The 144179-nt window shown below is 37.0% G+C and overlaps 9 protein-coding genes and 1 long non-coding RNA gene across 14 annotated transcripts; 6 read left to right on the top strand and 4 right to left on the bottom strand.

Annotated features, from left to right (window-relative positions):
* Positions 1–43384: 43384 nt before the first annotated feature.
* LOC107827725 (uncharacterized) lies at positions 43385–46388 on the top strand. The gene is made up of 5 exons (XM_016654915.2): positions 43385–43702; positions 43787–44767; positions 44867–45170; positions 45291–45514; positions 45819–46388. The coding sequence occupies exons 1-5, from the start codon at positions 43385–43387 to the stop codon at positions 46386–46388; spliced, it is 2397 nt and encodes a 798-aa protein (XP_016510401.2).
* Positions 46389–49052: 2664 nt separating this feature from the next.
* Positions 49053–51397, top strand: LOC142173274 (uncharacterized). Its single transcript, XR_012702887.1, has 2 exons — positions 49053–49480; positions 51149–51397. It is a non-coding gene; the product is annotated as an uncharacterized LOC142173274 (long non-coding RNA).
* Positions 51398–53939: 2542 nt separating this feature from the next.
* On the bottom strand, positions 53940–56380 carry LOC107827727 (uncharacterized). The gene is made up of 3 exons (XM_016654917.2): positions 56091–56380; positions 55636–55711; positions 53940–54684 (listed from the first exon to the last, which is right to left on the bottom strand). Exons 1-3 carry the CDS (start codon positions 56094–56096, stop codon positions 54149–54151), a joined length of 618 nt encoding a protein of 205 aa, XP_016510403.1. The 5' UTR covers positions 56097–56380; the 3' UTR covers positions 53940–54148.
* A 19963-nt stretch (positions 56381–76343) lies between these two features.
* Positions 76344–82328, top strand: LOC107827726 (C-terminal binding protein AN-like). The gene is made up of 7 exons (XM_016654916.2): positions 76344–77122; positions 77375–77543; positions 77643–77773; positions 79701–80483; positions 80865–80912; positions 81607–81720; positions 82011–82328. Exons 1-7 carry the CDS (start codon positions 76547–76549, stop codon positions 82080–82082), a joined length of 1893 nt encoding a protein of 630 aa, XP_016510402.1. The 5' UTR covers positions 76344–76546; the 3' UTR covers positions 82083–82328.
* A 949-nt stretch (positions 82329–83277) lies between these two features.
* LOC107827724 (protein REVEILLE 3-like) lies at positions 83278–92103 on the top strand. Its single transcript, XM_075238361.1, has 8 exons — positions 83278–83660; positions 84771–84828; positions 85912–86035; positions 86127–86291; positions 86377–86502; positions 89506–89615; positions 90842–90901; positions 91569–92103. Exons 1-8 carry the CDS (start codon positions 83290–83292, stop codon positions 91665–91667), a joined length of 1113 nt encoding a protein of 370 aa, XP_075094462.1. The 5' UTR covers positions 83278–83289; the 3' UTR covers positions 91668–92103.
* A 936-nt stretch (positions 92104–93039) lies between these two features.
* On the bottom strand, positions 93040–94225 carry LOC107773152 (uncharacterized). 2 transcript variants are annotated; one of them, XM_016592601.2, is made up of 2 exons: positions 94092–94225; positions 93040–93781 (listed from the first exon to the last, which is right to left on the bottom strand). In XM_016592601.2, exon 2 carries the CDS (start codon positions 93743–93745, stop codon positions 93266–93268), a length of 480 nt encoding a protein of 159 aa, XP_016448087.1. In that variant the 5' UTR covers positions 93746–93781; positions 94092–94225; the 3' UTR covers positions 93040–93265. The 2 variants fall into 2 exon arrangements, with proteins under 2 accessions (XP_016448087.1, XP_016448088.1); XM_016592602.2 differs by having other exon boundaries at positions 94009–94138.
* An 876-nt stretch (positions 94226–95101) lies between these two features.
* On the bottom strand, positions 95102–103959 carry LOC107773147 (uncharacterized). 4 transcript variants are annotated; one of them, XM_075238359.1, is made up of 10 exons: positions 103120–103959; positions 102887–102985; positions 102524–102735; positions 100539–100732; positions 100287–100392; positions 99860–100179; positions 98571–98966; positions 97974–98055; positions 96350–97867; positions 95102–95509 (listed from the first exon to the last, which is right to left on the bottom strand). In XM_075238359.1, exons 1-10 carry the CDS (start codon positions 103182–103184, stop codon positions 95361–95363), a joined length of 3141 nt encoding a protein of 1046 aa, XP_075094460.1. In that variant the 5' UTR covers positions 103185–103959; the 3' UTR covers positions 95102–95360. The 4 variants fall into 4 exon arrangements, with proteins under 4 accessions (XP_075094460.1, XP_075094458.1, XP_075094459.1 ...); XM_075238357.1 differs by having other exon boundaries at positions 100539–100750; positions 103120–103944; XM_075238358.1 differs by having other exon boundaries at positions 100539–100738; positions 103120–103944.
* Positions 103960–105943: 1984 nt separating this feature from the next.
* LOC107773149 (sphingoid long-chain bases kinase 2, mitochondrial-like) lies at positions 105944–111655 on the top strand. The gene is made up of 12 exons (XM_075238356.1): positions 105944–106258; positions 106438–106514; positions 107429–107482; positions 107559–107618; positions 108208–108285; positions 108439–108485; positions 108579–108619; positions 108800–108884; positions 109494–109608; positions 109767–109889; positions 109995–110095; positions 111274–111655. Exons 1-12 carry the CDS (start codon positions 106090–106092, stop codon positions 111401–111403), a joined length of 1080 nt encoding a protein of 359 aa, XP_075094457.1. The 5' UTR covers positions 105944–106089; the 3' UTR covers positions 111404–111655.
* Positions 111656–112473: 818 nt separating this feature from the next.
* On the top strand, positions 112474–115164 carry LOC107773151 (uncharacterized). Its single transcript, XM_016592600.2, has 4 exons — positions 112474–113047; positions 113993–114147; positions 114226–114292; positions 114405–115164. The coding sequence occupies exons 1-4, from the start codon at positions 112669–112671 to the stop codon at positions 114548–114550; spliced, it is 747 nt and encodes a 248-aa protein (XP_016448086.1). The 5' UTR covers positions 112474–112668; the 3' UTR covers positions 114551–115164.
* Positions 115165–115195: 31 nt separating this feature from the next.
* Positions 115196–118820, bottom strand: LOC107773150 (uncharacterized). The gene is made up of 3 exons (XM_016592599.2): positions 117843–118820; positions 115637–116173; positions 115196–115538 (listed from the first exon to the last, which is right to left on the bottom strand). Exons 1-3 carry the CDS (start codon positions 118698–118700, stop codon positions 115443–115445), a joined length of 1491 nt encoding a protein of 496 aa, XP_016448085.1. The 5' UTR covers positions 118701–118820; the 3' UTR covers positions 115196–115442.
* Between the last annotated feature and the right edge of the window lie 25359 nt (positions 118821–144179).

The raw sequence follows: 144179 nt of genomic DNA, 5'->3' as shown, positions 1-144179 counted from the left end.
ACCATGGTGCAAAACAATGACAATGTTATCCTCTGTATAAACGAGTAAGAGGAATGCATGCACTTATTAGGTCTAGAGTCAGAATGTATGGTTGATACAGCAGCATATTACTATGCCACACCGGCAAGAGATCTTTTTTGCAGATATGTAGTAGGTGATTTCGGCCTTGTGAGAATGGGTAACACAAGTTACTCAAAGATTGCGGGGATTGGTGACATTTGTATCAAGACAAATGTCGGATGCACATTGGTTCTGAAAGATTTGCGACATGTACCTGATTTGCGGATGAACTTGATCTCGGGAATTGCTTTAGACCGAGATGGATACGAGAACTATTTTGCAAATCAAAAGTGGAGACTCACCAAGGGATCATTGGTGATTGCAAAGGGAGTTGCTCATGGCACGTTGTATAGGACAAATGCAGAAATATGCCAAGGTGAATTGAGCGCGACACAAGATGAGATTTCTACAGATTTGTGGCACAAAAGAATGGGTCATATGAGCGAGAAGGGATTGCAGATTCTTGCCAAGAAATCACTCATTTCTTATGCCAAAGGTACAATGGTAAAACCGTGTGACTACTGTTTATTTGGTAAGCAGCATATAGTCTCTCCAAAGCACAAACAATCTCCCGTGGTACCTCTCAGGTACCTGAGTATCCATTTGACTGCTTCCCAATATTCCTTTCCAGGATTTTCAAGGAATCTGCTAACAATACTAACTGCATGAGCAATATCAGGTCTGGTGCATACCATTGCATACATCAAGCTTCCGACCGCTGAAGAATAAGGAATTCTAGCCATGTTCCCTTTCTCCTCCACACTTATAGGACACATCTTCTTGCTCAATTTTAGATGAATAGCAAGAGGTATGCTAGCTGACTTAGTATTCTTCATGTTGAAGTGTTCCAGTACACGTTCAATGTATTTCTCCTGAGACAGCCACAACTATCTGCTTGTTCGCTCTCGAACTATCTTTATACCCAGAATTTGTTGTGCTGGGCCCAACTCTTTCATATCAAATAACTTGGACAAATCTCCCTTCAACTTTGTGATCAGCCCCTTGTCTTTTCCTATAATTAACATGTCATCCACATACAACAACAATATAATAACGTTATTTTCAGAAAAATTTTTGAAGTATACACATGGATCAGAATATGTCTTTGTGTAAGTTTGGCTTTTCATAAATGAGTCAAACTTCTTATACCACTATCTTGGTGCCTGCTTTAACCCATAAAGACTATTATCTAGTTTGCACACCATGTGTTTCCTTTCAGCTACTTTAAATCCTTCTGGCTGCTCCATAAAGATCTCCTCTTCCAAATCTCCGTGAAGAAATGTAGTTTTCACGTCCAACTACCACACTTCAAGATCTAGGCTAGATGCTAAGCTCAATATTGTTCAAATAGAAGTCATTTTGACAATAGGTGAGAAAATTTCGTCAAAATCAATACCTTTCTTCTGCTCGAAGCCTTTTACCACCAATCGAGCTTTCTATCTGACCAGCTTGCCATTTTCATCTTTCTTGAGTTTAAAGACCCACTTATATTTGAGTGGTCTTTTACCCTTTTGGAAGTTCAACCAACGTGCCATATTTATGCACATATTCCATCTCATCTTGCATGGATTTGATCCACTGGTTATTTTCTGGATGAGACATCACCTCATTAAGACTTTCTGGCTCCCCCTCATCACTGATGATGACATACTCCATGGAAGGGTACCTGCATGACTCTACCCTTGGACTTTCTGATCTCCTCAGAGCTTGAGGTTGTTCTTCTCCCTGAGTGAGGTGATCCACTTGCTCGACATCATCATCAAGTTGCTCCCCTGCTCAATAACCTCACCAGGTTGCTCCCCCTGCTCGGCAACCTCGTCGGTCGTACTTTTTGCATTTGTGGGATTGTTAGAAGTAGAAGGAATAGTAACAAGGTTTGGAATAATACCATTCTTGGCCTTCTTTGATATATCATCAGCAGTTCTAACTTCACTTTCTCGGAAGACTACATCTCTACTTCTGATGACCTTCTTCTTTACGGGATCCCATAATTTGTATTCGAATTCTTCATCTCCATATCCGATGAATATGCAAGGAACAGATTTATCATCCACCTTTTTTCTCTGCTCCTTTAGTACATGTGCAAAAACTTTGCAGCCGAACACCTTCACATGCAAGTAGGACACCTCCTTGTTGGTCCAAACTCTCTCTGGGATGTCAAACGCCAACGAAACTGATAGACTCCTATTGATCAGGTAACATGCTGTCTGAACTGCTTCACCCCAGAATGACTTAGGCAGTTTAGCCATTCTGAGTATGCTTCTCACCTTCTCCACAATGGTGCGGTTCATCCTTTCGGCTACGCCATTGTGTTGTGGGGTTCTAGGAACTGTCTTTTCATGTCTGATCCCATGGTTTGAACAATACTCTTCAAATTTCCTTGAAATGTACTCACCTTCATTGTTACTTCGGAGATGCTTTAGCTTTTGGCCTGCCTCCCTTTCCACCATAGCATGAAACTTCTGGAAAACTTGAAACACCTGATTTTTGGTTTTCAAAATATAAACCCATAATTTTCGTAAAGCATTATCAATAAAAGTAACAAATATTTGTTACCGCCCATCTCTTGAAGGGCTATACAGATGCTGATATAACAGGTGACATTGATAACAGAAAATCCACTACTGGATATTTGTTTATATTTTCAGGGGGAGCTATATCATGGCAGTCTAAATTGCAGAAGTGTGTTGCACTTTCAACAACTGAAACAGAGTACATTGCCGCTACAGAAGCTGGCAAGGAGATGGTATGGCTCAAGCGGTTTCTTCAAGAGATGGAATTGCACTCAAAGTACAATATACTTGAGAAAGAACTCCATGTACCATGCAAGAACAAAGCATATAGATGTGAGATATCATTGGATTCGTGAGCAGGTGGAGAACGAATCTTTACAGGTCAAAAATATTCACACGAGTGAAAATCCTACTGATATGTTGACCAAGGTGTTACCAAGAGATAAGTTCGAGCTATGCAAAGAACTTGTAGGCATGCACTCAAACTAGAAGACAGTGCTACCTCCTCTAGATGAATGAGACTGGAAGGGGAGATTAATGGGTTCCCAATAGCCAAAGTAATAGGCATGTGCCTAAGGAAAATTTCTTTGGTTTGGTAGCTAACTTTGTTGAATTTCTTTGGTTTGGTAGCCAACTTTGTTGAATTGTTTTGGGTTGGTAGCCAACTTTGTTGAATTGTCAACATTAAAAAAAGAAGAAAAAGTGTGTGCAAATTGTCAAATATAGTAGGCTTTAGAGAGTGAGACTTTAGCTATAAAAGGAGAGCTTCAACTCTCATTTCCACACACCAACAAAGAGAGAAACAAAGAGTGAGGTTTCACACACAAGGTATAAGAAAATAGTCTGTGAGAAAAATAGAGAGTGAGCGATATTGTAGTGAGGTGAGAATATCAAAAGAGGGTTATTTCTTTTGAGTGTTATAGTGGTCTTTGGAGTATTTTACTCGGACTAATTCCTTGCTATAGTGATATCAGTTACTCGTCTCGGAGCCGTGGTTTTTTCGCTTATTCAAAGGGTTTTTCACGTAAAAATCTTGGTGTTGTTGTCACTCTTTTTTTTGCTAATTACCGTATATCGGTGCTATATAATTATTCCGCTTTTATTACTGTGAACATTATTTTTATAGGGGTTTATTCCCAACAGTTCTGTTGAATCTTCCTTGCTTACAGAGCCAACAAATTAATATCTATTTTCATGCATAATGTAGCATTCGTTTTTAAGAAAACAAAAAATGTAGTATTCGTCAATAATATTGATGTTTATAGAGTGTTACTTAAGGCTGTCCAACGAGACGGGACGTCCCGTCCCGTCCCGTCCCACTTAATTTTAAATGGGATGGTCCATGTTAAACGGGACACGGGATAGCCATTTCGTCCCGTTTATCCCGTCCCATTTCCTCCCGTTTTGTCCCGTCCCGTCCCGTGTCCCTTTTTTTGAATTATAGCCGTTGGGCAACGGCTATAATTGCAAAAATAGTCGTTCCCAACGGCCAAAACGGCCATATTTGCCCTCCCCCCCCCCCAAAAACACCCATCCCCCCTCCCAAACTTTTAATATAATCCCTAAGTTTATTTAATTATACTTTGGCCCTATTTTCTACTATAAATACCTCAATCCTTCTTCATTGTTTGCCACAAAAATAAATCATTCTCTCTCAAATCTCTTACATTCTATCTATATTATTCTCTCAATTTTCTCGCAATCAAGTGATAAGTTTTAAATATTTGGACAAATTTTTGGAGCAACTTTCAAGCTTCAAATTAATTCTTCAAGTATTTGGAGCAATATTTTGGGCAATTTCTTCAAGTTTTAATATTTAATCACGGTGCACACGTCCCATCTCCTAATTTTAATATATATTTTTTGCGCATTATTTTAGTGCTTAATTTTTGTGTTTACTTTACGTGTTCTATTTTCGTATTTTATTTGTGTTTTTAATTTTTGTGTTAACTTTTAAATTTAATTTCGTATTTAAATTATGGCACTTAAAAATATATTTGGCGTATTTAAAAAACCTAGTAAAAAAAGTAGTAAAGGTGAAAGTAGTAGTAATCATAATCCTAGTCCTAATCCTATCCCTTATCCTATAATTAGAAAACATATAGATGAAATGACTCATGTTGATGAAACTTCATTTTTCCAATCCCCCGCATGTTATAATATTAATTTGGGAGAACAATTAGATCATGAAACTTTACAAAGACAATTTGGCAATGATATTTTTATTGAGGACGAAGAAAATGAGGATGAAGAAAATGAGGAAGAAGAATTAGATGAAACACCCACTAGTCCCGCAAAACAAGCTCCAACTCAGAGTCAATCTCGGTCTGGAGCTTTACCCCCTTGTACCTCCTGTATGGGGTAAGCCTAAGGGTGAACGTCCCAAAAACTCACTTGTATGAAAATTTTTTAAACATGATAAAGTCAATCAACGTGCTACATATGAAATATGTAAGCAACGATTTGCGCACACCAAAAGTGGTGGGACGGGGAGTTTATCTAGGCACTTAGGTAGGGACCACAAAGCTTTATGGATACAAGCTAAAATAGAAGCCGGACAAATACCGGATCCTAGCACCGGTACTAGCACTCCTAGTGGATCTGGTGGGGGTTCTAATTTTTTACAATAACAGCTTGACCCTGCTTCTGGTACTATTTTATGCCCCTATAACAAAGATAGAGATCGTGAGAACTTAGCAAAAATGGTGGTTGTCTATGGCTAACCTTTTACTTTTTCTTCTCACCCTGCTTTTGTGCATTATATACAAGAAACTTATAATCCTGCTTTTCAAGGTTTTCCTAAGACTACAGTTAGAAATGATGTTTTTAAATTTCAATGAATATCTTCAGTATATTCGTTGTGTATTTTTTCACTTAGATTGTAAAGTGTCTATCACATCTGATATAGGTCATAGTCCTACTGGTTGTAATTATTTAACTGTTATATTTGTATGTGAGATTTGAAAGTTCTATTAATAAAATAAAAGGCTCTAAGCGTGGAATTTATTTTATGAATTATCTTACACTTTTACTTAGTTACTTAATGGATTGAAATTATATTAAATAAATTATAACTCTATTATATATTTATAATTGCTAGAATATTTCATTACAAGTCTTTTGTTTTAATATTTTATAATTCTTTACTTAGTTTCCTAATTTTCGTTTAATTTTTAAGTTTATTAAATAAGTCAAAAAACTAGAATATTGCAAACTTTAAAAACTTAGTCATTGTCAAAAGAATATCCATTGTCAAACTCAATGCTTAAATAATATTTTTTTTAAAATGACACTTAAGGCCCGCGAACACATCCCGTCCCATCCCGTCTCATCCCGTCCCATCCCGTTTGTTAGCGGGACGGGATGGGCCTACCGTCCGTCCCGTCCTGTCCCGTCCCATCCCGTTTGTTAGCGGGACGGGATGGGCCTACCGTTTCGTCCCGTCCCGCCATCGTCCCGGCTAAATATCGTCCCGTTCCGTTAATTTTGTCCCGTCCCGTCCCGTTGGACAGCCATAGTGTTACTTAGCTTAGTACTTTATATACATTCCTTTTTAAAATGTTTTAGTACGTACTTGAACTTACAAGTTACAAGTAATAGTAAAATCCACTATTATTGATAACCGAGAATCACACACCTCTGTTTTTCTCTGCCAAACTGGTGCATCAACATGCATTAAATGGAGAAATTTGCGTAAGCAAATGTAATACCCCAATATTTTAAATGAGGACATATTGAATATTTAGTAAATAATTTAAGTTCAAAGGAAAAAAAAGAGAAAAGAACTAACTAGTAAAACAAAAATAGAATAAGGAAATAAAACGATAAGGAATTGAAACAAAAGGGCCGAAGCCTATTAGAAACATATCTGCCAAAAATTGAAAAGGGTTAGGGGAAGGGGGAACGAATCAAAAGCTTCAAGAGAAACCAAAAAAAAAAAACGGGCAGAGAAAGAAAGAAGGAAAAGAGAAAAGGGGGAAGAAGTTGATGGTACGTTGGAACCTTAGCTATAACTGTTAAGGAATCTTAAGCATTAATTGAGTCTTACGGATAATACTTGTGCTTCTTCTTCTCGTAGATTTTAATTCCGTTTCCCATGATTGAAAGATTCTACGGAGTAATAGAAATAACACTAGTTCATTCACGTAATTGAGAATTTTCTTCCTAAAGAATCCATAGAACATTATAAAATTGGATTAATAAATTATATGAATAGGTTGGAGTTGATATATTAGTAATTACTCATTGTATGGGAAAATATAATTCGGTGAATTAAGAGTCAAATATGAAACCTCGAGGGTTGGGTATTCTACAGTAGCGAAGCCAGGAATTTCATTTAGGGTGTTTAAACTTGAAATAAGTAAAAAAAACTCCCCGAGAAAGGGTGTTCAATATATGTTATATACCATTAAAAATTAATATTTTACTTATATATACAGTATAATTTGTCGACGAAGGGTGGTCAGTTGACCACCCTTAGGGCTATGTACCTTCGCCCCTGGTATTCTAAATTAGCTATGAATTAGCCTAAACAAGAAAATTAATATGAGATCGATATTATGTAATTATAGATTGATTGGAGAAAATTGTACGGATCGCTCGAGGTGAAGTATTTGGTATTTCGGCATGAGTAATGTGAGTAGTAACCCTTCCGCAATTTGTGTTTTCATAACCTATATAGTTTATATATGATTTTGGAAATAAATATGTTACATATGCTTTGAAATTGCATGTGGGACAAGTCCTTTACCCGATATGATATTGAAATGGTTATTTGATATGATTATTGTTATTGTAAATACTCTCATTGTTACTAGATATTTTTACCGTTACCGAAATAAAATTATATGATTTCATAAGAAATAATATGCCCTTTATTATTTTGAAAATGCTTTCATACGCGTATTGACTGTTTACGAGAAAGAGTATTAATGGGAGGAGACTTTGAAGGATCCCGTAGCTAACGGCGGGTTCGTTAGATCTGGTGCACCTTGTATTTATAAATTACCAATTATAGTTATAGCCCTTGCTAGTGGAAAAGTAAAACTAGCATACAGTTACGGTTTTCCCTCGAGTAGGGACCTACAAGTTATATTTGACTCCTTTTACGAAGGGGTCCATACAGTGATACAAATTACCTGATCCTTTCTTGGAAACTTTCCAAATATAAAGATTTGCTATGATACAGTATCTACCGAGTTTATTACCGATTTGTTAAATTGATTTCTGTTACAAGAAGAACATGAATAGACTTAATATATTTATCGTTTTTGAGAGGGGTTTTACTTTTATGATAGTTCTGATTATTATTATTATTATACAATCATATTTTCTAACTTGTCCCCGCTAAAAATAGTTATGGTTAACTGTTATTACTCACTGAGCTAGCGACTCACTCCCCGCTAATTTTTTTACAGAGACAGCAGTTGACGCATATTGGGATTTCATTAATTAGAGCGCACAGGTTGATAGCCATTGGTGAGCCTCGCACTTGTTCGCGTGGCGGATATTTTATTTATTGTTATGGTCTTTTCTTGAAACTCTTAGAGTCGCTCCATTGTCATTCTTTTAGTGTCATGAGTATTCTTTCGTTACTATAGACTTATGATAAGTATTGCACTTTCTTATCAAATTTGGAGATAAATTAGTATTTCTGGTTGTTAGTGGGTTGATTATTAATGGTAAAGACTTATTTTGGTTAATTGATAAGTTGTTGGTTGGTTGGCTTGATATTAGAATGGTTGGTTGTTGATTTTGAGACAGGAAATTACTTTTTGGATAGTCCTAAAATAGGAAAAACTCTGTCTGATTTTCTGTAAAATACCGATGAGGCTTACTTGGGTGCACTTACTCCTGGGTGCCAGTCATGATCTAAATTGGGTCGTGACAAAAAGTATAAATCTCACAAGTTTCACCGTATAGGTAATGCCTCCAAATATTTAAAGCAAATACCACTGCAGCCATCTTCAAATCATGTGTAGGATAGTTTTGCTCGTGCCTTTTCAATTATATCAAAGCATAAGCTATAAAACTGCCATTTTGCATGAGAACACATCCTAATCCCACCCTTGATGCATCACAGAACACCGTAAATCCTCTAGAACCCGATGGTAGATCTAATATGGGTGCGGTTGTCAAACACATTTTGAGTTTTTGAAAGCTCTTCTCTTATTCTTCCGTTCACTGAAACATTGCATTTTTCTATGTTAGCTTAATCAGTGGTGTCGTTATTCTAGAGAAATCCTGCACAAAACGCCTGTAATAGCCTGCTAAGCCTAAAAAGGTGTGAATATCTATAGGAGAAGTAGCTCTGGGCTATTTCTGCACAGCTTCTGTCTTCTTCGGAACTGCCATAATTCCATCTTTGGATACAATATGCCCCAGAAATGATATTGAGTCTAGCCAATATTCACACTTTGAGAACTTAGCATAAAGCCGATGTTCTCGCAATGTCTGCAACACAATCCTTAGATGATTCTCGTATTCACCTTGGCTACGAGAATATATCAGAATATCATCAATAAATACTATTACAAATCTATCTAGAAACGGCTTGAACGCCCTATTCATTAAATCCATAAATGCCGCTGGATCATTAGTCAGTCCAAAAGGCATCACAAGAAACTCATAATGCTCATACCGAGTTCTGAAAGCATTCTTAGAAATATCTTCATCTTTGATTCTAAGCTGATGATAACCAGACCGGAGGTCAATCTTTGAAAAATGGGCAGCTCCTTGTAATTGGTCAAAGATGTCATCTATACGAGGCAAAGGATATTAATTGCGTATCGTTATCTTGTTCAACTGCCTGTAGTCAATGCACATTCTTAGAGTTTCTTCTTTCTTCTTTACGAACAATACTGGTGCACCCCATGGTGATATACTAGGTCTGATAAAACCCTTATCTAACAAATCCTGCAACTGTTGCTTTAGCTCTCTCAACTCTGCTGGTGCCATCCGATATGGGTGTATCGATATAGGTTGTGTGTCAGGTGGCAAATCAATACCAAAGTCTATTTCTCGTACTGGAGGTAATCCTGGTAAATCCTCAAGAAATACATCAGAAAATTCTCTCACTACTGGTACATTTTCTATACTAATTGTTTCCCCTTTTGTGTCATTTACAATAGCTAAGAGACCCAAGCAACCTTTCTTCAGAAGATGTTGAACCTTCATAAAAGACATAACTTTGCAAATCTATGGAACCTGACCCTTTTTAGGATAAAACTGGGTTCATTTGGTATCTCAAACTTAACTACCTTTGCGTGACAATCGACGATAGCATAGCAAGAAGATAAACAATCCATTCCCATCAGCATGTCAAAGTCAATCATATCAAGTACAATAAGGTCAGCTAAAGTATCTCTACCCTCAACCCGAATCTGACAAGCACAATATAGGTATTCAGCTAATAGAGACTCTGCGACAGGAGTAACAACTAGAAAATGATCATTCAATTTCTCAGGTTGGCTACCAAACCTCAAAGCAAAGTACGAGGACACATAGGAGTGAATATATCCCGGATCAATCAATGCAAGTGCATCAAATGTACAAACAAAAAGAATACATGTAACCACAACATTCGAGCCTGAGCATCCTGTCTAGTAAATGCAAAAACTCTCGCATGACCTCTACCAATATTCCTTTGTCCTTGATTTATAGTAGCACGGTCTCCGGCATCCCGACCTCTATTTTCTATACCTGCAACACCTAAAGTATTACGAGTTGTCTGAGTAGGTGTAGTTGACTGAATAGAAGCCTGATTGAAATTCCTCGAAGGCTGAGGGAAATCCCTCAAGTGATGTCCTAATTGTCCACAACGAAAGAACTCTCTAGTGAGAACACGACATTGGCCCAAATGTGATCTACCATAGGTCTGGAAGACTGGAGTAGTGGCATATATCTGCCCAGAATTATGATGTCCAGATAATGATAGTCCCCTAGTACCCTGTCTGTAATGTGGTCTGTATGTGGACTGTGAAGACAAGTGTGTCCCTGTCTGAGAACCCTGTTGTTGTTGTCCCTGATTTCCTGCTCTGCGATTTTCACTAAAACTGCCATTGAAAGATCCTCCTGTCTTGGCCTTCTTATGTAATTCACTGGTTGCACGCTCATCACCTCCCTTGTTTTTAATATTTCTAGCGAGATCGACTGTATCCGAGTAGTACAAAATCTTCATCTGTGGGGTTACTGCAGTGTACATAGGACCAACCAACCCATTAACAAACCTCTGAACTCGAGCTTCTTGGGTACGGACTAAGTAAGGAGCATATATAGCCAGATTAAAAAACTTGATATTATATGTTGACATATCCATATTTGGAGTTTGAACCAATCTCTCAAAGTCTCTAGAATATTTTTGCCTCAGGTTATCCGGAAGAAAATGATCCATGAACAACTTACTTAACTCGACAACTCATCCTATGTCAGTGGTGTTGCTCCTGCTGGCCTTCTTAGCAATAGAGCTTCATACCATGTGTTGGCCATATCCTCTAGTTTGTATGCTACGAGCTCCACAACCCTTTCACTAGAACATCCTAGAGCACGCAATACCTTGAGTGTACTATCCAAGAAACTTTGAGGATTTAGTGAATTATCAGAACCTGTGAATTTTGGTGATTTCAATTTCAGGAACTCTTGCAGGGATACCTCCTTAATCCTGAAAGTCTGAGTCTGTGTAGGTTCTTGTGTGTGTGAAGTGGCCTGAGGAGCTGAACTTCCACCCTAAGTAGTCACCAATGCCTCTAACACATTCAGTAACCTTGCCACTACATCTGCAGGTAAGGTATCAATAGGTAAAATAGTTGGCACTAGCGGTGGAGCGTCCTGAACTCCATATTCTTGCACATGATATGGCATAGCAGTTTGGGGTTGACCTATGTTCACAACTTCAGGTTGAGGATCGGCTTGTCTTCTAGTTTGATGAGCCCCAATTTGACCGCCACCTCGGGTAGTACCACGTCCAGGAAATGAAGGTGTGCGTGTCCTATCCATCTGCGAAAGAAATACTCCAAAGTCAATCTCAAGTTATCTCAAACGCACGATCAAAGAATGAAAGAATGGAAAGTATTCTTAGATGTTCAGTAGCCTCAGGATCATAAGAACCATAGGATTTTGAAGTACATTTTTCAGCAGAGAGATCTGAATCCTCGGCAATGCCGGTGGATGGAACTACTCAAAGACTATGACTGTTCTATTTTGTATCATCCTGAAAAAGCCAATGTGGTGGCTGATGCAATTGAGCAGAAAATCTATGGGAAGTTTGGCACATATAGCTCCTACAAAGAGAATTTTGGCCAATGATATCCAGAGACTAGAATGTACAGGTATCAAATTTAGTGTAGGAAAGTCAGATATATTATTGGATTTTGCTCGAGCCAAGTCTTTATTAGTCGAGCGCATTAAGGCCACCCAATATGAGGATGAGCGATTATGCAAATACAGAGATGATATCTTAGCTGGTAAAAGCAAGGACATGATTGTTGAAAGTGACGACGTTCTTCGAATGGGTAACAGGTTACGTGTAACAGGTGTAGATGTGTTAAGACAGGCTATTCTTGAAGAAGCCCACAACTCTAGATACACTATACATCCTAGATCCACAAAAATGTATCACGGCCTGAAATAATTTTATTGGTGGGAAGGAATGAAGAAAGATGTTTCTAACTTTATTTCTAGTTGTTTGACTTGTCAGCAGGTCAAGGCTGAGCATCAGCAGCCTGCAGGACTGCTACAACAAATTGAGATTCCAGAGTGAAAGTGAGAAAGAATTACCATGGATTTTGTGACTGGACTACCCCATACCCTTAGAGGTTATAATTCTGTGTGGGTAATTGTAGATCCATTGACAAAATCAGCACACTTTTTGCCAGTCAAGACTACGTATGGTGGAGTAAGGTATGCAAAGATATTTTTGAATAAAATTGTCCGACTTCACAGAGTTCCAGTATCCATCATATTTGATAGAGGATCACAATTTACATCACGCTTTTGAAAATCTTTTCAAGAAGCATTAGGTACGCAAGTAGATCTTAGTACTGCATTTCACTCACAGACAAACGTGCAGTCTGAACATACTACACAGATCTTGGAGGATATATTGGGAGCTTGCATTATTGAGTTTAGAGGTAATTAGGATGTTTATCTGCCTTTAGCTGAATTTGCTTACAACAATAGCTTCCAGTCCAGTATTCAAATGGCACCATACGAAACATTGTATGGTAAAAATTGTCATTCTCCTATCGGATGGTTTGAAGCTGGTGAGACTAACTTATTAGGACCCGACTTAGTACAAGAAGCTATTGACAAAGTCCAGTTGATCAGACGGAGATTAATCACAGCTCAAAGTAGATAAAAGTCTTATGCAGATAAGAGAAGAAGAGATTTAGTATTCACAATTGGGGACAAAGTATTCCTACGAGTCTCCCCTATGAAAGGTGTGATGCAGTTTGGGAAAAGAGGCAAGTTGAGTCCCAGGTTTACAGGACCGTATGAGATACTAGACCGAATGGGAGATGTGGCTTATCGTTTGGCACTTCCTCCTGAGTTGTCTTTTATTCATCTAGTGTTTCATATCTCAATGCTAAAAAAATGTATATCAGACTCGTCTCAGGTGCTTGAAGCACCGACTATACCTCTCGATAAGAAGTTATCTTACGAGGAGGAGCCGATGACTATTATTGATAGGCAAGTAAGAAAGCTACGGTCAAAAGAAATTGTGTTCGTTAAAGTCTTATGGAGCAATCATACATTTGAAGAATATACGTGGGAAGTAGAAAAATATATGCAAGCGAAGTTCCCCATTTATTTCAGTCTACAGATACGTACTTGAGTAAAATTCAGGGATCGAATTTCATAAGGTGGGGAGGATATAATACCCCACTATTTTAAATGATGATATATTGGATATTTAGTAAATAATTTAAGTCCAAAGGGGAAGAAAAAAGAACTAAGTAATAGAACAAAAAAAAAAGGAAATAAAAGAGCAAACTTCATTTATGGTCATTCGACACTAAATTAAGACAATCGCTAGCCAATTAAATTTGATTGCAAGTTATAGCCAAAAACTTATTACATTGGCTACACACAAAAAAACTGCGCTGACCCATTTGATCAACTCTTCAAGTTGCAAAGTAGAGTTTTTAATCTATTCTAATCTACTACTCTTCATTATTTCTCCACCATTAATTGTTAAATTTTTAAAGATAAATCAATTTTCTTATTTAACTCCATTTGATTTGCAAGATTTAGTAGACAACTGAAAGTTATTTCAAAGTGGATATCACTTCTTTTTTTAATAACTGAAGAAATGGAGAAATGAAATGAAAATTTCATATAACTAAAATCAAAAGCACCAACTTACGGTGAAATGACCAAGTTTTAATTTCTCTCTCTCTCTCTCTCTCTCTCTCTCTCTCTCTCTCTCTCTCTCTCTTCTTTTTTCTTCTAAAGGCTTCGTCTTTATATTCCTTTAATCTAAATAAGTGTCACATTTTACTTTCTAAGGTCAAGTTGGACCATTTTGAATTAGTCTCCTGTTTTATGGATAAAAATTAAAAGGTGTAAAATACCTTTTAAATATTCGTCAGAGAGATACCCAGTTTTTCATATTACGAATAATGAGTTCCTTAAATTTACTAACACTTATAATTAGCAGAAAGAAATTTATGCTTGTTAAAACTAATGAGTCTCATTTTGATTAGAAGAAGCTATAGAACAATGAACTAGAACCTACAGCTAGCGAGCATCAAGGTTTAGATCAGAGTCTGCATGAAGAACCAGTCAAGACTCAAGATCAAATTTCAGAAGACTCATATATAGGAATCTTGTAACTCATAGCTGATAGGTTTATCTAGTTTCTTTTTTATAATAGCAGGACCGCGGACCGAAGTCTCGACGGAACCTCACTCGACTCCTCAACTCATCATTCCACCATTCTCCTTGAACTACACGTGACCTGATTCCCCTATAACCCGGGATATGTAGGCTGTCTAAAATCAGGACTCGGTTGCACCCTATCTTTTATTTCTTTTCCTTTTGAATAACGGTTTGGTCAAAAATTAGTCACATGGCTCACCTAGTCTTTACCTGAAAACTCTTCATGTTTCCAAGAAAAGAGGGGTATGCTGTGAGCACCTAATTTTTGACAATGCTTAAATTTTTTCTCACTCATCTCACCAATATCTCACTTCCCATTCCATCTTTTACGCTCCCATCTTCTCACGCGTGTCCCCACCCCACTTTCCTTTGTCCGCTATGATTGTCCCTCCATACTTTATCCTCACTCCATTTTTCTTTGTCCCCCGCTCCTTGTCCCCCATACTTGTCCCCCCACTTACAACCCATCTTCTACTCACTCACGTTTTGACCATAGGAACCAGGCGGAAACTCCAGCTCAAAAAAGGCAACAAAACACCCCCATAAAACACCTCAAAATCCACCCCCAAAAAGAGCTTAAAAACAAAAAAAAACTAGCTTCTTCCAGCTAAAATAACTCCAAAGTATGGCTGAAAAATAGCCCTACACCCAGTAAAACTTCAGCCACTAAACAGCCCTAAAATCACTCCAAAAAATAGCCCGAAATCCAGTTGAAAAACAGCCCTCAGCTCTAGCAGAACAGAGCTTTATTTTCATTCCAAAAATAAGTTGGTAAACATCACAAATTCATCATTAAAGAAGGTCGGTCGAGGTCACCGAAAAAATTTCCATTTGTGATCAAATTTGCTCTTAGATCAAGTTCTCTCACTCAGAAGTTTTTATATGTATTTTCGTTGCCTCTAAGGTTCGTCTTGTTTCACCTACTGTTTAAATAAAATTTTAGCTTTGTTTAGCTAATGTCCTACTGTTTTTGGTCTACTTGTTTCAGCTGAATTTAGCATGCTAAGATATGAGTTAGCATTTAATAGATCTGGAGTTGCAATAGTTTGATAAATTTGATATTATGCTTTTGTTCAACTTTACTGATCTTGTAATATGCTACAAAAGTTTTGGCATAGGAGTCTTAAAATTGGAAAAGCTCATTAAAGGTCCACTATTTTGTTATTCATTGTCCCGTTCCACAATCATGTCTTTGTTAAGATTTTTGAGTTTTTTATATATTGGCTTCATTTGCTTTGCTTAAAGATTGATTCATGACAACTACTATTTCCTTGAATAATATTAGAAATTGCAGATAACGTTGATTGGTATGAGTAAATAGATTTAGAATGAGCTTTAGTCCACGTGTTTTAAAACTGAAGAAGGTAAAAGATGATTTGGTAAAATGGACCATTAAGACAAAAGGGACCACCAGTTTATTTAGATAAAACAAGTACTTGGGTCCTGGGTTGATAAGGAAGATGAATTAGATTTTTGGAACAATTAATGTGTTGTGAGGGTTCGTCTAACATTAACAACGTTATGGGATTTAAGATTTTCATGAGAGCTGACCCAAAGTTAATAAATCAAAATCAGGCTCATTTCTTCTATAATCGAGTAATTATTACACTTAGTCCAAAGGGCTAAATTACCTTATTTTCCACAAAGATATTCCCTCATAATCTATGGCCTTCACAATAATCTCAAAATTTAGGAAGAATAATGAACATTGTTAGAGTGTTTTAGGCGCACTTTTAATTAGTTTATTGCGATTATGTATACGTTCGCGTGGCATAATTATAATTTTCGAAATTAAAATCGCAGTATGTATTCGCGTAACTTTGGCCAAATAAAAATTCTATTAATTGTTAACACGTACGCGTGACATGATTTTGGCACAATAAACAAAACGGATTCACACATGCGATTCGTTTCAAAGATAATTCTATATTTTAAAAGCGGATAGATAAAACATAAATCACAATTTATCCAAAATTAATTCAAGCCAAGTTGTAGTCAATAAAGCGACCGTGCTAGAACCACGGGACTTGAAAATGCCTTACACTTTCTCCCCGGTCAATAAAATTCCTTATCCGGACTTTGTTTTCGTAGACCAATAATAGTAAAATCAAACTTTCCTTTGACTAGGGATTCAAATAAAAGGTGGCTTGGAACACCCAAAAATTCAATTCCAAGTGGCGACTCTTTAAATAAAATAATCCCTACTCAAGTTTGTCACTTTAATTAGAAAAACTCTTTAACCCACAGCAATCAATAAATACATAATACATATATTTTTTGGGTGTTGAAAAGGGGTGTGACAGCTCTGGCGATTCTTCTGAGGAATTCAAGAATTCTAGCTTGTACATTGAATTTATTTGGCTTTATTAATTTTTGTATATATTGTGATTTATTTGGGCCTAATATGCTACTTCTCCAGTTTTTACCGCTTTTATATTGTTAGATTGTATATATAAACTATCTTCTCACGCACCCCCTTCGAGTCTTCTGAATATAACCCTGGGAATCGCAGATACGCGCCCCATTCTTCTTTGAGATAAAGCCGGTGGGTCTGGGCTCCCGGTGAAGGATTATTAGTCACCCATATTTAAGAACGGGGAGGTTCCAGTAGTTAAGCCGGAGAAGTATTGCTCCCGGTACGCTACCCCTTTCCAACTCGAGTTGTCTGCTCGTTTTATGGCCAGTCTAGATACACCTCATCCCCTAGGATTTTTAAAACCTAGAAGAACAAGCCACATGCTTGGTTATTCCTAGTAGGATCCCTTTATTGCGTCATGTGCATTTGACTTAGCGAAACTCGACATAGGGGCCGGGGCCGGGTCCGTATAAAACAGGTATCCTTTTTGCGACCATCATGTTCACTTATGTGCTACTTGCTGCATTATTTGGAAGGCTTGCTTGCATTGTTGACTGGCTTTAGAAAATTAGTTGCGTGAAATTAAAAAAAAAAAAAAATTTCCCCAGTTTTGTACAAATAATCTTTTTTTACTATAAAAAAATGAAAAACAAAAAAAAGGAAAAATCAAAAATGGTCAAAATCTATTAAGTCTTGGACCAAACTATGCGGGTCTAATTCTCACCGGATGTGAGATACGTAGACAAACCTCATCGGTTCCGGCCCAATTTTCAAAAATTCAAAAATATTTTTATTTATTCCTTTCTTTAGAAGTCTTTCCTTAGAAAATCCCCAATAAATAAATTAAAAAAAAATTTAAACCAAAAATATTTTCTTTCTTTTTAGAAGTCTTTCATTCGAAAAAGAAAATCAAATCAAAATCCAAAAATATATTTTTTTTTCTTCAGAAGTCTTTCTTCGGATAAAATAAAATAAGAATCGAAATTCAAAAACAAAAATATTTTCTTTCTTCTTTAGAAGTCTTTCTTTTAAAAACAATTCTCAAAAAAAAAAAATCAAAATCCAAAAAAAATATTTTCTTTCTTTTGAAAATTACCAAAAACAACATAAAAAAAAATATATTAATAAAAATCAAAATCCAAAATTATTTTCTTTATTTTAAAGAAGTTTTCCTTTCAAAAATTTCCGAAAATAAAAATCAAAAAAAAATTCAAAATTCAAAAATAGTTTTTCCTTGATTAGAAGCTTTCGTGGTCTGTTTTTTATATGAGTAAAAACAAATTAGTTTATTTACTATTCCTGATCTTCTTCTGAACTACGTAATTATCTGATTCATGCGGTGTTATGATACGTAGGTAATACCCATCGGATTCGATCATAGACATTAAATAAATCGGAAAAAAAAAAAGAAGAAGAAAGAAAGGAGTGACAAAAATAACAAAGAAAAACAAAGAGTGAAAAACAACCAAGAAAAAAAAGAGCAAAAAAAATCCAAAATGAGGACTCGTTGTCCAATTTGAAAAAGAAAACTGCGAAAAGTTTCCGTGAATATGCTGTCAAATGGCGCGAGCAAGCCGTCAGGGTAAAGCCTCCAATGGACAAAGCATAAATGGTTACGGTCTTCCTACAGGCCCAAGAGGCGGACTATTTCCAGAACATGATATCCGTTATGGGTAATCTATTTGCCAAGGCTATCAAAATTGGGGAGATGGTCGAAAATGGTTTAAAAACGAGCCGAATCTTGAGTCATGCTGCCTTTAAGGACACATCACAGGCCGTTCGGAATGATTCGGGGGGGTTGGATGAACAGAAACGAGAGAAAAGAAAGAGCCATAATGGTTTCGAGCTTGAGGGGGCCCGCAGGTCATTCAACCAATCATATATGCCTCCTAAGGTCCCACCACACTATTATCCCCATCAAGATGTTGCTTATGTCGTGGCACCACCTCCCTATGCGGTGATGAACGCGCAACCTTACCTACAACCACAATATTATCCACAAAACCGAGCTCCACCTCCTAGAAATATCCGTCCATACCAAGATCCAACAAAATATTCCTCGCCCAAGAGTGCCTTCCAGAAGGAATCAGTTCACCCCTATTGGTGAATCATACTCGAGCTTGTTCCAAAGGCTAATCAGGCTAGGTCCGTTGCAGCCAGTGGCCCCGAACCGGCCAAACCCCGAGTCTCCCTCGCACCAAACTAATGCTAGATGTAAATAAAACTCTGGAGCAGTGGGACATGATACATACCCTCAAAAGGGCAGTTAAATAATTGATGATCCACCATTGAAAGCCACAGTAGTCATTGCCGCAATAGAAGAGAAACCTAAAAACGGGCGCCAAACCTGAAAAGTTCTCTGTCAGATGGGAGTCTCGGTAGCCGGTCTTGCTATTTTTTTTCTGCGTTCGGATTATTTCAAGGTGTAATCTGGATGTTTTACTTCACTGCTTTGCTTTCTGATGTAAACCCTTCTATCTTTAAATATTTAAAAATAAAATAAAATAAAATAAAATGAAATTAATATTTCATTGTCCAGGAATGTCTCTTTTCTTAATCTTGTCACCTTTCTTATTCTCTTTTCAGTTCTGTAAATGCAGATTTTAATGACATGGCATGCTTGCGGACTTCATGCCCAGATCCTAAAACACTGTCAGACCCCAAAATAATGAGTCAAGAAACAAAATGTTTTGAAGACAAGGCTTGTAAGAAAACATTAGAGCGAAGTTGAGACTCCCTCTCTTCAGATCATTATTGAAGCCGAGATTGAGGATAAAGATTGGGTCAAGAACTGATTGGAACAATTGATACTGATTGATGAAAAATGATTGGTCGCAGTTTTCCACGGGCAGTTATACCAACAAGGAATGGCTCGTGTCTACAACAAGAAAGTGCGACCCAAGAAATTTGAAATAGGACAACTCATTCTGAGACGTATCCTCCCACCTCATGATGAAGCTAAAGGAAAATTGGCTTCCAAATTGGAAAGGTCCATACATTGTAATGAGAGTACTACCAAAAGAGAGCGTTGTACCTGGAAAGCATCGAAGGAAATGCCCCTGAAACAACTGTCAACGCGGATGTAGTCAAAAGGTATTATGTTTGACCCTCTATGTAGCATTAATGTTCTCTGATTGGGATGACGAAGACTTTCATTCTCCCTATCCAAATACCATTAACCTTTTTGCCAACCCTTTGAGCTGGTTACCTTTCTTTGATTACCCTCTTTGGAACCTGAAGATGTTAAAAAAAAAAGAACACCAAAACAAAGAAGACAAAAAATGATAGAAGAAAATAATTAAAAAAAGACAAAAGAAAATCAAAAACAAAGTTCGCTTGAACTACGTTCGACTTGATTCTGAAAGGATACGTAGGTAGCCTCTCTCTGGGGTTCAATCACACCAAAACAAAAATCCAAATTCCCCCCAAAGTGAAACTAGGGCAGATGTTATAATGGTTCGGCGATGGTTTCGCCTGAAAGGTTCCAAAGTTGTAATTCAATCCAAATTCTTTTTACCCAAATCCTGTTCAAGTCCTTCCGATCAATCGTCAAAGAGGTTCAAAATGGGAGGATACAGTTACTTGTATCTAATGCAATCAAATGAGAGAAATAAAATGAGAGGGTCTTATTGGTGAAAACCCTCACGGGCATCGTAAGGCGATGGTAAGTAGAGAAATTAAAATTAGAGAGTCTTGTTAGTGAAAACTCGCAAAGAGCACTATAAGGAAATGGTGAGAAGAGAGAGGTCAACTGGTGAAAACCCACAAAGGGCGCCATTGATCGAAAAGAGGATCCTCACAACCATTGGCATCGACACAATCCTGGGCAAGGTTTCTCGATTTCGAGGCAAAAGTTGTAATGAATTTCTAAGAGTCGGACGGTTTACACAGATCAGGCATCCAGTCAAAAAGGAATGTCATGTTCATTGAAGTCCGCATGTACTTCAGATAAGTCTTTTCCTTTCCCAAAAAAGGATACCTCTTGTCTATATTCATTGTCCATTCCATTGTTTGTTATTCTTTGAATCCCTTTCGGTCTAACTCTGTTCCAAAAACTAAGGCAAAGAAGGGATGGCAAGACTGATTTACAAGGCTCTCATTTGATACAAGCTAATATGTAAAAAAAGGCACCCAAACTCGGCAGGGGCATCAAGTCGACCCCGACTGGCCATGGCGGCCGATGCTTAGAATTCAAAAACACTTGTAAGGAGAAAATCAAATTGAAAGTGCCTACAAGGCAAAATGAAGTTGAATAGGTTAAGTCCCAAGTGGCTAACTATTTTGGCAAAGTTTTAAAAGCTAAAGGTTCCACAATGCTCTGAAATTGAAAGTTTTGGAGGAAAGAAGTCGAAAGTAAAATACCACAAAGGCAAAAATAAAGTTGAAAAGGTTAATTCCCATGCAACCAACCGTCATGTAAAGGTTTGAAAAGTCAAAGGCTCTCTTGGGCCAGAAATGCAAGTGGTATTCACGAAACATCTAGTGGCAGGTTGAAATCATCATCAAAAGAAGATGGGCACAAAGCCAAGTTGCCAAAGACATCAAGGCCACAAACAGACCACCACTTTTAAAACTCACAATTTTTCTTTGTTTGCAATACGAACAAGGCAGTGCAGAATGGCGATTCCTAAAGAACGAATATCACCAAAGGTGAGTTTCGCAAAATCTCTATTTTCTTTTATTTTCAGCATGCATCACTATTACAAATTATTTCCGTAGCTTAACCCAGGTAGAACATTTTCGCCTATGGGGGATTCAGCTCATAGTTTCGAGTAGAAGTACTATTTGCCCAAGCTGTTTTTCGTAGCTTAACCCAAGTAGAACCTTTTCATCTAGGTGGATCCACCTCATAGTTTTCGGGTAGAAGTACTCTTCGCTCAGGATATTTTATGTAGCTTAACCCAGGTAGAACCTTTTCGCCTTGGGGGATTCAGCTCATAGTTCCGGGTAGAAGTACTCTTCGCCCAGGCTGTTTTTCGTAGCTTAACCCAGGTAGAACCTTTTCGCCTAGGGGGATCAAGCTCATAGTTCCGGGTAGAATTACTCTTCGCTCAAGTTGTTTTTCGTAGCTTAACCCAGGTAGAACCTTTTCACCTAGGGGGATCCAGCTCATAGTTCCAGGTAGAAGTACTCTTCGCTCAGGTTATTTTACGTAGCTTAACCCAGGTAGAACTTTTTCGCCTAGGGTATCCAGCTCATAGTTCCGGGTAGAAGTACTCTTCGCTTAGGTTGTTTTACGTAGCTTAACCCAGGTAGAACCTTTTCGCCTAGGGGAATCCATCTCATAGTTCCGGGTAGAAGTACTCTTCGCTCAAACTGTTTTTCGTAGCTTAACCCAGGTAGAACCTTTTCGCCTAGGGGGAGCCAGCACATAGTTTCGGGTAGAAGTACTCTTCGCTCAGGTTGTTTTATGTAGATTAACCCAGGTAGAACCTTTTCGCCTAGGGGGATCCATCTCATAGTTCCGAGTAGAAGTACTCTTCGCTCAAGCTGTTTTTCGTAGCTTAACCCAGGTAGAACCTTTTCGCCTAGGGGGATCCAGCACATAGTTCCGAGTAGAAGTACTCTTCGCTCAGGTTGTTTTATGTAGATTAACCCAGGTAGAACCTTTTTGCCTAGGGGGATCCATCTCATAGTTCCGGGTAGAAGTACTCTTCGCTCAGAATATTTTACGTAGCTTAACCCAGGTAGAACCTTTTCGCCTAGGGGGATCCAGCTCATAGTTCCGGGTAGAAGTACTCTTCGCCTAGGCTATTTTTTGTAGCTTAACCCAGGTAGAATATTTTCGCCTAGGGGCATCCAACTCATAGTTCCGGGTAGAAGTATTCTTCGCTCATGTTGTTTTTCCTAGCTTAACCCAGGTAGAACCATTTCACCTAGGGGGATCCAGCTCATAGTTCCGGGGAGAAGTACTCTTCGCTCAGATTATTTTACGTAGCTTTACCCAGGTAGAACCTTTTCGCCTAGGGGGATCCAGCTCATAGTTTCGGGTAGAAGTACTCTTCGCTCGGATTGTTTTATGTTGCTAAACCCAGGTAAAAACTTTTTACCTAGGGGGATCCAGCTCATAATCCTGGTAGAAGTACTCTTCGCCCAGGCTCGCTTTTCGCAGTTTAACCCAGTTAAAACCTTTTTGCCCAGGGGATTCATTTTTATTTCAGTAACACAGGGCACCAACCCTTGGTTACATTTCTTTTCCGTAATACAGGGTGTCATCCCCTGGATACATTTTTTTTTAGTAATACAGGATACCATCCCATGGCTACATTCTTTTCAGTAATACAGGGTACCAACCCCTGATTACATTCTTTTTTCATAATACAGGGTATCAAACCCTGGTTATATTTCCTTACCAGTATCAGGGTACACCAATCCCTAGTCGCTTTTCCAATATAGGGTCTTCACTCCCTAGTTTCTTTCATTTTAGACATAGGGTCTCCATTTTCTAGTCTCTGTTTTATTTTCGGGGTACACCATTCCCGATCTTTTATTACTTTCAATAAAGAAATAGTTTAGAATTTTGTTAAAATAATTCACGAAATTTTCCTAGTGCAAACTGGGGTAGAAAAATTTTATTCGTTTGTTTGTTTTGATGTCTGAGTAGGTTTTACCTCGAGGCACATGGTTCGAGATATCCAAAAGAAGAAGTCTCAATTCAGAATAAAAGAAAATAAAAAAAAGGTGAATCCAAAATGCAAAAGTAGTTGAAAAGATGTGGAATGCTCAAGACATGACTGAAGCCACGAGCATTGGAGTCCCGTTTTGATTAGAAGAAGCTATAGAACAATGAACTAGAACCTACAGCTAGCGAGCATCAAGGTTTAGATCAGAGTCTGCATGAAGAACCAGTCAAGACTCAAGATCAAGTTTCAGAAAACTCATAGATAGGAATCTTGTAACTCATAGCTGATAGGCTTGTTTAGTTTCTTTTTTATAATAGCAGGACCGTGGACCGGAGCCTCAACGGAACCTCACTCGACTCCTCAACTCAGCATTCCACCATTGTCCTTGAACTACACGTGACCTGATTCCCCTATAACCCGGGATATGTAGGCTGTCCAAAATCAGGACTCGGTTGCACCCTATCTTTTATTTCTTTTCCTTTTGAATAACGATTTGGTCAAAAAATAGTCACATGGCTCACCTAGTCCTTGCTTGAAAACTCTTCATGTTTTCAAGAAAAGAGGGGTATGCTATGAGCACCTAATTTTTGACCATGCTTGAATTGTTTCTCACTCATCTCAATAATACCTCACTTCCCATTCCATCTTTCCCGCTCCCATTTTTCCACGCATGTCTCCACCACACTTTCCTTTGTCCCCCATACTTGTCCCTCCATACTTTGTCCCCACTCCACTTTCCTTTGTCCCCCACTCCTTATCCCCCATGCTTGTGCCCCCACTCACAACTCATCTTCTACTCACTCACATTTTGACCATGGGAACCAGCCGGAAACTATAACTCAAAAAAGGCAACAAAACACCCCCATAAAATACCTCAAAATCCACCCACAAAAAGAGCTGAAAAACAAAAACAAACTAGCTTCTTCCAAGCTAAAATAACTCCAAAAAATGGCTGGAAAAAAAAAAAAAAAAAAAAAAGCCCTACACCCAGCAAAACTTCAACCACTAAACAGCCCCAAAATCACTCCAAAGAATAGCCCAAAATCCAGTTGAAAAACAGCCCTCAGCTCTAGCGGAACAGAGATTTATTTCCATTCCAAAAATAAGTTGGAAAATATCACAAAATCATCATCAAACAAGGTCAGTCAAGGTCGCCGAAAAAGTTCCCGTTTGTGGTCAAATTTGCTCTTAGATTAAGTTCTCTCACTCAGAAATTTTTATATGTATTTTCGTTGCCTCTAAGGTTCGTCTTGTTTCACCTACTGTTTAAATAAAATTCCAGCTTTGTTTAGCTAATGTCCTATTGTTCTTGGTCTACTTGATTCAGCTGAATTTAGCATGCTAAGATATGAGTTTGCATTTAATAGATCTTGGAGTTGCAATAGTTTGATAAATTTGATATTATGCTTTTGTTCAACTTTACTAATCTTGTAATATGCTACAGAAGTTTTGGAATAGGAGTCTTAAAATTGGAAAAGCTCATTAAAGGTCCACTGTTTTGTTATTCACTGTCCCGTTCTACAATCATGTCTTTGTTAAGATTTTTGAGTGTTTCATATATTGGCTTTATTTGCTTTGCTTAAAGATTGATTCATGATAACTACTATTTCCTTGAATAATATTAGAAATTGCAGAGAACGTTGATTGATATAAGTGAATAGATTTAGAATGAGCTTTGGTCCACGTGTTTTAAAACTGAAGAAGGTAAAAGATGAATTGGTAAAATGGACCATTAAGACAAAAGGGACCACCAGTTTGTTTAGATAAAATAAGTAATTGGGTCCTGGGTTGATAAGGAAGATGAATTAGATTTTTGGAATAATTAATGTGTTGTGAGGGTTCGGCTAACATTAACAACGTTATGGGCTTTGAGATTTGCAAGAGAGCTGGCCCAAAGTTAATAAATTAAAATCAGGCTCATTTCTTCTATAAGCGAGTAATTATTACACTTAGTCCAAAGGGCTAAATTACCTTGTTTTCCACAAAGATATTCTCTCATAATCTATGGCCTTCACAATAATTTCAAAGTTTAGGAAGAATAATGAACACCGTTAGAGTGTTTTAGGCGCACTTTTAATTAGTTTATTGCGATTATGTATACGTTCGCGTGGCATAATTATAATTTTCAAAATTAAAATTGCAGTATGTGTTCGCTCAACTTTGGCCAAATAAAAATGCTATTAATTGTGTACACATACGCATGACATGATTTTGGCACAATAAACAAAACGGATTCACACATGCGATTCGTTTCAAAGATAATTTCATATTTTAAAAGTGGATAGATAAAACATGGAAACCAATAAATCACAGTTTATCCAAAATTAATTCAAGCTAAGTTGTAGTCAATAAATCGACTGTGCTAGAACCACGGGACTCGAAAAATGCCTTACACCTTCTCCCCGGTCAACAAAATTTTTTACCCGGACTTTATTTTTGTAGACCAATAATAGTAGAGTCAAACTTTCCTTTGACTAGGGATTTAAATAAAAGGTGACTTGGAACACCCAAAAACTCAATTCCAAGTAGCGACTCTGTAAATAAAATAATCCATACTCAAGTTTGTCACTTTAATTGAAAAAACTCTTTAACCCACAGCAATCCATAAACACATAATACATATATCTTTTGGGGGTAGAAAAGGGATGTGACAAATAAAAATGTCAACAGCTTCTTAATTATAAATTTTTATACAAAATAGTCATACAACATTCTATACACGTTGGATAGATAAAAGTGCTCGGGATACAAAACAGACTGTCACTATACAAAATAGATTTGTCACTATACAAAATAGACTGCCGCTATATAAAAAATATACAATAGACTGTCACTATACAAAATATATACAATAGATTGCCACTATACAAAATATATACAAAATAGACTGTCACTATACAAAATATATATAAAATAGACTGTCGCTATACAATTTATATACAAAATAGACTGTCACTATATAATTTATATACAATAGACTGTCACTATACAAAATATATACAAAATAGACTGTCACTATATAATTTATATACAATAGAATGTCACTATATTGTGACTATGCAAAATATACTGACATTATACAAAATATATATAAAATAGACTGTCACTATACAAAAAATATACAAAATAGACATTTCGGACTATTAAATGTAATATGTTTGGGCCGAAGGGACATTTCGTGTCAATGGAAAAAATATGGGCTATTAAAATTTTGAGGGGCTATAGAGGGTCATTTTCTAGAAAAACAAACGATAAGGAATTGAAACAAAAGGGCCGAAGCCCATTAGAAACATATCTGCCAAAAATTGAAAAGGGTTAGGGGAAGGGGAACGAAGCAAAAGCTTCAGGAGAAACGAAAAAAAACAAAAACGGGCAGAGAAAGAAAGAAGGAAAAGAGAAAAGAAGGAGGAAGAAGTTGATGCACTACGTTGGTGTCACGCCCCAAACCTGGGGAGGCGTGGCTGGCACCCGGTGCCGAGCTGGCCCGAGCGAACCACTCTGTAACTCATGATCATTCGACCAAAACTAGAACATACATAGGTCGAGTTGGCTAAACTCATTCCTTTTGTAACTATCATGGGCCAACATGGACACAACTCATAATGTATAAGTGTAAGTGGGAAAACATTGTATCACTAAACCATTTTTCTTAAAACATGAATACATATGGGCTGTCAAGGCTTCTGACATACTGTATAAAATGAACCTCTGTCTACAAAGCCTCTAAGATTATTTGACATCAAATGGGATAGGATACCGGCCTACCCATAAGTCTGTGGTAAAATTTTGATACGATGACTAATAGACTCGGCTGCACTCCGAATGAGGTGGAGTCTTACCGATCCTTCGTTGAATGCCAATCTCATCTACTATGAGGGCTCGTCAAACTGATTATCTATACCTGCAGGCATGAATGCAGCGTCCCCAACAAAAGGACGTCAGTACGAATAATGTACTGAGTATGTAAGGCAGAACTGAAATATAACAGTAAGTCAACATTAATTAAAGACATATAAAAATCAACCTGAATCTCTGAAGTGCCACCGTATATGCATACTTATTATATATATATATATATATATAATGCTTCTCCTTGAGACTATTATCCATAACGTATGATGCATGACTGCCCAACTGATCAGTGGTAACTGCCCGACCGACCGTAGCTCGGTGGTAAATATGTAACTGCCCAATCAGCCGTAGCTCGGTGGTAAATATATGGTTGTCCGACCGGCCGTAGCTCGGTGGTAAATAAATGATTGCCCGACCGGCCGTTGGTGGTAAATGAATATGCATGACCACCCAACCGGTGGTAAATAATGATACATAACTGCCCAACCGGTGGTAACTGCCTGACCGGCCGTAGCACGGTGGTAAATGCATGAAGATGCATGTATCTTAATATTATAAACATTATAAACATTAACTTCTCTATCATATACCATACACAACTTCATTCATCATTTTAATCATATTTATTACATAACATTAATTCTATTACTTATTACACGTCATTATCTACTATCACAATTAATCAAAATCAATTATCTAAAACTACACCACAAAACACCTAATTTCATCAATATCATACATCCTTAACACATTATAATTATACTATATTAAACTATATACACAATCGTATATCTTTTATGTTAGTACCCCAAAAGTTGTCATGATAGTCATTGTTAACAGTGCAATTATCAGTCATGACAATATGTGGTAATTATCTTACATTAAGTTGAATGAATTTCATCATAGTATTTATACAATCATACATATCACAATGTCAAACTACCTATACAACTAAATAAAAATATATTATAAACCTTTATTATGCATAAATCATTACTTCAAAATCAATCTACAACAATCTAACGATATATTATAATCAAATTGATATTTTATAACATTTTGTGTTGTAACAATATATACTATATTATAATTCATTATGCTCTAGTTCATAATTAATTTCCAAGTGTAACTTGTCACAAACAAACGCAAACTATAATATTAATATGTTTCTACAATCAATTATTTCTCACAATATGACTACTCTGCTATTAAATATCATGTAATAACACAATAGTGTAAGTCTAATATTACAAATAATCACGTTATATTATATGCATATAATTACTGCATGTTTAGTTAAATTATAAAAACTATATTTATAAACAAATCCCAACACATATATTTGTAACACAAGTTCTCTATCGTATACCTCAATAGGGACCAGGGACATACGAAGACATGCTTGAATATCACTTTACCAGAATGAATAACATAGGCATCCTTAACTGCTAAGAGTAGAATCACTTATGGAATAGCATTACGTTTACGTATCGTTACTTGGATCATGCCAAAAGAAAGAAGGACTAACCTTAACATACTTTTGCTGACGCTAATGAGGAAGAACCCATCAGAGGTAACTGGGCTATAGAACAAATCAATCACTGGACGTGAATGACCATGGCAAACAAATGGCACTGCTACTTTCTTTTAATCCATTTTCACGAAACCCCAACCTAAAACCTTAACTATGTTTCTGGATATTAGCCTTACAAATACCACCGTTTTCAAGTTGGGCAAAGGATAGACCTAAATGTATCAATACATGCTCCTGCACATAAATAGAGAAAAATGGGGGGAGCGGGGGGCGGGGACTAAAAGGAACTCACTTTAGGGGTGACTAGTCTACAAAACTCACAAACCATGCCACCTTGAATTGTGACTTAAAGAGTCACTTATATGGCTGCCACGTTGGGGGGCTAAAATACTTATCCAAAATTTTATGATTAACTAATTAATCTTTTACAAAAAATATTAATTAATTAATTATCCATATAATTAAGAACTATCTCAAATTACTTAAAATTTTACTTATTTTTAATACACTTTATATAACTTACTATTATGGTCATGTAGCATTATATAAAATTAATACATACACTATTATTTCATTAAAACATCCATATAAAAATACATATATTTTCTCAACTTCTAATTTTCCTAATCTCATATAAAGAGTATAAATTTTCGTATGCTTAATTCTTAAAATGGTAAAAAAGATAACCTTCTTTTCATGTGAGAAAATAATTTCTACACAATAAAAAAAATCTCATAAACTTTCTCAGATTATGTGTATAATTTAAAATATATTCGAAAATAGTAATATTAATAACTATATAAAATTATATTTTTTAAACTTTTTACAAAAATGTTCCACTCAATATAAATACCATATCAAAATGTATCTAACGGTATCAAGGTTGTTAAACTTACGGGGTATTATGGTCACAAATCCTCTGTAGAAAAGTACGGGATGTAACAGTTGGAACCATAGCTATAACTGTTGTGGAACCTTAAGTACTAATTGAGTTTTATGGGTAATACTTGTGCTTCTTCTTCTTGTAGATATTAATTTTGTCTCCCATGATTGTAAGATTCTACAGAATAATAGAAATTACACTAGTTCATTCACGTAAGTGAGAATTTTCTTCCTGAAGAATCCATAGAACTTTATGAAATTGGATTAATAAATTTTATAAGGTTGGAGTTGATAGATTAGTAATTACTCATCGTGTGAGTAAATATAATTCGGCGAATTAAGAGTCAAATATGAAACCTCGAGGGTTGGGTATTCTAAATTAGCTGTGAATTAGCCTAAACAAGGAAATTAACATGAAATCGATATTATGTAATTATAGATTGATTGGAAGAAGTTGTACGAATCGCTCGAGATAAAGCATTTGGTATTTCAGTATGAGTACTGTGAGTAGTAACCCTTCCGCAAGGTGTGTTTTCATAACCCACATGGTTTATATATGATTTTGAAAATAAATATGTAACATATGCTTTGAAATTGCATGTGGGACAAGTCCTTTACTCGATATGATATCAAAATGGTTATTTGAGATTATTATTATTGTTTTAAATACTCTCGTTGTTACTAGATATTTTTACCGTTACGAAATAAAATTACCTGATTTCATAAGAAATAATATGCCCTTTATTATTTTGAAAATGCTTTCATACGAGTATTGACTGTTAACAAGAAAAAGTATTGATTGGAGGAGACTTTAAAGGATCCCGTAGCTAACGACGGGTTCGTTAAACCTGGTGCACTTTGTATTTACAGATTATCGATTACAGTTATAGCCCTTGCTAGTAGGAAGGTAGAACTAGCATACAGTTATAGTTTTCCCTCGAGTAGGGACCTACAAGTTATATTTGACTCCTTTTACGAAGGGGTCCACACAATGATACAGATTACATGATTCTTTCTTGAAAATCGCCCAAATATAAAGATTTGCTATGATACATTATTTACTGAGTTTATTACCGATTTGTTAAATTGATTTCTGTTACAGGAAGCACATGAATAGACTGATTATATTTACCGTTTTTGAGAGGGCATTTTACTTTATGATAGTTCTGATTATTATTATTATACAACCATATTTTCTGACTTGTCCCCACTAAAAACGGTTGTGGTTAAGTGTTATTACTCACTGAGCTAGCGACTCACTCCCCGCTAATTGTTTCACAGAGACAGCAACTGACTCAGACGAGGATTTCGTTAACTAGAGCGCGCAAATCGATAGTCATTGGTGAGCCTCGCACTTGTTCGCGTGGCGAAGATTTTATTTATTGTTATGGTCTTTTCTTGAAACTCTTAGAGTCGCTCCATAGTCATTCTTTTAGTGTCATGAGTATTCTTTCGTTACTATAGACTTATGATGAGTATTTCACTTTCTTATCGAATTTGGAGATAAATTAGTATTTCTGGTTATTAGTTGATCGATTATTAATGGTGGAGACTTATTTTGGTTAATTAATAAGTCGTTGGTTGGCTGGCTTGATATTATTGGATGGTTAGTTGTTGATTTTGAGACTGGAAATTATTTTTTGGATAGTCCTAAAATAAAAAAAAAATCCGATTTTCTGTAAAATACCGATGAGACTTACTTGGGGGCACTTGCTCCTGGATGCCGGTCATTATCCAAATTGGATCGTGACAAAACTGTGTTCTTTTTTCTATTATTTTACGAGAACAATCAATTAACTTGAACAAAATGTCAATCCATGAAACTCATGTTATTCTGTAGCTAGACAATAAATTTTTCCTTCACTTAGCTTTTTGTGTGATTATTATATACAACAACAATAACTACTATAACAACCCAGTATAATCTCATTAGTGGGGTCTGGGGAGGGTAGTGTGTACGCAGATCTTACCCCTACCCTGGGATAGAGAGGCTGTTTCCAAATGACCCTCGGCATCCTTCCCTCCAAGAACTCCCCACCTTTTTCTTGGGGTGACTCGAACTCACAATCTCTTGATTGGAAGTGGAGGGTGTTTACCATCAGATCAACCCATCTTGTGTGATTACTATATACCTCCGTCCAAAATGTTACGTGATTCACGCATTATTTTGTTAAAAACGGGATCACATTAATTTCTGAATAAAACCATGTTTGTCTTTTTTTGCTTCTTATTTTACATTTACTTATACTTGATCATGCATGTGATCTCCAGCTTTAAAAAAGTAAAAATTATAAAATTATCTCTAATTTACTTTTCTCACACCATTAGTAGGTAAAAGTTTAAATTCTTTCCGTGGAGGTTCAGAGTAATAAAATTAACAGCATTTATCACCTCTTTTCGGTGTAACCAACACGTACTTCCTATAAATAGTAAAATTATATGGCTATGCTTTTTTACTTTCTAGTCATTGTATCAAATCAAAACATGAAAAAAGCCAAAGCTAAGGAAGCAAAACCATGTTTAGGACGTCATTAGTATGGACCAATGAGTCAATATTTTGATATTAAAAACTTACTTTTACCCCCAAAAAGAAGTAAGTACGTAGTACATGTACGTTATTCTATTGAAGTCAAAGGCTAGGGTGGTTGTTGACTCGAATATTAGAAAGTCAGCCAAGAGTTTAACGGGACGTTGTTGTGTTGGAGTTCCAGATCTATCTCAACCCATTAGACTTAGTTTAATTATTCAATATGTCCATTCTTTTGTTGTAAATATATAAAGAAATCTATTTTTTTCCTTATACAGATTTTATCAATCACTCAATAATATCATTTTCTTTCTCCACACGCTCATCTATGTTCTCTCTAAAACCTAGGGTTTGCATCACACATTTTAATTAGCTCGAATTCTGAATGTAATCATGATATCAGAGCCTGGGATGGACTAGCTCTGACATTCCCGTTCGTCCGGTGTTACCCTTGTCGGGTGATTAAACATTTTTGTTCTATTTTTTTGGTGGCCATCTTACGGCGTTCAGGCGAGTTTTTCGGCGAGTTTTTGACTGTTCTGTTGTTGTGGTCTTCCTTTTCCGAGTTTGTTACAACCCACATTCGAGTACCTTAGATCACATCGTAAGTTAGTCGACGTAAATCGAAGAAGAGATTATCTTTGAGATGATAAGAAGTTAATCCTATTGGTCTTAAACGATACAAGGGTGTATAAGAGTGGTTAACAAGTATTTGAAGTTAAACGAATCAAGGATGTTGTAACCCGTATTTTCGGGTAACACTAGAGGTGATTAATTGTCCCAAGAGGTCATGTTTTAATGTATTTAAATCATATAATATCTGTATCATAAGTCTTGAAGTCAAGCGAGTTATGAAACAAAAGTCGATAAAAGTTGTCGCAACTTACGTTTATAATTTTACTTAAACTTTAGGTCAAATGTTACTATATTTTTCAACCAATTTACTTAGAATTATGGGGTGATATACCTATAAAATTGAAGATATATGAGTCTAGTTTCCAACACATTAAACCTTTCGTCGATACGATCTCAGAATAGAGAGATATTTGTATTTTCGCGAGAGTGCGCCAAGCAGCTCTCTTTGGGGCCCACATAGGCGGTTTAAGACATATGGATATATATAAGATCCACATAGGCGGATTAAGACATATGGATATATATATATGATACCTCAACCCCGTTTTAAGTCATTATTTTTCAGTATATTCAGACCTTAGAACCCTAAAAACAGTCTCTCAAGGTTCTCTCATGATCCAAGACCCAAACAAAGGGCAAACAACACAAATCAAATGTCGGGAATCCCGTGGCGCTAGTAAGTTTCTTGTTCTTCTTATTGTTGCTGATTTTTGTGTTATTTCAGCTCATGTGGGAGGTTGTTTTAAGTGTTTTATGTTCTGTAAATACACCTTAAAATTTTTAATATCAACCCTAGGTGATTTCAAGTCTTCTAAAGTAATTCTAATACCGAAAAACCCGAATTAATTGCTAGTTTCGCTTCCTTGTTCTTGTGGCAGAATTGGAGGGATATTTCGTGGAAAATTAAGGTCAAATTGGAGTTGTTCTTTCTGTTTAAAGGTAAGGAACCTCTTACTCTATATATATTTAAGATTATCTAAGTTGCAGCTAAGTCGTTGAAGCTAGAACTTGTGAAATATATAACGAAAGGCTTGGTAGTAATGTTGTTGGTTGGTGGACTGTTTTGGAGACTCAATATGATTATTAATGATGTTGTTTGGGTTGTTTGGTGATTGTATTGACTTGTGGGAAGTCATATAAATAGGGGAGGTACTGTCCGTTTCATCGTAAAATAGGTTGCGGTCGATACATAATAGTTACGACGCTTAAACGATAATGATAGTGTCATTTGTCTTATTGTAGACTAAGGAGTCGTGACATTTGCATAGCTTGAGGTTGGGCAGTATATACAAGGTATGTGAGGCTATCCCCTTCATTCTTTTGCACGACTCCGATTGTACATAATGTAATGAACGAGCTCCCAAAGATACTCTACTCTTAGAAGCTAGCAGTACTTACATTGCTGCCCTTCTTATGAAACGATTGATATTGATGTTACTTCTCTTATTCTTATATTATCAATTTTGTTGGTAGTTCCTAATTCTTATAAGATTCTTGATGAAGAGTTAATCCTAATAACGTGTACGAAGGATACCGACCTTACGTCACTCCGAAAGGTTCAAAATGTGATTCCAATGAGTCCAGTATGCATCATATATATATGTATCTATTTTACTCTACCAAGCCGCGCTATAGTCGGCCGGGTATGGCATCTATTATGCAACCACTGATCAGTTGGGTTTTACCGAGCTCCACGTGGCCGGATACGATTCTACCGAGCCCTATGATGGCCGGGTACATTTTACCGAGCCTATTACGGCCGGGTACGATATGATGATGATGATGCCCACAAAGGCGTATGTTTTAAAAGTTTATGTATATATATATATGTATCATGTATTTCATGTCAGTAGCCCTCAGAGGTACCCAGATGTCACAGGTTGTATATTCCCTATCACTGTTTACATTATTGTTCTTACTTATGCTTTCCTGCCTTACATACTCAGTACTTTATTCGTACTGACGTCCTTTTTATTTGTGGACGCTGCATGTCGTACTGCAGGTCCTGATAGACGGGTAGACGCAGCTCCCCCACCATAGTAGGCTGTCCAGTTCAGCGGTTATTAGCGAGATCCCTTCTCCGGACTTGCCATGGTCTTGGTATGCATTTTTGTTATAGACATTATGGGTATGTCGGGGCCCTGTTCCGGTAATGTTGTAGAGGCTCATAGATAGGTGTCGACTTATGTATGGTTTAGAATGCCTTGTCGGCTGATTTTTGTTGTATAGTCTTTCATGGCAGCATGGTAGCTCGTACCTTATATATTGTTTCTTGACAGTCTTGTCGTCCCATGTTATGCATGTTCATGACATTATCTTTCATTGATGGATGTTCATGATCCACGTCTACTATTTATATTGATCTTGTCGGCCCTTAAAGATAATAAGGAAGGTTAGATAAAATGTACGTTGGTGCTCGGCAAGTATGGCCCGGGTGCTAGTCATGACCCTCCAGTTGGGTCGTGACAAACTTGGTATCAGAGCAAGTCTGTCCTAGGGGTTGTCTATGAGCCGTGTCTAGTAGAGTTTTGATTATGGATGTGTAGCGCGCCATATTTATAATCAGGAGGCTACGTGACATCTAGGGTTGTTACCTTCTTCCTGAATCTAGATCGTGCGTAGAGTTGAGTCGTAAGTGTTCATATCTAATAATCACCTTGTTTTCTTTCAGCGATGCCTTTGACTAGGAAGCAAGCGATTAGTAAACAGCTTGATACAGCTGTGAGAGAGGGTAACATTCAGGTGCCTCCAGCCAGAGCAGGCCAAAGTGAGGCTCAGAGTGAGATGCCGTCTCATACCTCTCCGTCTCCTCCAAAGGATATTAGGAGGCACCCAGTACATCCAGTTCCTCCGTCTGGCACTACAGACCACGATATGCGTAGTGCGGTGTAATTGTTGACTAGCTTGGTAGCTGCTCAGGCTCAGAGGCAGAATACCGGTGCTGCTGATAAACCGGTTAGTGCGAGAGTTCATGATTTTATTAATCTAGACCCTCCAGTGTTTACCGGATCAGACCCCAAGGAGGACCCACAAACATTTATTGATCAGGTTCATCGTACATTGCGGGTTATGCATGCTAGTGATACGGAGGCAGTAGAGTTGGCTTCTTATCGGTTACGGGATTTAGCAATTTTCTGGTATGATAGTTGGGAGAGATCTAGGGGTCCGAACGCTCCTCCAGCCGTGTGGAAGGAATTTTCTGAGGCCTTTCTTTGTCACTACTTGCTAGTTGAGATACGACGAGCTAGAGCTGATAAGTTCTTAAACCTTCGACAGGGTAATATGAGTGTACGAGAGTATAGTATACAGTTTGATTCTTTAGCAAGGTATGCTCCCCATATGGTGTCCGAGATGAGTGATAGGGTGCATCTGTTCGTGAACGGGTTGGGACCACATCTGATAAATGAGTGCACAACAGCCTCCTTGGTAGAGGGCATGGATATTTCCCGTATTCAGGCTTATGCCCAGACCCTAGAGGATCGTAAGCGCCAGCAAAGGGCAGATAGGGAGCAGGATAGGGGCCAGCATAAGAGGGCGAGATTTGCAGGGTATTCTGATGAGTTCAGAGGCAGTATCAGGCCCCAATCTTCGAGGAGTTCGGCGCCACCTGTAGCTAGTGCTCCTCCACAGTTTCAGAGGCCTCGGTATGATCGATTTACCTATTCTGGTTCAGGTCAGAGTTCAAGGGCATCAGGCTCACAATTTCATAGAGATACTAGTCAGACGAGACCCCCAACACCTCGTTGTGATCAGTGCGGCAAGGCCCACTTTGGACTGTGCCGTCGAGGTTCTGATGCGTGCTATTCTTGCGGACAGCCTGGCCATATGATGCGGGATTGTCCTAACAGAGGAGGTAGTGGTATGGCTCAGCCGACTGGATCTGTGTCTAGTTCTTCCTCATCAGTTCGAGCTCCAGCACAAAGTTTTCAACAGTCGACAGGTCGTGGTAGAGGTAGAGGTTCAGTGCCGAGTTCGAGTGGTGCTCAAAATCGAACCTATGCTCCAGTAGGTTGACAAGATCTCGAGTCATCTCCGGATGCTGTTACAGGTATATTGTCTGTGTTTTCTTATGATGTATATGCGCTAATTGATCCAGGATCTACCTTATCATATGTTACACCCTTTGTGGCTAATAAGTTTGGCATTGAACCTGAATTGATAAGTAAACCACTTGCGGTATCCACTCCGATAGGAGATTCTGTGATTGCTAGAAGGGTATATAAAGGTTGCACTGTGATGATTTGTAGTCGTCAAACCTCGGCAAATTTATTTGAGTTAGAAATGGTTGATTTCGATGTGATAATGGGAATGGACTGGTTGGCCTCATGCTATGCAAATGTTGACTGTCGTACGAAGATGGTTAGGTTTCAGTTTCCTGGTGAACCCGCCATTGAATGGAAGGGGAACATTGCTATGCCGAAAGGTAGGTTTATTTCCTATCTTAAGGCAAGGAAGATGATCTCAAAAGGTTATATTTATCATCTTGTTCGCGTTAGAGATGCGGAGGCGAAGCCGCCTACTCTACAATTAATCCCCGTGGTCAATGAATTTCCAGATATTTTCCCAGATGAACTCCCATGCCTTCCTCCTGAAAAAGAGATTGAGTTTAGCATTGATGCATTGCCTGACACTCAACCGATCTCTATCCCTCCATACAGGATGGCCCCGACAGAGTTGCGAGAGTTGAAGGCGCAGTTGAAGGACTTGCTGGATAAGGGTTTCATTAGGCCTAGCACTTCACCTTGGGGTGCGCCAGTCTTGTTCGTGCGGAAGAAAGATGGGTCGTTAAGGATGTGTATCAATTATCGACAGTTGAATAAGTTTACAATAAAGAACAAGTATCCACTTCCAAGAATTGATGACCTGTTTGACCAACTCCAGGGTGCCAAGTATTTCTCCAAGATTGACTTGCGTTCAGGGTATCATCAGGTGAGGGTTAAGGAGAAGGATATTCCAAATACGGCCTTCCGGACAAGATATGGGCATTTTGAGTACTTGGTGATGTCGTTCGGGCTAACAAATGCCCCAGCAGCTTTTATGGATCTCATGAATAGTGTATTCAGGCCCTATCTTGATGTGTTCGTGATCGTATTCATTGATGACATTCTGGTGTATTCTCGTTCGGAGGCGGAACATGCGGGCCACTTGCGGATAGTACAAACCCTTCAGGATCATAAGTTATATGCTAAGCTCTCTAAATGTGAATTCTGGCTGAACTCAGTAGCATTCCTTGGCCATGTGATATCTGATGAGGGTATTAGTATCGACACTCAGAAGATCGATGCAGTGAAGAATTGGCCGAGACCTACAACACCGTCAGAAGTCCGCAAGAATCAGGAACTACCAACAAAATTGATAATATAAGAATAAGAGAAGTAACATCAATATCAATCGTTTCATAAGAAGGGCAGCAATGTAAGTACTGCTAGCTTCTAAGAGTAGAGTATCTTTGGGAGCTCGTTCATTACATTATGTACAATCGGAGTCGTGCAAAAGAATGAAGGGGATAGCCTCACATACCTTGTATATACTGCCCAACCTCAAGCTATGCAAATGTCATGACTCCTTAGTCTACAATAAGACAAATGACACTATCATTATCGTTTAAGCATCGTAACTATTATGTATCGACCGCAACCTATTTTACGATGAAACGGACAGCACCTCCCCTATTTATATGACTTCCCACAAGTCAATACAATCACCAAACAGCCCAAACAACATCATTAATAATCATATTGAGCCTCCAAAACAGTCCACCAACCAACAACATTACTACCAAGCCTTTCAATATATATTTCACAAGTTCTAGCTTCAACGACTTAGCCGCAACTTAGATAATCTTAAATATATATAGAGTAAGAGGTTCCTTACCTTTAAACATAAAGAACAACTCCAATTTGACCTTAATTTTCCACGAAATATCCCTTCAATTCTGCCACAAGAACAAGGAAGCGAAACTAGCAATTAATTCGGATTTTTCGGCACTAGAATTACTTTAGAAGACTTGAAATCACCTAGGGTTGATATTAAAAACTTTAAGGTGTATTTACAGAACATAAAACACTTAAAACAACCTCCCACACGAGCTGGAATAACACAAAAATCAGCAACAATAAGAAGAACAAGAAACTTACTAGCGCCATGGGATTCCCGACATTTGATTTGTGTTGTTTGCCCTTTGTTTGGGTCTTGGATCATGAGAGAACCTTGAGAGACTGTTTTTAGGGTTCTAAGGTTTGAATATACTGAAAAATAATGACTTAAAATGGGGTTGAGGTATCATATATATATATATATATATATATATATATATATATATATATATATATATATATATATATATATATATATATATATATATATATATATATATGTCTTAAACCACCTATGTGGGCCCCATAGAGAGCTGTTTGGCGCACTCTCGCGAAAATGTGAATATCTCTCTATTCCGAGATCGTATTGACGAACGGTTTAATGTGTTGGAAACTAGACTCATAGATCTTCAATTTGATAGGTATATCACCCCATAATTCCAAGTACATTGGGAGAAAAATATAGTAACATTTGACCCAAAGTTTAAGTAAAATTATAAACGTAAGTTGCGACAACTTTTATCGACTTTTGTTTCATAACTCGCTTGACTTCAAGACTAATGATACGGATATTATATGATTCAAATACATTAAAACAAGACCTCTTGGGACAATTAATCACCTCTAGTGTTACCCGAAAATACGGGTTACAACATCTTTGATTCGTTTAACTTCAAATACTTGTTAACCACTCTTATACACCCTTGTATCGTTTAAGACCAATAGGATTAACTTCTTATCATCTCAAAGATAATCTCTTCTTCGATTTACGTCGACTAACTTATGACGTGATCTAAGGTACGCGAATGTGGGTTGTAACACCCTCTCCCCCTTAGGAACATTCGTCCTCGAATGTAAGGGTTTATGGGTGTCTAATTCATCGTGGATTCCGACGGAGATTTCCGGCTGAGTTTCCCCTATAAAATGGACACTAGCCAAACTTGCAAGTAGTTAAACCCAACCTATGGCCTTACAAGACTATACAAAGCATTATGGATATGTACATTATCTGCATATCACCATTTTGTATTAAAAAAAAAGTATTCACAAGCTATTGCTTACCTCATAGAGCCGTTTCACCTTATAATGCGTCCTTCTTTCCCCCGGTATCCTCGTTATTTTCACTCTGGAATAGGTAAGGGTATTTAGACTTCATCTCCTCTTCTGCTTCCCATGTCATTTCTTCTATATTCTTGTTCCTCCATAATACTTTGACGGAAGCTACATCCTTTGTTCTCAGCTTGCGGACTTGTCGATCTAATATAGCCACTGGCACTTCATCATATGATAGATCCTTTGTAACTTGTACATCTTTGATAGGGACGACCCGAGAAGGGTCTCCAATACATTTCCTCAACATAGATACATGGAATACCGGGTGGACAAATTCCAATTCAGATGGCAATTCTAACTCGTAAGCAACCTGTCCAATTCGTCGAAGAATTTTGTACGGCCCAATATACCGCAGACTCAACTTACCCTTCTTCCCAAAACGCATAACACCCTTCATCGGCGAGATCTTTAGGAAAACCCAATCATCAACCTCAAATTCCAGATCACGACGCCGGACATCGAAATAAGACTTTTGCCTGCTTTGTGCCGTCCTCAGTCGCTCTTGTATCACTTTCACCTTCTCAATGGCTTGGTGAATCAAATCTGGCCCATATAATTCTGTCTCACCGACTTCGAACCATCCAACTGGTGATCTACATCTCCTCCCGTACAGTGCCTCATACGGGGCCATTTTAATACTGGAATGGTAGCTATTATTGTAGGCAAATTCTATAAGTGCAAGATGGTCATCCCAATTCCCCTTGAAATCTAGAACACATGCTCGTAGCATATCTTCAAGCGTCTGAATGGTACGTTCAGATTGTCCGTCAGTCTGCGGATGGAATACAGTGCTGAGATTTACTTGTGTGCCTAAACCCTTCTGAAAAGACCTCCAAAAGTTAGCCGTAAATTGAGCTCCTCGGTCTGATATAATAGATACCGGCACACCATGAAGCCTAACAATCTCCTTGATGTACAACTTCGCATAATCTTCAGCCATGTAAGTTGTCTTAACTGGCAGAAAATGGGCAGATTTTGTAAGTCGATCAACTATCACCCAGATGGAGTCAAACTTATGATAAGAGCGAGGTAATCCAATAATGAAGTCCATATTAATCGCCTCCCATTTCCAGGTCGGAATCTCTATATTCTGAATCAATCCACTAGGTTTCTGATGCTCGATCTTTACTTATTGACAATTAGGACACTGGGCTACAAATTCTGCAGTAGACTTCTTCATGTTATCCCACCAATACTGCTCCTTAACGTCATGATACATCTTTGTCGAGCCAGGATGGATAGAATATCGGGACTGATGAATCTCAATCATAATCTTCTCTCGCAACCCTGCCACACTAGGCACACATAATCGGCCCTGGTATCTCAGTGTCCCATCTCCTCCGATCTTGAAAGCTATAATCTTACACTGCTGAATTCCCTCTCTCAATATTACTAAGGTAGGATCTTCATATTGCCGTGCTTTTACCTCGGCTACCAAAGATGATTCTGCTGTATTCTGTACAGTAACACCTCCGTCATCAGAGTCCAACAATCTGATTCTCATATTGGCCAACTGGTGAAGCTCTTTGGTCAACCCTTGTCTAACTGCCTCAATATGTATTAAGCTTCCCATTGACTTACGGCTGAGAGCGTCTGCCACAACATTGGCTTTACCGGGATGGTACAATATCTCGACATCGTAGTCTTTAAGTAATTCAAGCCACCTACGCTGCCTCAAATTCAACTCCTTCTGCTTGAAGATGTATTGTAAACTCTTGTGATCTGTGTAGATGTCAACATGGATGCCGTATAAGTAGTGCCGCCATATCTTCAAAGCATATATTACTGCAGCCAATTCTAAATCATGAGTCGGGTAATTCTTTTCATGCTTCTTCAATTGTCTTGATGCATAAGCAATCACCTTCCCACGTTGCATTAATACGCACCCCAAACCTATACCTGAGGCATCACAATATACCACATAACCTTCTATTCCTTTTGGGAGAGTGAGCACTGGCGCGAATGTCAATCGATTCTTTAGCTCCTAAAAACTATGTTCACAAGCATCAGACTTCTGGAACTTGGTAGCTTTCTGTGTTAACTTAGTCAATGGTGCTGATATAGAGGAAAACCCTTCTACAAACCGCCTATAATATCCTGCTAGCCCGAGTTAATCCTAATAACATGTACGAAGGATACCGACCTTACGTCACTCCGAAAGGTTCAAAATGTGATTCCAATGAGTCCAGCATGCATCATATATATATGTATCTATTTTACTCTACCGAGCCGCGCTATAGTCGGCCAGGTATGGCACCTATTGTGCAACCACTAATCAGTTGGGTTTTACCGAGCTCCACGTGGCCGGGTACGATTCTACCGAGCCCTATGATGGCCGGGTACGTTTTACCGAGCCTATTACGGCCGGGTACGATATGATGATGATGATGCCCATAAAGGCGTATGTTTTAAAAGTTTATGTATATATATATATGTATGTATCATGTATTTCATGTCAGTAGCCCTCAGAGGTTCATGTCAGTAGCCCTCAGAGGTACTCAGATGTCACAGGTTGTATATTCCCTATCACTGTTTACATTATTGTTCTTACTTATGCTTTCCTGCCTTATATACTCAGTACTTTATTCGTACTGACGTCCTTTTTATTTGTGGACGCTGCATGTCGTACTGCAGGTACTGATAGATGGGTAGACGCAGCTCCCCCACCACAGTAGGCTGTCCAGTTCAGCGGTTATTTGCGAGATCCCTTCTCCGGACTTGCCGTGGTCTTGGTATGCATTTTTGTTATAGACATTATGGGTATGTCGGGGCCCTGTTCCGGCAATGTTGTAGCACTTATGTTCCTTTAGAGGTTCATAGACAGGTGTCGACTTATGTATGGTTTAGAATGCCTTGTCGGCTAATTTTTGTTGTATAGTCTTTCATGGCAGCATGGTAGCTCGTACCTTATATATAGTTTCTTGACAGTCTTGTCGTCCCATGTTATGTATGTTCATGACATTATCTTTCATTGTTGGATGTTCATGATCCACGTCTACTATTTATATTGATCTTGTCGGCCCTTAAAGATAATAAGGAAGGTTAGATAAAATGTACGTTGGTGCTCGGCAAGTATGGCCCGGGTGCTAGTCATGACCCTCCAGTTGGGTCGTGACAGAGTTATTATCAAAGTTTGGTAATTTCTCTTCATTCTCATCTTTCGCTACTGCTTCCGTGCACTTGTGTGGGTTTTCGTCGAAATTTCACTAATTTTTGCTCGATTGTATTTAGTGTGGGTGATTTTGTCTCGGTGAAATTATTGTCTGATTGTTTGTGTGATAATCATAATCCGAATTTGCTTTAGTATAGTTGAAATATGGGATCTGTTAGGGATTCTACTAATTTCAACTCTTTCGGCACCTCTTCTACTGTCGAACCGTCTCATCCCTTATATATGTACCCTTCTGACTCCTCTGGCAAAATATTGGTGACTGAATCCTTTAATGGCATGGGTTATGGAGGTTGGAGGAGGAGTATATTATTAGGTTTATCCTGCAAAAATAAATTAGGAATTATTAATGGGACGGTCGTTAAACCAAATGAAAACTCTCCTCTGTTTGAACCATGGTGTCAATGTAATGATATGGTGACTGCTTGGATATTAAACAGTTTAGAGACGGAAATTAGGGAAAGTGTTATGTACACCGAGTCTGCCCAAAAACTTTGGAAGTAAATTGAGCAACGTTATAGAAAACTGAATGGTACTAAACTCTTTCAGATCAGAAAAGACCTTGCTTCTATCTCCCAAGGTTCTTCAAGCATTACTTATTATTTTAATCGCATTAAGAAGCTTTGGGATGAGCTAGCATATTCCATCTCATACCCAGAATGCACATGTGGATGTAAGGAGGCATTTCAGAAGTTGGAGGATGAACAAAAGGTGCATCAATTTCTTATGGGTTTGAATGAGGCTTATTCTGGTGTTCGGAGGAATATCTTAATCATGAAGCCGATGCCTGACATTGATAGTGTCTATGCTATGTTAATTGAGGATGAGAGTCAGGTAGAGGTTCAGCCTGCTACTCCAAGTTTCAGTTCTGACTCATCCTCCTTCTCCACCGGGGTTCAAAAACCCTATACTTCCCGGGTGAATTTTGATGCTTCTAATAAGGTGAATTTTGATGCTTCCGGAAAAGGGAATTCTAATATGGTGTGCAGCTATTGTAAGAAGCTCGTGCATTTGATTGATAAATATTACAAATTACATGGATATCCCCCTAGTTCTAGCTCTAAATTCAAAAGAACAACAGCTTATGCTCATGTCTCAGATCCATCTCGAGCAAATGCGCCTGACAATCATGTTACTGAAGGATCTAAGGTTGTTCCACTCGATATTGGGGGAAATATTTTGTCAAAAGAGCAATATGAACAAATGGTTTCTTTGCTTCAACTAACCAAGCAATCTTCCACTCTTCAGGACCTTAGTGCCGCCTCTGTCAATTTTGCAGGTTTGATAAGTAGTGTTGATTTTAGTAATTATATATCTCATGCTTGCAATTTCTCTAAAGTATATGATAGTTTGTGGATCATTGACTCTGGTGCTACTAATCATAAGATACCTCATAAATCTTTACTTACTAATATCACACCTCTACCTTTGCCTTACCTTGTAACTCTCCCAAATGGGTATAAGGTTAAGGTTACCTGTACTAGATCACTTTCTCTTTCTGTCACTATTTCTCTTCCTCATGTGTTACCGGTCCCTTCCTTTCACCATAATCTGATATTTTTGCATCAATTACTTCTTCATCTCAAGTGTAATGCTTTCTTTACTCCTACTCTTTGTGCTTTGTTGCAGGGCCCTTTTATGAAGAAGACTCTGGTTCTTGGTAAACTTCAGAAGGGGCTATACATTCTTCAATTTAATGCTTTCTGTGATTCTGGTTCTTCTACTCTTTTCTCTGTAAATACTATAACTGCCAGTGTAAATAATTTGAATAAGAGCAGTTTTACTTCTTGTTCTTCTGTGTCTGCTCCTTCTGATATTGTTTTACCTGGTTTTGATGTTTCTGTTGTTTCTACATTGTCTGTTGACCATATGTGGCACTTGAGATTAGGCCATGTTCCTTTCACTAAAATGAAACATATTCCCTGTCTTTCTAGTAAATTGCCTCAAAAGCAAACTTTTCTTTGCCCTATTTGTCTTATGGCTAGGCAGTAAAGACTTCCTTTTCCTGAAAGTTCCATTCATTCTACTTGTCTTTTTCAATTAATACATGCAGATTTATGGGGTCCCTATCATACTCAAACATACAATGGCTTTAGATATCTTCTGACTATTGTGGATGACGTTACCAGGGCTACATGGTCTCACCTTTTGTCTTCTAAGGCTAATGCCTTCACTATTTTGAAATCTTTCATTCATATAGTTCATACTAAGTTTGGTTCCCCTGTTAAAACTGTAAGATCAGATAATGCATTTGAGTTGGGTAGTAGTTCTGAAGCTGTTTCTTTTTTTTTCTGCTCAAGGCATTATCCATCAAACTTCTTGTCCACACACACCTCAACAGAATGATGTAGTAGAAAGGAAGCACAAATATCTTCTTGAGACTGCTAGGACACTCCCTTTTCAATCCAAATTGCCTGTTAAGTATTGGGGTAAGTGTATTTTAACAGCAACATATCTCATCAATAGGTTCCCCGCTTCTTTACTTTAACATAAATCACCTTTTGAACTTCTGCATGGACATTCTCCTTCCTTCACACATTTAAATACTTTTGGTTGTTTATGTTTTGATATTGTGCCTAAGCCCTATAGGGACAAGTTCAAGTCTAGGACAGTTCCAGTTGTTTTTATTGGTTATAGTACTAGCAAGAAAGCTTATAAATTTCTGAACTTGTCCACTTCTGCTATTTTTCATTTAAGGGATGTAGTGTTTTATGAACATATTTTTCCTTACTCTAACTCCTCTGCTACTCAATTGTTCCCTCCTTCAGCTCCCTCCTCCCCTACTACTTCTCCTTTTTCTGTCTCTTCTTCTTCATCTTCTCCTCCTTCTTCAGCTCCCATTAGTTATGTTCCATCTTTTATTCCTCCTAGCAGCCCTACTACTTCTGCTCCGCCTATCAGAAGATCTGGTAGACCAACTCAAACTCCGGCTTATCTAAGTAATTATGTATGCACCAATGTTTCTGATTCTAAGGCTATTCCTTATTCTTCCTCTGAGAGTTGCCGGCTTGAGCCTCAATTCTATCATCAGGCTGCTTCAAATCCTGCTTGGCAGGAGGCTATGATGAAGGAATTTCAAGCTTTAGAGGCAAATAATACTTGGTCTATTGTGCCTCTTCCTTCAGGAAAAAAAGCTATTCCTTGTAAATAGGTGTATAAGATTAAAAAAAAAGGCAGATAGTTCTATTGAAAGATACAAAGGTAGACTAGACATTAGGGGTGATAATTAATAAGAGGGGGTGAATTTCACTGAGACTTTTTCTCCTATGGTCAAGTTGACTACAATTAGATGTTTGTTGACTGTGGTTATTAAAAGAAATTAGGTTATTTTTCAATTAGTTGTAAATAATGCTTTTTTGCATGGTGATTTGGACGAAGAGGTGTACATGAAGATACCCCCTGGTTTGTCTGTCCAGTCCACTGATAATTTTACTCTTGCTTTTAAACTTCATAAGTCTCTTAATGGCCTTAGACAAGTTTCTAGGCAATGGTATGCTAAGTTATCCGCTGCTCTTCAATCTAAGGGGTTCCAGCCTAGTTTAAATGATTACTCTTTGTTTACTAAGCTTTATGATGGTTATTTGACTGTGGTGATTGTTTATGTTGATGATATGCTTGTGTCTGAGGACAATCTCTCTAAGATATATTCTCTCAAAAGATTTTTGGATGCCCAATTCAAGATCAAAGATCTTGGTGAGATACATTATTTTCTTGGGCTTGAGGTTGTCAAGCAGTCCTCTGGTTTCTTGATCAACCAACACAAGTTTCTCTAAGACCTTCTATTAGAGTTCCATTGTTCAGATGTTACCCCCGTGGTGTCTCCCCTTGATCCTCATATTAAGTTGTCCTCTGAGGTTGGGGACTTTTTATCTGATCCTTCATTGTATAGACGGCTTGTGGGCAAACTGAATTTCCTATAACACACTAGGCCAGACATTTCTTTTACGGTTCAACACCTAAGTCAGTTCATGTCAGCCCTTAAATTGCCCCATTTGGCTGCTGCATACCATGTTCTCAGGTTCTTGGCTGGCACTCCAACTTTGGGTATTTCTTTCTCTAATTCTTCTGATTTTGATCTCAAAGGTTATTGTGACTTTGACTGGGCCGGTTGTGCTGATTTCAGATGGTCAGTCAGTGGTCTTATTTTGTTTCTTAGTGGTTGTCCCATTTCATGAAAATCTAAAAAGCAACCAACTATTGCTCTCTCTTCTGCTGAAGCAGAATATAGAGCCTTTAGGTTGCTGGTTGCCGGGCTTGTTTGGGTTGTTCGACTGTTGAGTGAGTTTGGTCTTGCAATTTGGTTCTTGTTGAGGTTTATTGTGATAGTCAGTCAGCTATCCACATTGCCAAGAATCCTATCTTCCATGAACGAACTAAACACATAGAGGTCGATTACCATTTTGTTAGGGATGCTTTAAAGTCTCAGCTTATCAGTTTACATTCTACTTCAACTTCTTCTCAGATTGCTGATGTTTTTACCAAGTCTTTGCTAGGTGTTCAACAACAGAGCTTCATTTCCAAGCTTGGAATGGGCTCCCCTTCCAGTTTGAGGGGGCTGTTGGAGTTCCAGATTTGTCTCAGCCCACTACAGAGTTCAACAGACCCAATAAGGGTGACCAGGCCCAATTGAAGCCCCTTCGACCCATTAGACTTAGTTTAATTATTCAATATGTCCATTCTTTTATTGTAAAAATATAAAGAGATCTATTTTTTTACCTTGTACAGATCTTATCAATCACTCAATAATATCATTTTATTTCTCCACACACTCATCTATGTTCTCTCTAAAACCTAGTGTTTGCATCACACATTTCATCAAATCTAGCTCGAATTCGGAATGTTATTATGTTGTCAGGTTGTCTTCCAATAAATCCAACTCTTTTTGTCTAAATTTTGTACTTTTCTTTGCCCAAGTTATACTTTGAAGCAAAGAATATAGACAAGCATGCATTTACATGTCCGAGGACTAAATTTTTCCTAATAATTTGATTCCAATAAAATTACTTACAGTTAATCTTGTTCTGGAAACATTCCCTCATTAAAGATTGAAACGGCCAAGGCTGTTTTCGAATACGAAAAAAGTCAATATTATTTCTCTAAACCTATCTTACTTGTTAAATCTGATTTTAATTTTTCTGCTATCCGAAGATAATTTTTGTGGCAACGATAAAGATTTTTTGATTGATTTTAAAATAGTGAGTAGTGACAACTGAATGCATACATTATACATTTGAATAATATTTTCTTAATATTTCATTCTAACAAAATCACCGATTCGTTTTTTTTTTTGGTTTTCTCGAAGCCAATATTATAGTTTCTGGAAAAGAAATAATCCAGACAATTTGAAGATATTTTCATATAGCACGAACGTCCAAATTTGTTTTCCCTAAATTATATTAAATCTTTTAAATGCTTTCTTAAATTCTAAGGCATCAGAATATTTTGAAATTTTACTATCCTTGCCCCATACTTTAGACCAATAAAATAAAGACGCGCATGCATTATATATGTGACAAATAGAGTTCCCTAACAATATATTTCTCATAAGATTACGGAATTTTCTTTTCGTGTCAATGTCGTAAATTCCTCATCTTAATCTAAAACAGTCAAGACCTTTCTTTCGGGTAATGGAGTTAGTAGTCATGGAAGATCGAGTTTAAATATTTGAGTGTATCGTGATATTGACTGCACATTGTAATTACACTCTATCATGCCTTGTGGTCCGTTAATATCCCTATCGTTATTTTTATTGTTAAAGTCTCACCTTTATTTAACGGCAGAATCTTTGGCCCAACTTTAAATGTGTTAGCAGGTTTTATTGGGCCACGTGGCTAACCCACCTAGCTCAGCTGAACCGCCCCATTTATCTTATAAGAAAATGGGGTTTTGCATGGTCCAGATGGAAGGATGCTCTCTAGCAAGCTGAGAAGAGTTTTCTTCATGTATCCATAATTCATTATATTTCTATACAGGGCGGAACTAATTTTTATTTTATACATATATTAGGCGTTCTTTCGCGTGTTTATCTGTTTTATTTTTTGAATATTTTTAGTAAAACTCCTGCTTCCGTCACTGCCTCTATATAAAACTGCTTTTTGGGGATCTTGGTTCTTGAATTGGTATGCAAGATGAGTACACGGACACAAGGATTGAGAATAAGTTGGATTTATGGATCAATCACTAATCAAAGAGCGATGTTTGATGAGTCTATCGGTCTGTTCTTAATAAGGGTAACTCAGTACGGTAAGTTTCTTTCAAAGAGTGACGACTTTCTGTCTTACCATTTTGCTTTGGTGCTTAAATAGTGATATCAACAATATAATGTTAATCTGGTGCATATTCATTAGGGAAGCCGTTAATATTGTTAAAACTTAAAAGAGTTGTATCACTTATCATATCAGCAGAGTGGAGACCTAATTTTATGTGTTTGTTTGGTTTGAACCTGTTACTACTTAATAAGATAAATTTTAAACTTTTAAAATTAAGTCATGTAGCAGTGATGATGCAACTACCCTTCTTGTCACATCAATTGTGTAATGTAGAAAATTATTTATTCATTAAACATGAGGAATAATATTAACTTAATAACTGTCAAGTTTTTAGGTTTGCATATCCATCAAGTGACTCATTAAGCTGCCATTCCATGTCATGAAGAGCCCCTTTTTCTCCTCTTGTTATGACGTTTTGGTTAGACACTATATTTGTTTTTTTTTGTTTTTTGTTTTTGTAATCAGTAATAATTTTTTAAAAGTGCATAATCTTTAAAGAGAGATAAATCTTCAAAATGGTGCGTAATTCAACGACAAAGTTATCGAACATATACTGTCAAGTTTCATAAACAAATTAAAGATGAAGGTTTCAAATGGGACGATTTTAAAAGCATTCACTATAACTATAACGAATATATGTTCTTAATTGAGACTAATTATTAGACGTAAAAATTACTAAATTACGAGAAAAATGTATAATTCTAAAACTTTCTACAATATGAAATATAAGAAAAGGGTTGGAATTAATAACATAGGGTTCAAAATCATATAAGCTAATTAATTCTCAATTGGTGCATTGATTTCGCTTTTAATTCTTTCAGTGTCTACTGTAAATATTTTGTTCCCCTTAAAAAATGTAAGGAAATGTTTCTTTTAGTATATATGTAGGACTCTAGCAAAGGTTGTGATTCAAAAAATTTCTTTCATTCCCTTATTTAAGATTTTTTTTTATATTTTCAAAAGACAAAAACTAGCTTGATAATCGATAAGTTTAACTAATATCAATTCCACAAAAGAGTGAAAATCATGACGCTAGATTGTCTTGATTATTGACAAAAAAGAAAGGAAAAACATGATGCAAGAGTTGTGGATGATGCGCAGCTGTTTTCTTTAATAAAAATACAAAAAACTTTTGAGGTGTTAGTTGAGTCCCTTCCGAATACAATGCATCGACATAGGACAACATAGTACGTAATCTTTTAGAATACTATTTATTTCGTCATTTATCCAAAGAAAAGAAAGATGGCCTGTTTATTGCGGTGTCATAGACTCATAGTGGAATAGACATCCACGTAATTTAGAATTTAGAGTTAGTATTTTCATAATGAATGTAATCTATTCATTGTACATATTTGGAATTTTTACTTTTGTATATGCATATATATTCAAGCCAAAAATAATGAGCTCAAACAAATCTAAAAAAACTAGCCTTAGGTCCACCTCTGATTATAAAAGAAGAAAAGGTATAATTGAGTGTGTGTATATATAGAGAGAGAGTGGTAGTCTGATGCCAACACGTACTTAGCTTAGCGTCCCAAATTCATGTGGCAATTTAGCAATCGAACTATATATCTCTTTGGAGTATTTTGATGAATTGGCTAAGTTGGCAATGACCTGACAAAATTGCTTTTTTTAATCAAAGGAAATAACAAGGACAAAAGAAAGAAGCATGTCCATGTACTTTTGCAGATGGACCAGCCTAGATAGGCAAGTGAAATTGAGATATGCCACAAATTCACTTCATATGTAATTTGATTGGAGAATCCACAATATAAAGAAGCTAAGGATTGCATATTTTTTCCCTAAAGTTTGAAAATCATATGTGCAACTTAGCAAAATTTCAAATAATTGTATTTCGAATTTATTATTTGGTCCGACCAATTTATTCCTTTGCATGTTGCCGTACCACTGCTTCTGCCTTTAACAACATTGATTCACTTCAAAGGTTTTGTTTATTTTTCCTTCTTTTATGCATTTGCTAAAATCTTCTGTTTTCATTTGGGTGGTCGAAAAACAAAATCCTCTTTATTATGTAAATGTATTATTGTAGGAATCGAGAATTCATGTTAAGATAATTGAGTTTGAGTATAGTAAATGTTAGTATATAAATTTTCTATTTATCTTTAATTATCTCTCTATATCCAAAATTGTGTATAATGTAACTGCAGCTATTTCACATGATTTTTTCAGAAAAATAAAACAAATCTTACACACTCTTGTAGTCCATTAAACATGCTATTATATGACCCTTTCACAGGAGTACAATAAAAAATTGCACATGAGATCTTTATAAAATTAATTCTTTATATTTAAATTGTAAGTGGGCATAGTAGATTATTTTATATGTACGCGTACCCGAGTCCGTATAACATATATAGATATCCACTCGTTTTTTCCGAGGAAATAAATCGTCTGCACGGTGTATTATTTGATACCATAGGCCATATGCATACGACGTACTATACAAGGATAGATCATATGTGATATTAGAAATTTCGTAGTCTTTACATCCTTCAATAATCAAAACAAACACATTTCTCTGAGTCCCATTTGGCTTTGTCCAGAAATGCCGCCCAAAACATTCTGCTGACACACAATTACAGCAATCATTGATCATTCTAACACATGGGCAGCCAGAGCAAAGAAGTAAAGACTAGAATGACTATTAGTACGTACTTTTGTGCTCGCAATATAGTTTACTTTAATATCTTATTTATTCCCATAATTTTGTGGATATACTATAGAAGTAAAAGTAAGGGTGTTCAAGTAGATTGAGGTGTCGACTTGATTAATTCTAATTCCCGCTTAATAGGACTAACAAAGGATAAAGGGTTTCTTATTAAGAGGTTTGAATTCTGAGTATATAGGATCTCAATAGTTTCAACCAATTGTCAGCATGTTGACTATTGTTCAGTTATCTCAAAGAATTTCAATAAATTCGAAACTTCCAACACCCAGGACTACAAAATGAGGCGAAATAAATAAATAGATAAATAAATAGCTATACAAGTGAAAGAATCAATTATTAAAAGCTTAGAAAAGTTAAAAAGCCGATCAATGCATTTACGTGACCACTTCAAAAGATAAAAAAGTAAGTAGTACAAACATTGTACAAGACTGACTTTAACAAAGTAGAGTAAATTGTATAATGGTTAGCATATCATAATATCATATCCTTTAATTTATTTTATTAAATGTTAGTTATTTTTTGAAAAATGTGAAGAGTATCTTCACGCAACAATAATTAATTCAATGTGACCAGCTTTTGCAAAAAGGCTTTGCGGATAAGATCAGACTCAGAGAAATAGTCTACTTCAAGGCTGCAGGGAGGACTACGCTCTGCAGTAGGCATCACTATTTATCATGTCAAGACGTTATTCCGGTTTGTTTTTGAATGTGATCAAAAAGATTCGACGAAAATCGGGTATACATTCGGAGAGAAGGATTAGTTCGTGTCTGGTTTAATGGCATAGTGCGATAAGTAAAATAGTAAATCATACATCCAGGTAGCGATCTTGTTGCACCATATACTTCAGCTAGGGAAATCCATAATCTGCACCTAAAAAGGAAAGATTTTTAGAAAATAGTGTTTGCGGCTAGGATTAAATTAGGATGTGGAACACTAAAAGTGTCAAGTTACAATGTTACATCACACAAACAATCAGTAATCCTTCTCGCATCTTTCGTCTCAATGGCTAACTCTTTGTTCTAAAGTCATATCCTAATGGTGGGGGACCTGCTTAAAGTAAGATTGGAAAATCCAGAATAATGAAAAGTAAGTATACACTTTGAATCTGGACCTCTATTTATTTATGGTTCAAACTTTTAGATGGCTAATTTAGTACTCCACTTTCATAGAAGCCTGCGGTCAAAGATTTTTCTATAGTTCACAGTCTTCAACAAAATTAAATTACACTATAAAAGTTTGGTACTATTTCATCTTAAACAAAACTGCTAATAAGAAAAAAGAGAATCCCCATCATTGACTAATTGACAAAAGTATGGCACAAAGTACACCATAATGAAGTATATTCTTTTTGTAAATCACATGTTTGTAGAATAAAAATCTAAGAAAACAAATCAATGGCTTAGTTTTCATGTGGAATGAACTATGAAGCATGGTTAGCACCAATTTTTGTTTCTCTGAAAAAAGTGAAGAAATGCCAGAGCATGCTCCTTTGAAATTTGGCTCACCATCTTGTACTTTAACAATAATATTAAGTAGGAACATGGGATAAGGGAGATGGAAAATAACATGCATATATAAAGCAAATAGCCAGCAAATTATTCAACCTTTTAGCTACTTCCCTACCCCAAAGTATAAGATCTTTGTACTAATCTATTAGTTTCCTAGTTAGTCCAAGAACATAGGGAACACAATGAGCACATGAGATCAAGCTGAATTTCTCTGTAAGAATAAGCAAAAAGGGGTAGCAAAACTCTTATTCAATTCTCTATACACAATTCTTGAACCTGAAAAGACAAATATGGCATCATTGTGTATTCACAATAGATTTCCTCTTCTCTCAGAATATTAGTCTCGGTTTCATGCTAATAGAATAACCCAAGACTAACTAAAAACAAGAAGAACGGCGAGCTATGTGTATATATATAATATATGATTCCATTCTCTGTAACCAATTTAACAGATAACACATGCATTAGGATTCTCTTCCATGCTGTGGTGAACCTGGTAATATGTTTGCGCGGGAGGAGGATAATATGGCCTGTAGGGCATGGCCTGCATATGAGGAGGAGGATAATATGGTCGATAAGGCGGTACCATTCCAACCACAGCTGGATGATATTGTTGTTGTGGGAATGGAATTGGCATTGGCATTGGCTGTGGTTGTGCTTCTGCCTTCTTCTCTTCTTCCTTTTTGGGCTCGTCTTTCTTATTTTCGTCCTTCTTACCTTCTTCTTCCTTTTTAGGCTCCTCTTTCTTTCCTTCCTCCGTTGGAGCGCCTTCTTTCTTGCCCTCGCCCTCCTTCTTAGCCTCTTCTTTCTTCCCTTCTTCTTTCTTTGGTTCCTCTTTCTTCTCTGGCTCTTTTGCTGGTCCTACTGAGATTATGTGTGCTGGCCAAAACTTCCTCAATTTGCTTACTACACTCACTGGATCAACTGTCCCAATAATGGTTAATTTCTTACCTTTCATATCTATTGAGATCTCATCAATTCCTGCAATATCTCATCATAACATCCACTGGTTAATTTCATTTTGCAGTTTTTACATGTCACACAAAATAGCTCAATCAAACTCCACTGCCCTTCACTAAGGTGCAGTTTGAAAAAGAGAAAAGAAGGGCTTTAGGGACTTTTAACTAATTGAATTTTGTCTATATTGAAAACAAACTTTTGTAACAATTTTGTCACCAGATTTCAACTGTTATTGCACAACCATCATTTTTTCTTCATGTTTTGGTTACTTCTATAGCAAATTATTTTCTCCAAAGAGCATTAGGCCATTATACCAAATTAAAAATTGACTACTACTGAAAACAGTGCAGCAATGAAGTTGATAGAACAACTAAAGGCAAAATCTCTTAGGACGATATTAGGTAATGCTTTCGTAATCATCACTAAACTACATATATTTCTTTCTCTTTTTAAGTCCCATCACTGAAATCAACAATGTGGGCACTAGAATCCCAACCTACAATAAGCACTCGTTCATCACATATTCCCAAAGAAAGAAAATGGAGGCTGAAATGGAAAACAGCTTACAAACATGGTGGACCCACTTGACGTGGCGCCGCATCAGAATCGTCCTATTAAAAAATTGACTTCTCTTTTATTTATTTTATAACTTTTTCAAATTAGTAGAAAGTAGAATCCATTGTGAATGGCCTAGTACCTAATCCAAGTTGCAGAAACTAGCATGTTCAATATTGGATCCTCCTAATTCTTCAATAGTGAGACACCACCAACTCAAATGGTTTCCAAAAACTAAATTCTTTCCTTATTGCTAAAGACACACATGCTTTGATGCTCGTATCAAAAGCATTACTTGGAGTCGTTCAACTTGGTCTATTATGCATATACATATTGGTGAAAATTGGAAGATCAATAGTTTTTCTACTCCATTTATTGGTGAAAAATGTAAAAAATTTACTCCTAATATATCAATACCTGGAAGAGCAGAGACCGTCTTCAAGGCCTTGCGTTTGTCTCTGACATCGTGCACCTCCAAATTCAAGATAAATTTCTGCATAAAAAAATAAAAATAAAAAATAAAATCTTTGCAAAATAAAAGGTGAAAAACAGAACCAACAACCATAGAATAAGGGGGAAAAGAGGGAAGCAAAACTGAGAAATTATGGATCCAAGTAAAGATTAGCAGTGTTAGACTCAACAAAACAGAGTAAACAAATCACTACACAAAAGGATCCACCACCGACAAAAATTAATGAAGAAAAAGAATATTCAGGAATCAAGGAAAACTAAAAACTCCAACATCCAAAAGCAAGTATAGCATTTTTTTGTGAAATATTCCAAAAGTGGAATAGCAAAAAGGCAAAGTCTTGAGAAAAAGAAAGAAGAGAATCAAAAGGGGAATAAATAAAGAAATAAATGATCAAAGATACCTTCATCTTGCAGGCAGGATCAGAACTCAAATCGGAAGAAAAAACTCTAGAAATAGAAGGATAGAAATGGTGAAAGAGTAGTGCTTAGAAAGAGACAGAAACTGAGTATATGCTATAGCTCAAAAGAAATGGTGAGAGAGGATTTGACGGTAGAAACAAACCCATAAAAAGGAAAAGATTTCCGAATCAGAACAAAAAATGCAGAATAAGAGAGAGAAAGTAAAAGGGAGTTATGGGCAATGGTGGTATTATATTTGGAGCTACAGAGAGTAAAAAGAAAAGGTGATACTATAACAGTAGCATAAATTTGTTAAATTTATTCTGAAATGTTTGGATCCAAGTGGACTCTCTGCATGCTTGCTGATATTGCCTCGTGCCTCTTGGCTATGCAATTAGGTTCAGCAGTTCAATTAGAGTACTTAGTATTTTAAGATCCATCGTTTTTCGGTTTTTGGTACAACCAAAATTTGATTTTTAAATATTTGTTAAAGAATATCAAAACATCAATTTCGATGTTTGGTTAATGAGTCAAAATAAATGTTAACTTTGTCAAAAAATTGATAATAATGTTGAGAAATGAAATAATGTTTTGCTATTTTTGAGTATTAAAACTGATTATAAAGTCTAAGTGGTAAAACCGTAAAAGTATATTCATGAAGTAGTTATTATACAAATAGATATTGAAATAGTATTACTTATATGATCCTGATGTTTGCTTGAAGTTAATATTTGTTCCATAATCCAAATATGCATTTTCCCCAGGTAGAATGTGTACCAAAGTCAAAACATCTATGTTAAATTAGATTTTGGTATTAAACATTCTTAGTTTATTTTAGCTAAAATTACATATGGTAAAAAAACTGCATAAAGATACTATGGGTTTGAACTTAAAGGATTAATTTGTTTATTAGCTAAAAATATATACATTGAATAAACCTGCATCAAAGATAATGCGCCAAATATTTTGACGGTTAAAATATATTTAAATATTTTTTTAAAAATCCAAGCAAAAGTAAATTAAATATTTTTTTAAGCTATAACGATATTATTATTTTTTGTGGTCTATTATAGCAGTCTTATTTGAGTGGTCTCTAGATCAAAGTCCAAAACACAACCTCATATCAAAAACAACAGTTTTTTTTTTTTTTTGAAGTTGTAGCTGCAACAAAGATAATGTTAGTAAAAAAGAACGTCACTGCACCACCAACTGTTGTTGTCGTTCACCCTCTTCGTGTTCACTTGCATACATTTGCATTTCTCTAGCCGAATGCTATCTGATCTTATTCATATATTACCTTTTATTATTTACAAAAAAAATAGGAGCGAATTTACCTTAAGCCAAACGATATCACGCTGCAACGCTTCGTGGGAAAATTTCATTAAATACACATATAAATAATATGCAAAAAAAATACAAATTTCTCTATAAATAATATAGAATGACATTGCTCGGTAAATCTAGATTGCTTAGTCCACTTGGTAAGGCGCTGCATTTCTTGAATTTGCATCAGGGTTCGAGCCCAAACTAACATTTTTTTGTTCTTTTAAGTTTTAGAGTCTCTTGGTATCTTTAAAAATGATTGATATGATCCAAAATATTTATTTTTAATGCAATGTTTTTTAAAATTTATATATTTAATTTTTAAATGTGACACCTCTGATAAAAAGCCTGCATACGCCACCGTTTGCACCAAGGTTTGGGGTTGCTTAAAAAAGAAAAAAAAAAAGAAAAATAAGTTGGCTTTAGATTTGTTTTGAGTTGGTGAGGTGGTCTCACATCCCACTGGCTAGTAGATCGAAAATTTGTGTTACGTAGAGAGTAAGCGAAAAATACATAATTCACCCTGATACTAATCTAATTTTGCTGTATCCATTGACAGTGTCATCTGCTATATGGTTAATTTTTTAAATCAGTTGGAAGTGGCGGAGCCACATTGAACCAAGGGATGTTACACTATATTGAATCAACCGACATTGCCGGAAAATTACACTATATTATTCGATAATTTTTTTTATTTTATATTTATTTACTATATGTTGATTCTCTTTGACTTTTCGATATATCTAATTATTTATATTTTGACATCCCTTGATGAAAATTCTGACTCCGCCACTGTCGGTTGGGAGGGGAAAAAATATGTCAAGGGAAAAATGCAGTGGTTTCCAACAATATTAATCCAAGATAAGGTGGTATGCAATAACTACGGCTGTAAAAATAAAGAGACAAAGGGGATCGATCTTTCTCATCCTTAGCTGCTAAATTCCTACTTGTCATTCTGGTCATAAAAGACAAGCGCCTGAACTATAAAGTCTTAACCACAGCTCTTAAGTTGAATTGGAAGAAGAAGAAAAAAAAAGTAAATAAAAGTTGAATTGTATTTGACATGAATATTAGCATTAACAAGAAGTTAAAAATTTGTGAATTAAAAAGTTATTTCACTTGAAAACTTCTGAAAAAGTTTTTTAATATTCTATCACTATTTCATAAATTGAAGTTTAGTAGGGAATTTACCACCTGGTATTCAATTTGATCTCGGACCCGTACAAGTACACCTAACGTTCATGTCTTAAATTTGCGACTATTTAGCGAAGCATTTTCCCAAATACAAAATTCCGAACCAGAAAAATGACAAACATTTGTTTATTTTAAACTATATGGTACAAATAAAACTTGAATCGGTATAAGCAAAGTGTACTCTGCTTACAGCATCCAATTAAAGAATAGAATTTCAGCCTCACCAATGTTACTCCTTCCTTCACTTTACTGTTTTCACTTTTCAACATTTTTTCCGATAAAATAAAAAACATTGAGCATGATATTAAAAAAACAGCTGAATAACCAATGAGGAGTGATAAATATGATAAAAACCAATCCCATCTGTCATATCTTTCATTCACATAAGATTTTCATGTTCATATATGATTAGAGTTTTGAAGTTAGGGTTTTATTTCCTTATAGGACTTGGGACAGAACCTATAACCGGCCTATATATTCATATATGGGGGCACATATGCTCTACTTGCTATTAGCTTTAAAGTTGAATTGTATGGTAGGAAATGGATGTTGGTCCATGTGTCATGAGAATAAAGAATCAACATCACTTGGTTAATATTACAATCTCCTAATTAATGATGTATTATTCCATCTCACCGATTTACCTGTCACCTCTTTTTATACATCTCCAAATTTTTGCATTACTTTTTATATAATATTTATTTCATTTCGTAAACATTATGCAGTTACTCTTTGAAAAGTCAGAAAATTTTGTTATTACGACTTTTTCCAAATATTAAATTTTTTTATCCAAAATAACTAATATAACCTTTTTTTAATGTATGTTTTAATATGAATTTTTTTATTTAAAATTTTTTAAGAAAATTGATCTCCTGATTACAAGAAAATTAAATGTTTATTATCTCCTCTTTGAATTCTGCAATTCTTAATTTTTCAGTCTGGAGTCAGTTTATTTTATATAACTTTCACGTCGAGAATTTAAATTCATTTAACTATTTAAAATTTAAACTTTTGATGACATTTTGTTTTATAAAACTAACAATTTAAAAAATAATTTAATATATTATTATCGTAAATATTGATTAATAAGTTGAATTAATGTTTAAAATCTGTATCCGGTCAAAAAGATGGAAAAAGGAATACATGCAAACTACTAGCCTGTTTGGCCAAGCTTCTCAAGAGGCCAAAATTATTATTATTATTTTTTCTCAAAAGCACTTTTTTTTCCTAACTTGAGGTTTTTGGGGGAAAAAATTGTTTTTGGTAAGAAGCAAAAACAGTTTCTGAGAAGCAAAAATAAGTAGCTTCTTCCCAAAAACAGAAGCAGAAGCAGTTTTGACTTTTCTTATTACCAAAAATACCCTTAACAAAATATAGTATATACCAAAATAATTGTTAAACCTAATACTTAGGATATTAGTGTATAAATATCTTTTATTATTTTTAGGATAGCTTTCTAATATATAGTGACTTTAGGGGTGAATGCTTTTATATTTGTTGAATGATTTTTAATATATTTAACTTATATTAAACGAATTAAGTATTTTTAAATTTTATTTTCATATTTTACTTAAATAAAATAAAAAGATTTAATTATTGCTTATAATAACAAATTTTTAAGATTATTTATTTACTTATAATATTAACTATTAAGCAAATCTATTCATGTCCTTATTCGTAATTAGATACTTAAAAGCACTTTCTGAAAAGTTTGGCCAAACATAAATTATTGTTCAAAGGTATTTTTCAGAATGATTAGTCAAACACAAACTGCTTCTCTACAAAATTACTTTTTTCAAAAGCATTTCTTAAAATAATTTGATTTCTCTAGCTTGGCCAAACAGGTTATACGATCTAATGACCTTGAATTGCCAATGTTAGGACTTTTGTCTATTATGTTGAATGAGAGAAGCAAACAAATCCAATATGTCTTCTCCTTTCTGTTTTTGGAATGTTTCCCTTTTCCTTCAATGGGTTTTCTTCCTTTACACCAGCCATTTATTTCTTTTCATTATTTCTGCTTTCTTACTTTGAGTGATGGAGATTAGAAATTTGTGGTTGCCATAAAAGTACAACTACTAAAGCACGACTTAAAAGAAACTCTTGTTGGTATATATAATAGAAGTAGTATTATTTTGGAACCATGATCCCTAATTGTGTTTGCTTTACACTTGTGTGATCAAATTGGGATGCATGGAGTATTATTTGGGCTTTTAACAAATTTGGCCAGTTGGCTGAAAATAATTGCAACTCCTAGTCTAATACATAAAATATATATACGTATTTTGTATATATATATATAAAAAATATACATTTACCAACTATTATTTTGGAGGGCGGGTATACAATATATATTTGCCATATTATTTAGCAATTCAATTTCATATGTGCTTTCTGATTCAAAATGACTATTTTCTAGAGACTTTTTCATATATATATATATATATACGAGATTTTAAACTTATTTATCGGTTTCTCTAAGTTTTCCTATTTACAGAACGTAACTAAAGTTTTTTACAAAATATATAAAAATCTAATCAAAATATACAACTTATCAATAGCTTAAATAAATTTTTTGTACATATTTCAATCAAAAACTACAATTTGTATACAATCATGTTAGTTGTATATATTCTGTATGCTATTTCTACACCCGACATACAAAATATATACAATTTGTTTATATCTTCTTATTCGAGTTTCAATATGAAATTTCAACCAAAACCACCTTGAATCTTCGCCAAATTCTCTCAAAATTGTGATATAAACTCCAAATGATATTCCCAATCATTTGTGATAACACCTAATCCAAACAAGTAACAATTTCACAAAATTCGATTTTCAAATTCAACGTGTCTAAGCGTTTTAATAGTTGTCAATAAGTTTAAGCTCATGTATACATGATTTAATTCGATTTAAATTTAATTATACCATCAATTAGTTTCAGTTTAGTTCCAAGCGCTACTCTTGTAGACACATAACAAAAAGCTTTTGATAACCCATTTTGGTGCTTCACGTACACATTCTATGGCTTTGAACCAGTTGAATAATTTTTCTTCACCATTCTTCAAAGCTCTGAGCATGTTCATCTGCAAAAGCCGAATCGAAGAGGAACTGAGAGAAAAATATCTATTTGGCAAACATCACAAGCAGATACATGGTCTATCACTATCTGTTTCATACCAGACCAATAGAACAATTGCGAAAGCCTTTTGAGAGTGACAAGTTGGCCTCAATGCCCTCTAATTGGTGAGTCATGAAAGGTTGCCAATAGTTGTTGCATGAGTGAACCATGATCCCCTATGTAAATTTTGCCCTTATTTCTCAAAACTCCAGCTATGTAATGATATATATGAGGCCCTTGAGTAGTCATTGTTACCTTAGGGATTAAGGCAGTTGCATGTGTATCCCCTTCATAGCTATTACTGTCTTCTTGCATCCAAGTAGGAATTGTTACACTAATGGCCATGAACTCAGCTACATTAGGCAAGGTTTCACCTTCTTGACCTTCAAACTGCCTTGAGAGTGCATCAGCAACTCTGTTCTCTGCCTCTTTTTTATACTGAACTTCATAATCAAGCCTCTATGGTATAGTTAACCCCTTATGTTGAATGGCAGTGGTTACTCTTTGTTCTAAAAGGAATTTAAGGTGTGATGATCAGTTCTTACTATAAAATATTTATAATACAAGTAGTGCCTCAATTTCTCTACTGCATTTAAAAGAGCCATGTATTCTTTCTCATAAATAGATATCCCTCTGTGTCTAGGAGCAAGTACCTTACTCGGGTAAGTAATGGGTTTCTCTTTCTGTAAAACACAATGCCTATGCCATTATTGCTAGCATCAGTCTCAACTATAAAATCTTGAGAATAATCAGGTAAAGCCAAGACTAGTGTGTTAGTCATGGCTTGTTTCAGAGCTTCAAAGGCAGTTGTAGCTTCCTCATTCCACCTGAAGGCTTCCTTCTAAAGTAAATCAGTCAATGGTTTAGCAATGACTACATAATTGAGCACATATTTTCTGTAATAGCCTGTTAACCTCAAAAATCCTCTCAACCCTCTCAAGGTAGTAGGGGTAGGCCAGTCTAACATAGCTTTGACCTTCTCAGGATCAGTAGAAACTGCCTCATTTGAAGTCACATGCCCCAAGTATTCCATCTTTGATTGCCCAAAGGAACACTTAGACTTATTTGCATACAAGGTCTGAGCTCTCAGGATTTGGAGCAGTGTTTCTAAATATGTTAGGTGTTCAGGTCGGTATTTACTATATATGAGGATGTCATCAAATAATACCAACACAAATTTTCTGAGTATAGGCTGAAAAACTTTGTTCATCAGTGCTTGAAATGTAGCTTGAGCATTGGTTAGCCCAAATGACATAACCTTGAATTCATAATGTTCTAAGTGAGTTCTAAATGCAGTTTTGTAAATGTATTCACTCCTCATTCTAATTTGGTGATAACCAGTCCTTAGGTAAATTTTAGAGAAAATTACTTACCCATACAACTCATCTAGCAAGTCATTAATTATTGAAATTGGGTACTTATCTTTGATGGTTATCTCATTAAGCCCTTTGTAATCCATACAAAATCTCCAAGTCACATCTTTCTTCTTTACTAGTAAAGCTGGTGAAGAAAAATGTGACTGACTATCTCTAATGATCCCATTAAGCATCATTTCCCTCACTTGTTTCTCTAGCTCTTATTTTAAAAAAAAATTATACCAGTAGGGCCTCAAGCCGACAGGTGCAGATCCTGGCTTGAGTGGAATTCTATGATCTATGGCCCTGGTAGGAGGTAGGGATTTAGGCTCAGCAAAAACATCTTGATAGGTGATCAACACCGACTCAATTGAGGAATCAATAGACTCTTCCTCTTTTGTTGCTGCTGCTCATACCAAGAACAAGTGTGCCATGAGAGTTTGCCCTTTATTTATCAATTTTTCCATAGTACTTTCACTAGTTAATCCTTATTGCCCTTGCTGGTTGATGCCTTGTAACATCACCTTATTGATCTTTTTTCCCAATGGTAGCACATTTCTTTTCATGATCAAACTTAGTTTGATTGAACTTCTTCATCCAATCATTGGCAAGGACTATGTCACAACCTCCTAACTATAATATCCTCAAGTTTTCTTCAAAGAATTTTCCACCCAGCTTCCAACTAAACTTAGGACAAACAAAGTTGGTATACATATAATTACCATCAACCACTATTACTCTTAGTGTATTAGCAAACACTGGTGTGTAGCCAGTCTCCTTGACAATAATCTCGTTAATGAAGCTATGTGTACTCCCCGAATCCACCAATATAGTTAGCTCATTTTTTTAACCACTCCTCTCACTAGTATAGTATTGACTCCCATATTAGTACTAGACAAAGCATTAAAGCAAACAGCCTCCAGTATTTCCAGTCTTATGTCTAGTTCAATCTTTACCTCACGTAGTGGTTCTTCCTGTATAGTAGTCACTCCATCCACTTCTCCAGTCAAGAATTGCAGTTGTTTGAATTGACACCTGTGACCAGGACCAAACTTTTCCCCACATCTGAAGCATAGTTAATTGGCCATTCTATACTCACACACCTCTAGAATCAGTCTTAAGGGACTATGTTTGGATAAAGTAGTGATCTTGCCCAAGTCACACCTCAAACTGGGGTTGTAAAGCGGTCGATTACAATAATAATACCTAACTAGGAGTCGGGATCGAATCCACATGGAGCGTAGATGGGATTAGTGGTATGTAATTGGTCTAAGCACGTAAATTGTCTAAGTTGCACTTCCACAAACTTTATTTTGATTTTACTTCTAAAATTATACTAAGGATTGCAATTGAAAAATATGAACTAGAGAAGAATGTTTTTGTTGTTGTTTTTCAAATATGTAAACGATCTAGGGCTGTGACTTTCACCTACGTGTTTGCCTAATGGGTTATGCGCTTTAGAGTGAGTTTTGTTGGTCGGGGTGTATTATAGCAATCAACACTCAAATACCCACTCAATACCTCTCGGTAAGAGAGTGGTTTTGCCTTATTTGGCTTTCTCAAGTCCAAATGGGTATTGAAATAAAAGTTGACAAATTGCTCAAGTCGGGTTTTAATATCTCTAGGTTCAACCCTTTAATTGGGACTATCAATCTCTTGATTTCATCCCAAACTCTTGTTAGCCAAGTTTTTCTAGACTAAGTCTTTCTTTCTCATGTAGAGACTAAGTCAAATATGCTTGAATTAATGTTTGCAAACATTAATTCTACAATTATAGCAAGAACGAGGCTAAATAATACACACCCAACCATAAACAAGCCCTAAATCAAACACCCATTAGGTTCCCATACTAGGGTTGGGTCACAACCCCAACTAGAAATTTAGCTACTCATAGTGGGTAATGAAGAAAATAAAGAAGAAAAGATGATAAAACTCATATTGAATGATTAATACATGAAAATCCAATGTAAAATCAACAATATAAGCTAAATTTTCCTAAAAGAGTAAAGAAAAATGGCTATAGACTTTCTGGTATTCAAAAATTAACCTAATTTATACACAACTAAAATTTTCGGACAAAATTGCCCTTTCGGAGGTTCTGCGGCCGCACAATTCTATATGCGATCCGCACTTTGCTTCAGCTCTTGACAGGAGTTGGATCTGCGGCTGCACAGTTCTGCACTGTAGCCGCGTCTCTTGAGTTATGCGGACCACAGAATTCTGGGTGCGGCCGCACATTGCTGAGTGACCCACACTAGGGTTAGGTCACTCAGCAATTCTTGCTGGGCTTGGAGTTGGAACTCTCTGAACCATGACTTCTGCGGCCGCACAATTATTGTGCGGTCCGCACCTTATATTGCAGCTTTGTTAATTCTTCTTCATGTTCTGCGGCTGCACACAGAATTCTGCGGTCCGCACTTTAGCTTTTTGTGCTTGATTTTTATCCTTGTTCAAAAGCACTCCTCTTGAATTTGATTTCATCGTAATGACTCATTTTCCAATACTCCTGCAATTAAGCATATATCATCAGTTTTCAGGAATACCTTTAAATATTTTTGAACTAAAACAAAAGTCAAAAGGTATAAATAAGTAGTCCAAATCTCCACTTATCAACTCCCCCAAACTTAAGCTTTTGCTTGTCCTCAAGCAAATAAGGTAATCCCCAACTCCACAAGAAAAGATCTATTCCAGCTAATCTAAGGTGAAGCAAACACACATCAATTGTGACCAACAATTACCCATAACACTTGTGAATTATCAACAAGGCAATGATTTGAAGTTTTAAGCACTAATAGTTCTAATGTGCCACTTGAGTATCAAGAGTTGACTTACTCATCAGGGAAGTTCGCTCTTTCATGTAGGTCACCGTGGATCCCAAACTCTTCCTCCTTTACTCTTCGTTAGCTTATCTCACTTAAGAATGAAGCACTCAATTCAAGGATTTATGAAAAGTTAGCTCATCTCTCTCAAAATAATGTCACTAGTACGGCTCTAAGTACCATATGCTTGCCCCTCATGTAAATCACCACTAATGTAACCTCACTCGATTTGAAATCACGTAGGGCTTTTTCGGGATGTAATGAAGTATTTTGGACTAAGGTAGGAAATGTTAGAGTAGAACGGGTGCATCTTTCCTTAAGCACTCTATTTTCTCTTTTTGGCTCATGCTTTGCCGACTCTTTGAGTCATTTTCTTTTTCCTTAGGGAAACTAGAGAGACTTGACATCACTCTTTTTTAGTCATGATATTCATTTTTTCCTTCTTTATTTCCTCCATGCTTTGCACTTTTGCTTTTCTTTGAATCCTTTCAACTCTTCAACTTATTCACCTTCTTTTTGCATATTTCTTTCTTTTTCTTTGCCTTTCCTTTTCTTCATTTCTTTTCTCTTTTGCTACCTTGATAGCACTTTCAAATTTCTCGTCTCTCCCCCAAACTTATGTTTTAGCCAATTGTTTCTCAATAGTGTTAAGGAAAGCTCTGGTGCCAAGAGAGGATCACTACAAAACGGATAAAGGCTTGTAACATAGTTATCAAATAAGAAAGGTTTTAGGCTCAAAAGGGTTGACTAGGGATAACAACATTGGTGGGTCATGGAAAATTTCAAAACAAGTCAAGGAGAGTCTACAATCACTTCTCAAGCCAAGCATAACTTAGAATTTCGCCTAGAAATACATTCGGGGCAAGTTCTAAACCATTTACACGGGTACTTGGACTTGCAACAAAACATATCACCTCTTACACAGCTGGATTGTTCTAGAGGATAGAGTCGAGGGCCCACAACAACTATATTCGAGATTGAAAATCACTAATGGTTCAACTAAACCACTCGATGATTGCTTAAGTCAACACAAGAGTCAAAAGGTCACTAACTGACAACCACCGATATGTTGGCCGACATGATGGCACCCACATTAATTGGGTACCCGGCCATGATAAACGCAACTAAGACTGCCCGGGGGATTAGAAGATTGTTCTCATTTTGACTCGGATATATGCGGTTGCACATAAATGTTTGACACTCGTTTGCCTCAAAGTTGAGGGTGGCCCTCTGAATGGGCACCCCTGCTGTGATCCATGATGGTGGTGGTCTTGGAGCTGCCAAGATCCCTGCTAACCAAGGGCGAGCCGCATCACCCATTGCAAATTTTCCAAGTATTGAACCGGCTCTACCTCCTCGAACCCCAAATAAGTGTTCAGGGTATTCTGATCAAATCGGACCTTCAGGTTCCTCACCTTGGTCACCTTAGTCCCCTTTTTTATGTGGGCCGCATTGGCATAAAACTCCCGGACTAAATGCTCCTTGGCATCCATCACACTCTGAGTGAACCATGTCCACCATTTTCTCTCCCTAAATTGCTTAGCCACATTCGGATTGAATCTATCCAAATCCTTCAACAGGAACTGACGCTCAAGTGTGAATGATCTCTGGAGCCACCACTCTCGGAACCTGGTAAAGGCTGTCAGGCTCACAAATCTATCTTCCCAGGTCTCCTTCTTTTTCGACCTCTCTATGCCAATAACTCTAGTATTACACTCTCGACCGTCATCTGGAATATCATCGTGATCTTCAACTGTGACTGGTGCGGCGGGGGTGTGAGTATAAGAGGGTTCTGAGCCCTGGCTGCCATCTTCCGAACTCTCAGAAGAGCTTGCTGAGGTAGAAGGCTCATTGCGGAGCTGGTATCTCCCAGGGAATTGTTGTGGCTGAAATTGGGCCTCCGATTGTGCCTCCACCGAGTGGCCCTCAGAAGCTTCCCTATACGGGATATAAGAACTTGATTTAGAGGGCTCTGTGGCCCTACCTCTCCTTGTGGTTGGCTTCTTTGCTATCCCTTTTTAGACTGAGAGTGGTTGGGTACCCCTATCTCGGCCTCGGGAGGGTTCACCCCTCTCTTTGGAAGTATCACCACGTCCTCTTAATCTAATCATTTTCTATAATACATAGCAGCATGAGTCAGTTAAAGTTCAAACACAAACTATAAAACAGTTGCAGACAAAATAGTGAGCAAGAGGGGGAAGTGCGGTCCGCATAATTCTGAGGGCGGCTGCAGAATGGCTTGTGCGGACCCCATAATTTTGGAAGCGTGGCCGCACAATTGAAGTGCAGTCCGCACAATTCTGAGTGCAGCAGCATAATTCAAGGCCCAGAAATACCAGTTCTCTGAAGTTTTGATCTGCGGCCGCACACATTTTTCTGCAGCCGTAGTTCAGTTTCTGCGGACCGCACAATCAATGCACAGACTTTGCCCTCGCCTAAGGATCTGCGAATCGCACAATTTCTTGTGCGACCACACAATTCAAAATTAGATGGCACTGAACTTAGTTTTTTTTCAATTTTTGCATAATTTAGACATGGTATTGGAAAATTAAACATGATGCACAGTTTACCCATCCCCCAATTAACAAGTATGAAGTTATCCACACTATTTTAAGCACACATGATGATTAATTTTGACATTTAGGACTAAAAATAACTAAACTAATGAAGAACAAAAATTAAGAAATTTGAAAGAATCTAAACATAAATTGAACATACCAGTAATGAATGATGCAAGGAAGAATCTAGGGTGATGAAGTGAATGCGAGATGATTGAATCAATTTGAGTGCACTATGCTTGCTTTGTTGTCAACTAGTCAGAGTGTGTAAAGTTTTGAACAGTGGTAGAGGGTCACTATTTATAGTTGGTCGATTTTAGGGCAAGGATTAGCAGTTGAGTGTGGCCGCACAATTTTGTGTGTGGTCCGCACTCTATACCTGTCACTTGCTTCCCTCTTTGTCGATCTGCGGTCCGCACAATTCTGAGTATGGCCGCAGATTTTTGTGCGGACCGCATAATTCCTTGTGCGGCCACACTTTGGCCATTTCTCTGACATGCAAACTTCACAGAGTTTGCAATTTCTGATCTCCAATTGTGCGGCTGCACAAAGAATTGTGCGGCCGTAGAATCATTTTTTCTGTGGCCTTCAAAATTGTGCGGTCCGCACAATAAACGTGTGGTCCGCATATTTTTTTCACACTTAGCCATTTTTACTGAGCACAGTTCCTGCAAAGCACACTCATTCCTGCAACACACTTCAAAACCAGTTAGCACAAAATAAGACCTATCTAAAAAAGAAGAAAAATAAAAATAAAAAGAAACATGGGTTGCCTCCCAAGAAGCACCTGATTTAACGTCGCGGCACGACGCAGATTACCATCAATCACTTAAAATGAATCAATGCCACGATGTGGCCATCATCAACCTTTCCCAAATAATGTTTCACCCGGTGACCATTGACTCTAAACACTTCATCATTTTTATTCTTCAAGTCTAATGCACCAAAGGGTGTTACACTCACAACCTCAAACGGGCCACTCCATTTAAACTTTAACTTTCCCGGAAACATCCGTAACCGAGAATTGAACAATAACACAAGATCACCTTCTTTGAACTCCTTGTTCTGAATGTACTTGTCATGGAGGTACTTTATCTTCTCCTTGTATAAGGAAGAACTTGCATATGCATGGTACCGGAATTCATCAAGCTCATTCAATTGTTCCACCCTTAAGTTGACGGCGACATCCCACTCAAGATTTAACTTATTTAATGCCCACATAGCCTTGTGCTCAAGTTCCACCGGAAGGTGACAAGCTTTCCCAAATACCAACCGGTATGGAGACATCTCCATCGGTGTTTTGTAAGCTGTCCTATAGGCCCATAGAGCATCATCAAGTTTCTTTGACCAATCCGTCCGGTTGGCATTCACTGTCTTTGACAAAATACTCTTGATATCCCCGTTGGAGAATTCCACTTGTCCGCTTGCTTGAGGGTGATAGGGGGTCGTGACTTTGTGAGTGACACCATATTTAGTGAGTAAGGTATAAAAAGCTTTATTGCAAAAGTGCGATTCCCCATAACTTATAATGGCCCTTGGAGTACCAAATCTTGTAAAGATGTTCTTTTTCAAAAATGCCACCACATTTCGAGCTTCGTTGTTGGGTAGAGCAACGACCTCAACCCACTTTGACACATAGTCCACAGCTACCAAAATGTAGGTGTTCCCACAAGAGCTTACGAACGGTCCCATAAAATCAATGCCCCACACATAAAAAATGTCAACTTCCAAGATGGTGGTGAGGGGCATCTCATTTTTCTTTGAAATCCCACCGGCCCCTTGACATTCATCACAAAGCTTGACTAGATCATTTGCATCCTTGTAGAGAATAGGCCAATAGAATCCACAACTCAACACTTGGCCGTCGTTCTTGCTCCCCCATAGTGACCGTCGTAGGGTGAAGAATGACAAGCCCCAAGAATTTTAACTTGTTCCTCCTCCGGCATACATCTTCTAATCATGCCATCGGTACAAATCCGGAAGAGGCACGGTTCATCCCAATAATAGTCTAGGCAATCCCGTTTGAGCTTCTTCCTTTGGTTTGAAGAAAACTCATCCGTTACAATACCACTCACAAGATAATTTGATAAATCAACGAACCATGACATCTCGGTCATTGAAATGGCTAGAAGTTGCTCGTCAGGGAAGGAGTCATTGATTTCAAGGCCGTCATGTGGCCTCCCCTCCTCTTCCAAGAGAGACAAATGGTCCGCCACTTGGTTTTCACTGCCTTTGCGGTCTTGGATATCTAGATCGAACTCTTACAATAAAAGCACCCATCTCACTAACCGAGCCTTTGAATCTTTTTTGCTCATAAGGTACCGAAGTGCTGCATGATCCGTGTGGACAATCACTTTTGTACCCATCAAGTACGAGCGAAACTTCTCCATAGCAAAAACAATAGCAATGAGCCCTTTTTCGGTCACAGTGTAATTGACTTGGGCATCATTCATGGTCTTACTAGCATAGTAGATCGGATGGAAGATTTTGTTGATATGTTGCCCCAAAACTGCTCTGACCGCCACATCACTTGCATAACACATGAGCTCAAAAGGCAAGTTCCAATCTGGTGCGGTGATAATAGAAGTAGTTATCAATTTGGACTTGAGCAATTCAAATACCTTCATGCAATCCTCGTTGAAATGGATTTTGGCATCTTTCTCCAATAGCTTACACAAAGGGTTCACCACTTTGAAAAAATCCTTGATGAAACGGCGGTAGAACCCCGCATGACCCAAGAAACTCCTCACTCCCTTCACGGATGTTGGGGTGAAAGTTTAGAAATCACCTCTATTTTGGCCTTCTCGACCTCAATACCATTCTTTGAAATTTTGTAGCCAAGGACAATGCCTTCCTCGACCATGAAGTGATATTTCTCCCAATTAAGTACCAAGTTCGTCTCTTCACATCTTCACAAGACCTTATCCAAATCTTTCAAGCAATCATCAAAAGAATTCCCGACCACTGAAAAGTCATCCATGAAGACCTCAAGAAAATCCTCCACCATGTCCGTGCCGATAGCCATCATACACCGTTGAAAAGTTGCATGTGCATTGCATAAACCAAATGGCATCCACGAGAATGCGAAAGTATCATATGGACATGTGAAAGTAGTCTTCTATTGATCCTCCGGAGCAATAAAAATTTGAATGTAGCCGGAATACCCATCAAGGAAACAATAGAAAGCACGACCGGCCAACCTATTAAGCATTTGATCAAGGAAGGGAAGTGAGAAATGATCCTTCCTTGTGACTTTGTTGATCTTGCGATAGTCCATACACACTCTCCACCCGATCAACGTTCTTGTAGGAATCAACTTGTTCTTGTCATTGGTGACTACCATCATGCCCCCTTTCTTTGGGACACATTGCACAAGAGAGGTCCACGAACTATCGGAAATGGGGTAAACAACCTCGGCATCCAACCACTTTATAATCTCCTTTTTAACCACCTCTTGCATTGCTTCATTTAGTCTTCTTTGATGTTCAACGGAAGGTTTGGCATCCTTCTCCAAAATAATCTTATGCATGCAAAAGGTGGGGCTTATACCCCAAATATCCGCCAATGTCCATCCAATAGCTTTCTTACTCTTTTGTAGCACCGCCAATGTAGAGTCTACCTGCACGTTAGTCAAACAAGAGGAAAGAATAACCGGTAAAGTAGAACAAGGGCCAAGGAATTCATACCTGAGATGTGGAGGCAATGGCTTTAACTCCAAAGTGGAAGTCTCCAACCGAGGAGCTAAAAACGGATTTAGCTATATATTAGGTTTTGTGTGTGACTTGTCTTCTTTTCCTTCCGTGTTACTAATCTTTTTGTGAAACAATTATAGGTGCAACAATGGCTCTCAATAATAATGATCCACTCGGAAACATGCCATTGGTGGATGACGTGGAGGATGACCAAGTTGAAGAGGTTCCTCTTGAACCTCAAGCAAATAGACAAGGTCGCCTGCCTCAAGACAACGTTCCCGTTCCCCCCCCCCATCTCCATCAAGAGCGGCTCCACACCGGGTGTTGCCAAATGAGAGTTGTTGCCAAAAATTGATCTCGCCCAAGTCACACCTCAAATTGGGGTTGTGAAGCGATCGATTACAATAATAATACCCAACTAGGAGTTGAGATCAAATCCACAGGGAGCGTAGATGGGATTAGTGGTATGTATTTGGTCTAAGCACGTGAATTGTCTAAGTTGCACTTCCACAAACTTTATTTTGATTTTACTTCTAAAATTATACTAAAGATTGCAATTGAAAAATATGAACTAGAGAAGAATGTTTTTCTTGTTGTTTTTCAAATATGTAAAAGGTCTAGGGCTGTGACTTTTACCTAGGTGTTTGCCTAACAGGTTGTGGGCTTTAGAGCGAGTTTCGTTGGTCGGGGTATATTATAGAAATCAACACTCAAATACCCACTCAATACCTCTTGGTAAGAGAGTGGTTTTGCCCAATTTAGCTTTCTCAAGTTCAAATGGGTATTGAACTAAACAGTTGACAAATTGCTCAAGTCGGGTTTTACTATCTCTAGGATCAACCCTTTAATTGAGACTATCAATATCTTGATTTCATCCCAAACTCTTGTTAGCCAAATTTTCCTAGACTAAGTCTTTCTTTCTCAAGCAGAGACCAAGTCAAATAGGCTTGAACAAATATTTGGAACCATTAATTCTATAATTATAGCAAGAACTAGGCTAAATAATACACACCCAATCATAAACAAGCCCTAAATCAAACACCCATTAGGTTCCCACACTAGGGTTGAGTCACAACCCTAGCTAGAAATTTAGCTACTCATAGTGGGTAATGAAGAAAATAAAGAAGAAAATATGATAAAACTTATACTGAATGATTAATAAATGAAAATCCAATGTAAAATCAACAATATAAATTAAAGTTGCCTAAAAGAGTAAAGAAAAACGGCTACAGACTTTCTCGTATTCAAAACTTATCCTAATTTCGTCAAAAAAGTCTATTTATACACAGCTGAAATTTTCAAACAAAACTTCCCTTTCGGAGGTTCTGCGGCCGTACAATTTTGTGTGCGGTCCGCAGTTTGCTTCAGCTCTTGACATGAGTTGGATCTACGGCCGCATAATTCTGTACTGCGATCGCGTCTTTTAAGTTCTGCGGACTGTACAATTCTGGGTGTGGCCACACAATTATAGTGCGGTCCGGAGTTCTTGCTGGGCTTGGAGTTGGAACTCTTTGAACCATGACTTCTGCGGCCGCACAATTATTGTGCGGTCCGCACCTTACATTGCAGCTCTGTTAATTCTTCTTCATGTTCTGCGGCCGCACACAGAATTCTGCGGTCGCACTTTAACTTTTTGTGCTTGATTTTAGTCCTTGTTCAAAAGCACTCCTCTTGAGTTTGATTTCATCGTAATGACTCATTTTTTAATACTCCTGCAAGTAATCATATTTCATCAGTTTTCAGGAATACTTTTAAATATTTTTGAACTAAAATAAAAGTCAAAAGGAGCAAATAAGTAGTCAAAATCCCCACTTATCAAGTAGCTGCAGTTGGCCTTTGCACCACTACTAGAACCGAAGCCTTAGCAGCAGTGGTCACCCTTTGCTACTAGCTGGTTCTTCTTTAAGGCAGATTCAATTGCCTCCTCCTGCATTCTTGACAGCTCAAAGTTTTAGGTTTAAACAGCTTCACTGAATATTTGATTTCATCTTTCAAGCCCCCTACAAAACTAGAAAGAAAATATGCCTCATTTAGTGCATGGTTCCTACTACCATCTGAGCCTTAAGGTCATCAAACTTCACTACATAATCTTCGACGCTGCTTGTTTGTTGCAGTCGGTTAAATTCCTCCACTACATCTTCCATTAACATTTCCCCAAACCTATTGCATACCTCTTCCTTTGAGCTCTTCCCAGGTAATCACTCCTCTGCTTAGTATTAGAGAATTGTACCATAACTCAGCATTGCCATTCATATATAAAGTAGCCCCTTCTACTTTAAGATCCTCAACTACCTTATATAAATTGAAGAATCTATCATTTTTTCTAATCCATACCTTAGTGTTAGTACCATCGAAACTTGTTAATTCCCATTTTGGATTAGGAACATGTCCTTGTTGTGGCCTAACTGCTCTATCTTCAGCAGGTAATGGTAGTAATCCAATTTCAACTCCGGGAATTTGCTCGGGTGGCCTACGATCCATGTTATTCAATCTCTCTAATAACTATTCTAAGGTACCTCGAATACCAGCTTGTTGCCCATCCTTCAGCTTAGCCAACATCTCGTTATGGATTGGTGGGTTAATTTCTCATCCATCACTTTCATGCGAGTTCCTTCAACCATTAATACCTCTATTTTGGTGTGAAATCGACAAGGCTCTGATACCAATTGTCAAGATCTGAGCTCAATTCAAGCTCAAATCCATAATTACAGCTAATTAAGACAACACGTAATTTTTGGGACAATTTTCGATTTTATTGACTGAATGAAAATATTACAAACTAAAATGAGAAAATGAAATAAGAAGCAACAGTTAAATGATAATCGCCATTGTTGACAGCTCGATTCTGCAAACAGAAGAGAAGAAATAGATTTAGATGAGAGAAGAACTTGGATTGGAGGGAGAAGAATTAGATGAGAGAGGAGAAATCTAATACCACAAGTTCGCTGGATTCTCTCGTGTGTGTGTGTGTGTGTGTGTGTGTGTGTGTGTGTGTGTGTGTGTGTGTGTGTGTGTCGTTATTTGATACTGCTGAAGATAATTTGGGCCGTTGATCTACACCGGCTAATCTAATCTCGACCCTTCAACTTTTTCGTGTTTTGCCACGAGGCCCTTCCGCCTTTTTATAATTTAACTCTGCCAAAATCTAAACGAACGACTCCCAAAGACCATGACAAAACGCTAGCTTAATTACTTTGGAATGAAGTAATGTATCTTTTTTAGAAACAAATATCTACTCCTACTCGATTAAATTACTTATATCAAGTCAAACTCCTCAATATGCTCAACTTTTAAAGTTTTTAAAGGAATTTTAGGTATATATAGAAGTAGCATTAGTACCGAGTACTTCAAGTGAGTCTACAAAAAGTTGCAAGAATTTGAATTTGTGATAAATAAAATGGATGCATATCTAGAACTATTTACACATTTTATATTTGTACCAATGAACAAAAACTTCTCTCCGCATCTCCATCTAGTAACCAATTTTTTTTCGTCATCAAAGAGTAATTAATTATTTATTGCATTTATTACTTAGTAAATAAATATATGGGTTTTTGTAAAGAGTAATTAGCTTCCATCACAAACTATTGGAAATTTTGAATTTACAATAGGAATAACTAAAATTAAGGATTTGTAAACTATTTTCTATTAAGATACATTTGAAAAAATTAAAAAATATAACAATAGCATATCCAATATATTCCAACATGGTAGAAAATAGAAAATACTTTTTAAAAGCTATTGTACTAAATCTCATGGTGAGATGCATAAAAAATAAATTAGGAGTGAAACAACTTGTGAACTTGAAATGAACATAGGCATTGATGACAGAATTAAAACGATAGAACTTGCAATTAACACTCATAATTATAGACGAAGAGCAGATTTTTACTTTTAAAAAAACAATATGTAAACACAACAACAAAAAAAAATAATATTCAGAACACATTTTGTTTATCAGATAAAATTTTCCATTTTTTAAAACCGTTTCCAAAAATCTGTACAAACGGCAATATTTTCAAATTTCAACTAAACAAAAAAAGAGAAAGGAAACAAATGAAAAACAAAAAGGATATCCAAAATAAAATCCAGGCAATGATTCCATCACGTTGCCCAAGTATACTCCTGCAGATAAGGGACTTGATTGGGAAATAAGGTAATTAATAAAGGCCTTTTTGAAACAAAAGAGAAAGTCACGGGGCCAGTGTGACACAAAAAAAGTGACAGAGAAGACTAGGGTCTCTCACAACTCTTTAGGCACAAACTGACACCTCATTGCTTTCTAAATTCGCCGGAGAAAAAGACGGAAATGTTCACCGCCGTTCTCCGGCGTTCCTAATAGTTTCCGACAACAACGTCATCATCCAGATCTCCTCTCATCCGGACAGCAACAATGGCGCACCACAACAAAACGACGTCGTCGTCGGTTACTCAACAAGTTCCTCTAGTCATTACTCTCAATTGCATCGAAGACACAGCGTTAGAACAAGAATGCCTCTCCGGCATCGCAGTCATCGAGCACGTGCCTCTCAGCCGCTTAGCGGAAGCGCGGATCGAGTCAGCTACAGCCGTACTTCTTCACTCACTCGCGTTCCTCCCACGCGCGGCGCAACGTCGGCTCCGTTCGTGGCAGCTCATTCTCTGCCTCGGATCCTCCGACCGAGCCGTCGATTCCGCGTTGGCTTCCGACCTCGGACTCTCTCGACTTGTTCATGTCGACGTTAGCCGCGCTGAAGAGGTGGCGGATACTGTTATGGCGCTTATCCTCGGTTTGCTCCGCCGTACTCATCTCCTCTCTCGCCACACCTTATCGGCTTCCGGCTGGCTTGGCTCCGTTCAGCCGCTGTGTCGTGGAATGCGCCGGTGTCGTGGCCTTGTACTGGGAATTATTGGTAGATCTGCTTCGGCAAGGTCTTTGGCTACTCGGAGTTTAGCATTCAACATGAGCGTGCTCTATTTTGATGTCGAGGTAGCGAAATTGAGAGTATTTCCGTTAAAATTCCAACTTTACTGGCTAAATTTTCGTAGCTTAAGTGAAATATAATTAATTAATCAACATGATCCTGCTCTATTTTGATGAGGTAGGAAAGTTGATTGATTTCGGTTTAATTGAGTAGATTTTTCATGGCTTATCACAGTAGTGTGAAGGATTGTTGAGATAAGTATTAGTGTTTAATATCTATGCATGCTAACAAAGGTTTCATTTCTTAAATGATTACAGGGAAATGGAAAAGTGAGCAGACACTCCATTAGATTTCCATCTGCTGCCAGGAGAATGGATACCCTTCATGACTTACTTGCTGCAAGCGACCTTATATCGTTACACTGTGCTCTAACAAATGAAACAGTTCAAATTATCAATGCAGATTGCTTGCAGCATTTAAAGCCTGGTAATTTTTGCTCTGGATATGTATCTGAAGTAGTTCCCTGTTGCCCCAATCACCCATTTCCACTATCCATGGGGATGACTTGTTGAGCATTTCATGCAGGGGCATTTCTTGTTAATACCGGTAGCAGCCAACTGTTAGATGATTGTGCTGTCAAACAACTTCTAATTGAGGGAGGCCTTGCCGGCTGTGCTTTGGATGGTGCTGAAGGGCCACAATGGATGGAAGCATGGGTATGATGAATAGTCTTAGGGTATGATTGAATGATAGGATTATATTTGGATAAGCAGTTTTTTATTTGTTGAATTTCTCTCATGTGCTTGCTAGTAAATGATGGTGGGACTGAGTTTTCCATCTTTGGAGTTTGAACGATGCTGTTTCGTCAAAATGTCGTTTCTTTTGTGCAAGAAAGAGTGAGAGGCCAGGTAATAATTGGTGTTGTTGTGAGATTCATACACCTATAGGAATGGGTACTCATTTAGGAAATTATGAAGAAGGTGGGTAATTGCTTCACCGTGAAATCTTGCTTGTTTGATAGATATTGCTCTGCAATTGTGAGAGTGAAATTGGGTTGCATATATAAAATGAATTAATTTTGAAGCTCCGAGGATGAGTTCTAATCTAAGTGTTATAGCCATAAGTCCAATAAATTTAATTAATTTTGAAGCACCGAGGATGAGTTCTAATGTAAGTGTTATAGCCCTGAGTCCAATACTCCAATGCTTGCTGGTGAATAGTGATTCTCATTCGTAGCTAGTAGACCGGACCCCACCTAGTGTATATACAATGAGGCAACCAGAACATGTCTGGTGTGGTCTAGCAGTCATCCTTACCTTGTCAAGGAAGTTGCCTTCCAGAACACTTGTTTTGGTGAGAGATTAATGGTGAGGCCTGAGGGGAAGGGATTCTGGACGCTTTTGAGTTGGTTAGTTGTTCTGAAGTTTCCCTCAACTCCTTTCTCTTGTTATGCTCCATATGTTGGAGTTGGGTGAGAGAGCTGACATTTCATCTTCTCTTCAGGATGACAAGGTTATGACCCAAGTCAGCAACCTGAATGTTGTTGCCTTTTATCTTCTTTTCTTCTTTTGTTATTTCTTTTTCCTTGTAATATTTTCTATTATTGCATTTGAAAGGCCTTTAAAGTAGTTAGGGTTGGGCCTTACTTGTGACTTTTTGGCAATGTTCTACTTTCTAGAGATATACTTGTTTAAGAGTAAATAGCTTTTTGACTATTATTCACTATCAAATTTGGGGGTCCTTCCTAAACATTGATTTTGATAATTCACTAGACTCTTGTGAAAATCTATTTTATTTTCTATAACGTTTTGCCTTTTACTAATTTAAGCTACTAGAAGAAAGGGGAACGAAAAACTCTGGAAAATTCATGATTGTAATATGTGTAAGCTACCTAACATTTGATAGGGCTACGTTGATAGTATTAGATCTTTTCCCAAGTATTACTAGCCAAAAGTAGCTTCTTCAAAATTTAGAATTTTCACGTTATATTTACTATATGGTATTAAGTGAAGTTGTTTGTAAGAAGCTTTATCGACTATGTGACACCAGGGGCGGATTTAGGGGGACGGAAGGGGGTTCGCCCGAACCCCCTTCGCCGAAAAATTACACTGTATATATAAGGAAAAATCTGTTTTTTACCTCTATATATTAAGTTTTGAACCCCCTTGACACAGCCCAACAGTGTAGCTTAGTGGTCAAGGGGGTTCAAAATCTTTGAAAGGTCATAGGTTCAATTCCCACTAGCTACGATTTTTTTTTTCTTGAACCCCCTTCATGGAGATCCTGCCTCCGCCACTGTGTGACGCTATGAGCTCATTTAACTAAGACTTTGTAGTTTTCTGATATTTGTGTGTACCTGGTTTGGCGTCTGTGGAGCTCTTGGTAGATTTACTTTGTTGAATTCAAGTTTTGGTTACCCTTGGACTTCAAGAAGTGTTCAGTCCTTTTTTCTTTTTTCACCACTTTGTTTTCAGTAGAGGCAGGATTGATGATTATTAGCAGGAGATTTAAAATGTTGGTGGTATCTATTTGTCACATTGGATTCTTGGATTTATATTAATTTGATATCAGGAATATGCGATGTGAAATTTAGTCTTTATTAGATTTTTTTAATTGACGGAAGTCGATGTATCTTTGGATTAGGTAAGGGAGATGCCCAATGTTCTGATACTGCCACGCAGCGCAGATTATAGTGAAGAAGTGTGGATGGAAATAAGGGAGAAAGCTATTTCTATGCTGCAATCATTCTTCTTGGATGGTGTTGCTCCAAAGGATTCTGTATCTGACGATGAAGAAGAAAGCGAGATAGGGTATGAAAACGAACGACACCAAATACAAGATGTTGAAAGCACGTTGCAGGTTTCTGTTAGTCATCAACCCATTGAAGATGTTGCAGAGAACTCTCAGAAAAGATTAGTGAATGACTCGAGGGAATCACCTAGTCAGCTTCAAGGCTCCATAGTATCTCAAAATAGTTCTGGTAGATCTGAAGTAAAGCGAAGCCGATCAGGTAAAAAGGCTAAAAAGCGGCATGGGCGCCATAAATCACAGCACAAAGTAGATGATTCTTTGGCATTTGAAAAGGAGAGTACGTCACACCATGAAGATGGTGCTACGATGAGCGGAACAGATCAAGGTGTGAGTTCCAGTTCACGATTTGCTTCTCCAGAAGATTTAAGAGGTAGGAAGATTGAATCAATACAGGATTCATCAGGGGTGCAGCTCCCGAAAAAAGGCATGGATCTCAGCAGAAAATCTGCGGAACTGCTGAAGGATGGTTATATTATAGCTTTACATGCAAGACATCACCCTGCTTTGCATGTCTCCAGACAAAGAGTTAAAGGGGGTGGTTGGTTCCTCGACACAATGTCAGATGTTACAAAAAGAGACCCAGCAGCACAGTTCCTTGTGGTTTTTAGAAGCAAGGTATGCTGATAAGAAATGTGGTTTTCCATTTACGGCAGCGCTGCCCTCTACTTTCAGATAGTGCCAAACTATCTGCATAGTGCTTTGGGTGCCATTTGGACGACTTCTGGAAAATGTTTTGAAAAAAAAAAAGATATTATGTTTGGATGGTTATAGTTTATTTCTTTAAATGTGAGTGTTCGTGAGTAGAAGAACTTTTCTTTGACAGCACCATTAAGCCATTTTTACCGAAAAAACAATAGTTAAAAGCAAAACTATTTGCAGAAACTTCTTGAAAAAATTTAAACACGTTTTGTTGGAAAGATTTTGTGCGAGATTTCAAAAATATTTCCTTAAATGAATGCCTTGCAAACACATTTAATAACTGAGGCTCTATTTCAGGATACAATTGGGTTGAGATCATTTACTGCTGGTGGGAAGTTATTACAGGTATGTTTATCACTGTACTTGTCATAAAACATCCTTGAGCTATGCTACCTCTGGGTGCAGTATTTTGGGTTTCTATTGTGCTTAACCATTAAGAAACTGCAAAAGCTTATAACGTTAAGTTGTTGCTCTTGCTTCTACACATGCTAGAAACTGGAAGTTTGAGATCATTTACGTGTTATTTCACTTGGATAAATAATTGAGTATAAAAGTGTGGATGAGTAATTCTTTTTCTTAATGATCTGTGTCCGGGCCAAGTGTGGATTAGTAATTGTTATATTTATTTCATCAAAATAATTCCTATTTTTATATGTAGAAATGTGTTTTTTTACCCCTCACCGCAAAGATGCCGTAGCTTTCAAAGTGCTCTTGTTCTATGTCCTTAATTTTGGTAGTATGTTGAATACTTTCTCCATGTTGAAGTTAGATCAATAGTTGGGTATGATAGAATCATAGAAATTCATTTCCTATGGCAAGTTGCCAACACTTGCGGCTAAGAATTTATTCTTTCCAAAAGTTGTGGGAAGTTTTATGCTGGAAAAGTTCTAAATTTGTCAATGTTAGAGGTCGACGTATTCAGGTATTCAATTGGAATTAGATGCACATTTGTTGCTCCGTTCTTTTGTGGATTACCACCTTGCTTGATTTTATTGTATCACATAAAAGCTGTGGTGTCACCCTGACCCTGATATTGCAGATAAATAGGAGGATGGAATTTGTATTTGCGAGTCACAGTTTTGATGTTTGGGAAAGCTGGACATTTGAAGGTACTATGGAAGAATGTCGACTAGTGAACTGTAGGAATCCTCTGGTAAGTTCTTGTTCTGCTTCAGACATTCAGAACTAGGTTCCTGCCCCATCATATGGTAGTCACATATTGTAACTATTTTGGTAATAACAATGTCCCAGAACATCGCTTTTTCATTTTTCTAAAACTCTCTCCAAAACATCTCTACCTGACCCCTTTCCTTTTTGAACTTCGGTTCTAATCAAGTGAAATACTACTTCTGTTGTAAGAATCAGTTATTTAATAAGGCTTATTCTCTATCGTCCACTATAGAAATACCTATATTTTGATGTTGTCATCGCTGCAACCTGCAGGCCGTTTTGGATGTACGCGTTGAAGTACTAGCAGCGGTTGGAGAAGATGGTATCACTAGATGGCTTGACTAGGCAGTGTCTTTGAGCCATTGCGCATGATTTTTAAAATATGCTATGCTGATATTTTTGGAATATTTACCACAAGTAGTTTTGTAAGGCATTGAGTCAAGAGTTGAAGCAAGAGTTGTATGTTTTTAATGTAGCTTTCATTATTGCCTCCTATCAGGGATCTTTTCCCCCCCATGAAAATGGCTGATTTATCTTGTTTTTTGTTTAGACTGTTGCGTTCTAATGAAATTTGCATGCTTTGTGAGTAAAGAGTGATGAATATAGTGATACTTTATAACTGCTTATTTAAAATCTTGAATCCCTTTAGCACCAAAAGCTTTGACCAAAGGTCAATGAAACGGAATGAATACTATGTGAGACTAAGGTTTACGTCCTAGCATAAGCAAAAACATATTGCTAGGTGATTTCTTTTCATCTCCTTAAACCTTAAGGAGCAGAGTTATCAGAAGTTGTACTGTTGCGTCCAGGTCCGCCCAGACATTTTGAATCCGCTTTTATCTGACAACATCTACACATATTAGATGGTTTGTTTTTGACAGTGAAACGGGGGATGCTAGAAAATTCAGCAAAGATGTTTTCCGATGGGTTCGTTCTAAATTATCCTTGTTTTGCCTCCTAATAGGGTGGCAATCCTATCCTAAACCAGGTGGAACTTTAACTGATCCAAAAACGTGGAGACAATATACACGTGAGTTCTTAATATAGTATGGGATTGGACACTTGAGCGCCCAACTTTTCTAAACTGATTACCAGAAACAGCAATAGCTGTACTGTTTATAAGCTGAAGTCCTGAGGAGCCAATGGGCGGGGAAAAAGAAAAAGTAAAACAATGGCGTCTTCTTAGAGTTAACAAAAGATGAATTAGCAAACTCTAGGTCTCAGTTCTTGATTTTTTGAAATAAAAAGTATTTAAGATTAAAATAATTCCTTTATTATTATGTTCAACCCAAATTCGGATTGATATGGTTTACTATTTGAATTTGAATAATAGATGATTAAATCGAGAAAAAAAAAGAAACTAGTAAATGAAAGTTGGAAAATGAAATCTTTTTAACGACCTAGGACAATTCTAGAACCTGCCATTTGTCAAGAGATGCGAAACCCATCTCCACCTTCCAGTTTACTACACGTGAACGTCCTCGATCACAAATTTCCCTCCATTACAATAATGTCGGTTACGTCATTTCTTTATCAGACACTCCATATATAAATGACCTTTCTCTCTCATGTTTCTATTTCACGACCAGAAATAAATCAGAAACACACACAAACCTCTAAAGTTGCTGTAGCGTTTCAGAAATTTTGGTTGATAGAGCTACATACACATATGGTGTCTGTATATCCAACACCACCAGCGGGTCAAGATTTCTACTACATGGGGGATCCGATGAAAATGGGTCTTCCGGGTTTGCATTCGATACAATCTGGTTCTAATGGAGCGAGTAGTCATGGGAATTCGAATTCGGGTTTGGTGGTACCCGATGACCATAACAAGAAGACCCGAAAGCCCTATACAATTACCAAGTCTAGAGAGAGCTGGACTGAGCAGGAACATGACAAGTTTCTTGAAGCTCTTCAGCTGTGAGTCTCTCTCTCTCTCTCTCTCTCTCTCTCTTTTGCTAGCAATACTTGTTTGTGTTTGCTGATGTTTCTTCCTTATCGGTTTGTTTTGCGTGTGTGTGTTTAAATATTACTTGATGTTCTTGGGAAAGTTGAGCAGGAATGAGGTAAAAATGGAAGCTTTGCACTTTTTGGGTTATACTATGTTGATGAAATGCGTAATTATTATAACATTGGTTCTAGTGGTGTAGTTTCTTTTTTGTCTTTTCAAATGGAGAAAATGAGTTTCTTCAAAGAGAAGTAAAATTAATAGAATGGAGACAGGCAGGTGAGTTAAATTAGAGCAGAACAATGGAACCGCAGTTGCATATCACATATGGATGACTTAGGACTCCTAACATTTGCAAATGGAATTAAGTGACCTATTAAAAATTAGGTAGTCTTAATGATATACCAGATGGGCGCCATCTCCTGACCAGCTTCAGTGGATGGAAAGTGGGAATCAGGAAGAAGAACTCATTATCCCATTTTGAATATAGCTCACTGTCCCCAATTGTCATTGACGGTACATGCTTATTATAATGAAAGCTAGATACCAGAGGTAAGGAGCAATATTGCAACTATGATGGTCATAAATTTAGAATTAGGGGGATACGACTCTAACATATGCAACATCATAAATCCAAAGTCTGTCTTGGTGGCACTGATTTTAAGTAGGCTGTCAAAGCTACCTACTATTAAAAAGCAAAAAAATTAGTCTACTGTGGATAGGAACGATCTATTGGTCAAGCTTTAACGGAGGGAGAAGTGGGAGCCGAGAAGAAAAGCTCATCATTCCATATGTGATGTTATGCACTTACTAAAACCAAACCTTAATGTCATATTGTCATAAGCAAGAAGTCTTTCAAGTGATTATTCTGTCGTAGATTATATTAAAATTTGCAGATCTTCCTGTGCTAGGCTATGTTTTAACACTCACAACCTCTAGTTGAACAAGATTAATGAGAAAACAAGGCTGGGATAGTTTTCAAGGTCTAGCTTAGGATCATAGGGTAGTTTCTATTCTGAAATCTCAATTTAAGAGTTGCAGTGAATGCATATCCTAATAGTTTGTGCCTATTGTTCTGTCAGCTTCGATCGTGATTGGAAAAAGATTGAAGCATTTGTTGGGTCGAAGACTGTTATCCAGGTAATTTGTTAAGCAGATGGTTTTTATTTGTTTATTTATTCTTTGTTTTTGTGGATTGAAAGAATATCTGACATCTGATGTTTCTGTAGAGAAGAAAGAACCGTATCTAATTATCTGGCTAAAATTTACCTTCAGATTGAGAGAATATTTTGATTCCTAAGAGAAGTTAGATCCTAGTTGTGCAATTTTTGCTTTTATAAAATCGTAAAAGGGCCAAAAATGCCCCTAATGTATTGAAAATGCCTCAAAAATACCCTCCATTAACCTTTTGGGCTACAAATGCCCCTAATGTTTTCTTTGGGCTCAAACTTACCCCTATCTTCCTGCTGCCATTTGGTGGACAGGTGGTTAGAAAGGAACTTTAGAATTTTTAAGGCAAAAAGGAAAATGTACTTAGCCTTAAACATCGGTCTATTATTCTTCTATCCTTTTGGTGCAACCAGGCTTTTGTAAATGATGTAAATTTTCTGTTAGACATGCTTTGCACTACTTTTAGACTTCTATTGCACTTCCTTAGTGCTTTTTGTTTATCAATAATATCTTACCTTTATCAAAAGAGAAAGTTATTGCGAACATGCAATAACTTTCTTATATATATATATAAGAAAGTAATTGTTCGATAAAAGATATTCTCAATATTGTTATTTCTTTCTTGCCCATCTGCATTTCACATGATACTTGTGTTCGAGTCCGTTCTAGTTAAGAGAATCATCGGAGTCTTTGTTCCTTATTTTTTGTTTATCTTATGCTGGCCCAGGGCAATCTGCTTAAACAGTGTGCTTAGTTAAAAGCTTGCCATTACAATAACTTCTCACACGTTTACAAGAGCCCTTAATAGTATACACATCATTGTAGTTGATGAGGAGCAATCTTCACATAGTTTCCCGAATGTGTTGTCTTTTAGCTAGAGTCTACAAGAATTATTGGAAGAGAAACAGCTGTTGTATGTCAGGACAAGCTAGCATCGGCTTAATGTCTGGGGGCAAACATTGTGCCAGTTGCTTCACATATTTGGGCACACTTCACGAAATATGCTTTACATTTTGATATATGTCAATATATGCTAAAAAGCAAGCTATGCAGATCCGTAGCCATGCACAGAAATACTTTCTGAAGGTCCAGAAGAGTGGGACAAGTGAACATGTACCTCCCCCACGCCCAAAGAGAAAAGCAGCTCATCCTTATCCACAAAAAGCTCCAAAAAAGGGTAGGGACAATATCCGTCATCTGTTTTGTTTGTTACAAGATACTGGGCTGAAACTAATTTTTGCTTGCATTGTTGTATCTGCCTGCAACAGTTGTGTCCCAAGTTGGCAGCATCCAATTTCAACCTCCAGGAGCTTTGCCTGAACCAGGATTTGGTATCGGGCCTGATTCTCTAGCAGTGCCTGGAAATACAATTAATTTCTCTCCCTGGACTTACGACAATGTGCCTGCTATCAGCACAACACACATGAGAAAAGGTATTTGACTGCTGATTAAGGAGATCTATGTAATTTGAACAGACTTGTTCAAGAAAAACTACAGGTTGAATTTTGTTATTCTCAGATGACGCACAATTATCCAGTGGAGGAGTCGTGCAAAATTGCAGCAGCAGCAGTAACGAGAGCATGCCTAGGATTTGTACGACTAAAGAGAGCAATGCCCAAAAGGAGAGCAAGAAGCAAATGAAAGGTGTGTATTCTCTTTGGGTTAAAAGGTGTAATTTTATGAAAGATTCCCCATTCTCAGGATGTGCCGGTGATCTGGCCCAGTGTAAGCTGATGAATTATTCATTTTAAAATAACGTACTACTTAGGTCAGATCTTTTTCCATCATGCTTTTGGTTATAATAATTGGAACAAGTTTCATATATCTCTAAGGAACATGCATAGGCTTGTTAAAGAAAGTGTCAGTTCATGTTAGCGCCCACTAACCCGATGTGATACACTCATAAGAACTGTATGATATACCAAAAGCAATCTCTTCTGCCCTGTTGGGCTTGATAATGACTTCCCCCCCTCTAACCTAAGTAGTATGCGACAGTTAGACCTAAACTGAGTGTTAACCATTGGTGGGCTTTGGATGGATTGTGGAATGCTTGTAGAAATTTCGCAGTCGAAGTAGTTGTCTTTTGGAGTTTGATGCGTGTTTCAGTCATTATTTAGAGCTATATACTGGTGGAAAAAGACTTATCTTTGGGTGGAAGTCAGGCGCTGCATTGGAGAAAAAAACTGTTATTTGGGAAACAGTACAACAACAACAACAAATCCAGTATAATCGCACAAGTGTGGTTTGGGGAGGGTAGTGTGTACGGAGACCTTACCCCTACTTTGTGAAGGTAGAGAGGTTATTCCGAGAGAACCTCGACTCAAAAATAGCATAGTAACAATATAAATGAAAAGAAATACATCAATGGAGAAGCCATCTAAAAAAGAAGCAGTCACAATAACATGATAATAAGACAACCAAACCAAAAAGACAACCGGTAGTAATAGAGATCTACGTATAAGAATCTACGAGAGTAATGATGATACTAAAGGTATGAAAAGAGAATTTGCTTAATGTCCTGCTAACCTTCTACACTAATTTTCAACCTCCACACCCTCCTATCAAGGGCGTCTTCGGTAAGCTGCAGATGTGCCATGTCCTGTCTAATCACCTCTCCCCAGTACTTCTTTGGCTTGCCTCTACCTCTCATTAGGCCCCCATGGACAACCTCTCACACCTCCTCACCGGGGCATCTGGGCACATCCTCTTCGCGTGTCCGAACCATCTCAGCCTCGCTTTCCGCATCTTGTCCAATACGGAGGCCACTCCCACTTTTTCCCAAATATTTTCATTCCTAATCTTATCTCTTCTAGTATGCCCACACATCCATCTCAGCATCCTCATCTTCGCTACTTTCAACTTCTGGACATGGAGGGAACTGAAAATGCAACCTGAAATAATGAGTTAAACAAAAAATAATACTCCAATTTGTGATACCATTGGAACGTTAGTGCAGTCAGTAGTTATTGAAGCAAATATACTGTGTTGGAAATGTCACACGGGGATTGATTATTGTATTCTAAATGTCTCTTAGAAGTTGTCCAAAGATTGATCCTTGAATGTCAAACACAGTCGACTATTCTCCACACATCCATCTCAGCATCCTCATCTTCGCTACTTTCAACTTCTGGACATGGAGGGAACTGAAAATGCAACCTGAAATAATGAGTTAAACAAAAAATAATACTCCAATTTGTGATAACATTGGAACGTTAGTGCAGTCAGTAGTTATTGAAGCAAATATGCTGTGTTGGAAATGTCACACGAGGATTGATTATTGTATTCTAAATGTCGCTTAGAAGTTGTCCAAAGATTGATCCTTGAATGTCAAACACACAGTCGACTATTCTGCTTGACAAATGCAATTGACAAAAAAAAGATACCAAGACAAGCAAGCTGATGATTTGCTGTTTGTACCAAAAAATTCAAGATATCATCAGTGTGTAAGCTATGCGTTTTGTCATCTGTTAAGCACAGATATTGATCTCCATTTTTTCTGTATTAGCTTCTATATGGGGTCTGTTTCATTATATGCAGTACCAGAGGTATCATAATCATGGTATCTTAATATCTTTCTAGTTCCTTTTCTTTTCTTTCCCTACTCTTTCAAATGCAAGATACCAGCTTTTCATAGTTAACAGAGAGACAAAGGTGACTTCTATATGGAGTCTGTTTAATTATATGCTGTATTAAAGGTATCATAATTGTGCTATCTTTTTATGTTACTTTTCTCATCTCTCCCTGTGTTCAAATTTGAAATGCCACCTTTTCATTGTTAAAAGAAACAAAAAGTTGCTATGCCTCTCTCTTCCTCAACTCAGGGCTCCCCCTACTTGGGAAGTTTTTCATGTCCTACCTCTCTCATGCTCTGCCTTGTGGATAACTCTAGGACTCCACTTGATTTAGTTCTTATGATCTTAGCTTGAATCTACTTGATCACATAGCAAAATTAAAGCTGGTGACATCATGAAACCCTTTGGTCGCAATCCGTACTGATTTTAGTGGTTGTTTAGAGACAGCCCAATGAGAATCTTCAGTGAACTTATTGGAGTAATCAGACATATTATGTTGTATCAACATCCAACAAGAATCTTTTGTAGTGTTGTCATTAACCTTTCTTTTACGTAACGTGGTATTTATGCTAAGGTTCATGGGTTAAAAATCAGGCACAAGCAGGAAAAGAGAGAAGAAAGTGAAAAGTACTGGGAATTCTTGGGGGATCCAGGGAGATACTCCTGGGAAAAGAGGGTTGTTAGGATGAGATTGAGAAAATGTTTGTCTCATATCATGTGGATCTTACCACACATGATCAATGTGCTTGTTTACAGCTGTAGGTACATTTACAAACTCTAAGAGTAGTTGGGCCCATTCAGTCCGTTAGAGCAAAGGGGAGCAAATTTGAGAGTATTTGATGCTTTTCTTTTCCCTGTATGACTTGTAATCAGATGGGGGAAAAGGCTACTTCTGTCTCCCTATAACCTTTATTTTATCTTCATTTAGTTCGTGCCAATAAAAGGATATGTTGCAGTACCAAGACAGAGATTACAGAGATTACTGCTACTTCTTTCTTTGCAGTTATTTTTTTGTGCAGAATACTTTATCAATTCAATATATTTGATTTGTTCTCCTTTCCTTTTTCAATTGCAGTTATGCCAAACTTTGCACAAGTTTACAGGTTCATTGGCAGTGTCTTTGATCCAAGTACGAGGGACCACATACAGAGGCTAAAAAAGATGGACCCCATAGATGTTCAGACGGTATGTGGGAATTAAATTAGCAGACACACGTATAATGTTAGATAGCTTCAGTTTGCATCTCACATATGTAAAGTTGTGAACAATGAGAGGGAGCAGAGACATTTATGGTGCATACTGTAACTCTGTACACAAGGTGTATATCCTAGCTTGGATTGAGGTGTAGTTGTTTTTGTTGTGGATGATGCGTAAATCCAATTTGCAGACAGGGGTCTTAGATAATGCTCTTCTGATCCCAAATGGAATGACTTACTTTGTCTACCATGGTGGAAGAACTTGAATGGTTAATTTTATAGGTCACAGTTGAAATGTCTGTCGTTGGGCAAAGCAAAGATGAAATACTTTTCAAAGTTTTGAAGATGGAGAATTTTTTTTATACCAGGAAATGACTGAGTTAGATGTGTGCATTAGATATTACAATTGGCCAACAATGAATCTCTATTATTTCCAATTAGTATTAGATCATCAGCCCCTATACACTCCATATTAGTGGGAGCCTCTGAAACCTATCAATATTCTTTTGTTCAATATTGCACAAAACTGAAGGGAAAAAGGAACTTTCCTGATCTATTGTACACTTTGAAATGCATGTCGTAGAACAATAAAAAGTCAAATTTTTGAAAGGCAACAATACATGCTTTTTAGGATACTGAAATTCAGTGTTTTGTGCTTGTGTATACAACTTAGCACACTCCCTTTCTTGAGTACCTGACCGCCTCTCTTAGTAGAGGTGGGGCTAGTATCAGAGGTGTCAGAATCATCCCCTTTACAGCATCGTTAGGTACATTTGACATTTAGACAGTTACACTGCGATCGACAGACATGATCATCACAAAATTCTTTTTTCCTATCTATTTGTCTTTTTAAGATAGCAGAGTCTTATCCTGTTTTATCCTTTCTCTCTCTCTCTCTCTCTCTCTCTCTCTCTCTCTCTCTCTCTCTCTCTCTCTCTCTCTCTCTCTCTCTCTCTCTCTCTCACACACACACACACACACACACACACACACACACACACACACACACACACACACACACACACACACACACACACACACACACAAAGTAAGGTCTTGGTTCCTGGAGTGTTAGATTCTTCAGATTATGGTGGACGTTAACTTCTTTTTTATCAGACCTCAGATGCACTACTGCATGCTGCCATGTTGACATGTTAGTCTATGAATTGCTTCATCTGTCACTTGACTGAAACGTACTGTTTTGTTGGTTTACAGGCACTGATGTTGATGAAGAATCTGTCCTTCAATTTATTAAGCCCTGAATTTGAGGATCATGTAAGTTTCAATCAATCAGTTACATCTTTCTTAATCAATAAAGTCTTACGTGATCTAATAAGAAATCTCAAAATGGTGATAGAGCTGGAGGAATTGCACTTTGGTCCTTTTAAGGGAGGGATTATTCTTCTGTTTTATTATGGTTTCTGATAGTACTGGTTAAGTCTTATTTTCTTAGTAGTATCTTCTTGTACCTGTGGTTGCAATACTTTTTAGTATTGAGACACCAAGTCCAACTCTACAAAATAAAAGCCAAGCTGAGCTGAGCGGGCGTTGTTTTTTGAGGTTCTATTAATGGAGGTTTGAGTTTGACATGGCTCGGGCTCAGCGCATATGCAATCTTTTTTTATTTCTCTTTTCGTGAAGAAAGTAACAAGAACAAATGGATATTGAGAGAGAGAATTCAAAACGAACTAAGAAATGGAGTTTCGCTGCTGTGCTGAATTTTAACGACCTTCGTCCATTGGTCTATTTTTGAGGAGCTAGCTTTCCAGTACTTGAGATGAAGCAACAATGAGATCTGTTTGGTCCCTAGTTCATCCGTTGGCCCAGCTATATCACCATACTGTAATTTTAACTAGGATAAAATGTTGCATAGCATGAAAGCTAGGTGAGTTATTCAATTATCCATTGTTTATCTTAATTCGCTTTCTTATGCTTTGTGCAGAGGAGGTTTCTCTCATCGTATGGCTTGGGCGCTGAAAAAGATAAAATGGACCATCCTATAAAAACTGATTTTAGAGAGAATGCAATCCGAGCTGTCTAGGAATCTGGAGGAAGTTTTAGAAGATGCGTGGTCATTGCATATCTGGTGGAGACAGCGTTAGGAAGAGAGGGCAGCGTGATGCAAACACATGCGGCTTGTGTATCTAGTCTGTTTATATGCTTCAAACTTGCAAGTTGCTCCCAATGTTTCCAGCTCCATTCTGTATATACTTTTAGGGAAGACAATGCGTGAGTAGAGGTACGCTTTGAGGGCTTGGATATGTACTTGTGGAGAGTAGTATATGTTTGTGCTGTATTATAGGTAGATGGCGTAGGGCTTGTGTTGTATATTGTTGAGGGGTGTGACCTCATGGGTTTTGTCCTAAAAATGTGTAATAGGTTAGACACGTATGTAGCAGTGTGTTTGGCATGTTGAGAAGAACGGAAATCGAAACTTTGTGGTTTTGAGTAATGGATCAGTGACCTTATCACCTAAATGATAAAAACTGTGTAAGGTGGAAAGAAAGCAAGGAGCATAAATAGTGTTAAAGGCGGAGAATGCTTCAGTTACAGAGAAAAACAAACTCCAGTGAGTATTGTAAGATATCAATGCATTTTAGTTTTACGACTATTTATTCCCTTTAGCTTGTAAGAATGAGAATATCATATTGTCATAATTGGGAATAAGTAATTTTTTAAGCAGTAAACTTGATAAATCATTGTATTTTAACGAGGAATGGCATGAGCTAGAAGGATTGATCTGAGAGTATCTACTACTATGATGTAGTGTTTATTATAGAACATACTCGTATGTAACGTAATGTTACTGCTTGACGAATGTCAGTCAATAGGCAGATAAAAGGTTGGAGTCTTGTATCTTCAAAGAAAACTGTCTTCAGACGTCAATAAAACAGCTTAAGCCGATACATTAATACGAAAAACATTGAGTAAAAGAAAAAAGAAGAAGAGGGTTAATGTTTGTCAGCTTAAAGATTGAGATCTCGTTATACGCGGACTTGCCAATCCGGTAGTCTATCTGAGGCACGAAAAAGGAAAACAATCAGTTTAGGTCATTTGTTTGAAGCTAATGTGACCAAGTGGATGCCTCTACACATAAATCTGGGTCCAAAACTTAAAGTTCAGCCAAAAAATGAAGGAACTAACCAGTATATTTTTTAACAATATATCGGATAAAACTGGAGAATCAGCCGACGAATTTCGTGTTGAAAACATTTCGCTGAATAGTGTTAAAGATCGCATTTTCGTAAGAGGATACATCGAAAACATTTGATCGCTTCACGATTCACCTGAATGCATTAGATCGACTTTTCCTTTATCACTTTCCTCTGTTTCTTTTGTTTTCCTTTTGCATCAGTACACCAGCAATAACAGTAAGAAGTCTAATACTAAGCACAAACCAAATGATACCACAATGACTCAGGAACTTTACTTTGTAATTGCATCTTTCACTATTAAGAACATGTATTAATAGGGGAACTAATCAAAATCTACCTTGACCCCTTTAAAGAGAAAAATTAAAATCAAATCCTAGCTTGCATGCAAATCACATCTATATAATACTGAAGCTAAAGAATCCACTAACTAATGTCTCTAAATTCTTGATCTGTATAGAGCTACGTACGTATATTCAGTTCAACGTTAAACCTGTATATATGGCAATCCAAGATCCTCCTCCTTTGAGCTTGAAATTATCCCATTTATTCTATCAACAACCTTCTTCTTCATCTCCACCATTGCAACCTCAAACTCCTCCAATTCCTCCATACCCATATCTCCAACTGGCAACTCAAACGACGTCGTCTCTTCATCTTCCTGATCCACATTATTCTCAATCACTACATCTTTATCCTTCTTTTCAGTCTCTTTATGAACCGGAATTTCATCGCCTTCAGGAGCTGACGTGGCGACAATATAACGGTTTACGATGTCGTCAACAGAAGGATGGCCGAAGGCAAAGACGTTGCCGGCCAAAGAAAACGTGATAACAGCGGCTTGAGCGTCGCATCTTTTGACCAACTCCTTGGCTTTCTTAAAAAGACCTTGTCGACGTTTCGTGAAAGTGGTATGCCTTTTAGCTTTATCCTCTATTCTCTTTATCTCTACTTTTGTACGCACCATGTTTGCTTGGTAATCGTACTAGTAGTACAACTTAACCTGCAATTTCGAAAGGGGTTTAAATCTAGGGTTTTTCCTGACTTCTTTAACGATGTAAGATACAAGAAATTCAAACCCTAGTTTTTCTGAATGTAGTACTGCGCTAAGTCAATAGGTAGTTCGAATTCAAACATGATTCTGCTTTATTCTTTTTGAAAATACAGATTAGTAGTTAATGAAAACTAGTACTACAAGCCAACGGATACACAAATTAATGAGTAACTTACCATGTGAGATGATCAGTAATTAAATTATTTTCTTGACGAAAGGAGGATTGGGAAGTAAAATCGAGAGAGAGAGAGGGGATTACCAATGAGAGAGAATGTCCCTTTCTCTTCAATACTGAGTACTGCGCTTTGCCGCCAAAGTAACAGACAGACGCGCCCTTTTTGTTGATGCGACAGATGGGAATGGGAGACGTAATTCACGAGGCCACAAGACCGGGCTACTGTGTGTATAACTGTATATAGGTTTAAATTTTGATATTCGCAAAAGTAAAAGATTTAAATATAGAAACTATCCAAAAAAATAAATTGCAATTTTTTTGTATTTAAATAATGTTTGAAAAAGTCACAATTAAAAAAAAAAAACTAACTCCTCAAATAGTAACATTGTAATTTCCATTTAGGCAAGGAAGTATATTTATATTAAATTCACATTCAAGTATTACTAGAAGAAAAGCAATAATAATGGTAATTTCCACCTTTGATGAAAGCAAAATGTTATTATGGAGTAACAAATCTTGGTGGGAGCGCTTTATATCGAAAACGGCCATATTACTGAATATTAATTCACCTCGTTGAATTGTGATTATTCATTATTGCACTAGATATTAGACTCTTGGATAATTAATTGCCTTTGGGGAAACCTTACAGTTATTCGTTAAAGAAAATAATTTAATGAAGAAATATCTTACTAAAGAAGAGGGGTAACCGGGTAAGGACGTAGAGAATGTGGCAATCTGCCAAATTTTTCTTTCTTACTTGATAATACTATGTTTTAACTAATAAAACTTAAAACGGGGACGTTCGTTGATCAATCATAGGGGAGATAATTCGTCAATTATTCAGTTGAAATAAATATTTTACTTATTCTTAACTAGAACATTTTTTTACTTCAATAGCATTGTTTAGAAATCAAATCAAACTATTAGTAGTACTTTTAAGATGTATTGGGAAAACAAAATGTACAAGAATTGAAATCGTAAACGACTCTTCGATAGAATGAAATTCTTCAAGAACGAAGTCCAACTACTTTGAAACTGGTTAAGCCAATAAAAAAGAAGTCCAAGAAAAGGGAAGAGAGCAGGCAACAACCAAATTAGGAACACAGGGAAGATCAATATGAACTGACAATTTGCACAACCATGTTTGCACAATATAGTAAGAGTTGTCGATACAGAGGCCCTTTCCAGCCACTCCTCAATGGCGTATGTAGATGACACTAACCCCCCCTCCCAAAGTACCCAGAAAGTAGAATCTAACACTTATGTCATTTCCCCTGATATGTTTACCAAATACTTGCACATAGGTGATGGTAAATGAGTACCACATGAAAAATGTTAACCTTACATGGCCAACTATCTATATCGCAATCCCATGTCAAGCTCGTGGCCGTACATCCCCTGTCCACGCCCAGCAGGAAAAGTGTGATTCTGCTTTGAAGCCTTAAGCTCCATCTCAATAATCCTTTGCAGGGCCTCAGGATGATTGTTTCTGCTGTTGATATCTGGCCCCGAGAACGAAAAGAATATGATGTAAACTCAAAAACAGAGTGGAACATCGATAGAGTATTCATCCTCAATCAGAAAAGTAGCACGAATTAAAGGACTAAGTGCAAACCCTCTTTAAGAATGCATGATATGTGCACAATATATTCTAATATGTTCTAGATTTTTAGCGTCCATTGATATTCAGCAGGGTATAAATCATGAGACATAGCATCCAGAAAAGAAGTGGCCATGGGGATAGCATTTTACTTGTTCAAGCCTCAAAAGCAAACAGAGTAATTTGTAGCAATAGGGGAAAAAAAAGGCATAGTAGTAACACCAGTATACCACGAAAACTACTCTGCAGAAAGGAAAGGAAAAAGAATAAGCAGATACCTACTTCCTTTGAGGAGAAATGATTTACTAACCTACAGGTTTTCCAAGGAAAGCTAAGGCTACTGATAGAAAGCATTAATCATAATTTCGACTTGATAACAACTCAAAGCCTAACAGGAAAGAGAGCCTCTGAAAAATGAGTAAGTTGTGGAAATACATTTAACAGTTAGGTGTATGGAGGCAGTAACTAACGGAGTAACTCCTAACAAGCTGCAATTCAGGCTTATGTCTTTGTCAGTAAACCATGTTAGTGCGATGGTGCAGACAGAGGATAGCAGGAAAGAAAGCAATATCAACATTGCGATAATAGAACTAAGAAATAAGCAGAAGCTGTTGCAAAGATCAAGAAACTCTTTGCTTTAACTTGAGCAAGATTAGAGAAGAGCAACATAATATTGAGGTGTAAGCCAAAGAAGAACAAGACACACACATGGAGCAGTAGAGACGGCACATCAAGGCTTTACCTGGAACTTGCATCCCAAGTCCATTAATGTTGACTTGGTGAGACGTAAAAGGGAACCCTTGCATCGGGTTAGCTTCATGCACAAAGCCAGCAGCCTGATTACTGGAATGTGAAGGAACTGGACCACTGTTTAGACGGTCATGTAGCAGATGAGGGGGGTGAGTTCCAGACATTTGCATCTGCTGCAACATAGGATGATGAGCAGGAAGATCAAATCCTGTCACCCTAGCATTCGGATGGTGAAATGGAGGTCTCATCATACTTCCGGCAAACTGATGACCGGGAAGAGCATCGTGCTGAATCATGCCCTCTGGACCAGAGAAAATCTGAGAGTTCAAATGTGCAGGACGAGAATCCAATTGATGAAGTAATGGTTTCCCTTGACTCATTTGCAAAGGATGAAACTGAGAAGATGATGGTTGAGCACGAAGATGGTGAAAAAGCATCTGAGACTCAATCTGGTCATGAGAAACTCTTGGAAAGGGTAGTGCCCCTGGACCCACCAAAGACCTTTGATCACTGCCAACTGAATTAACAGTCACCAGGTCACCTTTACTCATATTTCCTGCTGGCATTGGGACCTGGGATACCAAAGGATCACCAACACTAAATAAGCTCTCTCCTTCAGGTAGACGAAATTCACCAGCCCGATAATCACCATTTCTGGACACCGCTTCAGTTTGGCGCTTTAAGGAGTTGACTTCAAACGAAGAATCATTGAATCCCAACCAGTTTTCTGCCTTATCCAGCTTTGAGTGATCTCTGCACTTTGAAGGTAAGACATTATTCTCCTTCGTTGCTCCTCTCAGTCCAATATCATCAATTATCGAAGAAGAAAGGGTATCGTCAGAACTAGGCAATGACGACTTTTGAGATTCCTGAGAATCATTTAGCCCAGAACCAACTGAAATCCTCTGAACTGAAACTGGAGCTTGTGCAGATTGTAATTCCGTCATAAAAGCAGTTCCAAAAAGTGATTCAAGAGTAAGTGTATTCCCTGAAGCATGACTATTGTTATCTTCCTTCTTAGATCTGTCTTGCACGGTAGTCTCACCATGTGCCTCCAATGATTCAATGCCAGCATTGGACCTCTGTGTCACATTTCCAAGATTTGGCCCCTTCTGTAATAATGAAAGGAGGTGCTGAGATGCCTGGCTATCCACATTTACAGGTTTTTCAGTCTTTGTGCGATTAGTACTCCAGCCTTGTGGCTGTGAACTAGACTTTTTTTCGCTGAACTCTGACAACATTGTATGCTCAAGGTCTTCACAAGTAAGGATCATCGGTGCTGCCTCCCTTTTACTGGACTTATACACAAGCTCAGGCCCGGCAAGCAGTGAAGAAGGTAAATTCGAGACAAACTTACTTGTAGGCTCAAGACTTTGATAGGAGAATTCTGATGGTAATTGTTCCGAAGTATTACCCTCAAAGGGTTGCTTTCTGTTTTTATCACCACCAACAATTAATGCAAGCAAATCACTAGGCCTACTTGATGAAGAATCATCTTCCAGCTTCCTTTCTGTAACGACATAAATGAGATGAGACCATCTACATAAGATTTCAAGAGATTTTGATAGGAATCAGTAGGAAAACCAGGGGGAAAAACAAAAAAGAAATGGATATACCTTCTTCGAAAAACCAATGAGCAAATTTTGATGACTGAACAGCTTTGGGGTCTAATTTGTCATTAGGCTTACTATCTTCATTCTGGACAACATGGTCGAGCCAAAAAATAACTAGTTAGAACGGATGCCAGAAAGTGAGAAGTTTTGACGTCTAAATAAGTCCGAATAAAAGAGGAAAACAAATAGACAAGCTGATCTCTAGCATTTCTGCAGATCACATTAAAAATAAAAGAAAACATCCATCCTATTGATTGTATATGTTCCTGCACCAATCCAGTCATAATAGGGCGTCTTTAAAATTGTTTTCCTATGTTAAGGATACTGTCATAATCTTTGGTGTGGATGAAATGACATGTTACCACCCAGGATTCATGAAAACAATTGCAAGTCCAGTAATGAATTACTCATGAATCTATGTACAACATTACGATCATCCCAAATAATAACCCATTTCAACCTACGTGGTTTGGAAAACATGAAGAAATTTGAGGTGAACTGCAAAAGGACGAGGGTCATGGGGCTTCACAGGATTGCATTAGGAATAACAAACCGAGATTCAAATAGCACACCGAGTCATAAAGCATGAACAAAATTTACCATAACTGGAGCATCAGAGTCGGTGAGATTTGCAATGGCACTTCCAAAAATCTTATCCAGGATAGATGTTGAATGGTTGATATTGGACTCCGCAACAAATTTGCCCCCTGAATTCTGGGCACTGAGTTCCAAAATTGCAGGCTCGTTTAAATCTAGACTTGAAGTCCGGCGTGAATGATCTTCCATGCTATATTTCCTGTCAGAATCATCTGAGTTCACTGATAAGTTCACAATTTGGTCATTCTTCTTCAGAATTGAAGCATGCAAACTCTTGCGTTCAAGTTGATCACTCGAACTAATTTCTCGGGAACTTTGTCTTTCTAAGCTCTGATAGATACCATTTTGGGCGTCGGACTTGGCTTCCAATAGAATTTCTTCAGTTTCATGCTTTCCTATCTGTTGAAGTGATATGAAGAGCAGGCAGTTAAAGAAAATATCATTTAGATTCATGAAGATCTAATTGACACACACACACATAATATATATATATATATATATATATATATATATATATATATATATATATATATATATATATATATATATATATATATATGTATGTGTGTGTGTGTGTGTGTGTGTAGAGAGAGAGAGAGAGAGAGAGAGAGAGAGAGAGAGAGAGAGAGAGAGAGAGAGAGAGAGAGATGGGACTAAACTAAGCTATTAAACATTATTAAGGATTAGGATGCCTAACAGCAGTCTATCACCTACTGCTGAAGACAGGCCCAAAAGGTAGAAGAAAATTGCAACTCACAGAGATCTGTATATATTTCACAGTCTCTAGTTCGTCTTGAAAAGATGAACAATGAACGAAAAAGTACATTAAACCTATCTCTCCCTGAATAGAGGAAGACAAGAGAAGCATAGACAATATCACTTACTTTGAGGGCTCCAGAATCTAGAGCTAGTTTAGATGGACGGCCCCTTAGTGCCATTCAAACAAAATTCAAGGGATTTCTTCATTATAAAAAAAGGGCTTTGGGGATGGGGTCTTATATAATGTAAATTAAATAAGAAAATAGCAAAGATGGAAAAAGAATCATCAATTCCCAGTTTCCCACAGCTGCCCCCTTGGATCCTTTTCCTAAAGCCCATCATTAGGATAGGGAGGGAGGAAAATATCACTAAAAGTCAGGCCAATAAAATGCACAATGCTGAGTGGATTCACCAGGCTAATTAATGCACAATGCAGAGTGGATTACTCCCTCTCCAATAATGATGCACCTGAGTTGAGGCTCATGCGCAACTATATTCTACAGAAGACAAACTATGGAAGTACAAGTAAATACCTCTGTCAAACATGAATGGTTCAAAGTTGCTGAGCCAGAATTCTTATCTGAAACAGTGGTTTTGAAGCCTGGGGGCACAAGTGGTCTAGATGGGAGATTCTGTGAAGAGGAAGATGATTTTCCAGATTCATTGTTTGCAAAAGGCTGGCTGGTCGTTATATCAACTTCAGCATTCTTGTCCAGAAGCCTCCTATCCTTTTTATTATCTTCCAGCAGTACTGAAATGTCCGAGTCATACTCAGCTGTATGCTTCTCTGCATTTGATTTCTGCTTCTCTTGAAGAGTCTTCTGCTGTTCCTTCCTCATCAACTCAAAAGAAGCTGAGAGAAAGTCAATCAAAACTCAATCGTCCACAAACTCATCAAAGTTGCATACATATATATAGCACCGTAAGAGCCATGCATGATATTACTGAAAGAGGTAATACCTCTTCTCCTCCTTTCCTCTTCCACTCTGTCCTCACTTGCACTCTCAATTGAACCAAAGGTCTCATCATTGCATGCATCAGTGTTTCTACGAGAATGAGGCATTGCCTGAAGGTATTGCAAAAATAAAATTGATATAAGTTAAATTCCTTTCAAAGATCTTTAAACCATAATCTGAAATGATGGGACAAATCATGCAGCAGATCAAGCAAGTGCGCATCATGTTGGACAGCAATGATAAAGTGAAAATTCACCTTATAAGGGCGAGGAGGATGGTATGGCTCATTGCTCCTATTAAGCTGATAGTTATCACTTGCTCGGACCTTAGCTGCAGATATTCCAGATGCATACGCAGATGGCTTGGGAAATGAACCACTTCCAAGAAGCCCATCATGCTCAGAACTCTGCCAAGTGCGGCGTGCTTGATTCCCATAGCGTCTACCAGGATCTGTCGCTAAATAAATTTCTTAAGGGAAAATTACCATTTAGTACCCACATGCACATGCGCATAAAATGAACAAATTGCCCAAGACCATACTGTATAAGGAGACAATAGTTCATTCCTTCAACTACTGTGGACCATTCTAACACTACATGCGCAATGCTGGACATTTGGAGCGTGGATAGGGGCCCTACATTGGGTAAACTAAGCAAAAGGATAGGTTTGGCTCTGATTCCAAGTTAAGAAAATGGACATTTGACCTAACTCAACGCAAAAAACCTAGCTCATGAGGTGAGAATTGCCAAATAAAATATAAGGAGACAACAGTTCATTCCTCAACCAATATGGGACATTCCAGCACTTGTTAACCTTAGCATTTGTCTTGGAAAAGTCGATTCCAGCATTATTTTTCATGATATTACTCTTAAGTCTTACACGGTCTCATTTCCCTTTCTACTTTGCATACACCAGTTTAATTGTTCATAACGGTCAATAGATCTTGATCTTCACAACTAAATCTGTTTCTCAAATAACAAATATAAAAGAAAAATCTTGATAGTATATATAACATAATCCTCTTTTGTTTTAAAAGAAATCGTACATATAATATAATCCTCATATGATCAGCACTTTTTCTGCGTTGTACTACTTGTGCGGTTAGTATGCTTGCATTATGTTTAGATCGCATCAATACTCCTGGATTGTTACCCGAGCGATAACTCATTTGACGGTGGTACCCTGAATCACCAAGCTTGGCAGATGAGACACCTACAACATGATGTTCCTAACAAAATGACCTCTCTAGTTATTCAGACTCACACTTTAGTCCTAAATCACAATTTTCCTATAGCAAATCCATGTAACATGAGCATGTGATATTTGCTATTTAGTAAAGAAAACCTCTAGGAAAACCTTAGATTATTAAATACCCCTTAACATTCCATATGATTCTTAGCCCGAGCTTTCTACATTAGTTGGTTGCGAAGATTAATCCCAGTTATTCACATTAATGGCCTTTGTTATTTCAATATTACTCAGGGACAGCCACTTACATCAGCTTCACATTATGAGATCACAAATAGGAAGGACCCATCAATCGGGGGCAAAGGCCTCATTAGTAGTTACAGCAACTCCACCTCGAATTTTTCAAATCAAAAGGCCTGAACTTTTGGTCATCTTCTTCCAACTAAACACAAAATTTGACCTTTTCCAAATGTTTGGCTCCAATTAACCAATTAGTATATCTTCCAGCCATTGAATACCTATTTTATAGCCAAAGGTGTTGAATACATGTCCTCCTCAACACTTCTGGCTAATCGATTCTGCAGTTCGATCTTTGTTCGTGCAGGTAATGAAAGCATATATGATTTGTTAAATTTCAACTTGCTTCAGGATACACCAAAGAAGAGACGGAGTAGTCTTCTGGAAGCAGCAGTTTTTTCTCAAGGTATTCTCCAACATAATTGTATCTCATGAATAAGCTACATTTTATGTTATGGTTAGGCACAAAGCGTACTTGACCCCAGGTAAGTGTTATGCTGGCCGGCCTAGGATCAAGCAAAGGACCAATTCTGCACTGGAAAAATCAACTCTACTACAAAGTAGACAAGGGATATGTGAATCCCTAGTCTGTGGTCTCAGGGCGGTAAATTTTAAAATCATGGATTGAAATGCTATACAACCACCACAGTAATCTTACAACCCATTAATAACCATAGAATGCAAATATGTATTCGGAATCGAAACAATCAAGTATAACATAGAGAACAGCTATATATGAAAGAATATCAGTTGTACCTGAATCTTTATCTGATTGTGAATCACTATCTCGATCACTACGCCCAGAGGAACGGCTTTCCCATCTTCCATAAATGCCTCTTGAATTGCCATCAGAATCCCCACGAGTAGGTGGAGATGAACTATAATCATTACGTCTGAAACCTTGAGAGGGCAAGCTTCCAGGTATTCTTTGGCGGTCTTGTATGCCACGTGAGGTGTCCTCAAGCTCACTATTTAAATTGTAAAATGCACATTACTAATCCTTTCCATGCCAACCAAAACAAAACTACCTAATAGAGCAATACCAATAAAATATGGGAGAGTAAAACAATAATTGCTCCTAGATTTCAAGCAAATGGCATGTTATGCAAACACTCTTACCTCAGGATCGACTGATCAAATCCAGTTGGTATCTTCTTGCAAATCTCCAGTTGACTGAGTGACAAAAGAAACTCTCTTGTATATGATACTTTCGAATGCCTGAGTCATTGCAAAGAACATTCACATTTCAAAAAGTTAATAAACAAAAATGATAACAGACCAACGCCTCCAAGAAAATAGAATAAGCTGCAACTGGCCCTGTTATTAATTGAACAAGAATGTTATATCATTACTTCCGGACTTCACCAATTTCAGAAACGTGATTGGTGGCGCTTCGATCCTCATTCTCCAAGCTCATTCTGCAATACAACGTAAAACAACTTGTGCACCAGCTATGCTTCACCCACAAAAAAAACTTGATACAAGAAATCAATCAACAATAATAACCGAGATTCAAGTCCATCTTCTACAAAACTTCTTTCAAATCAACCCCCAGAAGAAAAGCGATTCCAATAATCCAAAATTGCAATAAAGGACCAGTATTTATAACATGATCAAACCAACACCAAAATCGTAAAACATCAACCCAATGTCAGCACCTATCAAAATTCCAGAAACTTTCATTCAAATTAAGCCGGAAACGAATTATTCACAGCTACCCAACAGTAATTCAAGCTTCGATCCAGTAAAATATGCGACAAAATCAGCTCAGCTATTTTCAATTCAACTTCCACCTCCTGATATAAACAATGCAAAAACCTAATATTGCCTACAACCTCTCTCTTTTCCTTTCTCCCAGGATTATATACAAGCAGGTAATGCTCAATACGATTCGCACAATCTAGGGTTTTCCTTCGTAAACTGATGTTAAAATTGATCTTTTTTTTTTGCAAAGCTAGGGTTGATAATTCTACCTGGATCAAGAGAGAGGGGTTTGGGGTGCAAATTCAAAATCGTTCAATTGATTGCGATAGATACATAAATCTATACGTATATGTTTGCATAGGTAGACATGTGTATATATATGTGTGTATATAGTCGTATATATGGAGAAGAGGAGGAGGAGATGAGAGAGACAAGGCTGGGGGTTCTCTGTTCTTCTAGCAAAAACGTGACCAAGGAGATGACTTTGCCTACTTAAATTTATTTTTTAAAATAAATTTATTTGCTCTACCGTAACAAATGTTATCTAGAAAATTTATTTTAAAATTTTGATAGTTTTAAAAAATACGCTTGTGATAACTATACAAGAGTAAGTTAATATTACTAGTTACTAGTAGAAAATAAAAGAAACGAAACTTTCAAGAAAGACAATTTTATCATTAGGCAGAAATTATTTTCAACAAATTAGAAAAATATTTTTTAAGGTACATTTTTAACTATAGCAACATTAATTTGGAAAGCTTAATACACAAGTTGACATTTTAACTTGAACAAGTTTATAAAACTAGCTCTCTTACTTAGACTTGTGCCAACTAAACACATTTTTTTCGTATTTAAAAATAAAAATACCGTGATAAACATATTTCACAGTTGATTGTACATATTGATTATTGACTTATTTAATCACAGTTTGTGCAAATGAAGAGCACAAACATGGTAAAAAAAGGTTCATTTTCATTTTTTTTTTGTTCTCATATTTATTCGTATTTCCTAGTAAATAATAAAAATACTGTGATAAATTCGCATGAAAAAGCACTTGAATAGAAGCCACTGTTCCAAGATGTATACCTCTAATTCTAGCAAAACAGAACAATTTATAAGTTTTGGCGAATTTAAAGTGCCTCTGAAGAGATACACGGTAATAATTAATACGATAAATTAATTATTTAGTAATTAATAATGTGTATGTTACAATCCCTAGATTGCTAATCCTGCATAAGGCACTTGGTTTAATGACAAGAAATCCAAAAGAGATCCCATCTAATAACCTTTTAATCATTAATTCTACGGCAAAGGGCCAAATACACCTCTCTTCTTTCGAAAATGGTTTTAAAATACCCCTCGTTATACTATTGGGTTATCTATACCCCTGCAGTCATACTTTGAGTTCAAATATACTCCCTTATTTAAACGGAGGGACACGTGTCATCGTCCTGTTGGTCAATTCTAAACATCTCCTAATTAATTAAAAAGACTCATTACCCATACCCGAAAAATAATATTTTTTTTTGTAAAAACTAGAAAAAACAAAAAGAAATTTTACTAAAAACTGAAAAAAACGAAAATATTTTTTTCCCCAGTATTTACAAAAAAAATGCTTTAAAAAAACTGAAAAGTATTTTCTAAAATAATTTTTTTATAAAAACTGGAAAAAAAACTGAAAATTAATTTTCTAAAGCAATTTTATTTGTAAAAACTGCAAAAAACTGATTTTTTTTTTACTAAAAACTGGAAAAAAATACTTTTTTTTTCTAGTTTTTACAAAAAAACTGCTTTAAAAAAAAAAGCTGAAAAATATTTTCTAAAATAATATTTTTGTAAAAGCTAAAAAAAAAAACTAAAAAGTAATTTTCTAAAGCAATGTTTTTGTAAAAACTGAAAAAACAAATATTTTTTTTTTCCAGTTTTTACTTAAAAATATTTCAGATTTTTTCAGTTTTTAATTGCTTTAGAAAATTAATTTTAAGTATCTTTTTTTCAGTTTTTTTAAAGCAGTTTTTTTTATAAAAAAAACTGAAAAAAAAATATTTTCGTTTTTTCAGTTTTTAGTAATTTTTTTAAAAAATTCGGGTATGGGTAATGAGTCATTTTAATTAATTAGAAGATATTTAGAATTTGCCAATACGACGATGACATGTGTCCCTCCGTTTAAATGAGATTTATATTCGAATCCAAAGTATGAGCTTAGAGGTAATAGATAATCGAATAGTATAACGAGAGTTATTTTAGACCATTTTCGAAACTATAGCCACTATATTTGGCCTTTTGCCATTAATTCTAACATTTTGGCGTTAAGTGACTTTTCGTTGTATGAAAGGGAAAACAAAAGAGACGAGCAAACGGATTTAAACAACAAAAGGACACAACAAAGGATTGGAATTCAAAAACAGAAGCCTATTAGTCCAAAAATTACTCAGTAATTACACAACTAAGCAAACCCCATTTCATTTTTTCAACTCTCAACACTCCCATTGATCATCATTTGAAAAGCTTTTAATCACTCTCTGTATCCTCATCAAAAACCTCCCAACCCCACATAGAAAGGTGTGCCCTTTTACCATAATTATTAGAGTATATATAAAAATTTATTGCTACAAAGAATGATTATATATCAAGGTATAGTAGCAGTTGCAATGGCGAGAAATCCTTCTTTAATCAGAGCAGAACAGCCTATGGCTTCAGATCTCTCTTCAACCGACTGCACGGCTCTCCGCGGCGGCGCTTCCCTTCGCCGCCGCCGTGACCTCGTCTTCGTCGTTAATCCCCGAGGTTTTGTTTCTTTCATAAATTTTGTCTTTGTTGTTTTTTCGAATTAAGGTGTTGAATAACGTGTTTTTTTATTTTTATATTGGAATGCAATGAACTGAATTAATATAAAGGAATTAAATAGCAGCATTTGGGGATTGAGGTTTATATGATTGATTACTGTTTTGATTTTATTGGAGCAGGAGCTAATGGAACAACGGTTCAGCAATGGAAGAAGCTACTTCCTTTCCTTAGGTCTCGCTTTGGTGATGACTGTAATGTGAGTTTTTCCAACTTATGTTTTTTCCTTGCTTTTTTTTTTTTTCCGATGTTTAAGTTTCTAACTTTGGTAGAAAGTAGAACGTGTAATGTTTATTTTCTTGTTTTTATGAAAGTATTGTGTTTTCATATGAATTTGATGTTTTGTTTCAATATGTTAAGGCAATTTCTTTCAGAAGGTACAACTTTGTAATTGCTCACAAAAGCATATCTTTTCTTTATTTTCTACCCCTTTTTGAAAGTGATCCCCCCCCCCCTCCCAACACACACACACACACACACACACCAGTTTCCTGCAATCTATGGCTGTTTTTGGCGGATACCATTGTTATGACACTGAAAGATGCCTTCCGTTAGTAGACTTGTGAGAATGTTCATATAAAGTCAAGAACTATAACATACGGTAGTGGTCAATGCTCAGAACCACTTTCAAAATTCTCAAATACCAGGGTTGTTAGACTTCTCATGAACTAGATTGTATATGTTGAGTTAAATTTTGATTCCAGTACTTCTGGAAATTCAGGGTTTTGGTCAATGTAAGTTTTTACAACACGTCAAGGCTTTAAAAATGAATGAGGTGATGAAGCACATATTGGTAACATCTCTCTTTTTCATGCACGAGTATCCAAGAGATCCTCACAATCTCATTTTATGTTCTCCCAGTAAATACTAGAGAACCTAACATTTTTAAGCCTGCTCTTATTCTCAATTCTAAATTAAATATGGTGGGAGTATCATATAAGTTGATTTTCATAAGAATTTTCAACTGGTAGGATATACCCGTCCTACATGTAACTGATCGACGTGCTGTAACTTAAATGGAAATAAATGTCAAATGCAATGGCGCTGCTCCGATAGACTATAGTTCTTTATTAATGATTGTTTAGGTGAAAAAGTTCTCTCTATTTTGACCAGATATGCGAATCTTTAACTTCAGGTCCTTCTCATGCCATTGATATAACAAGAGAGGTAAACACCTAAACATCTGTGCTTTAAGCTAGTATCAGGTAGAATGCAGAAACTTTCATCTCAATTGTGCTGTCAGGCTATCCGTGAAGGAGCTGATGCTGTAATTGCAGTGGGCGGTGATGGGACTCTTCATGAGGTGCATCCTGCTTCTTTCTTGAAATCTAAAATCTCCTCTTTCTGCTTTCACACATCTGCTCACGTACATGTAGTTAGCACAAAAGAAGGAAACTGAAAGGAGTGGTGTGGCTTGTGTTTGGCTATCACTTAAATTCTATATTTGTTTTTCCGCATTTGCCTCTGAACCTCTCTTGGGTTAAGATTTTCAGTTGTCTTTTCTTCTAAGGTTCATCCAACCTTAAGACACTTAGATAGTATTCTGGCACAGATAAGAAGAAAATTAATAACTCCCATTGCTTCTAGTAGCCCAGAACTGCTATCCAGTTAAAAACTGTCAAGTAACAAATAAACAGCAGGTGGAATAGTGTTCATGTAAGTTTCTCTCACCTGCCATTATGGGTAGCTGGTGGTAGTATATCATCATTTTGGCTTAGTCATAAAATTCCCTTATCACTTTTTCCTTGAAATTGTCTTATTGCTCGCTTTTCTTTGCTGCAACTTCTATGACAGCCAGCAGATATTATAGCTCAAACAGGGTTTCATGTTTTTTTTTCCTGTTGGCACATGATGTCTGTGCTCATTATTAACTTTTTGCTCAATTGTTTCAGGTTGTTAATGGCTTCTTCTGCAGTGGAAAACCTGTTTGTAATCATGATATGAACTCCAGCCATTCAACTGCTCTTGGCGTAAGTCACCATTGGCTGATTGGCGTTGTTTACATCAAATTGAAAAGCTTGTCTTGAGATTTTGTGAAGTTCATTTTGTGTGTTAGTTGCATCATAAACTGCTTGGTATCAATTATCATGTGAAGATACCTAAATGGTCTCCTTTCTTAACAGATAATCCCTTTAGGTACTGGATCTGACTTTGCCAGGACGCTTGGCTGGTAACTGGAACTTCTGCTGTTTTTGTAGCTTAATTTTTTGTCATTTCCTTGCATAGCGTATTGGTATTTATAGATGGTCTTGCTTCTCATCAGGAAAAATGATCCTCATGACGCCATAGAACGCATTGCTAAAGGTACTTGGCAGAAAGACTCCATCTCTTGCTGTAGAAACTTCTGATCTGAAATATTATTTTGTCTTCTAATAAAAAGGAGAGAAAAAGAGATGTCCTACTCTATAGTAACAGCTTCAGTATTTCTATCCTTCGCCTTCTCCTTCCTTTTGCTGAAGAAAGTCTGATTTAGGTCTTTTGTAGGGCTGAAATCCAAAATTGATGTTGGATGCATAACTGGAGAAATTGGAGAATCCCATTACTTCATCAATGTTGCCGATATTCATCTGTAAGGACAGTTTCTAAAGATTCCTAAGTCTAAGGTTATGTTTGACACTTGGTGAGGGGAGGGGAGGGGAATCTGCAATCCTGGATCCATTCCCACTCTGCTATTAATTGGATTGGTAATTCCTGTATTACTGCTGATTTCATTGCTCCGGAACCCCCGTAAAATTGTGATTCTTGTTAAGGTGTGAGTGAGGTTAATTCTTAGGAAGATTAGACAGGCTAGCCGTGTCCTTACATTCACCATAATCTACTCTATTCTATTTCCCTTTTATTTACCCCTTCAAGGCATTGAGTCTTCACCAAAATTTGGCATTGAATAAAACGATTAGACAGGCTAGGCGTGTCCTCTACATTCTCTGGATTTACTCCATTCTGTTCTCCTTGTATTTGCCCCTTCAAGGAATTGAGTCTTCACCAAAGTTAGGCATTGCATGGAAAAGGGGATCTGATTCTAGCATATAGCAAATTGTGGGAAAGGAACTAAAATTCCTGGCTTTGTCGCCTTCATTCCATTCTTAGTGAGTAGTCGTATTCTTGTGTGCCAATGCAGTTCTAGCATCTGATCAGCAAATACATCTGATTGAACCTTGTAACTTCTAATGTTTTGCAGAAGTGCAAAAGCAGGTTATTATGCCTCAAGGTACAAGAAATTTGGAAACTTATGTTATGTTATTGGTGCTTTGCAAGCTTTCTTTCGGCACCACAACCAAGATTTAAGGATCAAGGTCAGTTTGGTTTACCTGCTGGAGTTGGGTATTTCTTAATTATTTGTAGCGAGGGTGGTGGTTCATTTTGCAATGCTCTGCATAGTCAATATATATTAGTCAGTCTTTCTGCTTTGCTTGTCCTTACTTATCAGTAGAAAAACAACATGATGATCTAGGTTGATGAGGGGGACTGGGAAGTATGTTCCCAAGTAACTGCTCTTTGTATTGGGAATGCAAAATATTTTGGTGGCGGAATGAAGATTACACCAAATGCCAACCCCTCAAGCGGGGATTATGAGGTGGAATGATTTCTCTTTGCCTGTCCTTGGTCATTATTTTCAACATCTCTGTTTTCCAAGAACTGTTTAGATGTGACTTACTGTGACTAATTACTTAATGTGCAGGTGGTCATCCTGCAGGACTTCAAGTGGTATGATTTCATTTTCAAAATGCATAAGCTGTACAATGGGACACACTTATCAGTGAAAAATGTATCTTCAAGAAGGTGTAGCGCCACTGCTTCAGAAAGAAAAAAGCATTTCTCATCTCTTCTTCAAATTTTATTGTGAATTCCAGATTGCCCATTGTTTACAGTAGTGCAACAGTGCATGTTGCATCACTACAGAGTTTATACATACAGGGGCGTATCTAGGGGGTTCCATGGGGCACGTGAACCCATGCTCCCCGCCCTAAATCATGTATAGTAATGTTATATTTTTTCAAAAAATATTTAAATGTATGTGTGTGCACTCATGCTCAAAGTATTATATGATGTTATGGTTATTGAGTGTACCTCTCTAGGTGAGGTTGTGAGTTCAAATCTTATGTCAATCTTGTTGTTTTTTCCTTTTTTTTTCTATAAGTAGACGCCCATGGGAGATGGGCGTGTCTGGTATTTTTTTTGGGTATTAATTAAGTACTTTTTCTTTTTATTTCTTTTTTTGTTTGGTTAATTCTTTCAAAATTTACACATTGAAATTCTTATTCTTCTTTTGTCGCTGTAAAATTTTATATGATTAAACAAAATGTGCATATTAAAACTAGTAGCAGTGTATGATGTAGCATATAGTCAATAGGTTCAAATGATCTCAATATTTTCAACATGGAAAATAGATATAGATGTAAGAAAATTACTATTTAAAAAAACAAAAATTTGAACTTATAATTCCAAAAGTGCAATGGGTACTAAGAACTAAATGTTGAACCCGTAAAATTTATATTCTGGATCCACCTCTTCTTAATAGTGCACCCATCCTGCCGAAATCCTGGATCCGCCTCTGTATACATAGCTACTGGTTTTTGTTTCAGCTTTTGAGAAAGTATGTCTTTATGATTCTGTGTTTTAACACCTAGTCTTGGGGGTTTCCCAGGTCATATACTACAATATCCATAAGAACCTCCAATAGTCACTTTAAGGGGTCTTTGTGTATTCATATTTGAATCACGACTCTCATCTGTGACTGGGATGCTTTTCCTTCTCTTCGTCTGCGTTTCCTTATTAAGCACTTTAATGCAAAAGGTTCTTTGTCAAAGTATGAAAGTCGAGGAGTAAAATTTCTCCAGCAATTTTTTATTTGTGCATGATTCATTTAACATACGAGACACTAGAAATGAACTGTTTATAATCTACTTAGCTTGGTTTTTGTTTATGAGATTCTTCAACAGTTTTATTTGTCTTTGCAGGGCACGTTCAATTGAAGTCGAAGAGATTGGAAGCAATGGCTCGATATATGTTCAGTCTGATGGAGAATTCTTAGGATTCCTTCCTAGGAAGTTTTCTATACTACCTGGTGTTATTGAACTAATTTGCTAATCTTAGTATTACTCTTTTTAGATAAAAGCTTAATGAAAGGACATGATTTTGGAAATAATTTATTAAGCAGTTTCTGTACTCCAATTTGGAGGCAAGGTGGTAGATTTCATGTGTCTAAGCCCATAGTTGCAGAAGATTGAACCCACTGTAAATGCTAGATATTTGAACTGGTCATGTTAACATTTCATTGTCTGCATTTCACAGGTTCACAGTTAATTGCTGCAGTAATTTGTTGAAGTTCAAATTAGTTTATCTTTTTGAAATGTCTTAAACAATTTTGGGCATAAAATTGTGCGTCGACAACATGAAGCAACATCCTGTGGACTCTTCTAACATGCACCTAGGGGTGGTTTGGTTACCTGAATTGTCACAAATTGTTTTGATATTAAATTTCGCACCAGTGGTGATGTATTTGGCTGGCTATGGGTTTTCGTATTACTAATATCCAAATTTGTCACACGAATTTCTGTACTATTTTATTAAAGGAGCATGTACATGATAAAAATGTCATTTATATTATCACTTTTTTAGTTAGATATTTTCTCTCGTATATTTCAAGAAAAGTTTGTGGTGTTGATTTAGAAGTTACTATAAAGTGTTTGAAATAAAATTATCATATTTAGTGCAATATTTCTTTATTTATCTCATACTTAAGCATGTCTCATTTTAAATTGCTTAAAATAGTTTTTTGTATGAGATAACTGAAAATTGATATTATATAGTAGTATTTATTTTGATTATTAATTGTAGTATGCTACTCATTTCAATAACAGAAGAAAACAAAAATAATATTTAAATTGGTAAGTTAATGAAAGTAGCTAAGTTTATCATTGGAACAAATACTCATCTAACTTAATACTTAAACACATGATTTAGATGCTAATACGATTGAACTAATATGTGATAACAAATGAGAATATTATAATGACTAATTACCATTTATCGAATTACGATTCATGTATAATTTGAGTAAGAATCTAATGCTCGGTGAGTGCCTTAATCAGTACATTTGTATCTTCAAACAGAGAATTTGAAATGTTAGTCTTGCAATATAGCCAAGTTTATATTTGTTCTGAGTATTACTAATTCTTTTTGGAATAAGATTGCATTGTAAAAATAACAAATGGAGTATTCCATTAATGGAAAAAGAGAAAAACAAAATTTCCGTGGTCAGTATTTAGTGAGGACAGATATTTTATAAGGCAAACCACGGGTCAAATAGTTCAATTTCAGCTTCCAACTGCCTAGCTTCTTTGTGTCTTGCTATGGCAACTTTTACTTCTTTTGCTTCTATTAGAATTCCAAATCTTCAGTCCAGCGACCGACGTTCTATTTTCAAGCCAAATGGTAGTCAGAAAATACATAAGCTGTTGCGATGCAATGCTGAAAACTCAACAAGTAACTCATCCGACAGTACTAGCACTAGTAGCCAAGCTTCTGAGTCCGACAATTTGCTGCTAAAGATGGCTTGGTATGGTTCTGAGTTTCTTGGCATTGCTGCATCTTTTTTCCGTTCTCCGACGGATGCTGAAGCTGATTCTGAGGGGAATTTGGAACTTGAAATTGATGAGTCTGGACTTGTTGATCGTGCCCTTGTGGCTGATACTATTAAAGATGACTTCCAACGATCCTACTTCGTTACAGGTATTTTTGTTGAAGACAATTAACTAACATTTTCAATCAATCGATAAGTCAGAATTAATTCGAAATTAGTTGGGATTGGCTATATTAATCTTTTTTATATATATCTACAAAATTCTCATTTCTTGTTGTGTCATACTATTTGGATCAAGTTGGTTTGTTGAGTATTACTAAGGAATAATAGCTTTTTGGAGATTTCGGCAAGAAAATCTTGAAATAAGTTCCGCACTCTATCCTCTGATAAGAATAAATTAGTTGTATAATTTATTAAGTTAATGATAGGATCGGGAACCCGGGTAGTGCGGAATATAGCCAAACAACGATATAATGGCAATAACAAAGACAATAGAAGTTGATAACAACGACAATTAAAGTAGATAAAGAAGATACAAATTTAACGTGGTTCGGTCAAAGTGACCTACGTCCACAAGCGGAGAGGAGCAATTTACTATAACAATAAGAGTACAAAAGAGAGTACAAAATTAGAGTAAACACTCTAATTAATCCCAAATACCCTAAGAGAATAACCTCACAAGATCACTCCAAAGAAAGGGTTCACACAAGTGCTTCCCAACACTAACTCTTATACAAAACACTCTTAATAAAGGAAGAAAGGAAGAAACAAGAAATGAAGACTCAAGTCTTATTGGTGTGTTTCCAAATGAGTAGAGAGTCCTCGTTATATAGGAAAAGAAGAAAGAAATGCTTGGCCTAACAATTGGCCACATCCTCTCAAAATACAAGGCCATTTATTTGGCCAACAAGGCCTTAAATAAAAGGCTCCAAATGTGCCAACAAGGCTAACAAATAAAAAGCCTAAAAATAAGGCCACCTTTTACGGTTACAATAATTAAGTTGTATCAGAACTTGACAATTTGCTGTTTATGAGATCAACGATTAAGTATTGACACTTGCAAATCCAATTAGCTTAAAAGTCTTTTGCTTCAGGAAACCTGACCCTTAATGCATATGAAGAGAATTGTGAATTTGCGGATCCAGCAGGTTCCTTCAAAGGGCTTACTCGGTTTAAAAGGAATTGCACTAATTTTGGTTACCTTGTTGAGAGATCAAATATGAAACTCGTGAAGTGGGAGGACTTTGAGGTAAGATCACAATTGATTGTGTAGCAATTTTTCTTGCTTAGTTTTGATGTTTACCAAATGCGCTGTCTGTAAATACAGGAGAAGGCGATTGGTCACTGGCGTTTCAGTTGCATACTGTCATTTCCATGGAAGCCCATTCTTTCAGGTTTGTGAAATCACTGCTTTTACATATAGAAAGCGTTTCTTATTTTTATGGGACATTCTACTGACTCTGATGCTTGTCGTTGCCCTTAACTCAACGTTACATTCTATTGCAGCAACTGGTTATACAGAATACTATTTCAATGAGAAATCTGGAAAGGTATGCAGGCATATAGAGCATTGGAATGTCCCAAAGATGGCTCTTCTGAAGCAAATCATAAGGCCTAGTAAGGGAATATGGCAGAAAAAAGCCAGTGGTTGAAGTAGTAATAGCTAATGATCCCTGTGAATTACAAGCCTCAAACTGGCTCAAAAACACCACATGAACAAGAATATAAACAGCATCAATACACCAGATCGATACTTTTAAGAGGAGGAAGGGCTGTTATGTGAATGGCGTCGAAAAAGAATGAAGGATGAGAAGAAAAAACACCTGAACATGGGCTCTAGCGCATTAAGCTCAACACAAGTGTTGCAGAAGTAGGGGATAAATTTTTCTTGCAGCATTTCACGACCAATTTAAGCTTTGGCCTTTACATGAGAAGTCTCCCTTTGAGTGTTAAGTCTTGCAGTTGGTCATATATGTCATCACATATGTTGAATGAACTAGGCTTTAGGTAAATAAATATTAAATACAGAGTGTGTGCAAGTATCTGAAACAAATTTGTAGAGTTTTTTATCAAGTGTATTTATATTGTTGTTTAGGCCGGTTCAACAGATTCACACATAGAATTATGCTGCTTTCATGAGCAAAATACAGAGAATTTGACGCATTCTTCCTTATATTCTAGATGTTGTTATTCTTCTTAGAATAGAAGAGTTACTACTATTATATTGTTCAAGTGATAGTACATTGATATTCTTCATTTCACAAAATTTCCTCACTATAAGTTTATACTATGAAATATAAGATTTTGAATTCTTTCTTGTATATTCCTCTTTCAAAGTATATGAAGATTAGGAGCTCACAGCCTCACATGAAGCAGTGTCTTAGCTTTTCCTATACATGGCAATATATGTAATCTGGAGCTCCTTTCGATTTCAGACCTAAAACAGAAAAAGGAAAAGAAAAGAAAAACTCAAGTGGGGTGGGGGGTACTACAAATAATGACATGAATAGTACTACAAATCCTCTTTAGTTTCTATCACTACAATTAGATGGTTTCACCTTCTCTGCATTCACCCACATCTACTAAAAGAGTGTCATTCTTGCTTGTTGGCAACACTCTGCAACAATTTCTTCTAGGAGACTGCTTGAAAACATTAAAAAAAAAAAAACATATTCATCAGCACATACCATAGTGACAAATACCTATTCAACAAAGATCACAAAACTAAAATTAATTACCTTATCCCATAAATTTGGATCAGGCTTCTTGTACACTTCCACGTGGCGTATGTCGGATGGATCAGCGCTAAGCCACTTGCACTTCTGTCCACGGACCCCATCATACACATATACGCTTGTTGTGTGATTGGTTGTCACGTATGCATTAGACAACAAATAGAAAACTGGTCTTTGGCAAGCATTTTTATGATATGTTCTTGTGTTGAATGTGAAGGAATTCTCATCACCAGTTGCATACCAATCATTAAATGTTGTAATGGGCTTTTCCATTTCACGGGCCGATGAGATGCCCCTATTTATCTGGACCGAATAGCCCCACGAGACAGAAATGGTCCATCCCCTGGGCCTATCATAACAAATGGACTGTTGCATGAGCCCAGCTGAGTCTAGTTTTATGGGCTTGTTGAGCCGTCTCAGGGCCTCAACTCGGCTTAATTTGGGGAACATGGGCTGGATTTTATCAAGATGATGAAGAGAAACTAGTGGTGCAATTGGATGGGCTGAGAGGAGGCCCATCGCACTGCCATGTAGATCAAACTGTTCCAGGTAAATATTGTCTTATTGTTAAATCATCAAATAATAAACATATACAGTATGCGTTAAAAACCGATATCGGTGCAAAACAATCGGAATTGTTACTCCACATATAAATATAGTTTAAAATTCTAAAAAACATATAATTATACTAAACTTGCTACAATTATAATTAGTTTTACAAATAAATAGAGCATAAATAACACATTAATTTCTAAGCAAAGATAATTATAAACCAAATATATCTTGATACCTAGATGACTAGATTTTAAAAAACAAATATAAGATTTGAAAATTTATTTCCCCAAGGTGTGTGGATCGGTTTAACTATATACACATGTCATATTGCTATTAATTAGTATTGTGATGCTTACCTTTTTGGTCCTATTGGTTTTATTTTTCTTGAGTGACTAATACCTTTGTTTTTCTATTTGTTATTGTTGATCTTATATTGGCTTAGTTCTACTTAAGTATTTTGATTTATATAAGTAGGTTGATGAGAAAGCTATATTGATATGATTTTAATATACTCAGATGGAAAATTGTTTAGTTGAACTACCATTTTCCTAATATAGTACTGGTACTAGTATTTGTGTTGCTATTATTGAAACCGCTGAAATAATTTCAGAAATAGGAAGGGAAAGTAGATAATTGTAGGCAACCAACCCACTTTATCTGGGAAAGTAGTTTAGTATTTGAGGATTGGATGCAACCCAGAACCTACCAATTCTAATTCACTATAACAACACATATTTTGCCCGGAAATATTGCAATTTGAATAATATTGGGCGCAAAAATAAAATAAAAAATTTAAAATCAAATTAATTTCAAACATACATCCATTCTTTCGGATTAGATTAGAAGGTAAAGAGTGCTACAGAGAAGTAGTATATGATTAAATTTCTCTGCCACCCCCCACAACCATTTTTTTTTCTTTCTAAGTACAATTCTCTTGGTGGAAGTTGCAGGTAATTTAAGAACTAATAGTAAGCCAATATATAAATGCTAAAGTTAATTATCCTCTCTGTGGAAGTACGGGTAATTTAAGACCATGATCCCATATATGGTTCTAGTCGATAAGACTTTATGCCACTTCTTTAGTAAACATCAAACCTATCTTACCCAAACCATACCACTAAATAGACTATGATTAAATTTTTACTTCCTCGTTCCTACCTGCATAAAAACAAAGGATATCTGATATACTATATCTGCTAGAACTAGCCAATGGGTGCAATTAAGATGTTGGGCTCACTTTTTTTCCTTAAATAAAATTACTATAACAATATTCGAGACTAATAATTAAAACCACATATTTGGTGATTTATATATGTCTTCTTAAACAATTTTGGTGCTACATGAACTCAAAAGTGGGTCAATTAATTTCGGAGAAAGAAGTTGGAAAATCGCCTTGCAATAAACTACAAAATCTCTCCTACTTTCCTTATCCGATCCCCTTCTTTAATTATTTGTTATTTTAGGGAATAAATATATTGTCCTTTAATTACGGACCTCGTAGTTGGTATGATTCCATTGACTCAATTAAACGAAAGGTCATGGTATTAACTACTAAGTTACCTAAGAAGAAGGACCGTAAATTGAATTCATGAGTTTAACTATCACGTAGAATACTAATAACAACCCGTCTCAATTCCAAACAAGAAGAACAAACCTGGTGAAATCCAACTTCTTTGGTGAGAGGAACTCCAAGTTCAGCCAAACAAGCTTGAATCCTATCATCTGATCCATACAAATGAGGATACTTCCCAATGCACTTATCTTGTATTTTCTCAAGAGCCTTAGCCAATGGATAACTTAAAGCAAAACCTCCACCTCCATATGCCATATTATATGAAAACTCATGATTCTGCCAATGTGTTTCCGATACACTCCCTATGTAATAATACTGATTATGATCATATTTCCTCAATACCCTAACCAAATTTTCAGGCACAAAAAATGTATCATCATCTCCCATCACAAACCATCTCACGTTTTTCAAATCCATCCTTACTGTTTCTGATATGATTCGCGATATACGAATTCCTGATCGATCGCCCTTTTTGTTAGTGTACTTAAATCTTGATGTGTCACTTGAAATCTTGATTTCTGGAAGAGAAGTAACGTTAGAATTACTCGAGCTGCTTTGATTCTTCGACATAGGTTTGTCTAACCATACAAATCCACGCATTTTATTTGGCTTCCACCATAATTTTACGTACTCTTTTCTATAATTCCATGTAGTACGTGACGATCCAATGCCAAAAACAATATGGTGAAGCTGAGTTTTTTCTGGGGTTTGGATAGTGTTTGCCTGGTTTTCTTCGTTAAATCTAATAAAAATACCTAAAGGTTTTTGGGTGGACTTGAATGAAGGGTTTAAGAAAATTAAAGAGTAAAAAACGCATAAAAGACAAAAGAAGAAGATGAAGGTGATCATGATTCTGGGAAGTACTCTTCTAAAAGTGTTTAGCACATTATTTGTTTCAGCAATAATAAAGGAGACCACATCTTGTGGTCTGTTTTTCATTGTTTGGCCTTTCTGGGATGTCAGAAAATCAAATTAACCAAAAAAAAAAAAAAAATGTTCCTAGGAAAGAACAAAGTGACACTTCCTCTGCAAAACCTGAAATTTTCCCCAAATAATAAGGAAGGAGATGGAAGGGGAGAGGTTTAATTTGATGGAAATTGGGGATAATAAGGCTAGCTATTTGAAGTTTCAGTTTGATACAGACTCTAAAGTCTTAACACCTTTTTGAACACTTATAGGAGTAGAAGCTTGATACAAGTAAACAACCTTTCTTTTCTGGTTTAATTAATGATTGATTCGAGCATTCATTAAAAATAAAGTTTTTATTTTAAAGATAATTCTCTTGCAAAATAAGGTAAACTAATTGTGGTAGATATCCGTGTTTATTTGATTGGAAGTTCGAAAACAAACTATATATGCTAACTAATACTATATCATTGTATATTTGATATAATGCTACAAAGCAGCTGGCTTTTATAGTTCATGGACGGTTTACCATAAAAACAAGATTAGTTGATATAGAAGGAAAAAGAATATACTGGTATTATTAAACCTTATCCCTAAAAAGACTTGTTTAATATAAAAAATATCAACAAATTAATTAACATTAGTAAGTAGTAGCAAAGAGGATTTACCTGTTAATTTATTGGAGTTACTTCTTTGGGTAGTGAATTTGGTTTGTTAATTTGGAAATTCTTTCAAGTTTATTGTATAATAATATTTTTTTCCCCCGTGAATGGTAAGTGCGAGCTTAAGACGTTAAAATGAGTGATTAATGGAATCTTGAAAGCATTTTCGGAATAAAATATACACTTGCCCAAAAACATCATAGCTCGTTACTTAATTGGTCAAAAGATGGAATCTTGCTGTAAAATAAAGTAATTTCAACTACGTATTAGCTTTCTGGAATCTTCTTTTTACAAATATTTTGCTCATTGAATTATCTACCAAATGACTAAAACTCTAATAATTGTTTATCTAGTTGAGCCGAGGGTCTTTCGGAAACAGCCTCTCTACTTCTTCGGGGTAGGGGTAAGATCTGCGTACACACTACCCTTCCCAGACCCCATTAGTAAGATTTTACTGGATCGTTGTTGTTATTGTTGTTGTAGCTAAATAGTAATCATAAATGGAAAGTCATACTTTGGGCTTTTAGTTACGTGTTAGTGAAATTTTCTGTGCTAATCCTTTTTTGTATTAATGGCCCTCTTTATTGATATTTCAGATCACACTCTAAATTTTTATTTTTTTTTAGCAAACTCAATATCTTATGATAAAACATTAAACTAATCTAATATTATTACAAATATTGGACCACAATCTAATGTTTTGTAAGTAATTATTAGATCCAAGTCTAATATTATCTAAAAATGTAATATTCAAAGATTACATTTACACAACTTTTTAAAATAAGGACAAAATCTAAATAGTAATCTAAAAAAGGCACATTTACATAAATCTACCTCTATGCTATTAGTTAGTCAATTGGCTCTGGGTCATTGAGCCCAATAGGTGAACAGAAGCATAGAGTTTCTCAAATTTCAAAGGGCTTTTGCATCTATACCCGGTTTTGGTGTCACAATTGAATCTATATCCACTTTGCAAATTTTTTTGCAAGTCTACCCACTTTACGATCAATTTCAGACTTATGGGTCTAAAGTTTAAAAAAAATTAGTCCGAAGTAAAAAGAATTGCACTTCAGATGCACTTAAGGCCAAATAGGTCTGAAGTGCAACCAATGGTTACATGCACTTAAGGCCAATAAGGCTGAAGTGAAAAATTACACTTCAGATACACTTAAGGCCGAAAGGTCTGAAGTGTAACAAACGTTTTCCTACACTTAAGGCCAATAAGTTTGAAGTGAAAAATTACACTTCAGATGCACTTAAGGCCAAATAGGTCTGAAATGCAACCAATGGTTAAGGCCAATAAGTCTGAAATGAAAAATTACACTTTAGATGCACTTAAGGCCAAAAGGTCTGAAGTGCAACAAACGTTTTCCTACAACTTAAGGCCAACAAGTCTGAAATAAAAAATTGCACTTTAACTTAAGGCCAAAAGGTCTGAAGTGTAACCAAAGTTTTCGTGTACTTAGGGGTCGCTTGGTTTGCGGACAAAATTATCCTGGGATTATAATCCGAGGATTAATAATCATGGGATTATTTAGTACTATATGGTTCGTTTGGTACATTGGATTAAAAGTGGGATATGCAATGTATAGTACAAAATATGTGTTTTGTTTAAAGTTGGTTTAATTTTTATTTTCAATTTTAACCTTTGATGTTCAACTGGCTTAGAAAAACTGCCATAGCAACAAGAAAATATTGTTAGTAATTTCACCATTCCGTTCTCAGCATTATCGGCAGAGCCGACATAATCAATATTGTTCATCTGCTTTTATGCTACTCTATTAGTTGGTAAATGAGACAATTAGCATGCATCTATGCTAATTTACAGAGAGTATCATAAAGGAGATTTTTCACTAGATTCTTTGAAAATAAAGAACATTGTCCTAATTAAGGAGGCAAAGCTCCAACCTTAAACTAAAAATAATATGTACAAGAAATTTACAGAAGCAACAATATCTGCGAAATCCAAGTAAGGAACGTAATAGCCAACAAAATAGCAGTTGCCATTAGAATCCCAACCGATGGTGTGTTGAACGTTTTGATCTTTTTCGCGAAAAAGCTAATTAGGCAAAAATCGTAATTCAGCCATGCCAAAAATTTGAAAAGTTGCGCTACTCAACTGAGCTTCAAATAGTCCAAATGACGGATAAAACAACACCAATTTGGTCATTTCATAATTTTTTCCCATTATAAGTTATCATGGTATAAGTTATTCCACCTAAGAGATGGGATAATTTAATCCCAAATTGTGGTAATATATTATACTGGATTTAATTAATACCTCAAATCAAACATGGGATAAATTTTATCCCAAATTCTATACCACCTTATCCCATGAACCAAACGACCCCTTAAGGCCAAATAGGCCTGAAGTGCAAATTGCTCAGAAATATAAATTTGTTCTTCGAATTTTAACAATCCAATATATGATTTAATATCTAAATCTACTCCAAATGAGCTCAAATTTGAAACATAACATCCAAATATGTCCAAGAACAAACTTCAATCATCAATTTGTCAAAACAACAATAAATCTAGCAAACCCATTTTGCAATTAAAGAAAAAAAAAATCCTAAGAAATAGTAAAAAATAAAGCGCCACAACAGCTCACCATTGTAAAATATCATAAACTACCTTAAAATATGTTTACAAATACCATATAAAATCACTGTTACCCGAAGAAGAAGAAGAAGGAAGAGGAGGAGGAGGAGAAGAAGAAGAAGGAGAAAAAGGCGTGAAGTTGTTTAAACAATGGGTACAAGTTAAAAAAATTAAAAAGTGAGTACATGTTAAATGGGGGCGACCAAATAGGGCGCCACGTGTAATTTTTACAATTTCAAAAAAAAAAAACTACCTAATTATTATGTTCGAGTAATAGAAGGTAACCTTTCTCTTATACTAGTTTTAGTATACGTGTGTTGCACGTATGTATAGTGTCTATCAATTAAAAATATATACATTGGCGTTAAAATAAAATACAATATTTAGTTAAATGATAAAAATAATTTTTCTCATAGTAATTGTATTAAATATCTTCTGAATATGCATAGATGATGAATTTGTTAAATTAATTGTATATTATTTTGTAATTATACATATCTTATAATATGATTAACAAATATGTTAAATTGTATCTCACCTAACATATCATTATGAGTACATTTTGACTTCTACTATTTCATCCTTATTTCTTTAAGTTGGCATTGAACCAATTTAATTCTTAATACGATAATTAAATTCTATTTTATATTCTTATTTCTTTTATCGCCGATAGTCTTTTTCTAAAAAATATTTTATGTACTTTAAGATTTGTGTAAACTTAAAAAATAATTTTACCTATATGATGAATTTGGAAAGGAATAAAATTAGATTATTTTTCTAGTTAGTTAATTCAAATTCGGGGAAAAGAGGTTAATTCAAATACTTAATTAATTTTTTTAATCACTAATAGAATTAATTTATGTTTCGAGAATTTAAATTATTAATATTAGCTCATTGCATAAAATAAATATTTAATTATAACTATATGTTTATCCACAATTTTGTTTTTGTCAAATGATAAATAATCGAACTTTTGCGCTTTATGTTTCTCGTGGCGTTAGTGTCACACCTCATTTTTCTCGAGGGGATAGGGGATAGGGAGTTTTTTCAATTTAAGTGACATTATTCAAAATGGGATTATTTATTTATTCAGAGTCGCCACTTGGAATAATTTATGGTGTCCCAAGTCACCGATTTATTTTAGAATCCCAAATCGAGGAAATTTGACTCTTATTTTTGGTTCGCGAACACAGAAGACCGGGTAAAAAATTCTGTTAACCTGGAAGAAGGTGTGAGGCACTCCCGAGTTCCGTGATTTTAGCACGGTCGCTTAACAATTAATACTTGGCGTAATTATCTGATTTATTACATGTTTTAAACCCATTGTGCATTTTTGTCTTTTACCGCTTTTTAATATTTATGGAATTTATTTGAACAATTCGTGATGTCACACACTTGTCGTTTTGGTACACATTGCGAACCGCGCCACGTGAAATGCACCCGCAATTTACAACATGTTTATTTTTATTATTATTTGAAGTTATGGTCAAGTTGCGTGAAACACGCACTTGAATTGGGGTTTACGTATCATGACTATGCCACAAGAACCGTACCCATAGTCACGATGATTTATTATTAATCGCGCCTAAATCAAGCTACGGTATTCGAATATTATTCAATTACTAATTTTGACATTATTGTAAGGTCATGAGGTATGTATATTGTTATGAAGGAAATGAAGTAAATTAATTATGGATAAAGTTGGCTAGCTTGTGAATGTTTATTTGTTTTTGGTCATGTGCAACAATTAACCCATAAATACGTTAGGGAAATCCAATTAAACTCTTACACCAATCATGGCCCAACCTAATCTCTTATAATTTTACTGCTAACCAATATTTGAAACTAGACTAAATTTATGGCAGGAATAGATAGATACAGGCAGGACCAATTTAGTCACTAAGATAGGAGATCAAAATGAAACTAAAGCATGCTAAAATGGAAAGACATCACTTCATTGAATAAACAAGAAAAGTAACAAATTAATACATATTCATCAAAAAAAAAATAACCATATGAACTACTAAAAAGGACAATAAATTAATCTTAACAAATACTCAACATGAGAACAAATTAATCTTAGCACACTCAGATGCGAGCTCGATCTTATCATACTCAAAGTTAAATTAAAACAGAGTGACCCAAAACATTAATGAGAAAAACAAACAAAATAGAAAGAGAAGTGAACCTTTGTATTGATGATTGTGGATTTAAATTACAGCCACTCAATGATCGGATAGCTCTCAACTGGACCCTTCGGACCACAGAAAACTCGAGCGGTAAATCTCAACTTGCAACCTCAATCGACCTTGCAAAACTGACGATTTAGTGGCTATTTTTGGAGCTTTTTTTGGGGGGGAGGGGGGTTAATGGGGGATTAATGATGGCTCAAAAGTGGTCAAGAGCTAGTAGTTTTGGGATGGTGAAGCTGCTGGATTTTTCGAAAGAAAACCGAAGAAAGAATGACACGAGTAGAAATTTCCTTATCCCAGAAGAAGAAAATAATTTTTTCTCAATTCCTTCCTCCCTTTTTTTTTGCTTTCTCTCCTCTTTTTTCATCACATTTCTCTTCTATTTATAGAAAAAAAAATCGAAATTTTCAGATTTTTTTATTTTTTATTTTTATTTTTAATTAAAAAATATTCCACTTCCCATTTTTCTTTTTTTTAAAAAACATAATTCCCCACTTTCCTTTACTTTTATTTTTTAATTTCTCACTTTATTTACTTTTAATATATTTAAAATCCCACTTTTTTACTTTTCTTTTTTTATTTCCCAATTATTTTACTTTTCTTTTTTTATTTTTCACTTACTTTTACTTTTTTTTTAAAACAAAAATTCAGATACCCTTACTTTTATTTTTTAATTCCAAATTTATTTTACTTTTTATTTTTTAAATTTTCACATTCTTTTACTTTTATTTTTATAATTTTTCACTTTCTTTTACTTTTTTTATTAAATAATTTCTACCTACTTTTACTTTTACTTTTACTTTTTACTTTTATATTTCTACTTTCCTATTTTTTAATTCCCATCCGAAATTTGTTTTAAAAAAAATAATAATAATTAAGTTTTATTTATTTTTGGTTTTTAATTTATTTTATTTAAAAATAAAGATAAAAATAATACTAATAGTAATAATTGACCTTTTAAATTATTAATAATTTCTCTCTCTCTCTCTCTCTCTCTCTCTATATATATATATATATATATATATATATAAGTGTAACAAAGCTAAAAAATATATATTAAATTCTGAAAATATTTACATAGTAGAAGGTGATAAAAATTCAAATATAGTCAAAAATTAGGTGCTCACAGCTGCCCCTCTTTGCTTGGAAACATGAAGAGTTTTCAGGCAAAGACTAGGTGAGCCACATGACTATTTTTTTACCAAACCAGTATTCAAAAGGAAAAGAAATAAAAGATAGGGTGCAACCGAGTCCTGGTTTTGGACAGCCTACATATCCCGAGTTATAGGAGAATCAGGTCGCGTGTAGTTCAAGGAGAATAGTGGAATGATGAGTTGAGGAGTCGAGTGAGGTTCCGTCGAGGCTCCGGTCCGCGGTCCTGCTATTATATCAAAATAAAAAAGAAACTAAACAAGCCTATCAATTATGAGTTACAAGATTCCTATCTATGAGTCTTCAGAAACTTGATCTTGAGACTTGACTGGTTCTTCATGCAGACTCTGATCTAAACCTTGATGCTCGCTAGCTGTAGGTTCTAGTTCATTGTTCTATAGCTTCTTCTAATCAAAACGGGACTCCAATGCTCGTGGCTTCAGTCATGTCTTAGCATTCCATATCTTTTCAATTGCTTTTGCATTTTGGATTCACTTATTTTTTTTTCTTTTATTCTGAATTGAGACTTCTTCTTTTGGTCATCTCGAACCCTGTGCCTCGAGGTAAAACCTACTCAGACACCAAAACAAACAATCGAACGAAATTTTTCTGCCCCAGTTTGCACTAGGAAAATTTTGTGAGTTATTGTAACAAAATTCTAAACTACTTCTTTATTGAAAGCAATAAAAGGTCGGGAGTGGTTTACCCTGAAAATGTCATATTTTTTTATTTTTTATTTTTGGATTGTATTCTTTTATTGTCAAAAGGATGTCTCAACTAAGGATTAGTGTACCTTATGTCGGGAAAATGTGGCCAGGGAATGGGATACCCTATATTGGCAAAGATATCGGGGAATGGTGTACCCTGCATTTAAGATCAAATCAACTAGGGAGTGGAGACCCTATGTTGGAAAAGCGACTAGGTAGTGGAAACTCTATGTCAAAAATAAAATTAACTAGGGAGTGGAGACCCTATGTTGGAAAAGATGACTAGGGAGTGGGGACTTTATGTATACAATAACATCAACTAGGGAGTGGAAACCCTATGTTGCAAAAGCGACTAGGGAGTGGAGACCCTATGTCTAAAAATATCAACTAGGGAGTGGAGACCCTATGTTGAAAAAGAAACTAGGGAGTGGAGACCCTATGTCTAAAAATTATCAACTAGGGAGTGGGGACCCTATGTTGGAAAATCATCAACTAGGGAGTGGAGACCCTATGTTTGAAAAGAGACTAGGGAGTGGAGACCCTATGTCTAAAATATCATCAACTAGGGAGTGGGTACCCTATGTTGGAAAATCATCAACTAGGGAGTGGAGATCCTATGTCTAAAAACATCAACTAGGGAGTGGAGACCCTATGTTGGAAAAGAGACTAGGGAGTGGAGACCCTATGTATAAAATATCAATCAACTAGGGAGTGGATACCATATGTTGGAAAAGCGACTAGGGAGTGGAGACCTTATGTCTAAAATAAAATCAACTAGGGAGTAGAGATCCTATGTTGGAAAAGGCGACTAGGGAGTGGAGACCTTATGTCTAAAAATAAAATCAACTAGGGAGTGGAGACCCTATGTTGGAAAAGAGACTAGGGAGTGGAGACCCTATGTCTAAAAATCATCAACTAGGGAGTGGAGACCCTATGTTGGAAAAACATCAACTAGGGAGTGGAGACCCTATATTGGAAAAAAGACTAGGGAGTGGAGACCCTATGTCTAAAATATCAATCAACAAGGGAGTGGATACCCTATGCTGGAAAAGCGACTAGAGAGTGGAGACCTTATGTCTGAAATAAAATCAACTAGGGAGTGGAGACCCTATGTTGGAAAAGGCAACTAGGGAGTGGAGACCCTATGTCTAAAAATAAAATCAACTATGGAGTAGGGACCCTATGTTGGAAAAGCGACTAGAGAGTGGAGACCCTATGTCTAAAAATCATCAACTAGGGAGTGGATACCCTATATTGGAAAAGCGACTAAGGAGTGGAGACCCTATGTCCAAAATAACTTCAACTAGGGAGTTGAGACCCTATGTTGGAAAAGCGACTAGGGAATGGAGACCCTATGTCTAAAAATATCAACTAGGGAGTGGAGACCCTATGTTGGAAAAGAGACTAGGGAGTGGAGACCCTAAGTCTAAAAATTATCAACTAGGGAGTGGAGACCCTATGTAGGAAAAGAGACTAGGGAGTGGAGACCCTAAGATGTTGGCATCAACTAGGGAGTGGAGACCCTATGTTGAAAAATCATCAACTAGGGAGTGGAGACCCTATGTTGGAAAAGAGACTAGGGATTTAAGACCCTATATCTAAAATCATAAACTAGGGAGTGGAGACCCTATGTTGGAAAATCATCAACTAGGGAGTGGAGACCCTATGTTGGAAAAAAGACTAGGGAGTGGAGACCCTATGTCTAAAATAAAATCAACTAGGGAGTGGAGACCCTATGTTGGAAAACGACTAGGGAGTGGAGACCATATGTCTAAAATAAAATCAACTAGGGAGTGGAGACCCTATGTTGAAAAAGCGACTAGGGAGTGGAGACCCTATGTCTAAAAATCATCAACTAGGGAGTGGAGACCCTATGTTGGAAAACAAAGCTAGGGATTGGAGACCCTATACTACCATGATTTTTTTTCTTTTTAATTTCATATAATTTTTTAAGATAATGAGTAAAATGCGGGAAAGAGTTTGGAGAACACTTCCCTTTTGTAGTAGTTGCTGCAAAACTGTTTCTAGCCTTTGCGTAATTTTGTTTTGGTTGCACCTGCTTCTTGCAAGGTTGCTTTTGGATTGCACCTGTTTCCCTTTTTTTTTTCAAACAAAGAAATAATTTGTCAGTTTGAAATGGTGGTTGGTTTTGTGGCCTTGATTATTTCAGTCACTTGGTCTCGGTCCTTTCAGTTGCAACTGGTTTTTTCCTAAATATCGATTGCATTTCTAACCTCGGAGAACCTCTGGCTTTTCTGGACTTTGCCATGATGGTTAGTCACGTGGGACTTAACCTTTTCAACTTTTATTTTGCTATTGTAGGCATTTGACTTTGAATTTCCTCTTTCAACAGTTTTTGATTTCGAAACATCGGCCAACATGGCCAGTTGGAGTCAACTTGATGCCCTTGCCGAGATTGGGTGCCTTTTCTTTTGCATATTGGCTTGTATCAAGTGAGAACCCTGTAAATCAGTCCTGCCTTCCCTTCTTTGTCTTAGTTTCAAAATAGAGTTAAATCGAAAAGGATTTAAAGAAAAGCAAACAATAGAATGGACAAATGAATTTAGACAAGAGGTATCCCTTTCGGGGAAAAGAAAGAAGGACTTATCTGGAGTGTATACAGACTTCAATGAACATGACATGCCTCTTGGACTAGATGTCTGATCTGTGTAAACCGTCCAACTCTCAGAAATTCATCACAACTCTTGCTTTGAGACTGAGAAACTTTGCCCAGGACTGTGTCGATGCCAGTGACTGTGAGGATCCTCTTTTCGATCAGTGACACCCTTTGTAGGTTTTCACCAGCTGGCCTCTCTCATTTCTCTTCTCACCATCGCCTTATAGTGCTCTTTGTGAGTTTTCACTAACAAGACTCTCTCATTTTCGAATTTCTCTACTTACCATCGCCTTATGGTGCCCGTGAGGTTTTGACCAATAAGACTCTTTCATTTTATTTCTCTTATTTTGTTGTATCAGATCCAAGTAAATGTATACTCCCATTTTGAATTTCTTTGCCAATTGATCGGAAGGACTTGAAAAGGATTTAGGTAAAAAGGATTTGGATTGAATTACAACTTTGGAACCTTTCAGACAAAACCATCGCCAAACTATTATAACATCTGCCCCAGTTTCACTTTTGAGTGAATTTGGGTATTTGTTTTGGTGTGACTGAACCCCAGAGAGAGGCTGCCTACGTATCCTTTCGGAATCAAGTCAAACGTAGTTCAAGGAACTTTTTTTTTATCTTTTTCTTTTTTTCTCCTTTTTTTCGTAGTAACTTCCAGGTTCCAAAGAGGGTGATCAAAGAAACAAAAAAGGGTCAAACATAATACCTCTTGACCGCATCTGTATTGACAGTTGTTTCGGGGTCATTTCCTTCAATGTCTCCCAAGTACAACGCTCCTTTCGGCAATAGTTTTCTTATAATGTACGGACTTTTCCAATTTGGAGCAAATTTTCCTTTTGCTTTCTCATGATGCGGGAGAATACGTCTCAGAACGAGTTGCCCCACTTCGAATTTCCTAGGTCACACTTTTTTGTTGTAGGCACGGGCCATTCTCTGTTGGTACAACTGCCCGTGGCAAACTGCGGCCATTCGTTTTTCATCAATCATAGTTAATTTTTCCAATCGGCCCTTTATCCATTCATCATCCTCAATCTCGGCTTCAACAATGATTCGAAGAGAGGGAATTTCAACTTCTGCAGGTATTACGGCTTCAATGCCATAAACCAATAAGTAAAGCGTAGCCCCAACTGATGTGCGCACGGTTGTGCGATATCCCAATAATGCGAAAGGCAGCTTTTCATGCCACTGTCTAGAACTTTGAATCATTTTCTTGAGGATCTTCTTGATATTCTTGTTTGCAGCTTCAACAATGCCATTAGCTTTGGGCCGATAAGGGGTAGAATTACAATGCGTAATCTTAAATTGTTCGCATACCTCCCTCATCAAGTGGTTGTTCAAATTTGCAGCATTGTCTGTAATGATAGTTTTAGGAATACCAAAATGACAAATAATGTTGGAATGCATGAAGTCCACCACCGCTTTCTTGGTGACGGCTTTGAAAGTGACTGCTTCAACCCACTTTGCGAAATAATCAATGGCAACCAAGATGAATCTGTGCCCATTTGAAGCTTTCAGCTCGATTGGCCCAATGACATCCATGCCCCAAGCAATGAATGGCCAAGGTGCTGACATAGGATGTAACTCTGAAGGCGGTGCATGAATTCGGTCACCGTGTATCTGACACTGATGACACTTCCGGACAAAACTGAAGCAATTCTTTTCCATGGTCATCCAGTAATAACCTACCCGAAGGATTTTCTTTGCAAGGACATATCCGTTCATGTGAGGTCCACATACTCCCGAATGCACTTTGTTCATGATCTTTTCAGAGATTCAGATCTGGAGTTCTTTTGTACAAGATTTCTCCGCTCAAGAAGAAACCGCTGGCAAGCCTTCTAATGGTTCTCTTTTGGTCTCCACTAGCCTGTTCGGGATATTTCTTTATTTTCATAAACCTTTTGATATCATGATACTATGGATTAACATCTGGTTTTATTTCAATTGTATTACAATAACCATGCCTCTCTCGAATTTGGATTTCCAGCGGGTCAATATGGACATTGCCCGGATACGGCAGCATTGAGGCCAAAGTAGCTAATGCATCAGCTAACTCGTTGTGGAATCGAGGAATATACCTGAACTCGACGGACTTGAATCGTTTGCTAAGATCTTCAACATGTTGCCTATATGGGATAAGCTTGATATCTCGAGTTTCCCATTCACCTTGGGCTTGCCGAATGATCAAATCTGAATCTCCCACGATTAACAATTCTTCCACATCCAGATCAATTGCCATATTCATGCCCATAATGCAGGCTTCATACTCAGCGGTGTTGTTGGTATAGAAGAACTGAAGTCGGGCTGTGGCCGGGTAGTGCTGACCAGTGGGTGAAACCAAAATTGCCCCAATCCCGACATCTTTTGCATTTACAGCTCCATCAAAGAACATTTTCCAAGCATTGGTGTCTTCTGGAATTACTTCAACTGAATTTACTTCCTCGTCTGGAAAGTAAGTACTTAGGGGTTGGTATCCATCATCAACCGGGTTCTCAGCTAGATGATCCACCAAGGCTTGAGCTTTCATCGTTGTACGGGTGACATAGACAATGTCGAACTCAGTGAGCAGGATTTGCCATTTTGCCAACCTTCCCGTGGGCATTGGTTTCTGGAATATGTACTTTAGAGGATCCATTCTAGTTATGAGATATGTGGTGTAGGCCAAAAGATAATGTCTAAGCTTCTGGGCGACCCAAGTTAGGGCGCAACAAGTTCTTTCCAACAAAGTATACTTGGCTTCATAAATGGTAAACTTCTTGCTCAAGTAGTATATGGCCTTCTCTCTCTTCCTGGTCATATCATGTTGCCCCAGGACATAGCCAAAGGAATTTTCCAAGACTGTCAGATACAAGAACAAAGGTCTTCCTGGCTCGGGTGGAACCAACACTGGCGGATTTGACAAATATTCTTTGATCTTATCAAAAACCTCTTGACATTCATCTGTCCATTTGATCACTGCATCTTTCTTCAACAACTTAAATATGGGCTCACACGTGGTAGTAAGCTGAGCAATGAACCTGCTGATGTAATTCAATCTCCCTAGCAGACTCATGACCTCTTTCTTGGTTCTCGGAGGCGGAAAATCCCGAATAGACATTATCTTTATCGGATCTAACTCAATACCCCTCCGGCTGACTATAAACCCCAGAAGTTTCCCAGATGGAACTCCGAATGCACATTTGGCTGGATTCAATTTCAAATCATACCTGCGCAGACGCTCAAAGAACTTTCTCAGATCTTGCACATGGCCTTCTTGTGTTCTGGATTTAATGATCACATCATCCACATACACCTCAATTTCCCGGTGCATCATGTCATGGAAGATGGCAGTCATGGCTCTCATGTAAGTTGCCCCGGCATTTTTCAAACCGAATGGCATGACTCTGTAACAATAAGTGCCCCACGGCGTGGTGAAAGTCATCTTTTCTATGTCGTCCTCATCCATCAGAACCTGGTGATACCCAGCATAACAATCCACGAAAGACTGTATCTCATGTTTGGCACAGTTGTCAACAAGAATATGAATGTTTGGCAGTGGAAAGTTGTCCTTGGGACTTGCTTTGTTCAAATCCCGATAATCAATACACACTCGGGTTTTCCCATCTTTCTTCGGCACTGGGACCATATTAGCCAACCACGTGGTGTATCAGACCACCCGAATCACACCAGCTTTTAATGGTTTGGTGACTTCTTCTTTGATCTTATCACTGATTTCCGTTTTAAAATTTCTTTGCTTTTGTTGTACGGGTGGGTAACCGGGATAAGTTGGCAATTTATGTACTACCAAATCAACGCTCAAACCTGGCATATCATCATAGGACCATGCAAACACATCCTTGAATTCAAACAAAAGTTGGATCAATGCATCCCTAGTTCTTTCATCGGCGTGAATGCTTATCATGGTTTCTCGGACCTCTTCTGGACTGCCCAAATTAACTGGCTCGGTTTCATTTAAGTTTGGCTTAGGCTTATTCTCAAATTGTTCCAATTCTCAATTTATTTCCCTAAAAGCCTCATCTTCATCATATTCTGGATCTTGATTCATTATTTCACAGTTAGACAGTGTTTTAAGATCTGGGCATGAAGTCCGCAAGCATGTCATGTTATTTAAGTCCGCATTATTAGAACTGAAAAGGAAAAGATAAGAAAAGTAGCAAAATTAGAATTAAAAAAAAAAAGGAAACATCCATTGATGATGAAATATTGATTACATTTCATTGAATTGAAGATAAGAGGGTTTACATCGAAATCAAAAGACAATAAAATAAAAACATTCGAGTTACACCCTGAAATAACTCGTAATGTAGAAAAGATGGCAAGACTGGACTACCGGGATTCCCGCCTGACAGGGAATGGGGTAGCTTTCCAATTCTGAAGCTTGGCATTTGGCCCCATGTATAACACCTCAGCAGTGCTCGTTCCTTCCCCCGGCTGGACCATGTGGGACTCATACAGCATTCGTTTCATGGCTTCACAAATATCCTCAATCTCTTCAACCGTGAAGGCCTCTTCTTCTTCTTATTCTACATATTTGGGATCAATAAATGACTTGGTGAGATACGAAACGGGCTGATCCAGGACCCACCCATTTTTCTTGCGCTCATCAGCCCATTTTCTATCGGCCTCTGTAGCTCAGAAACCTATGCCAAAGAACTTCTCATTGGCGGTTGACGTAACAGGCTCTATGATGCCTTGTAGATATACCCCGAGCCCCTTTCCGGGCTTGTACCCATGTTTAATCATTTCAGTGGCGACCTTGACTATGGCATTAGATAAGCAAGGTTGAGGGAATGGGGCCCCTTCTTCGCATTGATCAGCGATCATAATTTCGAAGGCTTGGTAGACAATGTGCTCACTTCCTTCTCTAGCTTCGAGACATGGGACTGAAGGGTCCCTGTAAATGGACTGTTCATCCTCCCCGTGGACAACAATTTCTTGGTTTTCATATTCAAATTTAACCATTTGATGAAGAGTGGAGGGCACAGCTCCTGCAGTGTGAATCCGTGGTCTTCCTAGGAGAAAATTATATGAAGTATCCATGTCCAGAACCTGGAAAGTTACTTCAAAATCCACATGGCCAATGGTCAAAATCAAATCAATTTCCCCTATTGTGTCTCGTTTGACACCATCAAAAGCACGCACACATACATTGTTTGATCGGATTCTTTTTGTTCCAATTTTCATCCTCTGGAGCGTTGAGAGAGGGCAAATGTCGATCCTAGACCCACCATCTAGCATGACTCTCTTCATATAATAACCTTTGCATTTGACAGTCAAGTGAAGGGCTTTGTTGTGGGTGGCTCCCTCTTGGGGCAAATCATCACGGCTGAAGGAAATCCTATTAACTTCAAAGAATTGTTCAGCCATTCTTTTCAGTTGTTCAACTGAAGTTTCAACCGGGACATCTGCCTCGTTCAATATTTTCAGGAGTACCTTCTGATGTTCATTTGAGCTAATAAAAAGAGATAAAAATGAAACCTGGGAAGGAGTCTTCCTGAGCTAGTCAATTATTGCATATTCCGAAGTTTTCATTTTTCGGAAAAACTCTTTTGCTTCCTCAGAACTTACAGGCTTCTTAGGCGAAAACCGTTTATCCTTGCTCAGTTTTAACATCTTTTGCTCTTCTGGGTTGTGGTACTTCCTAGGTTGGTTCATTTCGTTCACCTCTCCCATAATTTCTTTCCCCTTGTAAGTAACCACTGTTTTGCTATAATTCCAGGGGACTGCAGTGGGGTCTCTCATAGCGCTCTGTGGTGCGCGGCTAATAACCACGGGCTCATTCAGCCTTGGTGAAATTACCGGTCCCTGCACCACATAAGTTCCTTTTGGCACATACAACTTTGGCATATTTAGCGTGACTTTCCTCTGCTCAAATCTTTTGGGGGTTTTCAACATGAGTTGTTCTTTCCTTGGGGCCCTAGGAACATAGAGAATTGCGTCCTTAGCAGGTGCTGCCCCAATATTTGTTTCTGCAATTTGAGGAGTTAGAGTGATTTTCTTCTCATTTCTGGCTTGTTTCACCGCCGCTTTAGGTCTTGCCTCTGAATCGACAATGGCGATGATAGCTTTCAAAGCTGGATAAAACTCTTTATCATCACAAATCATTCCAATGACCGTCCCGTTGTTGTGAGTCGGTAATGGATTGTTAGTCACATTAGGGACTTCCTCGTCCCTCAGCACCACTCGTTTTTGTTCTATCAAATTCTCAACGGTTCTCTTGAGAGTCCAATAATCCTCCGTATCATGACCCTTTGCCCCTGAATGATAGGCACACCTAGTACCGGGACGGTATGATGGAGATTCCAGATTTTGCCGATTTGGAGGCACAAGTTGCAATAGACCCATCTTGACTAATTTTGGAAACAAGCTAGAGTAGGACTCACCAATATGGGTGAAGTAGTTTCTCCTAGGATGCTCACGAGGGCGTGTATTATGTTGGTAATTATTTTGTGGGGGACGGGGGTTATATGGAGCTTGGTAAGGATGGTTATTTCTGGGAGGTGGAGCTCAGTTTTCGTTGTAGTGTTGTTGTGGCCGTGTATAAGGTTGGGCATTCATCACCGCATAGGGAGGCGGTTCCATGGCATATGCTGCATCTTGATGGGGGTATTAGTGTTGTGGGGTTCTGGAAGGCATGTAAGAATGATCGCGGGATCGATGGGGGCCTCTCAAACCTGAAGTCATCATAGCTCCTTCTTCCCTCTTCTTTCGATTTGCTAAACCTCTCGAGCCGTTATGGATGGCTTGGGAGGTGGCTCTCAAAGCAGATTGACTTATGATTTGGCCAGTATTCAAGCCATTTTCTACTATTTCTCCAATTTTTATGGCCTCTGCAAAAGGTTTGCCCATTGCAGACATCATGTTCTGAAAGTAATCGGCCTCTTGGGCCTGCAAGAAAACATTGACCATTTCTGCCTCATCCATAGGCGGTTTCACTCTGGATGCTTGCTCACGCCACTTGATAGCATATTCACGGAAGCTTTCTGCGGTTTTCTTCTTGAAATTGGTCAGAGGATTCCTATCTGGAGCTATATCAATATTGTATTGAAATTGCCTGACGAAATCTCGGGCCAAGTGATCCCATATATGCCAATGGGAGATGTCCTGATCTATGTACCATTCTGACGCAATTCCCGTCAAGCTCTCCCCGAAATAGGCCATCAAAAGTTCTTCTTTTCCGCCTGCCCCTCTCAGCTGATTGCAATATCTTTTCAAATGAGCGATCGGGTCTCCGTGCCCGTCGTACTTTTCGAATTTTGGCATTTTAAAACCAACGGGCAAATGAACATGAGGAAACATACACAGATCGGAGTAGGAGACACTCTTTTGGCCACTCAGGCCTTGCATGTTCTTCCGACCTTTTTCGAGGCTTTTCATTTTTCGAACCATCTCTTCTTGCTCGGGTTTTCTCATAGCTCTTTCCTGTTCCATAGGAGACTCAAACTGTGGGTGCTGAGGGTAAGAGTTTGGGGGTAACATGAGCGTTGTCTAGCTGAAATTGCGGGACTTGAAAAGTGAAAGCTGAAGGCTCGAAGCATGGCCTGGGAACTGTTGGTTGTGCCGTAGTAGAGACTGGTGGTGCGGTGAATAATGTAGAAGGTACCCCTGAAAACGGTGCCTGGGGGCGAACCTCAGAAGGCATACCGGTGAAATTGGGCGATATAGTAGGGTACCCAAACGGGATGAATGGGTTTGTTACTGGGATGGGAACATTAGAGATTCCACTAGTCCTGGGAAGCAGTTCAGGAAATCCGGGGATTACACTGGGCGGTTCTTTGCCATTAGACCAAGCGTCCCGCATTTCTAACATGCGGATGCGTAACCTCCTATTTTCCTCAGTGGCTGCAGACTCTGACTGTGGAATAGCTAATACAGGACTATCCTCAGGCTCAATAATTGGTAGATGACTTTCAGAGGCCATAGGAACACTGCCTTTAGATCTCGTGAAGTAAGGATGGGAAGCCAGATTACCACAAAACCAACCACCTAAACAGGACCTTTGATATTTGCACACATAACAATCTGGTTAGTTTGAGATATTTAAGAGATAAGGAATCGCATATTGGGGATGCAATGCACTTAAACAATTAAATGTTTCTAAATGTCTTTGCAACGGCTGTATGTTTTATCCTGACTTTACTATCTCTTTTCTCAAATTTCGAATCCTTATTTCTTTTTCCTTTCCTTATTGCTGTTTTTGCACTTTTATTTTTCACTCTTTTTTCTTTCTTGTTCACTCAATTTTCCTTCTTTTTCTCTCTTTTTCTTTATTTTTCACTCATATTGTCTATAGCTACGATTGAATCCGATGGGGATTGCCTACGTATCATGACGCCGCATGAATCAGATCATTACGTAGTTCAGGAAATAAATACAGAATTAAAGAAAAGAAAATTTTGGTTTTGGTTTTTTTTAATATTTCATTAAATAAAATCTTTTTGGGTTTTTCTATTACAAAGATTTTGGAAATACTGATGATTAAACATACGTACTCAAAACAAAAAAACAGACTCGAAAAGGTAAAATACAGACTCAAAGCCAAAAATAATAAATTAAAAAAATCAGGAATACATAAGAGCCTCTAATACTACTCCGGGGCCCCGTGGTACATCAGTTGGTCTCGACGTGGGCCTGCGTGCAATCTCTTCTTGAAGGTACTCTAAATCATCCATCACATGACGGACAAAAGTCATCATAGAAGTAAAGAACATGGACCTGGTCATATCTTCGCATTCATGGCATTTCATTGCAACGTAATCAGCAATTTCTTTAATCCTCATTCTAATGACGCCCTTTTTTTGGAGCAAGCATCCAATTTGCTGAGACCGTGCCTCCAACACTTGTGTGGCCATATGGTTTTGGTCTTGAAATTGTTGTATAACTTCTTCCAATCGGGAAATCAATGTATAGCAATGCTCTCTTTCAGCTTTGAAATCCTTTGTCTGTTGGATCATTTCATTTTCGAGATTAGTCAGCTTTTCCCTTAAGATCGTGACCCCTCTATCATACTTTTGCTTTAAATGCTGAACACACCTTGCCCGTTCTTCTGTATTATTCGCCAATTTTGCCCGAGCTTTTGCCAATTCATCCTCGACCTTTGTCAAATCAAACCCATAATCATGAACTTTCCGCCTCAGATTTCTTATGAGTCTTTCATTTTTTCGCTTTTTACCGGGTTTTCAGCAACTATTTTCATTTTCTGAATCTGAGCTCGGAGGGCTTCATTTTCTCGGGCCAACCTTTTCTTTTCTCCTTCATCCTCGGCAGCCTGCAAACTACTGTTAAATTTGAGGTTTTTGATTTGATCCTCTAGCTTGCTTATGATGGTCCAGTATTCCTTTTCTTTAGCTAACCAAACCCACTATTCTCGCGCTCCATCGGTGAATTGTTGGACATGGGGTCTTTTAGCGGGCTGTTCTGTCTCTTGATTGACTCGAACTCTCTTACCATACCAGGTTATGTAGTTAGATTCTACTTCATCCGAGGAACAATCCCGTACTTGAGTCTGTGGCTCCACAAACCTATATTAGTGCCAAATCTGGCGAACCTTTTCTTCTGGGAATGCGGCTTTTGGGCATAGTTCAATAACCTGTGGACTCAAATCTTCATCATAAGGTACTGTTTGGTATCTTCCCAATTGGCGTAGGACTCGATGCGGAGCATATGGCTGAATACTCCGAAGTCCCATCAATAAAAGAAAGCACACTCCAGCAGACATGTAAATAACCTCGTTGACCGTGAGCCAACTGAAAGTCCACTCAATTCGGTTTGCGGTCAAAAAACCCAAATACGCGAACCAAGCCTCAGTACCCTCCGGTAACTCATGACCGTTTATCTGGTTTCCGTATTCTTCAATGCAATCGAGTCTGGTCAGACCGTAGTTCATGTACCTCGGGCGATGGCAAAGATGTTCCACCATCCACATTTGCAAAAGCAAGTTGTAACCCTCAAAGAACTTTGTCCCAGCTCTACAGGCAGTTAGAGCGCGATAGATTTCTGCAAGAATCATCGGTATAAGAGTGTCGTTGGCCTTTTTGACCATAAAGTCGGCCATTCTTGCAAGTCCTAGCTCTATATGTCTGTCACTCCTTGGGCATATCAGAGTGCCTAAAAAGGCAACTACGAAGGCTAAACATCTGTGTGCTTCCCATTTATTTTTATTTCCCTGATGACTCAAACCATTGTCCGGAGCCTCAAATCCTCGGGGATCCCCATACCGGTTGTATAAGAAGTGGAATGTGCAAAATCCTTTGGCCAAATTTCCATCTTTAACCTGCCGGCTAATGCTCAGAAGGTCCAAAAACTTACTCAGAAGGTCCAAAAACTTATAAGGAGTTACAGGTCTTGGTGCTACTGGATATTGGTGCCTGAGATTCCCGTCAAGACCAACATAACCTGCCATCTCTTCTAACAAATGGGTCAACTCAAAATCAGAGAAGTGGAAAACATTGTGCGTCGGGTCCCAAAACGGTATCAAAGCTTCAATTATATCTACCCTTGGTTTAATTTTCAGAAGCCCGGTGAGCCTACCTAAAGCCTTTGTCACATAAAGCTTGCTGACCTCCCCCAAGTCATTCCACCACATGTGGAGTCCCAGTGGAATCTCATCTACGACCCGAAAAAGTACATTCTCAACGGTGCTCATTCTGCACACAAATTGAGGACAAAAATCAAAACTAACACATTTTTCAAAAACACAAAGTGGTTAATTTTAAAAATCCAAATCAGTAAATTTCGTAACATTTTTTTTTGTTGCAAATACGGCCCTTTCAGCACTTGAGGAAAGTTTTTAGGGTTGTTTCTGCCAACTGAGGTTGGTTATAGGAGAAAAGACTGACTTGGGTTTACATTGTGGCTATTCTTGTGAAAATAACTTTTCGGCGCTCCAGGAGAATGTTTTAAGGCTATTTTGACAAGAACGACCCTGGGTGATGATCATGTTTCAAAAGGTTCTTATTTTGGTTAGTTTTGAAAAAATGTGGTCGGACCTGATAGGGGTTGCCTACGTATCTCACATCCGGTGAGAATCAGACCCGCGTAGTTCGGTAGGTTTTGGAGCAATAGGAAAACATGACTTATTTTGAAAATGACTTTTTTTTTCAGAGTTTCAGTATTTTTCAAATACCTGGATTTTCAAAACCGGGTATTTTTTTTTTACCTCACTCTTTGTTTTTTCTTGGTTCCCTTTCCCTATTCTAGAAGCCGGTCAACATGCAAGCCGAAACAAACATATGCACAAATAGCACGTAAAATGCATCAAGATGGTCCAATATATTGGGTACACCTGTCCTAGACGGACCCAACCCCTATGTTGAGTCCCCAAAGTCAAATGCACGTGATGCAAATAAACGTTCCTACTAGGGATCCGACATAAGGCTATGTTATTCTAGGTTTAGATCATAGGTGTGTTGTTCTAGACCTGGCTTACCCGAGCAGACAACTCGAGCCGGGGGGAGGGGGGCAGCGTACCGGAAATACAGAAGCTTCACCGGCTTTGCAACTTGTCCGAACCTCGTTCTAAAATTAGGGTATGACTCTAACAGAAAAGAAGTCACGCGAAGCGCACGCTTCCCAAAAGATTTAGAAGACTCAGACAGAAGAGGGTTTCGTAACAGTTTATATACAGTTCAAGCAATATCAAAGCGGTAAAAAGCGACATTTAGCACATTAGGCTCAAACACATAAAAATCAGATAATAAATAAAATCCAAGTATAACAGCTATTCTAAGCTCGAATTATGAACCCTGAACCAGAGATTCTTGGTTCTTATTCCCCAGCAGAGTCGCCAGAGCTGTCACACCTCCTTTTTCCCGAGGGGATAAGGGATAGGGAGTTTTTCCAATTTAAGTGACATTATTCGAAATGGAATTATTTATTTATTCAGAGTCGCCACTTGGAATAATTTATGGTGTCCTAAGTCACCGATTTATTTTAGAATCCCAAATCGAGGAAATTTGACTCTTATTTTTGGTCCGCAAACACAGAAGACCGGGTAAGGAATTCTGTTAACCTGGGAGAAGGTGTGAGGCACTCCCGAGTTCCGTGATTTTTTTAGCACGGTCGCTTAACAATTAATACTTGACGTAATTATCTGATTTATTACATGTTTTAAACCCATTGTGCATTTTTGTCTTTTACAGCTTTTTAATATTTATGGAATTTATTTGAACAATTCGTGATGTCGCACACTTGTCGTTTTGGTACACATTACGAACCGCGCCACGTGAAACGCACCCGCGATTTACAACATGTTTATTTTTATTATTATTTGAAGTTATGGTCAAGTTGCGTGAAACGTGCACTTGAATTGGGGTTTACGTATCATGACTATGCCACACACCCATAGTCACGATGATTTATTATTAATCGCGCCTAAATCAAGCTACGGTGTTCGAATATTATTCAATTACTAATTTTGACATTATTATAAAGTCATGAGGTATGTATATTGTTATGAAGGAAATGAAGTAAATTAATTATGGAAAAAGTTGGCTAGCTTGTGAATGTTTATCTGTTTTTGGTCATGTGCAACAATTAGCCCATAAATACGCTAGGGAAGTCCAATTAAAGTCTTACACCAATCATGGCCCAACCTAATCTCTTATAATTTTACTGTTAACCAATATTTAAAACTAGACTAAATTTATGGCAGGAATAGATAGATACAGGCAGGACCAATTTAGTCACTAAGATAGGAGATCAAAATGAAACTAAAGCATGCTAAAATGGAAAGCCATCACTTCATTGAATAAACAAGAAAAGTAACGAATTAATACATATTCATCAAAAATATTAACCATATGAACTACTAAAAAGGACAATAAATTAATCTTAACAAATACTCAACATGAGAACAAATTAATCTTAGCACACTCAAATGCGAACTCGATCTTATCATACTCAAAGTTAAATTAAAACAGAGTGACCCAAAACATTAATGAGAAGAACGAACAAAATAGAAAGAGAAGTGAACCTTTGTATTGATGATTGTGGATTTAAATTACAGCCACTTAATGATCGGATAGCTCTCAACTGGACCCTTCGGACCACAGAAAACTCGAGCGGTAAATCTCAACTTGCAACCTCAATCGACCTTGCAAAACTGACGATTTAGTGACTATTTTTGGAGCTTTTTTTTGGGGGGGGGGGGGATTAATGATGGCTCAAAAGTGGTCAAGGGCTAGTAGTTTTAGGATGGTGAAGCTGCTGGATTTTTCGAAAGAAAGCCGAAGAAAGAATGACACAAGTAGAAATTTCCTTATCCCAGAAGAAGAAAATAATTTTTTCTCAATTCCTTCCTCCCTCTTTTTTCCTTTCTCTCCTCTTTTTTTAATCACATTTCTCTTCTATTTATAGGGGAAAAAAATCGGAATTTTCAGATTTTTATTTTTTATTTTTAATTAAAAAAAATTTCCGCTTCCCATTTTTCTTATTTTAAAAAAAAAAATAATTCCCCACTTTACTTTACTTTTATTTTTTAATTTCTCACTTTTTTTACTTTTAATATATTTAAAATTTCACTTTTTTACTTTTCTTTTTTTATTTCTCACTTATTTTACTTTTTTTTTATTTTCCACTTACTTTTACTTTTTTTAAAAACAAAAATTCAGATACCCTTACTTTTATTTTTTAATTCCAAATTTATTTTACTTTTGTTTTTTTAAATTTCCACATTATTTTACTTTTATTTTTTTAATTTTTCACTTTCTTTTACTTTTTTTATTAAATATTTTCTACCTACTTTTACTTTTACTTTTTAATTTTATATTTCTACTTTCCTATTTTTGAATTCCCATACGAAATTTGTTTTAAAAAAATAATAATTAATTTTTATTTATTTTTGATTTTTAATTCATTTTATTTAAAAATAAAGATAAAAATAATACTAATAGTAATAATTGACCTTTTAAATTATTAATAATTTTTCTCTCTCTCTCTCTCTCTCTCTCTCTCTCTCTATATATATATATATATATATATATATATAAGTGTAACAAAGCTAAAAAATATATATTAAATTCTGAAAATATTTACATAGTAGAAGGTGATAAAAATTCAAATATAGTCAAAAATTAGGTGCTCACAGCTGCCCCTCTTTGCTTGGAAACATGAAGAGTTTTCAGGCAAAGACTAGGTGAGCCACATGACTATTTTTTTACCAAACCAGTATTCAAAAGGAAAAGAAATAAAAGATAGGGTGCAACCGAGTCCTGGTTTTGGACAGCCTACATATCCCGAGTTATAGGAGAATCAGGTCGCGTGTAGTTCAAGGAGAATAGTGGAATGATGAGTTGAGGAGTCGAGTGAGGTTCCGTCGAGGCTCCGGTCCGCGGTCCTGCTATTATATCAAAATAAAAAAGAAACTAAACAAGCCTATCAATTATGAGTTACAAGATTCCTATCTATGAGTCTTCAGAAACTTGATCTTGAGTCTTGACTGGTTCTTCATGCAGACTCTGATCTAAACCTTGATGCTCGCTAGCTGTAGGTTCTAGTTCATTGTTCTATAGCTTCTTCTAATCAAAACGGGACTCCAATGCTCGTGGCTTCAGTCATGTCTTAGCATTCCATATCTTTTCAATTGCTTTTGCATTTTGGATTCACTTATTTTTTTCTTTTCTTTTATTCTGAATTGAGACTTCTTCTTTTGGTCATCTCGAACCCTGTGCCTCGAGGTAAAACCTACTCAGACACCAAAACAAACAATCGAACGAAATTTTTCTGCCCCAGTTTGCACTAGGAAAATTTTGTGAGTTATTGTAACAAAATTCTAAACTACTTCTTTATTGAAAGCAATAAAAGGTCGGGAGTGGTGTACCCTAAAAATGTCATTTATTTTTTATTTTTTATTTTTGGATTGTATTCTTTTATTGTCAAAAGGATGTCTCAACTAAGGATTGGTGTACCTTATGTTGGGAAAATGTGGCCAGGGAATGGGATACCCTATATTGGCAAAGATATCGGGAAATGGCGTACCCTGCATTTAAGATCAAATCAACTAGGGAGTGGAGACCCTATGTTGGAAAAAGCGACTAGGTAGTGAAAACCCTATGTCGAAAATAAAATTAACTAGGGAGTGGAGACCCTATGTTGGAAAAGACGACTAGGGAGTGGGGACCTTATGTATACAATAGCATCAACTAGGGAGTGAAAACCCTATGTTGCAAAAGCGACTAGGGAGTGGAGACCCTATGTCTAAAAATATCAACTAGGGAGTGGAGACCCTATGTTGAAAAAGAAACTAGGGAGTGGAGACCCTATGTCTAAAAATTATCAACTAGGGAGTGGGGATCCTATGTTGGAAAATCATCAACTAGGGAGTGGAGACTCTATGTTTGAAAAGAGACTAGGGAGTGGAGACCCTATGTCTAAAATATCATCAACTAGGGAGTGGATACCCTATGTTGGAAAATCATCAACTAGGGAGTGGAGACCCTATGTTGAAAATATCATCAACTAGGGAGTGGATACCCTATGTTGGAAAATCATCAACTAGGGAGTGGAGACCCTATGTCTAAAATATCAATCAACTAGGGAGTGGATACCCTATGTTGGAAAAGGCGACTAGGGAGTGG

This window comes from Nicotiana tabacum, chromosome 19 (genome assembly GCF_000715075.1).
Source record: "Nicotiana tabacum cultivar K326 chromosome 19, ASM71507v2, whole genome shotgun sequence".
NCBI classification, from domain to species: Eukaryota; Viridiplantae; Streptophyta; class Magnoliopsida; order Solanales; family Solanaceae; genus Nicotiana; species Nicotiana tabacum.
Note: the sequence above shows the minus strand (reverse complement) of the source record. Positions and strands in the feature narration are given on the sequence as shown.

Excerpts from the sequence above, each read along its gene's own strand:
- LOC107827725 (XM_016654915.2), top strand. The coding sequence starts at position 43,385 with ATGGGATCTGTTAGGGATTCTACTAATTTCAACTCTTTCGGCACCTCT. Across the intron at positions 44,768-44,866 it reads CTCTTCCTCATGTGTTACCG|GGCCCTTTTATGAAGAAGAC; the intron begins GTCCCTTCCTTT and ends GCTTTGTTGCAG. Across the intron at positions 45,171-45,290 it reads ACATATTCCCTGTCTTTCTA|ATTTATGGGGTCCCTATCAT; the intron begins GTAAATTGCCTC and ends TAATACATGCAG.
- LOC107773152 (XM_016592601.2), bottom strand. The coding sequence starts at position 93,745 with ATGGTGCGTACAAAAGTAGAGATAAAGAGAATAGAGGATAAAGCTAAA.
- LOC107827726 (XM_016654916.2), top strand. The coding sequence starts at position 76,547 with ATGGCGCACCACAACAAAACGACGTCGTCGTCGGTTACTCAACAAGTT. Across the intron at positions 77,774-79,700 it reads CACAATGGATGGAAGCATGG|GTAAGGGAGATGCCCAATGT; the intron begins GTATGATGAATA and ends TCTTTGGATTAG. Across the intron at positions 80,913-81,606 it reads CTGGTGGGAAGTTATTACAG|ATAAATAGGAGGATGGAATT; the intron begins GTATGTTTATCA and ends CTGATATTGCAG.
- LOC107827724 (XM_075238361.1), top strand. The coding sequence starts at position 83,290 with ATGACCTTTCTCTCTCATGTTTCTATTTCACGACCAGAAATAAATCAG. Across the intron at positions 83,661-84,770 it reads TTTCTTGAAGCTCTTCAGCT|CTTCGATCGTGATTGGAAAA; the intron begins GTGAGTCTCTCT and ends TTGTTCTGTCAG. Across the intron at positions 86,036-86,126 it reads ACAAAAAGCTCCAAAAAAGG|TTGTGTCCCAAGTTGGCAGC; the intron begins GTAGGGACAATA and ends TGCCTGCAACAG.
- LOC107773149 (XM_075238356.1), top strand. The coding sequence starts at position 106,090 with ATGATTATATATCAAGGTATAGTAGCAGTTGCAATGGCGAGAAATCCT. Across the intron at positions 107,483-107,558 it reads CCATTGATATAACAAGAGAG|GCTATCCGTGAAGGAGCTGA; the intron begins GTAAACACCTAA and ends TTGTGCTGTCAG. Across the intron at positions 110,096-111,273 it reads AAAAATGTATCTTCAAGAAG|GGCACGTTCAATTGAAGTCG; the intron begins GTGTAGCGCCAC and ends TTGTCTTTGCAG.
- LOC107773151 (XM_016592600.2), top strand. The coding sequence starts at position 112,669 with ATGGCAACTTTTACTTCTTTTGCTTCTATTAGAATTCCAAATCTTCAG. Across the intron at positions 114,148-114,225 it reads TGAAGTGGGAGGACTTTGAG|GAGAAGGCGATTGGTCACTG; the intron begins GTAAGATCACAA and ends CTGTAAATACAG. Across the intron at positions 114,293-114,404 it reads ATGGAAGCCCATTCTTTCAG|CAACTGGTTATACAGAATAC; the intron begins GTTTGTGAAATC and ends ATTCTATTGCAG.
- LOC107773150 (XM_016592599.2), bottom strand. The coding sequence starts at position 118,700 with ATGAAAAACAGACCACAAGATGTGGTCTCCTTTATTATTGCTGAAACA. Across the intron at positions 116,174-117,842 it reads AAGAAGTTGGATTTCACCAG|TTTGATCTACATGGCAGTGC; the intron begins GTTTGTTCTTCT and ends TACCTGGAACAG. Across the intron at positions 115,539-115,636 it reads ATCCAAATTTATGGGATAAG|TCTCCTAGAAGAAATTGTTG; the intron begins GTAATTAATTTT and ends GTTTTCAAGCAG.
- LOC107773147 (XM_075238357.1), bottom strand. The coding sequence starts at position 103,184 with ATGAGCTTGGAGAATGAGGATCGAAGCGCCACCAATCACGTTTCTGAA. Across the intron at positions 97,868-97,973 it reads TCATTGGTTTTTCGAAGAAG|AAAGGAAGCTGGAAGATGAT; the intron begins GTATATCCATTT and ends ATGTCGTTACAG. Across the intron at positions 95,510-96,349 it reads ACTTGGGATGCAAGTTCCAG|ATATCAACAGCAGAAACAAT; the intron begins GTAAAGCCTTGA and ends TCTCGGGGCCAG.
- LOC107827727 (XM_016654917.2), bottom strand. Across the intron at positions 54,685-55,635 it reads GACGGTCTCTGCTCTTCCAG|GAATTGATGAGATCTCAATA; the intron begins GTATTGATATAT and ends GAGATATTGCAG.